Source organism: Mixophyes fleayi, chromosome 1, assembly GCF_038048845.1.
Source record: "Mixophyes fleayi isolate aMixFle1 chromosome 1, aMixFle1.hap1, whole genome shotgun sequence".
Lineage (NCBI taxonomy): Eukaryota > Metazoa > Chordata > Amphibia > Anura > Limnodynastidae > Mixophyes > Mixophyes fleayi.
Genome location: NC_134402.1, coordinates 15,627,881 through 15,772,059, shown reverse-complemented (window position 1 = coordinate 15,772,059; position 144,179 = coordinate 15,627,881). Strand labels below are relative to the sequence as shown.

The 144,179-nt window shown below is 42.5% G+C and overlaps 1 protein-coding gene across 5 annotated transcripts; it reads left to right on the top strand.

The window, feature by feature from the left end:
- Positions 1 to 27,748: 27,748 nt before the first annotated feature.
- Positions 27,749 to 141,091, top strand: SLC4A11 (solute carrier family 4 member 11). Of its 5 annotated transcripts, none has more exons than XM_075189543.1 (21): positions 27,749 to 27,914; positions 71,716 to 71,766; positions 88,046 to 88,204; positions 97,432 to 97,475; positions 99,947 to 100,178; positions 102,101 to 102,182; positions 108,739 to 108,862; positions 109,545 to 109,748; positions 110,651 to 110,719; positions 113,315 to 113,399; positions 117,493 to 117,618; positions 120,148 to 120,261; positions 121,460 to 121,592; positions 122,429 to 122,502; positions 125,756 to 126,005; positions 126,782 to 126,888; positions 128,355 to 128,523; positions 130,888 to 131,061; positions 132,861 to 133,056; positions 138,655 to 138,824; positions 139,189 to 141,091. In XM_075189543.1, exons 1-21 carry the CDS (start codon positions 27,878 to 27,880, stop codon positions 139,250 to 139,252), a joined length of 2,664 nt encoding a protein of 887 aa, XP_075045644.1. In that variant the 5' UTR covers positions 27,749 to 27,877; the 3' UTR covers positions 139,253 to 141,091. The 5 variants fall into 5 exon arrangements, with proteins under 5 accessions (XP_075045644.1, XP_075045639.1, XP_075045718.1 ...); XM_075189538.1 differs by having other exon boundaries at positions 97,429 to 97,475; XM_075189549.1 differs by lacking the exon at positions 27,749 to 27,914 and adding an exon at positions 54,799 to 55,211 and having other exon boundaries at positions 97,429 to 97,475.
- Positions 141,092 to 144,179: the final 3,088 nt, after the last annotated feature.

The following is a 144,179-nucleotide window of genomic DNA, read 5'->3' as shown; positions in this document are numbered from 1 at the left end:
AACCATCTCTCGATCCAGCCTCTCTCTCCAACTACCGCTCTATTTCTCTCCTCCCCTTTGCCACCAAACTTCTTGAGTGATAAGAGTACAAGTGCCTGTCTCACTTTCTCTCCTCTCGCTCCATTCTCTGCAATCAGATCTCTGTCCACAACATTCCACTGAAACTGCTCTGACAAAAGTGATCAATGATCTACTTAGTGCAAAGTCTAAGGTTCTCCATACTCATTCTCCTGGACCTCTCTGCTGCTTTTGACACTGTTGATCACCCTCTTCTCCTAAACACCCTTCACTCCAATGGCCTTCATGACACAGTTCTTTCCTGGTTCACTTCCTACCTATCGAACCGCTCCTTTAGTGCTTCTACCTCTGGCACATTCTACCCTCCACTCCCACTAACTGTTGGGGTCCCACAAGGCTCTGTTCTTTGCCCTTTACTTTTTTCATTGTACACCTCTTCCCTTGGGGGCACTAATTTGCTCATTCGGCCTCTAATACCACCTCTATGCTGATGACACCCAAATCTATATCTCTTCCCCTGACCTCTCCCCTTCTATACTAACTTGTTTAACCAACTGTCTTTCAGCTATCTCCACATGGATGTCCCAATGCTACCTTAAGCTGAACATGTCCAAAACAGTCCCTCCTGCCAGAGTCACCACATCCCCATAAATCTCACTCACTGTCAATAACACCACAATTTCCTCAGTCTCCCAAGCCCGCTGCCTTGGTGTCACACTTGACTCTGCCCTCTGCTTTATTCCTCACATCCAGACTCTCTTTCAGTCCTGTTGATTCTACCTTAAAAATATTGCCAGAATACACCCATTTTCTTACTCAACATGCTATCAAAACTCTTATCCATTCTCTCATCATCTCCCATCTTAACTATTGCAATCTCCTGGTATATGGCATTCCTGACATCCATATATCCACACTTCAATCATCATCATCACCATTTATTTATATAGCGCCACTGATTCCACAGCGCAATCCTGCAAGACTGATCTCCCTCCATGTTACTACCTGGGAACAGGTAGGAACACGGATAGTCTGCAGCAGCAGGCTGCAGACAGGGTTACGTTTTCCCTAGGTTCCTCTTATAGCACACACTCACACACACACACACACACACACAGGTGCTCCACATGGGTGTAATTGGTTAGCTTTACTGTGATTTGTTGTAGTGCTAGGGTGGAGGATAAAAAGCACTGTCTGTATGTGTGGGTGGGACCACTGATGCCAGAAAGTGGCCGGCTTTCAGACAGGGAAGTTATGTCTCGCCTGCCAGATGTAGGTGGTGGGGGGATGGTACAGCAGTTATTTCTGGATAACTGCTGTACCATCACTAGAACTGTTTACCATCCTGACAACTGCTAATAAACAGTTAAATGATTCATCATATCTGTGTCCGATTCCTGTGAATGCTGTACCTTCTCCATATATATATATTTATATTTATACACACACACACACACACACACACATACATGTACACTAAGTGGTCAGCACTTCTGCCTTACAGCACTGGGGTCATGAGTTCAATTCACGACCATGGCCTTATCTGTGTGGAGTTTGTATGTTCTACCCGTGTTTGCGTGGGTTTCCTTTGGGTGCTCCGGTTTTCTCCCACACTCCAAAAACATACTAGTAGGTTATTTGGCTGCTAACAAATTGACCCTAGTCTGTCTTTGTGTGTGTGTGTGTGTGTGTGTGTGTGTGTTGGGGAATTTAGACTGTAAGCTCCAATGGGGCAGGAACTGATGTGAGTGAGTTCTCTGTACAGCGCTGCGGAATTAGTGGCGCTATATAAATAAATGTTGATGATGATGATCATGATGATGATGATGTACACACACAGTTTGATCAAATGTGCACTAAGAACCTCATGTTCACTATGAAAGTTATATTATATGAAAGTTATAAAGAAAGAAAGAAAGTTATATGAAAGTTTATATATATATATATATATATATATATATATATATATATATATATATATATATATACTGCAGAGTTTATCATGTATACTGCATGTCTTTAATTAAGTCTAAAATATGTTCTTAATGTTTTAAGTGTGGACCTGCATCTGCATATTGGATTGTGTATTGTATATTATTCCAAATATGAACAGTGAGAGCTCCGGAGTAAATAGGACATTGCTTCAATATATTTAATCTTTCATTCTGAAAACTGTGTCCACTTACCACTCACTATCTAGGGATACTGTACTTCCCAAACCACCATTGGATTTAATCAAGCCACACCCATTTCAGACAAGGCCACACCCATTTCAGACAATACCACATCCTTATTGGCAGTCCAAAATATGACCATCCTAGGGATCATTGTCAGGCATGTAAACTCATTTGTACATGGTGACTTCTATTTTCTGTCATTGTATATAATCTGTCTGTAACATGATCCCTTTATAATAGAGCATTGTGCAATAATATACAGTAGCTATAAAAAGAATTCACAGGTAATAGGTATTTTCTTACATCATGGAATCTAAATAAGTTTATTTATGACTTTTTTTTACATTTTATTTTCTTGCAGTATGAAAGCAATATAGATGTTTTGAGGAATTCTTATTACTGATCAACACAAAATACTCTGTAATGTCCAATTAAAAAAAAAAAAACCTGTAAAAGCTTTTTCTTAATTGCAAATGAGCAAGAGACGATCATTGATTAAAAGCCTTGGTGCAAACAGTTGTCTTCAGAAGTCACATCATTAATTGATTGGAGTCCACTTGCATACAATTAAAATGTTTGAATTGATTTATAAAACTTTGCACCAGTCTATGAAAGGTCAGTTGGTTAATGCATTTCCAAACACGAGCTTCATCAGGAAGATCAAAAAGCATTGAAAACAAGTCTGAGAAAAGGTTATTAAAAAGCGCAGATCAGGGGGCAGATATAAGAAGATCAGAAATACTTTTGATATCCACACCTTCCTCATAAAAGTGGCACAAGAACAGAAAGACGATAAAAGGTGAAAAAGCCAAAGGTGTGAATACTTTTTATAGTCCGTAAATAGATGATAACAATAAGGAATATTCACTCATACTGCCTATGTCAACGTCAACTCTATATATAACCCTGTCTGCCACAGATACTGTATAATTGGCATGGCATGAAAATGCAGAACGGACAGTTGCTGTTCCTCTGCAATGGAATGTGATGAGTGGAACATCAAATATCAAATCAGTCTTCACCCTCCCTTAGGAAGTAGTGGAACAGTTTTCATGTTGACAATAAGACTATTGCGTGAGAAGCGTGCAAAGCATTTACAATGAACACTCATCACAAACAGAAATACTGTATGTACACAAAGGCAACATAAACTAAAATGGAAAATATTGTCATTTACAGAATCACTAGCATTTGTGCAAGAAAATATTATGAAATCAATGAGGATTTTTTACTGTGGCTATAAAAAGTATGTACCCCTTTTTGCATTTTTTTACATTTTATTTTCTTATGTCAAAGGATCAATATGTATTTACTAGGAAATTCTTCCCAAAATACTATGCAATATCAAATTCAAAGAAATATTATTTACAAATAAAAATGGATAGTAACTAATTGCATTTATCACCGCCCCCCCCTTTTTTTGTAACATACACCTAAATAAACCCTGGTGCAATTAGTTGCACCTAGAAAGGTCACATAATTCATTCATTAGAGTCCATGGGCCTGATTCAGTAAGGAAAGTAAAGCAAAAAATGTGCATCTTTGAACCTTGGCAAAACCATGTTGCAAGGCAAGGGGTGCGAATGAGTTTATTATTTTGCACATAAGGAAAATACTGACTGTTTTTTCATGTAGGACACAAATACTCGATAGCTTCAATTGGTTTCAAAAGAAATGCACTATGAGAGATTCTGACAGTTGGTTTAGCAAATCCAAACATGAGCTTCATCATGAAGAGCAAATAACATCTACAGTTAAGAAGAGATTGTTGGAAAGTACTAATCAGGGAAAGGCTTTAAAATTATTTAAAATACTTGAGTACAATCAAGTCCATTATAAAGAAATTAAGTGAACAAAGCAGAACTGTAGATTTGTCTAGAACAAGTCGTCCCTCCATGTGAGAACCAAGAGACTTATGACAACTCTGAGTTACAGTCTTCCGTGCCTGAGATATGTGAAATAAATTGGCCAAGATATCAGACCATGGACAATCAATAACCTGGGCGCTATACATTTTAGGGGAGACTGTAAAAAAAGCACATTTTAGAAGAAAACTTACACGAAATCTCACCTACAGTTTGTCAGAGAAATCAGGGAGACCCACATACCAAGCGGAAGGCAATGCTATGGTCTGATGTGAATAAGACTTCTTAAGATTAAGTTCCCTTTCGACCACAGAATCCTCTTCAAACTCCTCACCCTCATGTACAAGGCCCTCTCCAACTCCACTGCTCCCTACATCTCCAACCTTATCTCCATACATACTCCCTCCTGCCTTCTCTGTTTGTCCAATGACCGTCACCTTTCCTCCCCTCTGGTCCCCACATCTCACTCCCGCATCCAAGATATCTTCTGTGCTGCCCTCCAACACTGGAACAATCTCCCTCGTTCTATCAGACTATCCCCGGGCCTGTATAACTTCAAACGGTCATTGAAAACTCACCTGTTTATAACACCCTACCAGTCCTCCCCTTAACCATGTTACCATGTACTTGTCAGGAGCCGCTGCGGCCACGGGCACCGCCGCGACTCACTTCCTCCCGTGATGAGCGTCCCGGCTGTCTCCATGACGACTGGGACATCATTTCCTGTTACTCGGGCCCGACCGTTGCCAAGGTGACGGCCGGACGCGGAGTGTACTAAGCGGTGCGCCCCGGCAAGTGCTGCAGACCTCCTATGGTGTCCACTAAATAAAGGTTAATAATAATAGTAATAATTACGACGCAACACTTTGGCTACAGCACTAGACACTACGATCCCGAAGCTGAGCTGGACGACGCTCACTGATACCTGTAAAAATACACTTGTAGGAGTTGTGTTGTGGATTATTGGCTCAGACCCTGTTAGTTAGGGCAGCTTCGCTCTGATTGGTCAGAGTGTGGGAAAGTCGCTCTCTATTGGCAGTCGTAGTGTTGAGAACCCAGGTGGAGGGTGAATACTTATGTAATCAATTGTTGCCTGCTGTTTTTTTGAATCCATAATTAATGAAGTAAACGCGGGGGGAGGGGTGATCAGGAGGACCAATTAGAAGCCGCAATGTCTGTGTTTGCAGCTTCTTATTGGTCTGCCCGCTCACACCTCCCCCCAAAAACCGTCACACAGCCGGGACTGTGAGACTAACCACAAATCCCAAAAGAGAAATGACCCAGATTGGGGGCTGATAGTTACAACGCCCCTCCCTGCTCAGCTAGCCATACAGCTTTAAGTGTCCTGTCCTTTTGGTGTATAGAAAACCTGTGTAGCTGTCATGTAATGATTCCCAAGTACAATAGCCTGTGTGCAAATGAGGCGATCCCAAAAATATAAACAGTTCTCTAGAACGTGACAGTATCCTTCCAGTTATGTAACCCTAGTCTCTAAAGACACAATATAGCTGAAGGGTTTTATTTCTCATTTTGCTTGGATACTGTATAAGTGTTATTTCAAGGAGACAGAAATCTAACCATTCATTATCAATCGTTTCCTTGTCTGTATTCTGCAACAATGGAGCTAGTTAAAAAGTTTCCTCAAGTTGTTACATAATGGAAGCTGTTCCCCTGGTTGTAGATAGAACCTGCATCTAAAGACTTCTTTGTAATAAGCTGCTCTCTTCCAGCAAGTTGTTTGGTAGGAGAAAGTGCTAAAGTCATTGTACTTTAATCTCCTGTGAAAGCCCTCAGCATCTTTTAAGTCGTTGTATTAAGTTTTTAACTGAACTGTATTTTTCCTTTTTGCAATATAACCAACGACAGCCTCTGTGCCGAGTTAAAAATTGTCCCTTATACCTGCTGTATATACATATAAAGTATATGGGTCCTGTCTATGTACATAGGACTCGGGTAATGTGTATTTTTGCATTGTCTTCTGAGTTAATCTATAACTGCATATAGCAGTTTACAGCTCATTTCATGAGCATCAGGCAGCCGTGCACCGCTGGGGAGACCTGCAGAGATCGTACCACACAATATTTAATAAGGAGAGATGGAGAGACAGTTACAGGAGGTGTCGTAACTAGGAATGTTAGCTCCTGGGACAAGAAGGAAATGTGACGGACTCAAACCTTCAATTGTAAACAAATTAATGTAAAATATTCATACCCTGCACCCCCCTTCGTATTTGGTTGCCCCTCTCGCACAGCCCTGGTTATGGCCCTGGTTATAGAAATATGGGGTGATGTAAACCTTATTGTGAAATAGATGGATAGAAGTCAGTGAGTAGTGTTTATACCAGTCACAATATGGGTGCATTATACCTTGGAGCACTTGAGTAGTTTTCTGAAAGAGACATTAAAGCAATTAGAGCATACTTGCCAACTTGGGGGGGGAGTGGGCGTGTGGGGGCGGGGCTCTGGGAAACACATAATTGACCACGCCCCCTAAATTATATCACACAGTTTTAGCCAATTACAGTAGGGGTGGACTACCATGGCGTGCGAATAACATCATAATTATATATTATATTATATATTTTATATATAATATATAACACGTATAGATATATATATATATATATATATATATACACACACACCGCCCAACACCTCCAACATTTATCCAGAGAACATCAAGACAAAATAAGCCCAGCCCCCTATCTGCATAAACCACGCCCCCATTCAGCTATACCATGTCCTGAACACACCCATTTTGTGATGAAGCCCCGCCCACCTCCCTGTAAGACCCTGTAAGGGTCCAATAATTGAAGCAGTATAGTGACTATTATAAGCATGCCTCTATATTATTTTAAATGTCAATTTTATGTTAAATCATTACTACTACTCCTTGTTGTTCCTGTAGTTACCTTTTTATGTCATGGTGTTTCTAAATTACTTACATGCTACAAATTTAGTGCCAACATGTCAAGCAAAAGCGAGATATAAATCTAGGTCAGAAGCTGCTCTGTACAACATCAAGAACTAAAGTTGTACAATTCTGGACATGTATTATGTCCTGCGTGCGTTAAGTCATGAGATGGCCACAATCATATGACTGCCACATGTCACCCCATCAATGTCACACTCCAGGACTTACAGAGAACAGCTTTTAACAAATCCAGAATATTTTACTTGCAAACTGTAGCAATAATAAAAGAAGGAACAAAAATTGCCTTTATCACAGTGTAGATATACACTGTATACTATGTAAGCTGTCTACAGCCCGTGCAGCAAAGTAAAACATATAAAACACAAAGTTGAGTGAGATTATTAAAAGGAGCTAAAATGTGTATGTTAGGGGCTATCCTTGCATGCTTAAGGCGAAAGGAGACCCATCGATTCACCGGGATTCACAAAATCGCTGCAAATAGGATCTTTGGGATCACATAGATTTCTATGTAATACCAGGGTGTAGATTTATCAAAGTGTTGGTGTTGCCCATAGCAACCAATCAGATTCTGGCTAATATTTATCTAGTACATTGTAGAATATGACTGCTAGAATCTGAATGGTTGCTATGGGCAACACCACAACTTTTCCTTTTTAGAATGTTTGCTAAATCTACCCCGGGAAGTATTTTCCCAAACCCTCTCAGAATACTCTGTGCAACCACGCTGCTTGGTCTAATCTACATTCTTATGGAGGAATTCCTGCTAGTTTAAGAGCAATTTATTTAAACTACATCCCTGTAGGCACAATTGAACCAACGTCGAAAAAGAAACAACCAAATATAAATATTTGTGTATGGCGGAGGCTTATTCCCCTCTTCGAAATGTGCAGAGCTGAGTGACAGGAGAGATTAAACTGTACTTGAATTATATTTTAACACATTTTCCCCTTAGCTATCAGCTACTGGCCGGGCTTTTGTAACTAGCAATGTAGTGCAGATGCAGGGAACTTGTGGCTCTCTGACTGCTGTAGAGCCACAAGTCCCAGTCTTATTGATCAGCATCTTTAAAAGGCTCAATCAGTCCGAATCTTTAGCAAACCAAATACGGCTTCACAAAATGTTTCAGGCTATCACAAAGTTAATATATGGTCAGCATTGTGTATATTTACCAACGTTACTGTAGTCTTGTATGCATGGCTGCCTTGTGTGTTTAGGTGACCTGTTCATTCCAGCAGCTAGAATCTCATGCACATAACAGCTGATTACATTCAGGAAGTCTCATCCCAGGAGCAGCTGCATATCGCACTGGATTAAGCTACTTTATTTGAATGACAAAGGTTGTTCCTAGGTAGACAAGCCGGAAACTATTATACTGTGTCAAGAAGGATCGACCAACTTGTAATAAACTGTCATTAATTCTCAGAGGCTCACCTACCAATCTATACACGCGTTACTATACTGGAAGACACACAGGCTGCTGATCCTTTTATATACGTTTTAGAATGTCAGAAAACTACTGATGTGACACTGTTCTAATTGTGGAAATTGCTCCGTAAATGTTATGTTGTTACTTTGTATTTAAATACATCTTATACACTTCAGAAATGCCCACGTATTTTCTGACACTTTATTACTTGAAGGAATAATTAAAAAATTCACGCTACCCAGGTCGCCATTCACTATTGACCCCAGTGGATCGGGTTGGTGTAAGGTATTACCATGAATTCGTGCTTCTACTCGTGGCCCCGGACAAAAATTGGGACTGTTTGACGCAGCGCTCAGTGGGCATGAGGACCAATCAGGCCGGGGCTGGTGGAACACGTTAAGTACGCTAAGCGCAACTAGAGGGTGCAGCATTGACCAGGGCGCACCGGTCAGGGTGCTTACGCCCAAAGAATATTTCTTTTTCTGGCACGGGCGATGTGCCGCCTTAGCATCTGTGTCCCTGCACTAAACAGAGCAGGGAACGGAATAGGCCTCAGGGTATGCGGTGAGCGTAAATGACGTCTGAATCAGAGGCCGCAACAGTGTTGTAAAAAAACACCAGTCCTGGATGTTTCCTCCAAATTGTTTTCAAATTTTTGGGATGTTTCCTCTAAATTGTACAATAAGAGAATGTGAGAGGTCAGACCTGGGATGGAACATGGCAAAGACGAGCCCCATGGCAAAATCTGGTGGAGGGCTCGGGAATATCACTCCACCGTCCCGTGAGCCCCACTCTGCTTTCAGAAGAGCAAAGTAGGGATATCTACTGGGCATGCACAGGTCCAATATATGTACGGTGAGGCCCTGCTTGGCATTGTAGCCCCTCACCCCTGGTCCGTGTAACGGCCACGTACCCTACAGTGGCGGTAGTTCCAAAACTGGACTAGACTACTCTCTGTCTGTACCGCTAGCTCACCCTCCATTCCTACCTTGGAGTTCCTCAAGGCCCCATCCTTGACCCAATGCTCTTCTCACTGTACACCTTCTTTCTTCTCTCCTTCAGGCTCCAGTATCACATAAACACTGATGACACCTAAATCTACTTCTTCCATTCTTTTTCTTCTTGTGTCGTCAACAGCCTCTCTGGCGTCTCCTCATGGATGTCCCAATGCTACCTATAGCTCAACGTGTCTAAACCTGAGCTCATCTCTCCCTTTTCCAGAGTTTCCAACCCCCCACCCAACACATCTCCCGCAATGTTGACAATACTGCACTCTCCTCTGTTCCTCAAGTCCCTGCCTTGGAGTCACCCTATGATTCTGCCCTCTCCTTTACTTCCCATAGCCAGTCTGTCAGACTCTTCTCACCATAGATGCGCCTAAAATTCTCACGGACTCATGGATTCCTGACCCCCTCTCATCTGTCTTTCAACTCTTTAATCTAAGCTCAACACCATGAAAAGATTGATTGGCAAGACCTTAATTAATGTTTCCCCCCCCCCCCCCCCCCGCTTACACCTCTGAACTCATCTCATTATATAGTCCCTCCCATCCTCTACCTTCTGCAGCCAATGCTCTGAAACCAATTGCTGCATCAAAGCTTACCATTCTCTCACCTAATACCAGTCCCGGGCGGCCCTCAGGGGCGCACGGAGGATTGTCGGGGGGGGGAGTTTCTCTCCGCCAACCCAAAAAAACAAAAAACCGATAGCATGCGCAGCAGCTCCGTTTCGCCAGCGCTGTCCTAAACAGCAGCCACGGCGCTGTCTAAGAAGCGTCTGCGGCGGACTCTTCTTTGACAGCACCGCGGCTGCTGTATAGGACAGTGGCCACTTAGTAAGCGCAGGGGGGGGTTTCTAGAGACTCAGAAACCCTCCCTGCGTGCGCCACTGGCCCTCTCTGAAACCTCCAGGCTGTACCTGCCCCTCCTGTTTCAGCCATGCCATTAGATTGTAACCTCTTAGGAACAGAGCCCTGCTTACTCCTGTATTCTTGTCTATTCCTCGAGCATCAAAATGTGCCAACTTGTAGTTGTTCACTATTCTTGTCAGCTCAGTATATTACTTGCTGTTCAATCTTCAATACATGATAGCTGAAAGTGTTCTTTATCCACCAGAACGCAGTAGAAAACAATACGTGCAAATTATTTCATTAACAATTAGGCAAATATAGCTTTTCAAATATAATTTTCTGTTTGCTACGTTGCCTCAGATGAGGACTGAAATAAGATAAAATAGTTATTCCTTGTCAGCGTGGTTGATCTCTGATAGACATCTGGAGACAGGATAGTAAGACATGAAAAACAACGGTGACAGGAATTTCTTAACTATGTGTTTGATGTACAAGTTTACAAAGTGGTTTTTCTTTCCATTCGTCTTGTCATTGTCACATGGGACAGAGGGTCACATGTCACAGCCAAGTGCAGAAATCTGCCTATTACACACAAGAAGATCTCATAGAAGGGAACTGCAAGTCTGTAGTCATTGTGCAAGGACCAACTCTGACACATTAGCAAATTGCAATGGACATTTTCCTTCAGCTAGTAACCAGCATGTAGAAAAGATTATCGTGCAGATATACAGCATGTGTGCAGATATACAGCATGTGTGCAGATATACAGTATGTGTGTAGATGTACAGTATGTGTATGAGGGTGGAAAAAGGGAGAGAATTCTTGGATGTGGTATATCATCATGATCACCATTTATTTATATAGCGCCACTAATTCCGCAGCGCTGTACAGAGAACTCACTCACATCAGGCCCTGCCCCATTGGGGCTTACAGTCTAAATTCCCTAACACACAGACAGACAGACAGAGAGAGACTAAGGTCAATTTGATAGCAACCAATTAACCTACCAGTATGTTTTTGGAGTGTGGGAGGAAACCAGAGCACCCGGAGGAAACCCACGCAAACACGGGGAGAACATACAAACTCCTCACAGATAAGGACATGGTCAGGAATTTAACTCATGACCCCAGTGCTGTAATATAGATTAGACTAGAATAGACTGTTGCATTTTTTGTCTAAAGCCAACCATCACGCGAATAATACAGGGAGAACACACAGGGCCTGATTCACTTAAAACAAGCGTAATGTACGCTTTTTTAAAAATGCACGCAGATCGGGCATACGCACGCCCAGTGCTTTTTTTGTAAAAAAAAAGGTGCCGGAACTCACATCACGTAGTCAATCACTGTACACACACCCACACACGTCAGTTGTGTAACGAAACATAACGGTCGCCGACCACACAGCGCACGACCACACGACCAATCACAAGCTGAGCAGCACCACAAGTCGAGCAGGGCCATCACAACCAGCGCGGATGAAGTACGCATGCATCGGACTCGACACACAAGCAGCCTGCATGCACCGTTTTAATGATTTTGCTGCTGACCTGCTACGCTCGACAGGGTGATTCAAGTCCACAGGGACCAAACGTCAAATGTTCAAAAGTTACTTTTAAAACTTGGAAAATCAGTTCTGTGAGTTCTATGACAAAAAAAGCCCTGTACACCTCTGTGTTCAACTAGAATCGGGTCAGATGAAACGTCTCTTGTCAAATTATGGCCGTTGGTACGCTCTGCATATGTGGCACTTGCCCAATATGTATTGAGACAGACACAGTACGTATAGTCCGTTTCTAAGTATGCGCAGAACAATTTTACGCCAAATACGGCACGTATTGGCATTTACGTATCGCCTTGGTATTAAAAACTAGATGTATGTGTGAACATGTGTCTATGCAAAGAAGATAGACTTTAAAATGCAATGTATGTACAGAACACATTAAAAGCATATTGATTTATATATTTAGTGTACAAAATATATATTTTATATTTTAGTTGGTCATATATTTAATAATTGGCTTTTTTTTTTTAATATGATGTGACCATTTATTGATCAGAAACTTGTGCGTGTACTGCAGTCTGTTCTCTGTCTACATACGGCAAGTAACGTCGGAAGCGCTGTACCGGCGCGCTTCCGGCAAATAGGAAAATCTAATCGTAGGACGGGGGTCTCTTCGCCGGGGGTCCCAGAGTAGCCGCGGAAGCTTCATTGAAGCGGTACTTAAATATGCATCACTGCAATTTTTCAGCGATGCATAGTTGCTGGTACCGCACATTATTAATTCATAGACCCCATACAGCGCTATGGAAATTGCTGGTGCTATATAATGTTGATGATAATGATGAGTCCGGCCGCTGGTCTGGACAGGTTTGAAGTACCCACTTTCTGCCACCATAAGATTGAAACAGGTAAAGGTAATGACACAGGACCCTGCCAATGCAATAATGGGGGAGGGGGAACTAATAAATAAAAACGAGTTGCACAAACGCAGACAACCCCTTTACGCTGCAGTCAGCTGGATTGTATCACAGACTTTCATTGTAGCAACTCATTGACTGTGAATTATTCATATTTATTAATTTATGTCCAGTATGAGTGATGTGCTCGCAAGTAAATTATGCTGCACAGTAGAAGCTATTGGTCGTTGTTCAGTCATCATTTATACATCACTGACAGTATATATTATGTACTATTAATGCTCAATTTCTTGATAGCATAGTGTTCCCTGATGTATATATATTTCTGTACTTGCGTTGCGTGTGAGATTCCAAGTAACCAATCACTTTACAATGTTTGTTCTATATATTATAAATACATTATTATATTATTAGTAATTTACTTGATAAAATTATTATTATCGCTGTCCTTAATTTAGCCTTTGTATTAGGGCCAACACATTTCATAACGCAGTATAATCAGGGGACTTTCGTCATCAGCCGCAACAACTGTCCCGCTTCAATCTCTTCCCAATCTTTAATGGAATCTCCGTACAGCTGAATTAATTGTCTGTATCCCCCTCCTCCACAGCACCTGTTCCCTCAGTCTCTTTCACAGTCAATGGTGTTACACAAACTTTCACCACACAAGTCTGCCATCTGCGGGGCACTTTCAACTGTGCCTTCTCTTTTTTTCTATACTAATTATCGCTCAACGTCCTGTGGCTACATCTCAAAATTCCCCTAAAAGGCTTCTAACTTACTCATGATGCCACTTAGATTCTCATTCATTCACTGCTCATTTCCCAACTTGACTACTGTAATCTTCTACTGGCGGGTCTATTACCCAGCTAGCTTCCCCCACTTCATTCCATAATGCCAGTGAAAAACCTATACCTAACACTTTGTTCCTCTTCTGCTGCCCTTATTAATCTCTACACTGACCCCCTCATCACTCCAGAATAAAATGTTACATCCTTACTGGATTCTACAAGGTGCTTTGTACTACAAATCCATCCTACATTACTTCCTTCATCTTCAATTATTCTTCGAATCTTCCTCTCCGATCTTCCAGTTATCGTCCATCCTTTCATAACTTCTTCACAGTCACATTTCGAAGACTTGTGCCTCTACCCTTTCTCTTTAACCTTAAAATAATAGACAGGCCCCTGCCTCAACACTTTCAAGAACGCCCTAAAGACTCAGTGAAGACTACAATTAAAATTGCCACCACCGTAATCCTCAATTATTTTTCTGTCCGAACGTTTTGTGAGTATAATTTTCTATTCCTTTTGCTTCAGAAGCTTCTCTAATGGTCAAGGTCCTCAATGCTTGATGATTCAGTCAGGTTCCCTTTGCCTATTACTATCTACCTCAGGTTCCTATCGTTATCTTGTAAAACTCTTTGGAATTTGTTGGCATTATACAACCATGGTGACACTGCTCGCTAGAATTTACAGTCTTAAGAGGAGGCAGGGAAGAGACAATAGAACAGACATTTATACGACCACATAGAGGAACTTTGTCATGCCCTCAATAATATGATATGGGTTAGCCTCTTGGATAGTTTCAAATAAAGCCAGTTAAAGAACGGATATTGGCGAAGGACGAAACAAGGACAGGGTGGAGGGTAAGTGGTATTAAAAGTTGTAGATGATTGGGAGGGGGGGGATTAAAGATGGCTAGGGGTACTAAGCCCAAAGTATGGGAGCAGCACATGAAAGGTAGAAGTGACAGGTGGTAATAAGGGAGGATGATAGTCATATGGCCCTTGTTAGATTAGAACATAGTTGAAAAAGTATATACATACTAGTGAAGGAATGTAGGAAACAACAGTATCACGGAGGGTCCGGTAAACTTGAATCTGAATTTTAAATTGTATCCTTGAAGAAACAGGCAGCCAGTCAAATAAAGCAAATGCTACATAACTCAATTATTTTTTAAATGTAATATATATATAATTTACATATAATATAAACAAGCTATGGAGTATGTTGTAAAGAAAAAAGTCTAATTGCCAATATTCTAGAAAACATTAGCCCAGCCTCATCTGAGGGAAACCCTTAAACAGGAGATATATTCTGGTTAATATTATTAATCATTTATTACACACAGGTGCAGATGTTTTGTTTCACTTAGACATTAGAGAGCTTTTGTTCTCTAAAAAAGATGTCTCACAAGCTGTAATTAGTGACCCTTCAGGCAGAGTGGATACAGAGTGCATCTCACTGTGTCGTTGGCTGGTTACTGTGTCACTTAACGAGTTAATTAGGCAATCCTGTCCCAAGTGATTGTTGAATCATTTCGTTTATCAGTGATGAGGATTAATATAATGGGTTTATGTATTAAAGTCATCTATTTGCAAAACTGCCACAATAATACTGCACTCGGTATAATATATAATCTGCCAGGTATTTCACATGTAAACAGAGATCATTGAGAATACTTTACTAACTAGTAATACTACACAAAATAAGACAAAATAAGACACGTATGTCTACTTCCATATAGCCAACTATCTGGCTTCTCAATACTGTATCATTCCACACTATAGTCTGGTGCAGTGGCGCTCGCAGGGGGGGTTTCTGAGTCTCTAGAAACACCCCCCCTGCGCTAACTAAGTGGCCACTGTTCTATACAGCAGCCACGGCGCTGTCAAAGAAGCGTCCGCGGCGGTGCTGTATTGGCGAAACGGAGCTGCTGCACATGCGCAGCAGCTCTCTCTGGGGTTTTTTTTTTTTTTGGGTCGGCGGGGGGAAATTCCCCCCCGACAATCCTCCGTGCGCCGCTGTGGTGGGTCTACTCTAATTGTTCTGAAAAGATAACGAGTGGACATCTACATTCAGAATTACAGCCCTGGCTACTTAATATCTGTGCAAAGAATTGTTTGATGGATAGAGATGTATATATGAGGACTTTCCCACTTCCATATTACTTTATTTGATTGGTTTTTAAGTGTCTTCCTATAAGTTTTACTAAATCTATTGTTTTACCTTTCTTTTTTTGTGCTTTTTAGACATGTTTTTGCTATAGATGCTCACTGACCCCCGGGAACTGGTTTTTGTTTTGGATCTGGATTAGCTTTGTGTTTTGGTTTTGGCAAAACCGCCCTCCTGTGTTTTGGTTTTGGAGTTTTTAGAAAAAATCCTAAAATATGCTAAAATCACATAATTTTGCTGTTTTTTTGTTCCTACATTATTATTAACCTCAATAACACTAATTTCAAGTCATTTACAGTCAATTTTGACCACCTCACAGGTCACAGTATTATTTTCATACACTTTCGGACAAATACTGCAGTGACCTGGCTGGATGGTAAGCGACAGAGCAATGACACAAAAACACGGCAGTTCCTAGCACATCTAGGACACATTGGCACACAGTAGTGGCAGAAAAGAAAAATGGGGGTCCGCCCTCCTTCCCACCCCTCGCTAAGTAGAATCTTAAAAAGTAATTTAAAAAACTCGTGAGATCCGAGATCCGACGACATAACGATGACGTTTTGCCTCATTTTCAATTCCGAGGGCGCGCGACAGTCCCGAGCCGCCTCAGCTCGGTACTCGGATCCTCTAAGTTTAGGTGTGTTCGGTTCTTGAGGAACCGAGCCTGAGCATCTGTAGGCAGCAGTGATTATATGGTTCCCCATGGATATGACATAAAAATTATTTTCTGGATACAACCATATCAAGACACCTATAAGAAACTGGGGGCTCCCGCCTATCGTTCTCCTAATCCCCCCCCCCCCCACACACACACAATTTTTCTTTTTCTGACAGCTTACTAATATTGGTTTAGTGTTGATGATGATAGCAGTCTATAATTTTGCCCTGCGTCCCCTATCAAAACCACATTTGTGTATGACTTTTCTCACCCTTAGGCCGTACATGGGGGCCCTTACAAAATCTTACAATGGGAGATGTCTGCCAAAGTTCAGCAAGGGAAAGGTTCTATGACGTTTTCAGAAAATTTCATGGGCATTATATAAGAAAATGCCAGAAAGAGCAATGATGTGATATAGCCCACAGCAAGCAATCAGCTTTTATCAGATTAACATAATCAGATAAGCGATGGACGGGAAGATAAATAACGTTACTTGTAGTAGTGTTTCCAAATAAATCATAACATAATGTAAACGACTCACACATTTGAGTGAGTGTATTTTATAACTAGGTGTAGTGCACTTTAAATAGAATGTTTAGCAGAATAACTAAATAATGTTTGTGCATTATACACAGTGGTGGAAGTGGGGTGTATAAGCCGTACCATGACTTCTCCTACTGCCTTCATTCCCATTAGATTGATAAATAATTACACATACAAGGGATAATGGGGCATATTTATTAACCAACACATTATTGAGCATTTATTAAAAGTGTTCAAATCACTTATATGGGCACTACCGGCAAAGTGGGCAGCTTTCATCATCTCTTTATTTATATAGCGCCACTATTTCCGCAGTGCTGTACATAGAACTCATTCACATCAGTCCCTTCCCCATTGGAGCTTACAATCTAATTCCCCTAACATACACACACACAGACTGAGAGAGACTAGTGTCAATTTGATAGCAGCCAATTAACCTACCAGTGTGTTTTTGGATTGGGGGAAGAAACCGGAGCACCCGGAGGAAACCCACGCAAACACAGGGCGATCATACAAACTCCACACAGATAAGGCCATGGTTGGGAATCGAACTCATGACCCCAGTGCTGTGGGGCAGAAGTGCTAACCACTGAGCCACCGTGCTGCCCACAACTTTGCGATAGTGATTGGAGGGGAGAGAAAGTAAGATATGGTGAGGGATCCGAAGATCACTCTACCACAAGGCTCTTCCCATAAGATTCAATGGCTAATGCCAGCTTCAGATGGCTTTAGCCACCGGGCACATTTTCCAAAGATCTTTGATTTGATAACAGTGATAACAGCTATCTCTGATATCTGCTGCGACCACCTAGTTATAAACAAGGAGGAGGAACTTAAAATTGTAGTGGTCCCCAAAAAGTGCCTGCGGGATTAGGAGCTTGTACAATAGGCACCAATGTATCCTGTACGCTAATTCCTAAGAACATTAGAAGTCACGGAGGAGTCATGTGACTTTCCATGCCCGCACGTTAGTCTAGTAGATCTTAGAGAGCATGTCCACAAATACTTTGTGGATGTTTCCTAGAATGCATTATAAGTTGCAAAGCTCAGTGGACGTTGGGACAAAGTGACAGCTCTATAGGGTCCTAATTAGTGCTAACGCCAGTGAACGAGCTAGTACTGATGCATCCAGAGAGACTGAGATGTCCCTAAATCCATTACAGTTGCTCAGGTATGGACCTAGCACATAATACACAGCTATACATTTACTAGTTACGAAGGTCACATAAAATCCTGATACCGACTCAATGTCAGCACTTTACAAGCTCTTCATAATACGATTCAAGGAGACAATTTATCACAATCACCCAGGTATAAAAATGCTGAAAGGAGCACTTGTAATGTTATCCTTCATAAATTAGATGTTACGTCTGATTTATTACTGCACCAATATACTACTTTCAATGTTTGACGTTCTCCTGTTGACAATTAAATGTATTAGTTGATTTGTGCACTTTTATGACACCGATATTTGCATGTAACGTAATTTCACTTTTGGTCAAAATGTTCCACGTGGTGTAAACTAGCAAAGTCTTCATCAGAAGCTGGTTCAGTATTTCTCTAAAGGTAACAGTCATCAACCTGTGGCTTCTGGTAGGGCAAGCTGGGGCTTGTTCTCTGTGTGATTGTGTTAGTGAGGACAGGGCTGCATGTGACAGGGACAGTGACATGATGTGAGGAGGGGAATGGAGGCAGCAGGAAGTCACAGACTGAGAGTTATATAGTGGAAGGAGCAGGGTCCCCCGGCAGCACAGAGTATATCAGGAGATGAGTGATGTGTTAGTGAGGACAGGGCTGCATGTGACAGGGGCAGTGACATGATGTGAGGAGGGGAATGGAGGCAGCAGGAAGCCACAGACTGAGAGTTATATAGTGGAAGGAGCAGGGTCCCCCGGCAGCACAGAGTATATCAGGAGATGAGTGATGTGTTAGTGAGGACAGGGCTGCATGTGACAGGGGCAGTGACATGATGTGAGGAGGGGAATGGAGGCAGCAGGAAGTCACAGACTGAGAGTTATATAGTGGAAGGAGCAGGGTCCCCCAGCAGCACAGAGTATATCAGGAGATGAGTGATGTGTTAGTGAGGACAGGACTGCATGTGACAGGGGCAGTGACATGATGTGAGGAGGGGAATGGAGGCAGCAGGAAGCCACAGACTGAGAGTTATATAGTGGAAGGAGCAGGGTCCCCAGCAGCACAGAGTATATCAGTAGATGAGTGATGTGTTAGTGAGGACAGGGCTGCATGTGACAGGGGCAGTGACATGATGTGAGGAGGGGAATGGAGGCAGCAAGAAGCCACAGACTGAGAGTTATATAGTGGAAGGAGCAGGGTCCACTAGCAGCACAGAGTATATCAGGAGATGAGTGATGTGTCAGTGAGGACAGGGCTGCATGTGACAGAGGCAGTGGTATGATGTGAGGAGGGGAATGGAGGCAGCAGGAAGTCACAGACTGAGAGTTATATAGTGGAAGGAGCAGGGTCCCCCAGCAGCACAGAGTATATCAGGAGATGAGTGATGTGTTAGTGAGGACAGGACTGCATGTGACAGGGGCAGTGACATGATGTGAGGAGGGGAATGGAGGCAGCAGGAAGCCACAGACTGAGAGTTATATAGTGGAAGGAGCAGGGTCCCCAGCAGCACAGAGTATATCAGTAGATGAGTGATGTGTTAGTGAGGACAGGGCTGCATGTGACAGGGGCAGTGACATGATGTGAGGAGGGGAATGGAGGCAGCAAGAAGCCACAGACTGAGAGTTATATAGTGGAAGGAGCAGGGTCCACTAGCAGCACAGAGTATATCAGGAGATGAGTGATGTGTCAGTGAGGACAGGGCTGCATGTGACAGAGGCAGTGGTATGATGTGAGGAGGGGAATGGAGGCAGCAGGAAGCCACAGACTGAGAGTTATATAGTGAAAGGAGCAGGGTCCCAGCAGCACAGAGTATATCAGGAGATGAGTGATGTGTTAGTGAGGACAGGGCTGCATGTGACAGGTGCATAGTAATGATGCGAGGAGGGGAATGGAGGCAAACAGGAAGTCAAAATACATAAGTGCACAGTAGAGATGTGAGGCTGCTGTTTAGCTGTCACACTCATGTGGGAAGAATGCGGAAAGAATGTGGTGTCAAATGCAGCAAGATTGAGTTTTGGAAATTTGCAAATGTCGACTTCTGAATAATAGTCAGATCGGGGCTGTCTGTATGCAGCATTTACAATGCAAATACTTTGTACAAGGTATTAAAATCAGCTGAAATATTGAAAGATAGAGATAAGTTTTCACTTTGCATTGGGCAAGAGGGCTTAATTTTAAAACCCGCTGCGAGATAAACCAGCAGCGAATATAGAAATGTATTTAAAGTAAGAAACTCCACTAATATGACGCTTGAAATAAAGTAAGTACCCATGCCTCCTTGTATGAGCTTTGCCTCTTCGTAAAAAGACATTTTATTGCATCTTGTGGTTTGGTCTGCATTGTTTGCTATGAGCAGACAGAGCTGCAATTTACACTGAAGCACTCTGTCCCAAATGACATTGTATAGATAAGGCCATACCTCCCAGTTGTCCCGATTTCGACAGGACAGTCCAGATTTTTTGTCCCGTGGGTGGGAACATTGGAAAGTATCAGGTGCTCTAGTGTTTGGAGGGGAAGGGAGATATCTACTAGGCAGCCTAGTGCTTTATAGCGCTAGGTAGCCCTCTGTGTGTGTGGCCACGCCCCCATTGCGATGTGACCACGCCCCCTATCCTGCTGCCAGGGACTGAATGTTGGGAGGTATGGACATGTAATGATTTTAAAACTTAATGTGCTCCTGCCATAAGAACTGACATCCCACCAATGGGGCCATCTAGCCATTTACCCCATAAATGCTCCCTCTCTATATGCCATTATGCAAATAAGTGTTAGAATGCAGTACAGCGCTACGGAATCTGCTGGCGCTATATAAATGATGATGGTGATGATGAATGCAGATTTTCTACTTCTGTACAAAAAGGGGAGCACCTGTCATTAAAGCTTCCAGAATAATCAATATATAGGCATTATTTACAAATACTCCAGCCTACCTATATACAGCAATTAAATAGACATGAAATAACTGGAGTCTTATACGTCACTGAATAAGTCCTCCATGCTCTCTCTATCCCACCCCGCAGCAGATTGCCACGTTAGCAGGGGGGGGGGGGGGTGCTTTTCTAACATAGCAGACTGGCAGACTTGCATTGCAGAATGAGGCGGATGAGAATTTATTCTGAATTCATATAATGTGGATGTGCACGTTAGGAGCTACAGTATCACTGTAAGACCTGACGCCGAGTTGTTTTGCAGCCTGCAGGGCCTGTAGGTGATGTAATATGGACAGAAACTGCTGAGTTATAAAAATCAATGAGCCAACAAATGGAGAAATCTTTTAAAATTCTGAGTCACAAGAGTAATGTCTTTAACCATTTCCGTGGCTGAGAGGCTGGGACGGTTTCTCAAGCCTGAAGGGCAGCCTGGAGTAACATTCACAGATATACATGCAAAGCTCCCAATCATCCATCTAGATCAGGGGTTCTCCGCCCTGCATAAGTCCTCAGCTAAATTAAACAATGCATTATAGTTTCATGCTGTGGGAACGAACAGCACATATTCACATCTGTATTTTTATTAAAACAAAGTTAGTGATAAAAGGGATTTCTTGGCAAACATTTATAGGGTGCTTGGATCTAATGCACATGCCTTAGGGGGTAATTGGGATACACAATGGGGATAATTAGCAACATTTGTCCATCATAATGAGGTACATGATAGAAAAAGTTGAAAAACCCTGATGTAGCTAGCTGGGCCCAAATATTCTATAATTACCTATAATCAGAGTTTTATTCAGGAATGCCGGGGGGCCTTAAAACACATTTTGGTTGTTTTGTGGTTCTCAGATCAACTTATGAACCAAAAGCCATCCTCTGATTGGCTGCATGTTGTTCTAGCCCCTCCCACTTCAAACCTGCCTACATATGTAAATGCTGCCGATCACATTCTGAAGATCTGGGGGTTACATGTATCAAGCTGAGAGTTTTCCGGCGGGTTTGAAAAACCAATCAGATTCTAGCTATCATTTATTTAGTACATTCTACAAAATGACAGCTAGAATCTGATTGGTTGCTATAGGCAACATCTCCACTTTTCAAACCCGCCGGAAAACTCTGAGCTTGATACATTTACCTCCTGATTGGCTACATATTGCTCTAAGCCCACTTACTTCCTCTCCTGCACAGCCGTGTGTCCCCACATTCTGAAGAATGAATACAATAGGTACCCTGATCCTATTCAATTGCACCTAAAGAATTACAAAATAAACCCTTAAGACAATTAAAAAAAAAACCCTGCTTGATCTAGTATTAAATGATTTAGGAATTGCTTTGCTGTAAATAAAACTACTGGCCCAATATCAGGCAGGGAGCCATCCGAGCCTTGTTAATTTCCAGAGTGTAGCGACAGAATTGTTAATGATTGTAATGAAGTTCTTTACAAGCATAGCTACAACAGCAGAAGCCAATCAGAAATTGGCATTGATTAGGCCAGCTTGATTAATGAGTTACTGCACTTCTCCACATTATTACATAACCCAACAGTGACTGGTAATGTCCGTATAATGCACAGGACGTAGTACTTTATCCCTCATATTAATGTCACCTATTATATCACAATAGACAGTAAATAGTCTCCCTGGAAGATCCAGAGAGAGTTGTGGGAGAGACAAACATTGGATTTAGAGAATCCAAAGAGATTCTGTCGACTGAGTGAGCAGCGAGAATATCTATACAATACTTTCACAGTGTATACATCTACTTAAATGCCTGGGATTATGGGATTTCATGTTTCTAATCCCGGATAATATGCATAATTGACCTACTTTACATCTGGGGATGTTTAACACCAAAGATATTTAGTGTTTGGATTATAGCAATAAAACTACTGCATTATAAACAAACAGCCCATGTGTGCGGGTGATTCCATGGTACAGGGAGACTTTGCTGTGACCTGGGCAGAATGCCTATAACTTCCAGCCTGACCTACTCCGCTCAGAACACAAAGGACCAACTCAATGTCTCCCGCTGAGTATAGGTGCAATAGACAACCAGACGAAAGAAAAATTAAAAGACACAGGAGTAAATGACAGATGGAACTTTGAAGGAAGGTAAAAATAAAACTAAAATAAATCCTGTTAAAACTGTATTTATCCCATCATCATCATCATTTATTTATATAGCGCCAACATATTCCGTAGCGCTTTACAATTGGGGACAAACACAGTAAACTAATAAACTAACTGGGTAAAACAGACAAAGAGGGGAGAGGTCCCTGCTCGCAAGCTTACAATCTATGGGACCATGGGAGTTTGATACATGAGGTTAAGTCTACATTTTGCATTTCGGCCCAGCAAGACTGCAAAAGTAAAAGTGACTCATAAGCTAAATGATCCCGTCACACAACAATGTTGGTCAGGGGGTAGTTGTCTTGTGTGAAATTGTGTAACGGGTGGTAATAGGGTAATGTAATGAGGTTAAGAGGGTGGTTGAGGAATATTATAAGCTTGTCTGAAGAGGTGGGTTTTCAGAGAACGCTTGAAAGCTTGTAGACCAGAGGAGAGTCTTATTGTGCGAGGGAGAGAATTCCACAGAGTGGGTGCAGCCCGAAAAAAGTCCTGTAACCGGGAATGGGAGGATATAATGAGGGTGGATGAGAGACGCAGATCTTGTGCAGAACGAAATTGCAGAGTTGGGAGATATTTTGAGACAAGAGAGGAGATGTATGTTCGTGCAGCTTTGTTGATGGCCTTGTAGGTTAGTAAAAGTATTTTATATTGGATTCGGTAGAAAACAGGCAACCAGTGTAGAGACTGACAGAGTGATTCAGCAGAGGAATAACGATTTGCAAGGAAAATCAATCTTGCTGCTGCGTGCGAAATAGATTGTAGGGGTTTGAGTCTGATTTGGGGAAGACCAGTAAGGAGAGAATTGCAATAGTCAATGCGGGAGATGATAAGTGCATGAATTAATGTTTTTGCAGTTTTTTGCGGAGATGTGGAAAACATGACCTGTTAGAGGGGCCTGAGGACTAGGTTTTGGGAAACAATGACCTATCCATACAATGATCTCGGGATCTCCTCATAGGGCCAGTGGGTAAATGTATCAAAAGGCGGGTACGGAAAAACGCTGATCCTCGATAGTTTGCCGTTATCTTTTTAAAAAAAATGCAATTTGTTTAAAGGCAAAGCCCGTTAGGTGTTGTCTTTAATATAATTGCCGTTTTAAAAAAAAATATGGCAACACTCCCTGATGAGGATCAACTGAGAGCACAGGTGGATCAGTCCAAATGTCTGAGCCACTGGTTTCTATGACCTGTCCTCGAGTCTGGGGAAGCTAGACAACAGACACTGGGCTTGGTTAATAAATCACTATTCATTTCCTCTATTAGTAAATTTGCCGGTCACTATACATATCCAGCTACACAAAGGCAAACTTATGATAAGCCCTACACCCATTTTTATACTCTCCTGTTTCCCTTAGCAATATCATCATCATCATTTATTTATATAGCGCCACTAATTCTGCAGCGCTGTACAGAGAACTCACTCACATCAGTCCCTGCCCCATTGGAGCTTACAGTCTAAATTCCCTAATATAGATGCACTCACACAGACAAACAGAGAGGGAGAGACTAGGGTCAATTTTTGATAGCAGCCAATTAACCTACCAGTATGTTTTTGGAGAGTGGGAGGAAACCGGAGCACCCGGAGGAAACCCACACAAACACGGGGAGAACATACAAACTCCTCACAGATAAGGTCATGGTCGGGAATCGTACTCATGACCCCAGTGCTGTGAGGCAGAAGTGCTAACCTCTAATCTTTTTGCACTCGATTTTAACATCAAACCTCTAATATAACATTTTTACAACATGTCTATGAAAGGGGTTTGTCATCTGAGCCCTTACAAATGCAAAAGTACAGGTCCATCTAAACCCAGGAGGTGCATCAGGCTGTTTAGTACACTCCAATGTGTAGGTTACTGATATTCTGGGTGACTTTCCCACAAATTGGGTGCATGCTCTGTGACATATCTTTGTGTCCCCCCCGTGGACAAACTTGTACTTTTAGCACTTTTGAAAAATATACAGTGTTATCTTAAAACAAAAACATCACCAGCAGATAGGGTTACTAGATCAGACACGCACAAAATACACACACTGCAATACACAACGGTTAGCATTGCTGCCTCACAGTGCTGGGGGTCATAGTTTCGATTCCGACCAGGGTCCTATCGGTGTGTGATTTGTATGTTCTGCCCGTGTTTGTGTGGGTTTCCTCCGGGTGCTCTGGTTTCCTCCCACAGTTCAAAAACATACTGGTAGGTTAAATGGCTTCTGACAAAATGGACCCTCGTCTATGTGTGTGTGCTAGGAAATTTAGAGTGTAAGCTCCAATGGGTCAGGGACAGAGGTGAATGATTACATATTCTCTGTACACAATATAATTGGCTCTTTTTAAATAAACAATAATACATAAATTAGTTCAACTGTGTACTGTCATGGTTTTACTTTAAGCAAACTTCAAAAACATTGGCTTGTGTACAAGTGGAAAATATGGTGTATTGAACGTTATGAGAACACTTTTATTTAATTCACTTTTTACAGAGTGACTGTAGGTTGTACAGTGCTGTTTGATATAATAAGAACGTAAAACTTGGATGGAACTGGTCTGTCATTGCTTTGCAATATGGTGCTATATAATTAAAGGCTAAAAAATAATTTAACTTGCAGTAGATCAGCCCCTGATTGACAGCTGCACATTGGCACTGTGTTAGTATATCCCCTAATGTGCTGATCTGCTGCAGACATTCACAATAAGCTGTTGTCATTTTGCAACTTTTTAATAAGCAGGAAGACAAGTATTTGGCAGACATTGGTGCAGCAGCTGATTGTCATGTAAGTGCTACAATCCAGACATGCAGGTTACTCAGTGTGTTTACTAAACACACGATAAACTGTGCAATCGATGTAATACTACTTTGTTGGCATAACAGTGTGTAAGCTGCTGACAAAGTGCTACAATCATTGTCAAGGTGCGATAAGGCTGGGGCTGAGCAGGGAGATAAGAGACTTATCACACAATGTATTATACTGCTACTGCCACCTGGTAGGAGCTGTGTCATTATAACCCCGTGGGAGAGCCCTCCACAAGCAGTGATGCCATCTGTGACTGCTGCCATGCACAGCTCTTAGTGCCACACCTACTGCTGCCAGTAATCCGGCTATACCAGAGACTTTATACCCCCTTGGGTGGCTAAGCCCGGGGGTGCCAGTGTGGCATAGCATGTACCTTAGTTCCTACATGTTACCAGCCTATAATAAAGAGGTATACGTTGTGCCCAGTCTTCTCCTTTGGGTGCCCTGTTGTTATAGTCATGTATGATCTGTGCCCTTGATCTTCTATGGTTGTATCAATGAGGTATAATAAATAACCTGTGCCAGTCAGTGGTGCCCGGGCTGTGCCAGTCATGTATAACATATACCCTCTCCTACTGGTGTCCGAGCTGTGCCAGTCATGTATAACATATACCCCCTCCTACTGGTGTCCGGGCTGTGCCAGTCATATATAACATATACCCTCTCCTACTGGTGTCCGGGCTGTGCCAGTCATGTATAACATATACCCTCTCCTACTGGTGTCCGGGCTGTGCCAGTCATGTATAACATATACCCTCTCCTACTGGTGTCCGGGCTGTGCCAGTCATGTATAATATATACCCTCTCCTCTCCTACAGGTGTCCGGGCTGTGCCAGTCATGTATAACATATACCCTCTCCTACTGGTGTCCGGGCTGTGCCAGTCATATATAACATATACCCTCTCCTCTCCTACAGGTGTCCGGGCTGTGCCAGTCATGTATAACATATACTCTCCTACTGGTGTCCGGGTTGTGCCAGTCTGGTATGACCAGTGCCCCCTCCTCTCCTACTGGTGCCCTGGCTGTGCCAGTCTGGTATGACCAGTGCCCCCTCCTCTCCTACTGGTGTCCAGGCTGTGCCAGTCATATATAACATATACCCTCTCCTACTGGTGTCCGGGCTGTGCCAGTCATATATAACATATACCCTCTCCTCTCCTACTGGTGTCCGGGTTGTGCCAGTCATATATAACATATACCCTCTCCTCTCCTACTGGTGTCCGGGTTGTGCCAGTCTGGTATGACCAGTGCCCCCTCCTTTCCTACTGGTGCCCGGGCTGTGCCAGTCTGATATGACCAGTCCCCCTCCTCTCCTATGGATGTCCGGGCTGTGCCAGTCTAGTATGACCAGTGCCCCCTCCTCTCCTACTGGTGCCCGGGCTGTGCCAGTCTGATATGACCAGTGCTCCCTCCTCTCCTATGGATGTCCGGGCTGTGCCAGTCTGGTATGACCAGTGTCCCCTCCTCTCCTACTGGTGTCCGTGTTGTGCCAGTCAGGTATGAGATGTGCCAGTCAGTGGTGCCCGGGCTGTGCCAGTCATATATAACATATACCCTCTCCTCTCCTATGGATGTCCGGACTGTGCCAGTCAGTGGTGCCCGGGGTGTGCCCCCTCCTCTCCTATAGATGTCCGGGTTGTGCCAGTCAGGTATGACCAGTGCCCACTCTTCTCCTATAGATATCCGGGCTATGTCAGTCAGTGGTGCCCGGGCTGTGCCAGTCATATATAACATATACCCTCTCCTATGGATGTCCGGGCTGTGCCCCCAGTAGATGTGGCACACTCCCTGCCCCTCTCTCAGCCTCCGCACAGCTCGGGCGCTCGGCAGTGACTGGGGGGCAGTTCCCCGGGCAGGGGGGAGGAGGCCGGGGAGGAGGGGCAGGGGGTGTGGGGCTGCCCTCCTCCCCTCCTCATACAGGAGGCTGCTTCGCTTTGGTTGAGCCTCTTGCAAAAAAAAAAAAAAAAAAAAAAAGAAAACTTAAAGTGTGAAGATGGTGAAGATGGGGTGAGACAGAGCGGGCGGAGCAGCGGCAGAGATGGCAGCCAGACGAGTCTTCCACCTCCAGCCATGTGGTGAGTGAGCAGCCCCGGGACCCCGGGAACCCCCGCCCGCCGTGTTTGTGCAGCAGCCTCTCCCCCCCTCCCCATCCTTCCTCCTCTGTGCTGGGGCTTCTCCGGGACCTGGGGAGCAAATAAACAGATGGAGAACTTCTATTGCATCATAGCTGGGAGTGTTACCAGCACATATGGTGCTGCTATGGAAGCATGTAGTGCAGGACACAGTGCATGTATGTTATTACACAGCCACCATGACTAGTGCATGCATGTAACTGGGGTATTGGGATAGGCTGCACACAGTATTAGTGCATGCATGTTATTACACAACCAGCATTACTAGTGCATGCATGTAACTGGGGTATTGCGATAGGCTGCACACACAGTATTAGTGCATGTATGTTATTACACAACCAGCATTACTAGTGCATGCATGTAACTGGGGTATTGGGATAGGCTGCACACACAGTATTAGTGCATGTATGTTATTACACAACCAGCATTACTAGTGCATGCATGTAACTGGGGTATTGGGATAGGGTGCACACAGTATTAGCAGTGCATGTATGTTACTGTTGTGGGGTGCACTGTGTGCCCATAGAGGGGGACCTCAGATTGTATTACTAGTACAGATACTTCTGGTTTGGGGGCTCCCCATATATGTTGGGTGTGTAAAAGGGGGTTCCCCACATTTTACCAGTATCTCTCCTTGTTCTGCTGTACACACATTATTGTAGCATATCTATGTTTTATAATACAGTGTTACCCATTTTTATTTTAGTGCCCTTGTCGTGTGGTGGAATCTGCTCCTTGTTAATATAGAAAAGGTTAAATTTGTTCAATTATATCAGAACATAGTGTTCAATAAAATAGAAGAAAATGTCACTAATTCCCCTCCCAGGAGCATTAATCAGTTGAGTCTGTGACTCTTTATTAGTTAAAACCTTTTATTTGAGCCAGCTTATATTTTGCATGGTGCCAGTGTTTTTAAGTTACATTCTAATAACACTTGACTATCTAGCTTTTATTTCTGTGATGATTGGAAGAGCGTGTTGAGTCATACATAAATCTTTTATGTTGTTATTACCACAGCATCTTATTTATACAGCACACGTATATTCCATAGCATTTTATGTAAAATGCTGATTATACCAGGCTGCTTAGATTTAGCAAAATAATGTGCAAGAATGGGATCTGTCCTCTGGAATTTTTGGGGCATGGGTTGTTCCGGGTAAGGGGACTTCCATAATGTGGGGCACCAAGCCTAAATCTATGCCAAATTTACATTTAGAAATTGCCCCTGTCATTCCTTGGCATTCGTCTCCTCATTAAATTATTTAGAATTGCTCTAACAAAAATGACTGTAGGAGGAAGCACTTGGCGTTCATATCTGCGTGTTTGACATTAGCAAGAAACAGCAATTATTTCCTATTTTTTTTTTGTTTTTGTTTTCTGGATAGTGGATTTCCCCATTAGCGAGAGATTCCATACCTGTGAAACAATAGTCACTGTGACCTGCACCTCTTGCTTACAATGTGTTTTTAGGATGCAGCCTGCAGGGGAAAATATTGCCAGGGTAGAATACATTACAGTGACCTTCACTTTTATTTTTATAGGTAACATATTTGCATAGCTGGAGGGGCTCATAGTAAAACATACAAACGACAGCTGGAGCACAGTTATTGCAGATAGCGCCCGGTTTGTGGAGTTTCTGCGTAAACAATCGTAGTGCTCTGAGGTAAAACTGGGAAAATCAGAGTGATCAGGGTTATGTTGAAAGAAGATTATGATATTTTCTCCATTTCGGGGGCGTGTTTGACATTTGTGAGGTAATATTTGTAGTCGTATAACGAATAGAACATGGGAACTGGTCAGGGGCTGGCTGGCAAATTTTAGTTTGGGGGGAAAGACTCGGTTCAGCATCCTATTAGGGACATTTTAAAATAAATAAAAAAAAAAAAAAAATGCAGGTAGCCCACTATGGGAACAGCCTGGGGGACTGATGCTCCCAACCTCTGGAAGTGGTGATAGCAGTGACTTACTGTGAAATAAGGGAATTTAATGTTGTTAGTAGTTTATGAGGAATGGCTTTTTCTCCTTTTATTTAAGTGAATTTGCAGCAGACACTATGGATTGCATTCAGTCTGCAGTTATAGGATGTCCTTTTTTTGTTTTTTTTCTTTTAAATTCCTTTTTTTTTTGAGCTTCGTCTGCCTAAAAGCCCCCTGTCTTTCTGTAATGGCCTCCATCTTGTTTTTATTTACATTCAGCAAACAGTGGCAGTCAGAGATGTCCCTTGTGCATGGGTTCAGGTGCGATTTATGGAGTAATTGAAGAATTAGAGGGAGATACAATTGCTGTCCATCTGGAGCGTGAACATCGCGCTGAGCACATTGTCAGCAATTACGGCAGAGATCTCCATAGCGGTGCGAGGGGAAACGAGAGGAGATTTCTGTCAAATCTGCGCTACGAAGTGTCTCGCGGGCGTTACGGAGTCACTTTGCGGCTAATGGAATCTGCCCCTTAGTGACATCTTATGTAAGTGATAGTTCTTGTTCTGCCCTGAATATGTAACACGTTAGAAGTTATGGCGCCTATGTGGAGCCCATCGGTTCCCAGAGGCTGGGATAATCCATGTTTCATTCTGTAGGTTTTCTGAATCAAAATCTCAGGACTGTGCTGGGAAAACGTGTGCAGCTAACTTGTATGTCCCAATTAGCTTCATATTATCCTTTTTTTTATTATTATAAGTACAAATAAATAGTAATTGTCTCTCTAAATTAGGATTCCCGTTTAGTATAAATCCATTTTCAGCTCTTCGCACCACTCATCCAAAAAGAAGTGTCGTCTGGACTAGTTCCTCGAAGGGAACTTTGTCACTTGACTATGAAGCTATGGGGGCGTCTGTGTAATCCGGTTCTCCCTGGACAAGACTTCTTTTCCATTCCTTTAAACTCCTGATGAACCCGAATTAACAGGACACATGAAAATAACTCCTATAACTGTTTTTGTTTTATCCTATTTTGGGACCTAGGAGGAAGCACAGTGTGGACTTTACGGCCTGAACAAAACTTTAGGTCGTAGGAGTGTGAACCTTTTTGTTTTGATTAGTTATTGCAGGGATAAAAGAGATGTTTATAGTTTTTTAGAAAGGTATGAGGGTGGGGAGGGGTGTGAGGACTCCGATAAGTACAGTGTTGTGACTGGTGAATAATAATAATCCTGCTGGAAATTTAATGTAAGCATAAATTTGTCTTTTTTTTTTGCTACATTTCCACAAAATAAATAAACATAGAACGTCGTGGATCCTTTAAACGCTGAGTCACAAGTGGTGTAAGCGTCTGTCTCCTTTGTGCTCTAACTGATGAGTCTTTTTTTTTGTCTTGGAATGACCGATACATCATCTAATTTCTGGCAGGGAAAGTGCTATATCCTGTTCTAAACGCTGACTTCTAAGAAAGACCTGCCAAAGAGGAGCGTTGGTAAACATGTTTGTCGTGTGTGTGGGGGGTGTATCGGAGAGGGGGAACAAGGGGAGACGTTTGCTGCGTGTGACAAATAGCTCGGACATCAAAATGGGCAGGCGAGCAGATTGGTGAAATATTTTATTTTGATGTACGGCCCAGTAACCTGCAAACGTCTTTGTGAGAGCTGGATGCCTGGTTATACCACTGTGTTGTGTTTGTGCAGTAACTGGGGTATCTGGGCATCGCAGCAGGAGTTGTGTCCTATGAATGACTTATGTCTCAGGGCTGTACAAGTGGAATGTATAAGTCTCACCAAGGGGTAAATGTATGAAAATGCGGGTTCTTCAACACCCGCGTGTTCGGCGATTAAATTTCAAGCAGCGCTGCATTGTAAAGGGAAACCCTTTACAATGCAACGCCGCTTGAAATTTAATCGCTAGAAACACGCGGGTGTTGAAGAACCCGCATGTTCATACATTTACCCCCAAGTGTTAGTTACTACACCAAAGACTGATGATTGTTGCACCTCAGACTGCATTGTACATAGGGAGAGCTTCAATTGGCTGCAAAGTGAACGTCCGCGAGACACTTTGCGACAGAGATTTGTCTCGCACCCCGAGATTTCTACCCTATTTGCTGACGCGTGCGCAGCGCGATGTTGGCGTGCTGTCTAGTGTAAGTTGACCATTCTTGCGATAGGAATCCTCTTCTTGCTGCCTCACAGGCCATGAGTTCGATTCACACCCACAGTCCACCCTGTGTGGAGTTTGTATGTTCTCCCCGTGTCTGTGTGGGTTTCCTCTGGGTGCTCCGGTTTCCTCCCACACTCCAAAAAAACATACTAGTTGGTTGGTTGATTGACTGCTGACTAAAATGGGCTTGTGTATTAGGAATTTAGAATGTAAGCTCCAATGGGTCAGTGCACACAAGGGCAAGATTGATTTTCCTTGCAAATCGTTATTCCTCTGTTGAATCACTCTGTTTGTCTCTACACTGGTTGCCTGTTTTCTATCGAATCCAATATAAAATACTTTTACTAACCTACAAGGCCATCAACAAATCTGCACCAACATACATCTCCTCTCTTGTCTCAAAATATCTCCCAACTCGGCAACTTCGTTCTGCACAAGGTCTCTCATCCACTCTCATTACATCCTCCCATTCCCGGTTACAGGACTTTTTTCGGGCTGCACTTACTCTATGGAATTTTCTCCCTCGCACAATAAGACTCTCCTCTGGTCTACAAACTTTCAAGTGTTCTCTGAAAACCTACCTCTTCAGACAAGCTTATAATATTCCTCAACCACCATCTTAACCTCACAACTTTACCCTATTACCACCCGTTACACAATTTCACACAAGACAACTACCCCCTGACCAACATTGTTGTGTGACAGGATCATTTAGCCTATGAGTCACTTTTACCTTTGCAGCCTGGCTGGACCGAAATGCAAAATGTAGACTTAACCTCATGTATCAAACTCCCATTGTCCCATAGAGTGTAAGCTTGCGAGCAGGGCCTTCTCACCTCTTTGTCTGTTTTACCCAGTTTGTTTATTAGTTTACTGTGTTTGTCCCCAATTGTAAAGCGCTACGGAATATGTTGGCGCTATATAAATGATGATGATGATGGACTTGTGTGAATGTAAAATATTTTCTCTACAGTGTTGCCTGATATGGTGGCTTTATGTAAATGATAATAAATGCAGTTTATCATCAGGAGTAATGGTTATTCCAGTATTATGTTTATACATTTGGCTGTACGGTGTAGGTGGCAAATGTTTCCCGATCTACTGTTGAACGGTAATTGGCATGCTGGGAGTTGTAGTGCAGCCAGGACCAGAGCCTGGCTAGCATGTTGCCTGGACTGTTCTGTCTACATCAACCGTATAGCCCACTGTAAAAGACGCTACATTGGGATGACTCTATGGGAGATGCCCACCTGCTTCCCAATGATGCCGCCCCCGCTCATCGGGATGTATTAAACACTAATTAGATTTCAAATCACAAATCGATGTTCCTTGTCTGTAAGCAGGTAGGATGGTGACCGCCTCAGTTGATATTGAGTTCCTTCAGGGTGTATTTATGACATTTTGGCTGCAGATAGTTCTGCTTTGATCCAGTCAGGTTGCTGAAATAGCAAAGTATGATTAGAAACCAGTCAGGACTGCCCATGAGAAAAGCTTAGAGCTGTCCAGTCCCTATTTAAGAGACACTTTACCAGATAGACAAGAAAATCAGCAGTATCTTGGGAGCTGTGGTCCGTTCTGCAGCATCAGAAGCCTCCAGCCTCCGATGCAGCGATGTTGTACTGGGACACATGGATTGTAGTTGGTAGGGGCATTGCATGTGGTCACTTACTGTCCATTTGTCTAAGTTTTAATATAGACTAGTATCCGAGTAAGATTCAGTCTTCTAAATAAGAGTCAGCTTTTTGATACTTGTTTTAATTTTGCATCTTTCATTAACGACATATTTAAAGGGTTGCACGATTTTGTGATCGTTGTAATTTGCAGTTTTCTTTGCATGTGGGTTTATTATCTCTTGTGTTATTACCACAGCACTATTTATAGAGCACTAGCACATTCCATAGTGTTGGATGTAAAATGCGTGCGCTGATTAGGAATATCCGGCTCTCTTTATATTTAGCAAAATAATGTACAGGAATGGGATCTATCATCTGCAATGCTTGGGACCTGGGAGGTTCTGGATAAGGGGTCCTTCCATCATTTGGGGCACCCAGCCCAAAAAATATCCTAAATTACATTTAAAATTTGCCCCCTGGCTTTCCTCACATTTCTCCTGGCATTCCTCTACTCATTAAATGATTTAGAATCGATTTTAAAAATGACTGTAGGAGGAAGCGTGTGACGATCACGTCTGTGTGTATGACGATGGCAATAAATAGCAATTATTCACTTTATTTTCTGAATCGTGGATTTTCCCTTTAGTGAGCGCTTCTAAGGGGCAAATGTATTAAAGTGCGATTTTTCACAATTCGCTGATATTCAGCGACATTGCCGGCTGAATTTAAAGTGGCAATGTGATTATGGGGAAGTTTTGACTTTAGTCACATTGCCGGTTTAAATTTCGCCCGCAATGTTGGCAAATATTGTCGAATTGTGAAAAACGCACTATAATACTTTAATGTCAGGGTACAATATATTACAGATGGACAATGAAGTAACCTGTTTGCAAAGCTGGAGGGGCTCCTAGTAATACATACACCTAACAGCTGGGAGAGAGTTTTTGTAAATAGCGCCCAGTTTGTGAAGCAAGAATAACGGATTTTACAATGCCATGGATCCATTTAAAAGCGCGTGACAGTCACAAGTCGTGTAAACGTCTCGCTCTGCTCTCTGAGTCTTTTTGTCTTGGAATGACGGATACAATATCTAGTTTGGGCAGTGTGCAGCGAACATCCTATCCCCTGTTTACAAATTACTATTATCGTTTATTTATATAGCGCCAATCTTATTTTATTATGCAGCGCTCTACAGAGGGGTATGTAGTCATTCAGCCCCTGCCCCATTGGAGCTTACAATCTAAATTCCTTACCACACAGAGACTAGGAAGCCCACGCAAACTCGGGGAGAACATACACGCTCCACGCAGCTAGGGCCCTTTTCGGTATCTAACTCATGACACCAGCGCTGTGAGGCAGCAATGCTAACTACTGTGCCACAGCGCCGCTCTCCCTAACAATTAAAACCTGTGAAAGGAAAGAGAATGTTAACATATATGTTATGTATCTGGGAAGCGAGGGGAGACATTTGCTGGGCAGTGTCTGATAAGAGGCTCTGATATGAAAAATATGAAATATTTTTATTTTCAAGTTCAACCTAGCAAGTCTGTGTAAGCGACAAGCCTAGCGGTGACCACTGTGTTGTTTGTGCAGCAACTGGGCATGGCAGCAGAATCTATCTGCTATGAAATACTTTATTATGTCTCAGTGCTGTACAAGTGGAATGTATAAGTCTCGCCAAGTGTTCCAAATTACAGTTACTACACCAAAGACTGATGATCACTGCTCCTCAGACTGCAGTATACATAGTGTTAAAGTTTCATTTCACTGTCTATAACTTTTTTTTTTTTAAATCTGACATTTTTATTGAAAGTTTTTTTACATTTTGTACACAAACAGAACACAATGAAACAACTGTACAATAAACAGCACAAAGTGTACTTGCATCAACCAAACCCGAACTACCGTAATATAAAAGCTCTTGTAATAGTGAAGTTGCAGAGTAGAACGTATTCAGAATCTTCACCATTTGTTTATATAGCGCCACTGATTCCGCAGCGCTGTACAGAGAACTCACTCACATCAGTCCCTGCCTCATTGGAGCTTACAGTCTAAATTACCTAACATACACACACATACAGACAGAGACTTAGGGGTCTATTTACCAATGACCGCATAATATGAATGAAACTTTTCAATCCTCATCGCATAGATGCTGATTGAAAAGTTTCTCATATGTATTAAAAAATCAACACAGGAACAGCCGTTCCGAAAAACGGCTGCTTCTGTGAAGATTAACACTTACCTGTCACTGAAGTCTTCTCTTCTCCTCACTCTGCGGTGCTGCTCGCCCCTCTTTCAATCCCTGTGCGCATGCGCCGACCAGTAAACTCGGGCATGCGCACATAGATCCGTGTCTGACGGAACCTGAGGCAAGTGTGGAGGGATCACATGATCCCTCCACACATGCGCTGTGCAGCCCTGCTCGTCAGAGCAGCGCTGTTTTCAGTGAAACTTTTCAATTATGGTAATGTACGCCAGCTTCAGATGGCGCCAGCTTCAGATGGCGCCAGCTTCAGATGGCGTACATTACCATGATTGAAAACTAAGTATCAGTCATTGATACATAGCGTTACTGAGCACTTCCCATACACTGTTATGGGGAGTGCTCAGTAAACCGATGAGAGAAGCAAAGCAGCAGATATCTGAGATATCTGCTGCGATGCTGCAATAATACATAGTAATTTAGTGGTAAGTTTACCTCTAAATTAGAGGGGAGAGATCTTTGATAAATAGGCCCCATAGAGAGAGAGAGAGAGAGAGACTAGGGTCAATTATGATAGCAGCCAATTAACCTACCAGTATGTTTTTGGAGTGTGGGAGGAAACCGGAGCCCCAGGAGGAAACCCACGCAAACACAGGGAGAACATACAAACTCCACACAGATAAGGCCATGGTCGGGAATTGAACTCATGACCCCAGTGCTGTGAGGCAGAAGTGCTAGCCACCGTGCTGCCCATCTTCATGTTTGTGTAATAGGACTTGCTCTTTGTTTATACCCTGAATAATTATGCAGCGGAGTCTGCTTGTGGAGCGAACCTGAAATGATGTCATGAGCGGTCTTCCCATGGGTAAAGTTACACGCTTAGCAAGTTGTACGTAATCTCCGTTGGGCTGAACACCCAGGATTCAATCATCTAAACATGTGCCATCATCTTTAACCCCAGCCAGCTACATAGAACACTTTACATCATATTTGGACACCTTTCGGCTCTGTAGCTACTGTTGAACTGCGGCTGAGCATCATTGGGAGATATTTGGATTGTTGGATCCGTTTGCTTTGCTCTTTGTATTCTCCGGTGTTGGTAGTCTTATTGACAGTAGTAGTAATTATAGGAATCCTCTTCTTTCAGAACAACACTTATGTTTGGCTGTAAATAGGTGGCAAATGGTTGCTGACCTGTTGTTTAACGGTAATTGAGCATGCTAGTTGTTGTAGTGCAGCCATGACCAGAGGCTGGGGAAGGTTTTTGCTTGGTCTAGTCTGTCTACATCATCTGTGGGGCCCAGCCTAAAAGGTGGTTCATATATATGAAGGATCACGCTATGGAAGATGCCAACCGATGCCACCTGCACTTCCATTGATGCCACACAGTCATCTGCACATATTGAACCCTATTTAGAATTTGCACCACAAACCACGAGGTGTTGTCTTGCATGACTTGCTAGTTACATGGTTTGAGGCAAGTAGGGTTGTGACCATATCAGTCCTGGGGATCAGACTGCTAGATATACATAGTTCCTTCAGGCTGCATTTTTGGTATTTTGGTTGCAGATAGTTCTGCTTTCATCCAGTCAAGTTGTTCAAGTGACAGTGGCTGATTTAGAAACCAGTCGGTCTCCCCAGAAAGAAGCTTGGAACTGGTCAGTCCCCAGTTTAGAGACGCTTTACCAGATAGACAAGAAAATCAGCCGCTTTTTGGAAGGTTTTGTCAGCTCTTCAGCATCAGAACTCTCCAGCCTCCCATCCAGCGATGTTGTACTGGGACACAAGGACTGTAGCTGGTGGGTGTTATTGCATGCAGACCAGTTGGGAGAGTTTTAATGTAGACTGCTTGAGAGTAAGATTGTCGGTCTTCTAAATAATGAGTCAACGTTTTGCCAATTCTCATTTTTTGCATCTTTGATGTAACCCTGTTTGGATCATATTGCATGTTGTAAATTCATTAATGGAGTATTTAATGGGTTATACAGTTTTGTTAGTAGGGAGCATACAACAACCTGTTGTTGTTTTTTACTATATCCTTGCATAATATAGTAAGTTGTGATGCTTGTAGTCGGCTGCACTTAACTCTTTGCGTTTACAGGTTAAATACAGCATGTTCTCATGTGAAGACCGTTCCGTTTTTATTTGTTTTCTATTAAGTAGCAATTCTGTTTGTTTGACTTTGGTCTTTCTCTTGTTTCTCTTGTGTCCTGCAGAGGGATGCTGTTCCCAACACAGTTAGGGATGTTTCTAAAATCCGAGGGACACGTAAATCACTGGGGGGAAAAAAATTAAACAACGCACAGAAGTTGCAAAATATTGCGGAAAATATACAGAAGGTTTAGGTATAAGCTTTTATGCTTCGTACAGCGACAAATTCATAGTGTGCTTAACTTAAATATTTTAGGTAATAAGAAAACTCCTTTTGGCGCCCTTCTAAATAAATAATAGGTGTGGTTAGAGCTATGATGTGTTGCTCCATACTTATAGATGTATGTATGTATGGGACACTGAGACTATAGGGTCTATTGTCTGGAATATATGTACTTTAGTGCCTCTTACTTGTAAATGTTACTTGGGGATATATTTACTAAGCGGCCGTTCCGACAAATCGCACATTCATTGCCGTCCGTTTTCGAAAATGATAATTTTATCATGGAAAAAGTCCATTGGTTTTTACCGTTAAATAAAATTGCCATTTTAAGAAAATGACGGCAAGCCGTATACCTCTTTAGTGTCTGATTTGGAGGCATAGAACCAATTTACGGGAATTTTGCTATTGAGAGTTTTTGGAACTTGACAATGCAACTTATTTTACTCCTCCTGTGTTTCCTAGGTCAGTGTTGGCTAACCTGTGACACTCCAGGTGTTGGGGGAAACTACAAGTCCCAGCATACCCTTCCAGCAATAAGCTGCTATACATTGGCAAAACATGCTGGGACTTGTAGTTTCACAACACCTGGAGTGTCACAGGTGAGCCAACACTGTCCAAAGGTCTGTTGTCTTACAGGGCAATAGTATTGTGTTGATGCACAAAGTATGGATAGAGAGAACTGTTGTTGTCCCCCCCCCCCCCTCCCCTCCCTGTGCAAATTGCATTACAACTGCCTGATGTATAAGTGTATTTATACTGGTCTGATTAAGTAAGGTCTATGTCCATGCTGGACCACTATAAGAAACAAAGGTGGTGTCACACGGTTGCTTTTTTTGCTCCATGTTCGAACCGCAGCGGCTAATCGCTCCAAATTGAAATCGTCCATTTGTATGAGGGTCCAAAGCAGCCCCATGACCCCCCCCCCCCCCCCTAAGTGGGACAGCGAAACCGTAATAATCAGCGAAGTGGCTGGGAATTAAATTGACCCCCTAGGAATAATTAACATATGAAACCTGACTTTAAGTGGTCCTTCAAGTTCTCTTGTAAATGAATGCTGGATTGTCTGTATGATACTCCTCCTCCCCACGGAGTATCAACCCGTATTGTGGTTACAGTACATTTGTATGTAAAAAGGCTCATGCTAATCTGCTTTGATGTAGTGGTGGAGATACTCTCTTGGTGGGAGTTGCGTATTATCTTGCTCTCACAAAATGTTAAATGTGTACATATTAGTGAGCAGCCAAACTCGCACTTTTGGAATGTCTGGCAGGGTCCCGAAATTCAGGGAGTCCTCCTAGACACCCGGAAAAGAGGAAGCACTCTCCCGGGTGGAGGCGGGACTTAATGAGACAAACTACTCTGTTAAGCCCCACCCCACAGGACAGTGGGGTGGGGCTTAAAACCTTTTCTTGCAGTATGCCGTTATACGTGGGTTAACTGGAAATATCTGGGGGCTGTTTAGCAAAATTGTGATGGGACCCTCCATGTAACATCATAAAATCATACCGACCGTGCCGGCTGCTCCATTACCTGTTGCTATCCAATTGCAGTAATAATAATCTGGCACATGGGTCTAAATTATAGTAGTTATTTTATCCTTTTTTTTTTTTTTTAACAAGTACAATAACTGTCTGGATACATTTGTTTATGAACCCATATTAAGTTTGTACTATAATGTTCAATTATTATTATTAAATTTTTTTTTCCGGGAAAGTTCCCTCAGCGGCTGGACCCAATTGCAATCACATGGACCACTATGGTTGCCGTGACGACCTTGACACTAAACTTCATGGAGTTAATTAAACAATTCAATAGGATTACTGGAGTAGAACATTGTCCATTGTTGGGATAATTACTTGATTAGGTTATCTTCTGAGTTTAAACGTTTTTCAAGCTTGCTCATCATTCATCTTCATATTACACAGACGGAAGTATAGTCAGCAACAAAACGGAGAACGGAAAGGGGATTTGAGCTTGTTCTGTGGACTATGATTCACGTTAAAGACTGATAGTTGGTTTATTTACAGACTAGTTATCACGATAAGACCCTCTTGGACGTGCGTGTGGGTGAGAAAGGGTTAATCAAAATAAAACCACCTCGTAATAAAATAAACTCCCCCCAATATTATATCCTGCACTTTCTGTTAACTAGAAAGTTCTGCCGTCAGTAAGATCTGGTTCCAACACTCAGAGGAAGTCTTCAGTTACTCCCAGGTTAATCTCTAAACACAGTCACAACCTCATTTAATCAGAGTTCTTGTAAACCCATCAATTAGCTGCCTTAAATGTAGCGTTATAAAGAACAAAGCTTATCTGGCACATGAATTCTTTTAAAAACACAGAACATTATTAAAAGGAGTTAAATATGACATGCTTACAATGCTTATTGTATAAAAAATGACATACAGAGATACAAATGCAAAACCGTTTCTTTAAATTAAAAAGTAATTAAAACAGACAACTCATGTGCTTTGTCATGTAACTATTGCCTGGGGTACAGCTAGCATATCAGCTTCTCGGTATCAAAATGACTACCCAAATAGATAGCAATTTTTATTCTCCCTTAAAATTTCTCCTTTGCCCAAAACCTTCCTTCACTCTGCAGTCCCTGAAAGAAGAGTGGGGTATGCTAATCTGTTTTACGACTGGCTTCTATGGTCCTTTTGGTGTAAACCGCTTTTTATTCTGGAATTCTATAACTATTTTGGAACATAATAGAAATCTAATATTACATCCAGCCAACAGAGTATGAGATTTCATACATATGCATATGAGACATGAATATGTTTGGATTATTATTTACTTGATCTCGCTTACCTTGATAAGATCAGTACCTATGCTTGACACATCTCATGTGCCTATGTTTACTGATTACTTGTGTATACAGAGATCTCAAATATGGATTATAAAAAGTATTGCTTTGTTGCCATAAATCACAGTAAACTAAGCGACCAGAACAAGATCTCTAAAGAGTACACCAATGTACCTTTAACCCCTAGTTTACTTACACACAGTGACTTCACAGATGCTCATATTGTTGGGTGTAATCAAGACCACCAGTTTTTTTCTAACTCCTAATTATGCCATATCACTCATGCCCAATTGCCCCACATGCTCTTCACCTACCCCAAAATTCCACTATATGCCATTCAGACCCCCTGCTTGCTACAATGCCCCAAGAGCCTGCCCGTTTCCCACCACTGCAGTACACCATTTAATATCATTTATGCAGATAGCCATAAGAGTTTATTCCTGCATTTAAACTTGCTCGAATATTATTGTTTTTCTGTAAAAAAATGGGAGAAATCTAGTTTGTTTTACCAAACAATATCTGGTGAACAAATCCTCTTATTTCCAGTGTAAAGCCCCTTTATAATATAAAACTATGTTGTGGTTTATTAAACTTTAGAGTAATGATACACATTTCAATGTGTTTGTGAATAAGGAAGTAACAGAGTTCTGAAGGGAGCTGTCTGTCGGAGGGGGTTTTTGTGGACACACGACGGAACTTCAAAGTTGTTACATTCTATAATGGATAGAGTTTAGTAATGGCCAAATCGTGGAAGATAAATAGCATTGTAATGTTAATGGATGGACTGGATTTACCTGCTGGTCTCTCTCTGCCAGGAAACTGATGGAATCTGTATGGTGGTTTCTAACCTAGTGAGATAAGGAAATATTCACGGTGCCTGTGGCAGAAGTGACGGAAGTTTTTGTGCCAGTTGATGTTGTGAGATTTTTGGACAGGGATTTCTTGTAGGCTGGCCCCAAAAACTACGCTCTGATTGGCCCAACATTATAACACGTGTTACCCTTAAGGTCCAATATTACTGGAGGATCGTGGTTTTATTTAAGCAGCTATGTGGAATATATATATATACACTGTAACTCCATACAGTCTTATATGCGTTGAATAGACACTAAATTAAAAAGAAAAATATGCTTAAGTCCAGAAAATTGGGATAATGTGTATACAATGCTTTATTGTGGGAAGGATCTGTAGATTGTGCCTATAGGGATATTTCTCAGCTTGCTGACAGGTCCCACAGGTCTGGATCCCAGGTGACTGTGTACTAGCGTCTGTGTATTACACTTGCCTATCGGCGTCTGACTTACCCGGCAGTCATGGTAACCGTTCCCGGAGGCAGCGTCTGAGAATCTCGTACGGTGGCTGTGAAACCTATTCAGCACCGTTATGGTTTGTTTTTCACATTTTATTGTCTTATAGAGCCGGTGTAGATTTATTTAAGAAATTCTCACAACTAATCAACACAAAATACTCTTAATGTCAAATGGAAAGAATAAAAGCTTTAAAGCTTTTCTTACAATTAATTGCAAATACAAAACAGACCAGAATTGATTATATAAGTATTCACCCCGTTATTTTAATACTTGGCACAATCACTTTAGTTGCTGTTACAGCTACGAGTCTATTTGGGTCTCTACCCACGTTCCTATATCTGGACGCAGCTATTTTCTCCCATTTGTCTTTGCGATATTGCTGGAGCGCCATCAAGTTGGGTCTCAAACTATGAACTATGATTGGGTCACGTAGGGACTTTTCTTTTTTTATTATCGTTTTAATATTTGTAGTCTCTTGTAGACTGTTAGAAGTATTCATCCAAGATTTGTCTATTTATTACTGAATCCATTTTTTTTTTCTTGATCCCTGAAGCAGCGAAGCTTCCCCATGGCAAAATACTCCTGCCACCATGAGGGACGGTTAGGAGTATCGGCAAGCTGCGCAGTATTAAGGTTGTGCCAAGTATAGCATTTAGCGTTGAGGCCAAAATGTTGACTTTTTAGAGCTTCCTTCACTGGGTCTGAGGGTCTCCTGCAAACTCTAGGCTAGATTTCAGGCCACCCTCCCATAAAGAACAGGTTTGTCAAATGCACGTACTGTTGTCTCATGGACTTTTTTCGTCCCTCTTGGCCATGGAAGACTAACTCTGTCTAAGCTGATGTAGGACTCTTCGTGGTCTCCATAACAAGCGTCCTTCTCACACGAATGGTTAGTTTTGAAGGGCGGACGTTTCTGGGACAACTATCTCCATTTCTTTATAATAGATTGTGCTTTGAGGGATAATAAGTCTTTATCATCTTTTTATAGCCTTCCCCTGACTGGTGATATTTAATAACATGTTCTCAGTAGCAATTGGAGGTGAGCGAAGTTGCGTACAGATTTTTGTGATTGGGACAGCACTTTTAGGATGACAGAAGTGCCGATTCATTTCCCTCTGGTGTGTCTTTTTTTTATAATAAGGGAATATTCCTTTCAGAATAAAAAATTATATGGGGGAATTCTGTACAAAAAGCACAAAGACAATTTCCGCTGTAGAAGTGTGCAAGAATCTATTCCCATAAGTCCAATAAGGTGAATAACTCATGGAACAATAATTGTACTTTTAAGTTCTTCATGATGAAGCTCTTGTTTGAAAATGCTCTAACCAACTGGGCAGCTTCTTACCGACAGGTGTGTTCAAATTTTTAAATAAATAGATACTCTTAATAGGTGGACTCCAATTCATTACATGACCTCAAAAGACACCGATTGACCCAGACATTGATTTGAGATGGATGAATTTCTATGGGAGGGTTCATTAAGTATGTATTACACTATGCCGCAGGGAAGCTTCGTGACCTGTTGAAGGGGCACTTCCAAAGTGAGAAGAAAGTACACGGTTTTGTCTACGCTTTAAACAACCACTATAGTTTGTAAACTTATCTATATTGAATCTATGCTGTAATCATAACATAGTAAAAATCCTCACTGTATTTGTATAACGGTGTGTCCACTTTCAGGTAACTTTAACCTGCATGCCTGTACATATCATCATCATCACCATTTATTTATATAGCGCCACTTATTCCGCAGCACTGTACAGAGAACTCATTCACATCAGTCCCTGCCCCATTGGAGCTTACAGTCTAAACACACACACACACTTTTGTCTAAACACACACACACACACTTTTGATAGCAGCCAAATAACCTACCAGTATGTTTTTTGGAAAACAGGGAGAACATACTAACTCCACACAGATAAGGCCATGGTCGGGAATTGAACTCATGACCCTAGTGCTGTGAGGCAGAAGTGCTAACCGCTTACATATCCTTCTGCAACAATTACTAATTATATTGCTCTAAATTTCTGACTTTATAGCGTTGATTTCTTAAAGCAATGTAAATGTTACCGGATTGTTGTGCAAGTTACCTGAAGGTGGTCAGTCCCTTTTAGGGAACTTTTTATAGAGCAGCTACTATTCCTCCAACATTTCATGACAATCGATCGATCATAACAGGATCCCACGCTGCTCTGTGCCCATTGTCAAAACGTAAGACGGATTGGCGTAGCGCAGGATCTCCGTACCCCTGAGCCGATGTAACATTAACAGCAAGGTAAATGTGTGTTTCTCAAAACAGAGCCTTCATTCATCTCGCTGGCTGCTCTAATAAAGGGGTCTCAGTTCCCCTGGACTGCAAGTACGCAGACCTTCACTAAGGAGCCACACGGCCACCGGATTATGGTTTTATTTGCAAAGTTACAAACTCGCACTCCTAATGTGGATTTTTTTATTTTTTTTATTTTTTCCATAATAAGTAGTTCTATGTCTGTGCATTGTATAATGTGTTTTGTTATTTATTTGGAATCCAATTCTAAGAATGTTTTATAGTTGCACTTCTAAGCTCACCAATATTTGTGCATGAATAGCGTTTAGTGTCTGATAGACAACACGTTCTAATGTGTATAAAATTTAGGATGCAGATTGATTGGGTAATGCCCTAATTTCTCTTATCTCATCAGCGTCCGTCATTCTGCTCCTGTGTTTGTTAATGTCGGGATGCTGTAAACACTATTTCATTACAAAATTGTTCCAAATACTCTGTGTTCTATTGGAGAGCTTTGGGGCATTTAACTCTTGGGTTTAAATCGGGCCGTGCCGGGATTTAGAGTAGCTTTAGTGGTAGATGGCACCTGCTGTAAAACTGACAATGAGACTTGCTGGAAACTCTGGTACGAATCCCATTGTTGTCTTCAACCTGTCATTTTGTCTCTGGCGCCAACGTTAGATTGTAAGTGAAGTTTGACGTTGAAATGTTGATGACTATTCTTGCCTCTTAGCTGACAAAATAGACACAGTGCGAGAAAAGACAACAGGCTTTTAAATAATTATGTTCCTGCGCAGTGCACAACCTACCAGTTATAATTTCAGAAAATATAGCAAAGACCATTGTCAGCAGAATTGCAGCTCTCTAAGGATAAGCCATGGGTTATTTCCCTTACCAGTCCTGACTGCTGTATAGGGGCACTACTTGGGGTGAGTGTTCTAAAGGTGTACAACCTCGTTAAAAGGCCACATATCATTAGTTATTATATATATATTTACTTGTATGTCCCCTCCTTAAAATGTTTGTTTCAGTACTGACATTTTGGTAATCTTGCCAACGGTAAACCCTTGGAATATACTAGCCCTCAATTTTTTTTTCTGGAGTGGTCTAGGTGGCCCTTGATACATTCAGGGGCGGCTCTCTAACCTCCAAGGGGGCCACACATTACTCTGAATTTCAGTAATAAGATAAAACGTTACATCATACTTGCCAACTCTCCCTGAATGTCAGGGAGACTCCCTGAAATAGGGGTGATCTCCCTCACTCCCTGAAGAGTCTGGCATTCTCCCTGATGCTGAGCCAGTACAAGACGTGGTTGGCTTCGCCATCTGTGGCATGATGACACAGTTCAGAAATTGTGTCCTATGTCCATGTATTGATGCCTATGGAGGTGGCCATTTTCATGGAGAGCAAAGGGGGTGTAACCGCACTAGGTCTGTAACCAAATATCCCGTAATAGCTGTTATAATAAATATATTCAGTGTGTCAGCAAAACTAGCTGGGTGGTGCACCCTATAACCACAATAAAGTAGTTGCACAGAAAGAGGAGATAGGACAGAGGTTATGTAACGGGGCACTCAAGGATAGTTGGTTAGAATAGGTCTAAATAAAATATAAATTTTTATTAGTATACATTAAAATAAACTCATCCTAGCAAGGTAAAGCTACGCGAAATATTAAAAAAAATAACAAAGACAGTGAATTAAAAGTTGCAAATCAACTGCAACAATCGCTCTGTGATCAATTTTAAGAACTGATAGATCATATAATAGAAATAATATGAATCAGAGGGCAAATATTTAGGCAGAACTAGTAATAATGGTAGTGACTAAAATGTCCCCTATAAGTTATAATATAATCAATATCATAAAGGGGAAAATCTCCTTTATTAAACCTATAGGAACATAATACACTTGTTCAAGTATAGTAAGATGGAAATCTCATATGTTGAAATAAAAATATATGTGAGATTAATAGGTGAGTACTGCAGTAAATCACAGACTCACTGGCTAAATAACAGAATGGTAACGCTGTAAGCCAAAGTACTATACTCTGCCTCTAAAGATAGACCCTATTAAGTGTGATATAATGGTCTTGACTGTTAACAGACTGTGTCTGATAGAACAGGGGAATCACCCATGAACACTGTGATTAGTGAAGCAGATACTGGTGGTCTATCAGATTGCTAATATATCTTATAAGCCCTCTGATCCTGAATAGGTAGAAGCGCTAATCGCTATTATGTCTTAGGAACCCCACACATGATTAGTCTCAATTGTATTGTAATAAGTCTGTGAGGACCAAACAATAAAGAGCGCGATCTACATAATAAGATCACACAGAGCGAACGCCAACGCGCGTTTCGCTTAATTAGCTTTCTCAAGGCAAAAACTACCATTATTAATAGTTCTGCCTAAATATTTGCCCTCTGATTCATATATTTTCTATTATATGATCTATCAGTTCTTAAAATTGATCACAGAGCGATTGTTGCAGTTGATTTGCAAATTTTAATTCACTGTCTTTTGTTCTTTTTTTTAATATTTCGCGTAGCTTTACCTTGCTAGGATGAGTTTATTTTAATGTATACTAATAAAAATTTATATTTTATTTAGTCCTATTCTAACCATTTTCATGGAGACCAAGATTGAATCAAAGACTGACAGGTAAGACAACATGACTTCAGTAATGGAGACAGAAATGTAAAAGACACTTCAGTCTCTAGAGATTCATTAGCTGCTTTTCTTTAACGCATAGTTGCCTACTCTCCTGGAATGTCCGGGAGACTCCTGCATTTCTGGGAGACCTCCCGGGAGAGCAGGGTAACCTCCCGGTTCTCATCCCCGCAATAGATAAGGTAGGGGGGCTTAATGATGCAAATATCTCGTCATCTCAGCCCCGCCCCCTGCTGTAATTGTCCAAAATTGTGACAATCGTTTAGGGGCGGGCCAAAATGATGCAATTAGTCAAGCCCCGCCCCTGCACGCCCACCTCCCCCGGGATCTCCCTGAAGTCAACGAGGAAACGTTGGCAAGTATGCATTACATCTAAACTAATAGAGACACCTATCTGTAATAACATATCAGCAGGGCGTTATAAGGAAGGAGCCAGGGGCCACAGGTGAAGGCTCGGAGGGGCCGTCTGTTGTCCGTCACTGCACTAGATTTAGTAAGCCGCAGGGCTGTACAGCCACAGAACGCCTACATATAGCTCGGTCAGTCCTGGACATCTGCCCGTGCTGCTCTGCAGAGTGTATAAAACAATGACTACTCAAATTCATCTTATTAGAAACCGATCGGTAATGTACGGGATCTGGTTACTTCTATCTGCCACGTGCCAGCATTAATACAATATTAATTTATAGCCTCCTGGCTGACTCTCTCCTTACAGGACGAGGAACACAATGTTTTTTTCTATTTTAAAACAAACAAACAAAGCGTTGACCAGGATAAATTTATTTATGTGTTTTCATTTATAAGGACTTTAGGGGGGGAGAGGGAACACGTGCGTTGTCCCTTACGGGGCCTGCAGGACTTTGTCACCGTCCAGCTGGAACTCTGCATGTAAATTATATTATTCTGTCGTTCTTTAGGATTCTGTAACTTGTTTTTTAAATTGGATTCAGCGGTCTGTGCTGGTAAGGTAATATATGAGGGGTTTAGGGGTCTATTTATCAAGCACTAAACGCGCGGAAACTGCTTTTTGTAGTTGAGACTATTTTGAGTAAATTGACTATTTAATAAAAGCCTAACGCAGGAGATATCCGAGATATTTCATGTATTGGGCAAATTTCTGCATAATACAGCAGTCCCCTTAATACTCAGTGGTGACTGCGGTGTGGGTAAATGTATCCAGGTCGAAATTGCCCCCGATTACTAATTCCATTTGAATATGGCGTCAGCCATTCAATCCTATGCGGTATCATCATCGGCTATTTATATATCGCCACTAATTCCGCAGCGCTGTACAGAGAACTCACTCACATCAGTCCCTGCTTCATTGGAGCTTACAGTCTAAATTCCCTAACATACACACACAGACTAGGGTCAATTTGTAGCAGCCAATTAACCTACTAGTATGGTTTTGGAGTGTGGGAGGAAACCGGAGCACCCGGAGGAAACCCACGCAAACACGGGGAGAACATACAAACTCCACACAGATAAGGCCATGGTCGGGAATTGAACTCGTGACCCCAGCGCTGTGAGGCAGAAGTGCTAACCACTGAGCCACTTCTCTCCACTGCATTAATTTACATAAATATCCTTTGTGCATGCACAGTAAAGACTGCGGGTAAGAACTCGGAGTTAAATTTAGAGAGAAGTCTCCTATCGGATGCGTTGCCCCTACGTTACGTCCATAGAAGATATGCCCACTTTAATTTATCTATCATCACTGCGATGACGGATGATAATCAACGAGGCAAAAGTCCGATAGAAAATAAATAGGCCCCTTTTTCTTATACTTATTCCTACACCTCGTGGAAAATAGTTTTATATTTTTTACTCTCATGTGACTGGTTCAGTAACTTTCTATTCTTGGTTTAGTTTTTTTTTAATATCAAATTTGTAATCTGCGTTTTGTGATCAGAAGTTCACACGTGTTCTCCGTACTGATTATTTTGGGAACTTTTTTTTTATAAATGTGTAATGGACTGTAGGCTTGTGGATGTTGTTATTTTAAAGAGGAAGGCATGCTGGGACATGTAGTTCCACACCAGCTGCAGCGTGGCAGGATGCCCAGGCCTGATGAACTGATATATTCTGACATTTCCTCTTTAGCTCATATTGCCCTTATTCTTTATCATCCCTTCTCTGCTCTCGTGTACAGGAGACGGCTCATCCCTCTGTGCTATATGTCTATTCTGTGCCTTTCATACTCTGCAATAACTGTCACATAGAAATGTGAAATCCTTCTGTAGCCAAACTATTAAGTGCGAGAGGTTCCTGGAGGTTCTGCGATGAAAATGTATTTGAGATTAATCCACTCGCTGGCAGTGGCTGCGCAGATCAAACCTTCTTTCCATTGTGCGAGAGGAAGGGGCGAGTCAGCCGGGCATGTCTAAAGACGTGAGGTGTGTACACACTGGGTCACTGAGTGCACGCTCTGCTGCACAGTAACTCTGCACACCCAGGATATACACTTTCTTTTTGTGTTTTTTTTTTGTCTTCTCTTCTGCCTTCGGCTTTAACCCATGTGTTGTCCGTGAATAGACGCTGAATGTCTTGCTGGGTATAGCTTTGTTGTAAGTGGCCTGGAACAGCAGTCTGTGCTTTACACCGAGTACAACTGGCTGGCGCTCTGATTCTGGTTTAATTGCTTTATGCTGCCGCTCCGTAAGCCTCGGCTTATGCCCGACACAGCTGGGTGACACACGTCCGATAGATGAATGCCAGTTCTAATGCATTGTGTGCCAATTAGCCCAGTAGCCTGACGTGTGTGATGGCTCAGAGAAAGATTCGCACATGTTGTGGTAAAACATCCCACTCTCTATAGAATAACAGTGTCTTCTATTCTCTGGCTTCATTGTGGCGACCTTCCCATTCTTGCCGCCCTCTAATCTTCAAAAGGGTCGCGCGCTTAACGGCGCACATCCCAGAATGCCCCTCGGACCACCCGTTTGGCACATAATGTTCCCACGTGCTCCTCAGACCTTCTCGTGTGTCTCCACTCACTGGGAGTATCGCCCCACTGCTAATCTAATGATCACTAATTACGTTATTCATTTAAATAAATTTTACTAATGCCATCCTGCCTAAAAATGATTGCTTGCCTTGCCACTCAAGTTAGGAACCCTCAAAAGAAGCAGAGAGACCACTGCGCTTCCGCCTCTGAGTAGAAGTACCGCGTGTTCTCACGGCGTTGTGCGGCGGAGGTCACGTGACGCTGGCTGCTCCCATTCAGTCTTATTCTCTGCTTTGTTATAAGTCAGGGCAGGGGCATAGAGCTGGGGGCAGCAGTTGGAGGACCGGGGGGCTCCCCGTTGGCCATCACTGCTGTTTCCAGACTTGTGAGCACACAGTGAACAATAGGATTATTAAAGACAAATGAAGGTTTGGCCAGCTGATATTGAAGAATACAACTCAAAGCTAATTTAGTTTTAGATAATGTACAAAGTTATCCATCTTTCTGACGCAGGAGGTCTCAGAAGGCTCCGACAGGTCGGTGCTGTGATCTTCTGAGGAGACCTCTACCCATCTTCAGCATGTTGTTACTTCTATCTGGAGGGTGTTTGTATCTTATTTTTCTTACCTAGTCAACCTTTTTATATTCTTCTGTTCACATGACTAGCTGTACCCAACCAACACTGGCATCCAAAAACTGTAGCCCCCTAGTTAAGTTCCCCCATGTGCCTAATTTTCCTTTGGCTCCATCCTAAAGTGTGCGCAACTTAATTACTAAAATCCATTCTCGCCTTCCTTTCATTTCCTGTTGAACTAGACGCTGGTCGCTGGATGGAGTCAGTTGCACGGTGTTTATGACCTGTCATGACCCTGACGGTTTCATGTTAGAGCTCCTACATGACCTTGTAATTGCTGCTTCCTGTTTTTAAGTCCCCTCCCCCCTCTCTCTTTGCCGATTGATATACTTGCTATAGAGATTTTTACACTTTTTTTTTTATTTGCTTTTTTTTTTTTCCTTTCAACTTACTACTGATTGGAGGACTAGGGACCTCAATACATTTCAGTTCTGAACGTAGAAATGGGTTCTCCTGCAGACTATGCAGCCCGTGAGGAACATTGCATGTTACCAGAAATGTGCCTATTTGGCCGTCTCATGATCACATCTATTTCTTGGTCTTAGGGTGCCCCCATGCAAACGCTGTGTGGTTCAGATTGCGGGCTAAGATGGAAATGACATTGGAAACTGATGTACCATTAACTGCAAAAAAAACAAAACAAAGTGCTGTAATGTAGATAATCGAATCAAGTCAGATGGTAACTGTCATGGTTCTGCAGTAGTTTGTAGAACGCCTGCAAATGTCTGCTTGGTAGGAGTAGCAGCAGCTTGTGCAGCTGTCGGTAGACTCTCATATTGTGCGTATCTGCTCAGTCCATCGATATACTTTCCCCTTAGAGCAGGCCTGTCCAACCTGCGGCCCTCCAGGTGTTGTGAAACTACAAGCCCCAGCATGCTTTGCCAGTAGACAACCTATTGATAGCTGGAAGAGCATGCTGGGACTTGTAGTTTCATAACATCTGGAGGGCCGCGGGTTGGACAGGCCTGCCCTAGAGAGTAGCAGGGGAAGTGAATGCATCTTTAAATAGCTCACCAAGAGGCTGTGGTGTGCTGCGGATTTGCAAAAAATTGTTCCGTGTGATGAACTCTGCTCACGCTTTACACGAGTAGAAGAGGGTTATGTAAAACGGAGGCAGACAGGAAAAGTCGTCCTAAACAACCTCAACTGACTGTACTAACCTGAGATCTGGAGCCTCCAAGTGTAAAAACAGCCCTTTATCAAGCTTCAACCCGCTCTGTCATGTGTTTGTCCCAAGGGCCTAGTAAAGTTCCCCTGAGGGGGGAGAGACTGTATTCTAAACATATTACTTATAATGCTAGAAATCTGCATTGCATGAAAACAAAAAGGGGCAAATTAAAACATATTACATATAAAAGAACTACAAGCGCCCCATATAATGTCCGGTTTACTTATAAGACTGTCATATAATATTCATGTGATCTTTATATTGTGAATTTCCTAGCGTCTAAAGCAGGCTTGGACAGCCTTTTGAGCTTCAGTTGTTGTAGAACTACAAGTCCCACCATGCCTTGTTGGACAGATAGCAGGCTCTCTTGCTTACTTTAGACTTTAGCCCTGTGGTCCTCATCACCCGGCGAGCCACAGGCTTCCCAAACCTGATGTACAGTACAAGTGACGTGGTTTGTCAAGTCCGTCATGTTCTAGGGATGTAAACAATCTCCGTGCTTTGAAGTTAATTACAGGCCCCAAACGAGATGCACTCAAACAGAACTGACCTCTGCACACACAGTTACTAGTCTGCAGCGCTGTCCCGCATTGCGTAGACAAACCCAGCCGCGCCGGGACCCGTCGCCCGTTTCTCGGTCAAGGGGTTACATGCATTGTACAGCCATCCTTTTAATGGGAATTGTAGGTTACTGGAACACATTGATTTAATTAAGGGAGACATCTGCACGACGTACATGGTTATGCTTCCTCGTCCACGACAACATTCGAGCAAAGCCATTATATTACATGGCCCCCTGTTGTGCGTTCTGTTTAGTGTGGCTTGAAATCAAGTCGGCCTCTTTTATTCTCCCCCCCCCCCCCCCCTACTGTTTTGTTGTACTGTACATAATTCAAATTACTCGAAGCAGAAAATCGGGGATCCCTTATTTTGGTTGTCGGGAGCATAAAACTAGTTATGGATCTAGCAAGCGGCTAATTTAAAGGCCTATCCGTCCACTAGGATCTAGCGCATACTTGCCTACTTTTGGCAAGTTGTATCCGGGAGAGGGGCGTGTCTAGGGGGCGGTCGCGGCCAAATGCGTCATTTTGGCCCCACCCTGCGTCACATATGCCGTTTTGTCACGGGGGCGAGACCAAAATGACGTGATTCACCACAAATTGCATCATTTTAGCCCCGCAAGCGGGATTCGGGAGACTTGCCAGCTTTCCCTGGAGTCCGTTAGACCGACCCGAATTTCGGGAGTCTCCCGGACATTCCGGGAGAGTTGGCAAGTATGATCTAGTGACATCATGAGGCACGAGGCACACTGGGAGGGAGGGCTGGGACGTGGTGCCCCATGGCTCAGTGTTGTTCACTAGTTCCTAGTGAAATAATAATATATCTTCTTATGAACGTGGGTTCATCCCACAAAATTGCTAGTAGGTGACAGGCACACATAAAAAGAGTTTGAGGTCTATTAAAATAAATTTTCTGAGGTAAAACTTTTCACACCTTCCTAAATCCTGACCCCTGAACACCCTGGCGTTCTCCAAGTATACTAGGTTTGACGCAGTAATGACCACTGTCGTCAGGGGAGCTTCTGCGCAGCTCTCTATTGGTTGGTGGGAGAATTTGGGGAGCATGAGGAGATTTTTGGGGTTCCTGACGTTATGAGTGAGTGTTAATAATCTTATTGCGATTATATACTAAGATGTTCTACATACAAGTTGCTTACTTGTATCTTCATCCCCCTCAAAGGGCAATTTTTAAATATTTTGCCCTGCAATTGTTTCGATTAATCATTCTGCCTGTCCGGCGTAATTCTCATTACCTGGTGTTATGCAAGTAGGGATAATTACACAGTACCACTCCTCGTTCTGGGTGATGGATGGTATTCTTAGTGTGTGATCGTATTCTGTGTAATCAATATTTTATTAAAGGCCAATCATTGACCTTTTATAAAGTCTGTGAACTGTACATGAGATGTATAGATCTAGACATTGTTATGTACAGACAGTATATGGTTTCTGTAATGTTGACCAACGAAGTAATAAATGTGTATTGACACTGCAATCTTTTAGCATGCTTTTTAAAGCTATTGTAAAACATCAAGAGATTGTCACTTTTTTTAAATAATTTCTGTGTGAACAAACCCTTTATTTATTTTTTAATGTAATTTTATTTTAAAAATACTATGCACAAACATACTAGCAAGCAACCCCTCCTATCTTGGATAGACTGAGCAATTTATTTATTTTTTTTAAATTTAAAAATAGATAAAACAAATGCACATAAAGTTGTTAACCCAAGTTGCAGTTTCTGCAGGAGCTTGTGTGCGCTACATGCGTTTTATCTGTTGCAGGGAATGCGTTATTAACCTGGACACTGACAGAGCAGCTGCGTGTAAGAGAGCAAAACCGCGGTTTTTAAAGATGTTGGGATTTCTGTGCTGCTAAACCTATTATGTTATCATGCACGGACCACCTGCTGCCCGTTCTGTGATGCCATCAGCAAGCACAGGGAACTCTTGGGCTTGTTGCTCTGTGGTTTTTGCATTTGACGTAGTGTTAGATTTGGTTACCTGTAGTATCGGGTGTGAGATACGCTGCTGCTCGCCTCTTCAAGCCTATTCCTCCCCTCTCGCCCATGTGTCAGTCACTGTACTGCCCCTCCCTGCTGGGGATGCCCAGAGTCCTGGTACCTCTCATCCAGCCTCAGTATCTGTGGGCGCACACACACCATACACTGGTCTGGTTCTTTCTCTCCATCCTCTGTGCAGGCAGCGACGGTGAGATCAGCAGCCTCCGGAATCAGCCTTTCTCTGAGTTTTTGGCTCTGATAAATCCAATGTGTTTTTATTATTTTGTATTGTCTCTCCCCCCCCTCCTCCTTCCTGGTCACTGGTCAGGGCTGGTAACAGAAGCCTGTTATTCCAGTGCAGCTGTCAGACCCTCACTCTAACTCCACCTCATTCCATTCCACACCAATAGACGGCTGCCCAGAGAGACCCCCCCCCCCCACCCCCAGCACAGCACCAATGTGGCCCCTTAATTTTTAGAGGTGTTTTTCATCCACTAAGTTTTACTTGTTTTTTTTTGGAGTCCTACAAGTCACTTTACTATTCTCCTGTACCTTCTTCCTCCTAGCCGGCTGACTGTCCACAAAGGTGAGTTCTTTATTTTATATATTCCATAATGCATATGGGGCGGCCAGGTATTTGCAGAAGGGTCCTACGGTAATTGTCGTAGCACCCGGCACTGAGACCTTTAGGTGGGCTGGTTGTGTGGCATTGCTCTCACCTCTCTCCATTACAGATAAAAGCAATTTGCTGATCCAGTAAATGACTGCTTACCTTGGGTAGCACAGGATTAACCGTTCGTGGCTCTAAAATGTGGTCTGTTATTGCATTGTTTTGTGATAAAAGATGTTGTGTTGCTAGCTTGGAGCTTGCTGCTGCTTCTCTCAGCTGGGATATTGGTCATGCAATATTCATCCATTGCAATTCTTATTATTGGTGCTGCCTGCTCAGGCTTTGCAGACTAGAAAGCACATCGGTTGTGGAGGATGTACTTGTTCCTAGGTTATTAATTGGCTTTCTATGATACCGAGCATTCTTTTAAAACACAAACCGAAAGACCTGTGCTGGCTAAATCCCCAGTCTCCTTTATATTGATCTAGTTTTGTGTAGATCCTATGTATTGGTTTTATATAATGCTGTCAAAACTTAACAACTAATTGCTCAGCCCTTTTGGCATTAGGAATGCGAATTTTAGATGCACGGATAATGTCGGAGGGACCGTGACTGTAATTAAAGGCACAGTGTGTTTTTATGACTGGGCTAGGCTCATAGCTGGTTTAGAATTTTTCTGCCGCTCTTCGTTTAACGCTGGCTGTAATAATTTGTCTCGAGTGTTGACAGGCAAGTGACATTCACGATCGATGTGACGCATTCACGTCCCCTAGCACGACTTTGCACGCTTATTATCGGTAGGTATATATATAAATAATACATGGCTTTTAATGTATGTATAATGCAACGGCTTGTGCGGCAGCTGACAGATTAAGGATTAAGTGTACCTGAGATGGTTCCGGGAAGGCTCTTTGTACGCCAGGGTCAGTCGCGGTCTGCATGGCGTCCCGGTGAGACCAGAAGGCACGACCTGAGTTGGTGCTTCTCCGGAGAGAGCTGGCCGCCCTCTGTGTGTGTCTGTGCAGCCGTATCCTTCAGGATAACTCGGTCTCGCTCGTTGCTTCCCACTGAGCCTTTTAACACTTGAGGGAGACATTGTCTCTGGGAAACGGTTCTGTTATTGGAATACAGGAATGCCGGCTACACACAGATCGACGGCACGGTGTTCTGTGCTTCACACACTAACCATCGCCAGCATGATTTGAATACACGTCTCTGTATATTCTTTTTATCTGTAATACATTTTTATTTTATTTTTTGTATCTTGGTTTGCATTTCAACCCATGGAATACTGCTTAGGAAAGGTGGAGATAATTCTGTGTATTTTAGGATCCAGGAGCTTCAGAAGTTTTAAGCCGTAAAGTGGAACCAACGTTTTAGTCCCCGTCTGACTCTGGAGCAGGTCTGGTGAAGTCGTTGATAGGCGTTGATAACCTGTGGCTTTTTTTTTTGGTGTTGGGGAACTACAGGTCTCAGCATACCTTTGGTGCCTTTTTACGGACTGAGGAGAATGTGAAAGGGATGTTTTGAGTTTTTGATTTTTTTGGGGGGGGAAAAAATGGATGAATTTTACCTGCCTTCTGAACTTGCAGTAACCAACATCCCACTGGATGTTAAAGTTGAACCACAGCCAGTATGCATAGATTTTTCATAAGAATGATTCTGTTGGTATGATCTTGTAGTAGCAGATTCAGAATGACACGGTGAATGAATGGAACTGCTTGATCAATTTCTATTTCAATAAGGAAATATACGGTATAATTAATCATTACTAGAGATCCACAGATGAATATTCCATGACCTGCTAGACACTTCAATGAGGAGGGTAATGCCAAGGGCTATCTATGTGGGGGGGGAAAGAGGTGGCTTACCTATTTTTTTATATTTTTAGATACTAAAATTTTTTAAATACTCTGGAAACTCAAGTTCCCAAAATTTGCAGACAATAGTTCACATACCTGAATATTATAATATTAAATAAATACGATTCCAAAATGCCTATTGCCTTATCCTATTAAAATGAATGCATATGTGCAGTATATTTTTGGATTACACGCTGAAGCTGCTCTCCCATCTTTCCTTGTGTATGTTGTATTACACCTTGTAATCCGCACCTGTCTGCATAATGCAGCAGGTTCCTGTTCTGTAAACACGTCGGCGATTCTGTAACATTGATATCCATTCCTTATACCTTCTAGTGCTCCGTCGCACTCTCCGTTCCTTATACCTTCTAGTGCTCCGTCGCACTCTCCCAGTTCCTTATACCTTCTAGTGCTCCGTCGCACTCTCCCAGTTCCTTATACCTTCTAGTGCTCCGTCGCACTCTCCGTTCCTTATACCTTCTAGTGCTCCGTCGCACTCTCCGTTCCTTATACCTTCTAGTGCTCCGTCGCACTCTCCGTTCCTTATACCTTCTAGTGCTCCGTCGCACTCTCCGTTCCTTATACCTTCTAGTGCTCCGTCGCACTCTCCGTTCCTTATACCTTCTAGTGCTCCGTCGCACTCTCCGTTCCTTATACCTTCTAGTGCTCCGTCGCACTCTCCCAGTTCCTTATACCTTCTAGTGCTCCGTCGCACTCTCCCAGTTCCTTATACCTTCTAGTGCTCCGTCGCACTCTCCCAGTTCCTTATACCTTCTAGCGCTCCGTCGCACTCTCCGTTCCTTATACCTTCTAGTGCTCCGTCGCACTCTCCCAGTTCCTTATACCTTCTAGTGCTCCGTCGCACTCTCCCAGTTCCTTATACCTTCTAGTGCTCCGTCGCACTCTCCGTTCCTTATACCTTCTAGTGCTCCGTCGCACTCTCCGTTCCTTATACCTTCTAGTGCTCCGTCGCACTCTCCGTTCCTTATACCTTCTAGTGCTCCGTCGCACTCTCCGTTCCTTATACCTTCTAGTGCTCCGTCGCACTCTCCGTTCCTTATACCTTCTAGTGCTCCGTCGCACTCTCCGTTCCTTATACCTTCTAGTGCTCCGTCGCACTCTCCCAGTTCCTTATACCTTCTAGTGCTCCGTCGCACTCTCCCAGTTCCTTATACCTTCTAGTGCTCCGTCGCACTCTCCCAGTTGCTTATACCTTCTAGCGCTCCGTCGCACTCTCCGTTCCTTATACCTTCTAGTGCTCCGTCGCACTCTCCCAGTTCCTTATACCTTCTAGTGCTCCGTCGCACTCTCCCAGTTCCTTATACCTTCTAGCGCTCCGTCGCACTCTCCGTTCCTTATACCTTCTAGCGCTCCGTCGCACTCTCCGTTCCTTATACCTTCTAGCGCTCCGTCGCACTCTCCGTTCCTTATACCTTCTAGCGCTCCGTCGTACTCTCCGCTCCTTATACCTTCTAGCACTCCGTCGTACTCTCCGCTCCTTATACCTTCTACAGCTCCGTCTCACTCTCCGTTCCTTATACCTTCTAGTGCTCCGTCGCACTCTCCGCTCCTTATACCTTCTAGCGCTCAGTCGCACTCTCCGCTCCTTATACCTTCTAGCGCTCCGTCGCACTCTCCGCTCCTTATACCTTCTAGCGCTCCGTCGCACTCTCCGCTCCTTATACCTTCTAGTGCTCCGTCGCACTCTCCGCTCCTTATACCTTCTACAGCTCCGTCGCACTCTCCGCTCCTTATACCTTTGGAGCTCCGTCGCGCACTCCGTTCCTCCTTCTCCCAATTCTCTTAGCAGCTCCCACTAACAATCTTTCAAGTATGTAGATGCAGTAAAGGCTGCTGCAGGCAGAAGGGACTTCTGTCCTACACTTCATCTCTGGGCATCACAACACGCAGAGGACACGTGTGCATTATTACCATTTCTCTGTGTACGTGTGTGTGCAGGCGTTAGATTAGACCTCTTCTACTTGTCGAGAAACAGAATTTGATGGCAGATAAGAACCGCTTGGCCCATCTATCTAGTCTGCACATTTTTCAACATACGGTAACCTCAACCCTGTTTGATCCTTTATTCTATGTAAGGATATCCCAAGCATGTTTAAATTGCTCTACTGTATTATCCTCTACCACCTCTGATAGAGGCTATTCCACTTATCCACTACCCTTTCTGTGAAGTCATGCTTCCTCTGAACCTACACCCCCCCCCACCCGCCCCAGTGTCAATGCATGTCCTCGTGTTCTAATACTTCTCTTCCTTTGTATAATGTTTCCCTCCCGCACCTTATTATAACCCTTCATATATATGAAAGTTTCTATCATGTCCCCCGTTCCCTTCTCTGCTCCAAACTATAAATATTAAGATCTTTTAGTCTTTCCGGGTAAGTATTGTGCTGTAGACCATGCACCATTTTAGTTGCCCTTCTTTGTACAGTCTGTAATGTATTTATATCCTTCTGGAGATACGGCCTCCAGAACTGAACACAGTATCTAGATGAGGCCGTACCAATGACCTATACAGTGATATTATTACTTCTTTCTTTCTACTGATTTCCTCTCCTTCTGCAACTAAGCATCCGACTTGCCTTCCTCATTGCTTTGTTACATTGCTCACCTGAAATAGTGACTACTAGATCTCTCTTAGTAGTTTGCAATATAATGTCTGTAAACATTGGTAAAGAATAGACGTTTGAAGGACCAAATAGATCCATTGCAATAAAATGTCTATTGCCAAATTGATCGATAATCCGATCAAATTGGGAGGAAATTCTTCATCTGTAAGGACCAAGTTAAACCTGATTGGATAGTGTGGATTGTAATTGTACCTTTTTAAAGTCTAACAATTCTACAACGCTGATACACTGACAATGTATTTCTGTCCTGTCCAATTGAAAGCGTGCTATACGGGTGAAGCAGTCATTAGTATTTTGAATGAAGATCTGATTGGAAATGATTTTATATAAGACAGTTAGGGGCATATTCAATTAGCTTTTAGATTCGCGGTAACGCGCCGGAACAGCCGCGAAACGTAATACACGGTACCGCAATACCGTGGATTTTCGTTCGCAGCCCGCGAATCAAAAAGCTAATTGAATATGCCCCTTAGATTGTAAAGTGTGTGGTTTAATGGTAGATTTATGTGATTGTACAGAAATGCAATCATGTCTTCAACAGCAAAAATAGTGCTTGTGTGTGACCAGGTTTAGAGTAGAGAATAGTATAAAGGCGTTTGGAGTTGATAAAAATACTAAACGATTTAACATTTGTCATTTAAACGGCTGCAAATTCTAAAAATAAGTTATATTTATAAAACTGTTAGTAATACGGCAAAATGTACCCTAGAGTGGGGTAGAGCGTTTAGATTGTAAGCTCCGGTGGGACTGATGTCAAGCACTTTATATCCTCTGTACAGCTTTGTAGAATAAGATTGGAGTTATATATATATATATATATATATATATATATATATATATATATATATATATATATATATATATATATATATATATATATATATATATATTTATTGTAAAAGAGGACGACTGCTGTGTCCTTCATTGGGATTACTGATACATAGTCTGTTGTATACAGGAAACTATTCCCCCCCCCCCCCCCCCCCCCCAACACGATCAGAACTTTCTCCGATATCTTCCGCTTGATAAGCTGCTGCAGTTTTAAACAGGACACCCACATAACCATTCAATCATTCACTCTGCAATTTATTTACTTTTAAATTGAATTGATAAGGAACTGATTTGCGGCTGACACTTTATCCAATAAAATAAAATCTATTTTGCAAAATGGATAATTTAATCGGATTAGGTGGAACATTTTGCAAAAGGAACAAACTTAACATGATTTGAAAAAAGTATTTTAATTGCGCCACCCCAGAACTATTCTGCTCATGTTTGTCTTGCGATCTTTCAACAAACAATGGTTGGGTTGTAGCTTTTATATACGGATATTAATTGCACATACATGCAATCATTCATTCCAAGACACACAATGCCACTGCCGCCTACTTCATGTATATATTAGAACGTTATTGGCTTTTTTTTTTTTTTTACATCCACTTGTACAGTGTTTTAAGGTTTAGTGGCCCTTTAATAGTTTAAAAGCTTGTAGTGATTCCTACAGATTAATGTGCTGGAGACCTGAGTGACTACAAAGTATTGAAATCATGCCCTGATATCCTTCAAGATTATAGCATTTTTTTTCCTTCAATCTTGAAATTAATTTACTCTCAAATGTATTTCACAGATATGAGATAAATGCTTACTCGCCAAGAAAATGAAACTTCTTGTGTTCTTCCTCCTGGTACTTCTCTGTAATGATGTAATTTTGACATCGCCAGGCTGGAGAGGGGTACAATTCCCTGCTGCGTCCTAGACCCAAACTCTCTCCTTCACTTCTCTGTAATTATAATCAGGCTCCAAGGGACACCATTCTCCCGACTTAATGGGATTTTAAATAACTTTTTTTTTTTAAATCAAGCACACGCCATCGCGCTTAGTCTATGAAAATAGAAGCAGTATAGCAATATTCCTTCACCAAGACTCCTCTTATAATGAATATATAATCAAAATATTCAGATGTTATCTGTACGGTGTTGAAGGAGGGACGGGGGAGAGAGAAGATCTAGGAAATAATATTGGAATGTCGCTCTTGTGTAGTGTTACATTATTACCTCGGAATGATTACAGGGGGCAGCACGGTGGCTCAGTGGTTAGCACTTCTGCCTCACAGCGCTGGGGTCATGAGGTCAATTCCCGACCATGGCCTTATCTGTGTGGAGTTTGTATGTTCTCCCCGTGTTTGCGTGGGTTTCCTCCCACACTCCAAAAACATACTGGTAGGGTTAATTGTCTGCTATCTAAATTGACCCTAGTCTCTCTGTCTGTGAATGTTAGGAAATTTAGATTGTAAGCTCCAATAGGGTAGGGACTGATGTGAGTGAGTTCTCTGTACAGCGCTGCAGAATTAGTGGCGCTATATAAATAACATAATGATGATGCTAGCTGTGAGCGGAAGGTATAGAACCGTTCTGGAATATATTTGCCTCATTCTGCATTTGGACCGAAAAATTTTGCACAGTTTGCAGGCAGAATTTGGCCGCAACTCTTCCCAGCAGGGCCACTAAGGAATTTTGGACCCCGATACAGCAACGTCTCGGGGTACCTGAAGTAGGCTTAGTCACACCAGGTTTGTGGCTGCTCCCATTACGCAAACAGGCCAGGGCCCCAGTACTTTGTACCCACTCCTCCTTCTCGACGCCCCTGTCCTACCCCAAGCCCGTCACATGGCAGAGTTGACCGTTGACTTCCCAGCTGAATTCATAGACCAATGTTCAAATATATCTTTGAATGGTGACACACAAGTGGAACTTTCATGATTGTGTCTCTGTAAACATCACAGAATAACCCGTCTTTGCGTAAAATTTGGACATAAAGGGTCACTGCATCTAGATATCCTATATCTCCCCGAACCACCGAGGACATCTCTTAGCAGCATTGGCCATTTATTACAGAGCTGCAAAAACCGTTCAACAACGTAACAGCACTGTTCTGTCTGTATGCGCTAGTTCATGGGCCGATAATCCCGTGTAAACACAGTAACCTGTCACTTTATTGCCATGTCCAGCGTTAGCACGTGCGTGTTCTCTCTCTTATCAACATTTTAATTAGCATTCGGCTACTGAAACGTCTATCTCTGCTGTAAAGAGGTTTATTGGGGTAATAACTAACTAGTACGTTTCCTGCTTTGAGTTTTGCGTCTCTTACTCTGATATTTTGTCATTTTTAAGGACTAATATGTCCAGCTAATTACCAGATTATTAATTGTCTTTTATGATTCCATTTTCTCAGACCGGTGAGGACTAGCTTTTCACATAATTTAGAACCCACAATCTACCTTTTCTGTGCGTTCAGGCAGAAAAGTCTTTTTGTACTTTTGATTATGCTCTTTGCCAAAACTTTTATTTTGTTTTTTGTTTTTTTTTCCAGCTTGACTTTAGAAACTTTATCCCTGAAATAATGTATTATTGTAAGTCAACAAAGCCCTAATTAATTATGTGCCTGGAACTTCGCCACACAATACAGCAGCAGGTGGATTAGCCGAGAATTGTAGGTTAATTGTAGGTTAACAACTAAACTGTTCTTATAACTTACCGTGTACCAAGATTCCAGGAGCTACAGCACAAACGTATATACGCCCACGTGTTGTAAGATTACATCAGAAGACTACCGCCTGTGAAGCCAAAAAAATAAAAAAGATTTTTTTAACGATGTATTTGTGTATAATAAATGCCTATTGCCATTAAACACTGCAAAGTATTTGTATGGATAAGAGCAAAAAAACCCCTTCTAGTCATGTAAACAGGACATTTCAACGATTTACCCTCATTGACGTCTTCTGTGCACTACAGTTGGAATTTTTACATGGATATGGTCTAAGCAGCTAAATTAGTTATTTTCTCTGGAGTTAGCATTTGCAGTGTATCTGCTGTTGATGTCGGCTGTCTATGAACATCACTAGGGATGCTCAGCTATAATGTAGACACAAAAGTTTCATAAATACATTATTTAATTTAATTGTAATCCCTGGAAAAAAGGTTTCTTTGGATGGAGTTCTACTTTAAAATCTACCCGCACACTTTAATTTTTTGGGGTGAATCAATTTGCAGACTTATCAATTTGTAAGGGACAAGCGACATCACGGAGATTCAGTATGACTAATATTTATAAGGTACTAGTTTCCTAATGAATGGACAGACCCTATTCTTGTGAATATTAGTTCACAGGGGCAAATGCAGGATTTGCAGAGGGGGTTTCCACGCCAGTGGGCGGGACCAGCATGCATGGGGGTGTAGCTATAATATTAGACAGTGCTTGGCTGCTCTCCAACTCTTCCTATTGCCATAATATACATGGACAATGCTGCGTGCACTACTGTTAGGTGCACGCAGCTCTCCCTTTACAAGATGAGCCCTGTGAAGCGGGAGCAGGGTCCAGCCACCTCAATTATACAGTGCCCCAGGCTTGGAGGGGGTTTCCAGGCACTAGGAAACCAACCCCCCTCGGTTTGCCTATGGTTCAGGCCACACAATGACTGCCTCCCGCGGTGCACAGGCGACGCATCCACCAACGAACGGGATTGGGTGGTTTTCAGAGAAGCCACCGAAACGGTAGTCGCCAACGTCCCTTTCAGCTTGGTAACCCTACAAAGTGTACCCTGCTCTGTAAACAGGGGACCTTTCTCCAGACAGCCATCCATTTGTGGAACTTTAATTCCGTTGGATTAAAAATAGAATTCTGTGATAAAACAAGCAGCTAATTAAAGCACAAGGATGGCTCACCCAATTAATAATGCAAGACACAATAATAGCATATGCTATTATCGGCTTGGAATGTTCCCTAACCTGTTGTTATGACTAATAGGACAATGTCTGCATGTTGTACATAACCTGGGACACGTGGCCTCTTATACCGACATCATGCGCTTGGAAATTTTGAATCTTGCATCAAATGAAAATACAGAACTGCGTGATTCCAAGTAACCATTGTAACTTGTGTCATCCGATAAATTTCTAGGGTTGAGAAATAGGAAATTTCTTTCGCCCTGTGTCTCCATAAGAAAAATTCCGCAGTAGTTTTTGTTTACAGTTGCAGTTCTGTATCCGTTACAGATTATTTCCTCCAGTATGGTGGCCTACCAGCTTCACAGAGCTGTGGTCCGTGAGATGGAGAAGAAATGTCTTGTGTGTTTGAGCAGAGGAGATCGCTTTGTTTCTACCGAGCTGCAGTAGATTGTGACCTTTTTCTGCCGCCGTCTCTTCCATTTGTGCAGAGGATGATGGGTTCATTTATAAACCGCTGTTGCTGTTTGCCTTATTAGGGCGAACCGCACTTTATCAAAGTGAAAAGTTTTTCGTGGCCCTTGCACGTGAAATTGTGGGGGTTCCGCTCCGTGTTGGCTGGGACTTGGAACGCTGTTGTACTCACTGTGATCCAGGCTTTGTGACTGTAGGAGAGGTGGGAAGAGCCCGTTGACCTCCAATGAAAGGGAGAATTGTATATAGTGGGAAATTTGTTTTATTTAGGTGCCGCCGGTATGTGGAAATAGTTTGATAAATGATCAGGAGAGAGAGGGGTGGAGAAGAGAGTCGTTATCTTCTATAGGGAATAGTTTTGAGTTGTGCCTTTCTTCTGTGTCTTACCGAGCGTAATTATTAATTAGTAAACTCTCCTAATACAATGGCTGTGAGCTTCTAGGCAAGTATTCACAGAACTCGAAGATCTCCGGAGCTGACTAACCACGGCTAAGATCCCATGTTGTATGTTGTCCGGGATACGTGACACTGTGTGCCATTAGTGGTTATCATTAGGAGCTTGTATATTGTTTCCTTGGTCTCTTGCACACAATATCTATTTGGCAGGCATGGAAGTCTTCACAGCTTAGGCTCTAAATGAAAACAAACACAGTTCTTCACGTAACTGTCCGCTCTATTGATTTATTAACCCTACACTGTGTACAGCTTATTGACACTTGTTACTGCGTTAGTGTTTGAGAACATTCCAATCTGTTCTTCTGGAATGTTCGTTTCACCATGAAACCATTCTGATTCTAGTATTTGGTATTCAAATATATATCGAAGACTGTGTATTACTAAAATACGTGAAATTGTTGGTGTTTATATTATGCTATATATGCCCACTAGGCTCTCTCACTCCTCAGCTGGTAGTTGCTTCTCTAACAGACCAGAGTGATTGATATCTTGGCAGACTTGCATTGCAGAAATGTACCGTGTGGATTGGTGGTTTGAAAACAAGGGCGGGGGTCATGATGTCACCGTAGCTCAAATGACTGCAGTCTCAACTTGGCCACTTTAGCTGGGTGGGGCCTGTTTTGTCCATACTGATTTTTGTGACTCCTATTTTTTTTTTTTTTATGATGAGCACATCCGTAGAACCATGTACATGACCTTTAACCTTGCCATGTTTTGCAAAAAAAGTCTCTAATTGCAACTGGAGATTTGTATTTGTCCCCAAAGGTTTTTCTGTGACTGAAGTTAGCAGGGTGGAGGGATTGAGAAGTAGGCAAACTCTTTAGCTCCTCGGTGTACAAGAGTGCATATCCTCGGACTGTTGTCTTTCTAATTAAACGCCGCCGGCTCCTCATCTGTTTCCAGCTTTGAAGCATCCGGGGAATGTGTGTTTTGTTTTTGTTTTTGGGGGCACAGCCTCCGATCAGTAATCCAGGAATAAATGTCTGCTGCTGGGTTTATTACAAGCCTTCAAGCATATGAATTTAATAAATCTACACAGTACAAGGGCGGCTCGTGAAGGAATGCGGCCAGCTTTGTCTAAATCATTTCGCTTTTGTGTCCTGTAACTGTTTGGGCCGCTTCCCCTTAAAAACAACCAGTGTTTGAGTGAGAGCTGGAGGAGTGTTTAAATAGTCTTTATCTTCAAATAGAGCATGTTTGCAAAGTTAGATACAACAAAGTTACCTGGAGCTTTTGAATGTATAGCGACAGTATAAACTGCTGCAGCCATGTGCTAGAGACACACTGGCTCCTGTCAATGTAGCCCAGCCCGCGTCCTTGAAATATTATTTTACACCTTTTTTTTTTTTTTTTTTTTCTTTTTTTACACCGTATGGTTAAACATGGCCCTCCGCTGCCCTCTAAGCTCGCTAGCTATGGAACTGTATAAAATGTATGAGCTCACTGCCATAAGCATGAAAGCCGGATCAGAATACTGCCAGCCTAATGCCCAGCACATATAATACCATGCACCATGTATGTTGCCCGATGGCCTGCGTTCCAGCCTAGTGCCCAGCACATATAATACCATGCACTATGTATGTAGCCAGATGCCATGATACTAACCTAGTGCACAGCACATATAATACCATGCAATATGTATGTAGCCCGATGCCTGCTCTCCAGCCTAGTGCCCAGCACATATAATACCATGCACTATGTATGTAGCTCAGTTCAGGGCCCTTCAACACAGAGTGGTGATGTCTGATTTCTGTCATACTGATCTAGTTAGATTGTGGGGTCAAACACACTTCTATATGACACTATCTTCAGATTTCCGATATCTAACTTGATTTATTTTCTGCATTGCAAAGTCTCCCCCCTTCTGATTTGTCTCCTTAACTGCTGGGGAGGGGGGGGGGGGGTGTGTGTGAGTGTGTTCATACTGTTATATCCTTAACACGTGCATACAGCCACTTTGGAAGCAGACAGAAGGTGGTCACGTATGAGAAGCTATAGCAACTTTTATTACGTGTTGCAACTCAGCTGATCCCCTTAAACAGACTAATGGGGGGGGGCACATCAGAACACCCCAAATGCATCAAATAAATTGTAGTAAAACAATAGGGGGGGGGGTGATAATGTTCTTGATAAGAATAATTAAGTGGTTAAGGCATTGCATCGGTACTGAAAGACAGGCACGTTTCATATACATGTATACAGGTCGGCTCTTGATAGGCACTCTAATGTCCTATTTGCTGGTGTGAGCCGGTACATGGTGTCTTTTTATAGGCTGCGAGATGATTGCGGCATATGTACGCGAAAAACATAGTTTTTAAAATGCTGTTTGAGATTTGTTGGCTGAGAGAACTCATTAGCTGATATGTGCGTTTCTATCTAGGTCCTCCTTGTACTGTTCCCCGACTTTCACTAATTGTGGGAGTTTTCTTCTCTATCCCTCACTAACGTATTCTATTTATCATCCTCTCCTTATCCATGTTCTAGACTGTGACTCTATGTCCCAACTTATAGTCGTTAGTCGGCTCCTCGGACGAATGTTGGGAACCAATATTTAGGATCGTGCACTTTTGTCCTTACTGGAAACCAGTGGCGTCCATAATGTCTTGGACGGTGACTGCCATCACTGTGTATAAGTGACTTATGCTGTTTAATACAGTAGGCCAGACGAAGGAAAGATCACATGAGAGTCAAGTTCAAATCTGCAAGAGACCAACCTGGGACTACAAGGGCAGAGTGTGGCCGATATCTGATTTAAAATTAGAAAATTAAAACATTATTTAATATTACATAATCTAAATAATAATAATAAAAAAAGTCAGGAGTTTTACGTTAAGGCTGACCCTGAAAGGTTTGTTATACTTCTGTGGTGTACAGCTCTGCTTTCCCATCTGGTAACACTAGCAGATGTGTTTTACAGACTCGTTGCCAAGCCGCACTTGAGGTTTTGAGGACAGGCCCCTGGTTTTAAAAAATACGTCCCTGAAAATGTACTTGCTTTTTTTTTTTTTTTTTTCAGTATTACCAAACTATGTAATACAATTTCCTTTTTATTCTTTAATAACCTATATGAATTTATTCTAAATATTTATTAATGTTCACTGGCTGCTTTATAGGGTGAATGTATATTAAGGAGGAGGATTTTAAATTCAGAAAAATGGAGAAATACCGATGTTGAGAGAACATGTCGTAGTTACGGTACCCCAAGGTCGTCCTTCATCGCACTACGCAATTCCCAGCTGCAAACTGGATAAATACCAGCATTGCACTATATAATCGCTGCAGACAGCGATGCAAATTGGACCCAATCCAGTGAATTAACTATAGCAGTAACTTATTCCACAGAAGTTATTTAGTTAAGATGGGGATTCCCATTTTTTTATGTCTGCAATTCTTACATAGATAACAGTGCAACTGTGGGGAAAAATGTAAATTTAAAAAAAAAATTTTTTTTTTATTTTCTTTAACAGATAAAATATATTTAGCCCATCTTCCACATTGCAAATCTTTTTAAATATAACCGTGTTTCCCTCACAAAATTACTCAGTGGGGGGAGATCTGACATGGCTGCCGCTGCGAAAGTGCTCTCTCTCCTGGGGACCTTTTGGTTTCTGCTTGTTATAAGGAGAGCGTCACATGATCTTGGTCTGAGCCGGCCAGTCACGGAGCTCCACGGTGGTCACGTGACTGCATGGTTTGCTTCCAAACCTTCCAAACCATTGCTGCTCACTGTGTCATGTGACGCTGCTGAGTGTCATGTGATTACCATGGCAACTAAATCAATAATAATAATAATAATAATAATAGCTTGAATCACAACACTAAGGAGAATAGAACAAATCTATGTATCATCTTACAGGTAATATGTGATTTATAAAATATATGGACACATCTCATTTTTACAAGGGATTGCAACTTGAACACGTAATATTCCCCCACTGCCCCCTAGTCACACATAAATTTGTGTGACACACACACACACACACACACACACACACACACACACGTGTGTACACCCAACCAAACCTTGTTACCCCATTTTTCATTTGCAACATTTAATTTGTAGCCGCCCTCCAAAATACTAAATTTTTACCATAATCTGTTTAATGATAATATTTTGCACTCTTTATGATGACAGAGGTCTTCTAGAAACAGATTTTTTGGGATAATTAGAACTTCCCAGGGTGCATTGCACAGGTGACTTCCTTGCACTACTCATTGTCCTAGTAAGAATTTAGATTTCAGCAGTCATAATGGCCCCAACTCTGTTTGAAAGCTTTCTGCCTGAGATCAGCCGTAGATCTGTTTTTGTATCCAGTGTAAAGGTACCTCATGTTGGGGCGACAGCCTCATTTTGTCTTCTGGGCATTACGCTAGGTGCCACGTACCCCCTTTTCTAAAGGGGAGTTCTAGAGTGGGAGCATGGACTGTGAAGATTTCTGGCACAAATACTATTTATCTTTCTTTTAATTTTTTTTTATTTTATTTTGCACCTACTAATATACTGTAAATGAAATCGACGACTACTGCTTATGCTTACTCAGCTGAGAAATCGCTGGAAGAGAGCCATCTTGCAGACACGTGATTGTAACACTCTCGGAAAAAATTATTTGCAGGGCTTTTCCAAACAGTAACTGTTGACAAAAGATCTGCATAATGTGCCTTTTTAACGCTATTCCCGTGTGATGTCGGCAATAGATGGTGACTGATTTGCATTTTAGTCTGTTGACCCAGATGGTCACGTAATGAATCGCTCGTCTCCCAAGCCAGAGATTGTAGTTTCGTTTGATTATCTATTCCTGGCTCATAATTCACTGCAGAGTCCTGCTCTTTACAGAAAACCAGTCATTATGGTTTTACCGTAACAGTAATGTGTGCGGTCTGGCTGCTGCTGACCTGCATCAGAACTGCTTTATTGGTCATTAAAGGGTTACATGTGTTTTTGTTTTTTAAAGCACAAACTATTTGTCTCTCCAAACAAGTGAGTTGGGGGAGAGTTCCTTAAGGAAATTTTAAAAAGTGCATTCTGTCTGCTTGGGTCCAATCACTGGAATGAGGCACGTGCAGGCTCTTTACCGTTGCAGGAAGATATCCTCTACATTAATGTATGCATATTGATATTTGGCTAGTTAACAAGTGAATGGCTGTGCAGTGAGGGTTGTTAGTGACGACTGTGGTATAGAAGGTGTGAACTGTGTTGAGGAGGGAAGGGCAGGCGGGGGGGGCTGTGGCACAGAGGAGGGAAGGGCAGGCGGGGGGGCTGTGGTGCAGTGGGAGGGAGGGCAGATGGGGGGCTGTGGCGCAGAAGGAGGATGGGGAGGGGGGCTGTGGCGCAGTCGGAGGGAGGGCGGTGGGGCTGTGGCACAGAGGAAGGAAGGGCGGGGGGGCTGTGGCACAGAGGAAGGGCAGACTGGGGGCTGTGGCGCAGAGGAAGGGCAGGCGGCGGGGGGGGCTGTGGCGCAGTGGGAGGGAGGAAGGGCAGACTGGGGGCTGTGGCGCAGAGGAAGGGCAGGCGGCGGGGGGGGCTGTGGCGCAGTGGGAGGGAGGGCAGATGGGGGGCTGTGGCGCAGTGGGAGGGAGGGCAGACGGCGGGCTGTGGCACAGAGGAAGGGCAGACTGGGGGCTGTGGCGCAGAGGAAGGGCAGGCGGCGGGGGGGCTGTGGCGCAGTGGGAGGGAGGGCAGATGGGGGGCTGTGGCGCAGTGGGAGGGAGGGCAGATGGGGGGCTGTGGCGCAGTGGGAGGGAGGGCAGACTGGGGGCTGTGGCGCAGAGGAAGGGCAGGTGGCGGGGGGGCTGTGGCACAGAGGAAGGAAGGGCAGACTGGGGGCTGTGGCGCAGAGGAAGGGCAGGTGGCGGGGGGGCTGTGGCACAGAGGAAGGAAGGGCAGACTGGGGGCTGTGGCGCAGAGGAAGGGCAGGTGGCGGGGGGGCTGTGGCACAGAGGAAGGAAGGGCAGACTGGGGGCTGTGGCGCAGAGGAAGGGCAGGTGGCGGGGGGGCTGTGACGCAGAGGAAGGGCAGGTGGCGGGGGGGGCTGTGGCCCAGAGGAAGGAAGGGCAGACTGGGGGCTGTGGCGCAGAGAAAGGGCAGGCGGCGGGGGGGCTGTGGCACAGAGGTTATCTGGGGTTTGGTGGTAACTGTCAGAAAGGGTAAGAAGCAGGAAAGTCTGATGTATCCCATTGTGTTTCCATCCGGCAGCTAAAAACTATAAAACAAAAAGTTTTTTTTTGTTTTTTTTTCTCCTTTCCCCCCAGTATTTGTAGAATGTGATGGCATTTTGTAAAGCAATAAACAACTACTTATTCTGTGTTTTTCTCATTTCCGCAGAGAGCCCCCCGGCAGCGATGTCCAGGAATGGATACTTTTTTGAAGAGACTGGTAAGTCTGCAGCCAGGTATTTATAATTCTTTTAATACGGGATGTCGGGCTGGATCCATGTAGCCCATATAAACTATACTGCTGGAGCCGCGCTGTTTCCTGCTCCTGTACCATCGGTGCAGGCACAGGATTCTTGTGGTCGGTGGAGCAGAATTTTTAACAATAAGTGAAAAGTCTCCTCCATTTGTTCTATATACACATCGTATAGGTATAAAAACCACACAAAGGTCATATGGCCGAAAAATATTGTAATTCTAAAGGATTTATTCACTTTCTCCTAAAACCGTTGCTGCTCAGCACAAGTGTCTATATCGCCCTGAAGTGACCCAGTATTTTTCTATCACTAATTTAATGCCGGAGAGCGTGCTTGTTGTCAACATGCAACCGCCATGAGTTCTGTGTCTTTACAGCTACACCGTAGAAGCTACTGCAGCCAAAAATGAACACACTGGCAGAGCTTGGCGTTAGAGGCCATGTCTATAAGAGGGTAGCTGACTATGGCCAATTAGTTCTCCGTATTCAGAGCCTGAATTTTTATGAAGTAGTTTATTGTTTGTAAATGTTGTTACTATGTAGTGTAAGAACCTGCTTTGATTTGGAAATTATTCTGCAATTTTAGTGTGTCGTCTTCTAAGCAATCTTCCGAGTGTTCTTTCCATGTAAAGTTTGTGGAACTTTCAGCATGGTCTGGATACGGAGATGAATGTAGACCGCCGGTCTTTTGAAGTTGACTGAAGTCATTTTGATATGTTTTAACCATTTGACTAATTATAAATAAGTGCCGTGACTTTCACCAGACCCATCAGATGAGCGGAGATCAAAGCCCACGACAGCCTTTCTTATGAAGTACTGTAGAAAATGAAAAAATTGAGTTTTTGTGCGGCTTATATCTTACTCACACAGGCGCTCTTAGAGCATCGGAGATGTAAATGTTCTACACTTCTAGGATCGGTGAACCTGCAATGGATCATTATCTTATATATGAAATCCTGTATTCCTGGGCTAAAAAGCTCCGAACATAATGGGTGATTATTTTACGAAATCCAAGCTTTTTTTTCTCTACTACAAGCTCAGGGTGTTAAACTTGCTGTCTTCTAGCTAACAGAATGCTCTGTACACTTTTGTATATTCACCAGGACATGTAATATCATGGCTAGCATAACTGACATGCTATGCTTACGTGTTTTAGCTTTTTTTTTTAAAGTTTTTACTCAGCAGATGTCTGCGATATGAAAGAAAGATGCATCATTTTCCCATTAGTTATGGACACATAGCATCTGATAAAGGTCCGTAAGCCGAGACTGCAGTAATTTGTTCTGCTGCGGCATTTGTGTCACATGTATGAATCCACCAAACGGCACTGTGCTTTTTTTGCAGAGCAAGTTTGCAAGCCTGTCATTCATCCTCTGTCGGATCTCTCTGATATGTGGCTGTGCTTCTAACTGGGCAATCTGTTGCAGAATATTGCTAGCTATGCTTAGTTAAATGTAAATACATTAGTTATGAAAAAAAGGCTGTTGTTGATCGGGATAATATATTTTAAATATGAATGTGAAATCCATGGCTTTAATCATTTATTTTATGACATTTGTTAGTTATCTAACATTTAAACGGGGTGAGCAGGTCGCACAGTTTGCCTGCCAGGTAATATCTTGACAAGCGAAATGCAGCCTTTTTGTGGACTAGCTGCCGTGTATAAGTGACGGGTTCACTGTAAGGAGCCCGAAAGTCGGTACGTACATTGAATAAAAATAAAATCATTTTGGAAGGTTTACAGGTCCCCCTAAAGGAATGGGTTGTAGATGCTGCCTTGTGTGCTCTGTGGAACTAAATCCTACTCCATCTGCACATGTGGACCACTCGCTGCATTTTTGATAACTGGTGAACTGCACGACTGGAATGAGGAGACTGGCAGGGAATTAAACAGGAGATGCACTACATTCATGCAGAGCCTGGGCTTCATTACTGAGTGTTCTTGTCATCCTGTCACTGCTTACTCAGCAAGCCGCACATGTTTCTATCTTCTCCTTGTATCTCTCCCTCTTGCTGTTTACATCGGAATTCTTGTAGTGTTTGTTGCATTTATTTATTTCATTCAGTTCTGTCTCCTTATTCTTAACCAGGACTAGACTGCACGTGTGAAATGTTTTATTGTGTAATGTGCAGATGTCGCCGGTACAAATGTCTTCTATTGCCCCCAGTTTATCATTGTAGCACATAGTTTACAAGGAGAGTTGAGTTTAAGGCAGAGAAAGAGAGACATCCTGTGGTCCGTCAGCTGCTGTGGTACTACAAACCCCAGCTAGAACAGTCATCTACCTTGGCGGGACAGCTGCAGGCTGCTTAAGCCGGCTCGAAGTTTTGCAGACTTAGATTCTGCAAGGTAAATATTTTAACAAATGCCCTAGTCACAGTGGTGGCAGCCCGTGCTGTCGAAATATATACAATGTGATATACAGCCCTCTCCACTCTGATTTTCTATCCGCAACATTGAACTGCTTATGTGACGGCATTTCTCACCCTTTATGTAGTTGATCTGTAAGACCGCGATATGTCGTCAGGGAAGAGAATTGTTTCCTGCATTCAAATCTATCTCTGCTGCTATTAAACTCCACAAATCTGACCATTAATATCACAATGCGGAAAATTTATTTCATTATTCTGAAATTTTATTCTTAGTGATTCTATGGGAAAGGAGGACTTGTAGGTAGAAACGCATAAAAAAAATAATAGACACCCCATGTTTTTTTGTTTTTGTTTTTTAATGCCCCCCCCCCCCCCTAGACCTGAGCACAGTCAACATTATTTTGTTTTTATTTTAATTGTGTGATGTCGGAGCACTGGCCCCTTGTTCTAGAGGTGCAGGTGATGCAGCAAATGAAAATTCCCAGCCTCACAGTGTAGTAGTCTGGTCACACTAGATAGATGAGACGTGGTTGATATATTGTTCTGTTCAGCTGATCACTGGTAGCTTCATTCGTACATACATCCCCCTGGCACCATTTTTATTTTACCTCTTCTATATTTACAACTCCGTGGGAAAACTATCAATGGCAATTACAGAAACAAGCTGTTTTCCTGGTCACAACACTCTGATTGGGAGATTATTAAATAGAGCAAAGGGCATTCGTCTCACTAATTGCTGTGTAAGAGTAAACAAGCTTATGATTGCGTGTGGGTGTAACCGCATTGAAACGTGTCCTGTGTACTAGTACAGGCTACTACTGCTCCTAATAACTTCCTATTATACAGCCCATGTGTCTCTGCAAACAGGTGGATCTCCTTTTCATCATTCGTGCAGGATTCATGTCTAATTTTAGTCTACGGTATGCAAATACTTCCCTGGGATGTCCCAGCCGTGTTTGTCTGTTGTGTAATCCGAGCAGTAAAGCTGGGTACACACCTATGCAATCTTGCTTCAGATGCAATTTCTGTAACGATGTCACCAACGACTGAAAGTCCCGATGATCATGCCGATTCATGTGTACACACCTCCACAGTTTGCCATCAGATCAGTGATCTTCATCTGCTGAAACGATCATGACAGGCAGCACGGTGGCTCAGTGGTTAGCACTTCTGCCTCACAGCGCTGGGGTCGTGAGTTCAATTCCCGACCATGGCCTTATCTGTGTGGAGTTTGTATGTTCTCCCCATGTTTTCGTGGGTTTCCTCCGGGTGCTCTGGTTTCCTCCCACACTCCAGAAAACATACTGGTAGGTTAATTGGCTGCTATCAAATTGACCCTAGTCTCCCTCTCCCCTCCCCCCCTCTCCAATGGGGCAGGGACTGAAGTGAATGAGTTCTCTGTACAGCGCTGTGGAATCAGTGGCGCTAAATAAATAAAATATCTGCCTTCACTGCCGGTCGTGAGTGCGTACACACTTCCACATGTGCCCCACAGCGTTCCATCGTCTATCGTGAGTTTTAGGAAATTTTTAAAGCCAAATCAGCAGATGTGGTGATTTTGTTTTACGATAAAACATGATCAACATCTGACTAAACGGTGATGAATTGTGTGATAATTGCATAGGTTTGTACCCAGCTTAAGACACAAACAGATTTCTGTGTTGTGTAACCTTCCATCCAATGTAGAAGAATTGAAAGCAAGCCAAATCGTTATTTTTTTGATATTACAGGCCAAAAGGAAAGGGAATAGGATCAATTTATTAAAATTTCCCCATGGCGTGGAGGCAGACTTTTTTGAGGTGTGTTGTGATGTCACTAAATCCTAGTCCAGTGGTTCCCAAACTTTTGCAGTTCGCGGCACCCTTAGAGTCTCCATAATTTTTTCAAGGCACCCCTCCAAAATAATTACAGAGCAGTCCTGTTTTAGAAGTAGTTGGGTCAAAAAAACATAATAAGTATTTAGGTCAGGACAGAATTGCTTATTTAGTTGTATGCAAAAATAATACGCATAGATCCAAGGAAAAAATATTTTTATATATTTTTTTCAATTATATTTCTGTCATTAGAATAATTGACAACTAACTCACACTGTGACCTCCTTCATCTCCGCCCCGTCTGCCCTCTCTCACGCTGCCCCGTCTGCCCTCTCTCACGCTGCCCCGTCTGCCCTCTCTCACGCTGCCCCGTCTGCCCTCTCTCACGCTGCCCCGTCTGCCCTCTCTCACGCTGCCCCGTCTGCCCTCTCTCACGCTGCCCCGTCTGCCCTCTCTCGCTGCCTCCTCTCACTCTGCCCCGCTACTCTCTCTCACACTGCCTCCTCTCACTCTGCCCCGTCTGCCCTCTCACTCTGCCCTCTCTCACGCTGCCTCATCTCACTCTGCCCCTCTGCCCTCTCTCACGCTTCTGCCTCTCACTCTGCCCTCTCTCACTCTGCCCCGTCTGCCCTCTCACTCTGCCCTCTCTCACTCTGCCCCGTCTGCCCTCTCACTCTGCCCTCTCTCACTCTGCCCCGTCTGCCCTCTCACTCTGCCCTCTCTCACTCTGCCCCGTCTGCCCTCTCACTCTGCCCTCTCTCACGCTGCCCCTCTGCCCTCTCTCACGCTGCCTCCTCTCACTCTGCCCCTCTGCCCTCTCTCACGCTGCCTCCTCTCACACTGCCCCTCTGCCCTCTCTCACGCTGCCTCCTCTCACACTGCCCCTCTGCCCTCTCTCACGCTGCTTCCTCTCACACTGACCCTTTGCCCTCTCTCACGCTGCCTCATCTCACGCTGCCCCTTTGCCCTCTTTCACGCTGCCACCTCTCACGCTGCCCCTTTGCCCTCTCTCACGCTGCCTCCTCTCACTCTGCCCTCTCTCACGCTGCCTCCTCTCACTCTGCCCTTTCACTCTGTCCCTGTTGCCCCTTCTCACTATGCCCCCCCTCTCACTTTGCCCCACTCTCACTCTGCCACTCACTCTCTGCCCCTTTCTCTATGATTCTCTCTCACTTGGCCGCCACTCTGCCCCCCTTCGCCACTCTGCCCCCCCCCCCTTAGCTACTCTGACCCCCCCCCCTTCGCCACATTGCCCCCCCTCCTCCGCGACCAGCCAGAGGAAAAAGAAAAAAAAAAGGAAAAAAACTTACCAATCCGCGCGGCGCCAGGACCCAGCATCCTCCTCTCTCCCGCAGCTTGTCACTGATTGTCGGGCGCTCTGCAGGAGAGAGAAGGATGCTGGATCCCGGCGCCGCGCGGATTGGTAAGTGTTTTTTTCTTTTTCCTCTGACTGGTCGTGGCACCCCAGTGACAGCGCCGCGGCACTCCAGTGACAGCGCCGCGGCACCCCAGGGAGCCGCGGCGCACACTTTGGGAACCGCTGTACCTAGTCCATTGACTGGCTGCATTCCCATGACTGTTGTTTCAATCCAACAGAGAGTGAAATTTCCACCATTGCTTTCCGTTTATTACTTTGAGCCCCCCCTTTTCCTTCCATAAGTACCTGACCGTTTCAAGGGCTAGGACAGCTTTTTACATCTCAAAGTAGCAGAAAACAGTTTAAACAAACAAAAGGGTGTTATTAGAGGGTGTTATTACTCACAGCATGTAAATATATTTAACAAGAGTTCTTTTTACCTGTATGTTGTGGAATGTTAAAATATCTTAAACTGCTGAAATATGTTTTGCAAATGTAGCTCTTGGCGTTTTCAAATAAAAAAAATGATGCAAGTATCGAAAAATGGCTCCAATAATGATGCAACTAATATTATTCGTAATTCAATAACAATCCCTAAAAGGGGTGTACCAAAAAGCTGCTTGGTATATGTTAATAGCGTTATTAGGAGCTACAGAAATCTATTACTGAATTGTGCTGGCTGCTAAGAGCACTTTGGAGCCTATTTAAACTTTGCTTTTCAGTCTGCTTGCAAAATGTGCACCCAACAATGCGACACGTTTCTCTGTTGTCCAGGATAGCAGCCACTCTGCTTTCTACTTACACCAGGCTCTGGCTAGGAGAGGCTGTACTACTTGGGTGTTTGACAGCACTGTCATTATTTTTAACAGCACTTAAAGTACAGTCTCCCCCCTCCCACCCTGGTGTCTCCCTGTGCTCTCTCCCCTGCCGGGACACACTACACCACACTCTCCCAGCTGGTGGGGGGGGGGTGTAAGTCACTGAGTGATGATGCAGGTGATCTGTGTTGTCTTATATCTCACATATTCAGCTCTGCAGAACTCTGAGCCCCAGAGAGAAGTTGCTGGACCGGTTTTGGCAATGACAGCAGAGTGCTATGACGTAGCCCCGGAGCTGCTCTGGAGCAGACTTCTCACGTTCAGCTAAGTGCAGTCTAGCAAGATAAAGGCCGCTGAGCGGTTATACCATTGTATCTGGTGCCTTGTCCAGGCCACCTTAAAGTGTGACACTGGTTCTCTTGCGTCCTTTGTCGCTTGTTATTTAAACTCTTACCAAGGGCTGATTAGAGCTGAAATTTCATGGACAGAAGCGCTGGTAGGATTTATAAACGTTTCTGAAATGACAAAGCTATTTCAGATAAACCTGCGATTGTTGAGAACGCAGGTTGTGTTTCTCAAACGCTTGGGCACGTCGGTCTATTGAAGGACTCAGCAGAGAGGCTCTGAGGACCTATTATGGCTGATTGCAGAGGGTACAGGTTTATAACAAGTGTGTGCGTAAAGTGTGAGCTATCTCTTCAGCTCTGCTATGGTGTTTCTGTTACCAGGAGTGAAACAGCACTGACCCGTTGAGGCATGGACTCTTCAAGACCTGTGAAGGTGTCCTGTGGTATCTGGCACTAAGATGTTAGCAGCAGATCCTTTACTTTCTGTAAGTTGGAAGGTGGAGGCCTCCAAGGCTCAGCCTTGATTTTCCAGCACATCTCACAGATGCTCGATTGGACTGAGATCTGGGGAATTTGGAGGCCAAGTCAACACCTTGAACTCTGTCATGTTCCTCAAACCATTCCTGAATAATTTTTGCAGTGTGGCCGGGCGCATTATGCTGCTGAAAGAGGTCACTGACATCAGGGAATAATGTTGCCATGAAGGAGTGTACTTGGTCTGCAACAATGCTGAGGTAGGTGGTACGTGTCATAGTAACATCCACATGAATGCAAGAACTGAAGGTTTTCCAGCAGAACATTGCCCAGAGCAATCCACTACCTCTGCCGGATTGCCTTCTTCCAATAGTGCATCCTGGTGCCATCTCTTCCCCGGGTACATGTTGCACACGCGCTCTGCCATCCACATAAAGTGAAAGAAATCATGATTCATCAGACCAGGCCTCTCTTATCCATTTCTCCATGGTCCAGTTCTGGCTCTCACATACCTGTTGTAGGCGATTTCGGCGGTAGACAGGGGTCAGCATGGGCACTCTGACCGGCTACGCAGTCCCATACGTAGGTGTGTTTTGACACTTCTCATAGCCAGCATTAACTTTTTCAGCAATTTATGCTCAGTAGGTCTTCTGTGGGATTGGACCAGACGATCTAGCCTTCGCTCCCCACACACATCAATGAACTCTAGGCGCCCATGACCCTGTTGCAGGGGCGGATCTAGACTTTATGTTTAGGGGGGGGGGGATTTTGCATAATCACGCCGCTCCTTTGCTCTGATTGGCTGGCCTGCGTTAACCCCGCCTTTCGCCCGCGATTGGCCCCGCCCCCTCCCGTTGAGGTCGCCGGCTGGGACCACTCTGATTGGCTGGCCCACATTTATCCCCGCCCCCCGCTCGCGCTTAGCCCCGCCCCTCCCGTTTTAATCGGCGGCTGGGACCTAGCTTTTTGCTGCAAGGGGGGGCGAATGCCCCGATCGCCCCCCCCCCCCCCCCCCCCCCTGAATCCGCCACTGCCCTGTTGCTGGTTGTCCTTCCTTGGACCACTATTGGTAGGTACTAACTACTGCACATTGGGAACACCCCACAACACCTGCCAGTCATCTAGCTATCACAATTTAGCCCTTATCAAAGTCACTCAGATCCTTACACTTGTCCATTTTTCCTGCTTCCAACACATCAATTTCAAGAACTGACTGTTCACTTGCTGCCTAATATATCCCACCCCTTGACAGGTGCCGTTGTAACAAGATAATCAATGTTGTTCACTTCACCCGTCAGTGGTTTTATTGTTGTTGAACATTATTGCATAGGTTGTCTTTTGATCTTCAAAATGTAAAAAAAAAAATTCTGTCTCTTCCCCTCCCCCCCCCCCCCTAAAACACACACATCCTGGCAGTGATTGATAGGTAGATAAAGCAGGTGACATTTCAGTTCACGTTATACGCCCTGTGGAATGTAACTCTTCTTCTCCACATCCGTGTCAGATTTCAGTGCGGATCCTAGCTGTTGATACCCTGCAGCTTATTGCATAGAGAACGTGTGTCAGAAGAGGACTTCCCATCTCACATTATATATGCTCCCAGGGAGAAAGAAATGTAAAGGGACAAGTTCACTGTTTCTGTATTCAGCATGTGGAGAGATCTTTCCTGCATCGCTGACCTGCCTGGTCCTACAGACCTGTCACTCAGATCCCTGCGCTCCTATCCACAGCATATATTAGATACAGCTGAACTAATGCCAGGGAAGTGATGATGGATCGAGGACGTACAGTATTATGCAGTCAGGAAGCAGTACGGTGGCTTAGTGGTTAGCACTTCTGCCTCACAGCACTGGGGTCATGAGTTGGATTCCCAACCATGGCCTTATCTGTGTGGAGTTTGCATGTTCTCCCCGTGCTTGCGTGGGTTTCCTCCGGGTGCTCCGGTTTCCTCCCACACTCCAAAAACGTACTAGTAGGTTAATTAGCTGCTATTAAATTCTCCTTATTCTCTCTCGATCTGTGTCTGTGTGTATGTTGGGGGATTTAGACTGTAAGCTCCAATGGGGCAGGGACTGATGTGAGTGAGTTCTCTGTACAGCGCTGCGGAATTAGTGGCGCTATATAAATATAGAGATGATGAATTGTCACTGTAATCCAGTGTGGAATGTTACACCAATGTTTCCTAGGACATCAGAAGAAGCTGCGACTCTGCTAGACGAGCATATGTAGACCTCTAGTTATTGGGACATTGGTTACTTCTTACTAATTTATATACCTTGTCTTATGCAGTATTTATGTTTTGGATATGGTTATTAGTTTAATGTTACCTGTTTTAATAGGATGATTTTAGGGATGTTGCTAGTCATATTCTTACTTGGTTTTCGGGACCAGCACAATTCCAGATCAAATCATTGGCCGAAACGCTGACTACCATAATATTAGTTTCATGTCCATTGTGGCTAAAATGTATTGATCTGGCTATAAACACCTTTTGTATGGTATGGAAGCTCGTTGGCAGATTACTACCCACGTGAATATATTGGGGTGAATGTGTGGCTAATTTTCCATTTTTAGTGTCGATGTAGATTCTTAGGGAATTGCCTCCAGGAATATACAGGAGGATTTGTTTCTATAAAACCACAGCAAGTGCCTGATTTAAACCATAAGAAAAATATAATCTACAAGTAGGGTAACACATAGAAGTCCCCAGGGTAAATGATTGGGTGGGCCTTTACCACCATGTACCCTCCCCCAAACTGCCCTACACCAGTATAGTTTAGTAAGGACCTCTAAAGGGAATGACCATTTTCTCTGTAGTCCTCCACTCCGCATAGTGGGGTCCCATAACTTGGAAGTAAAAAGCAGAGACACCTGTTTATCGTGAAGTTTGCGTGGGCTATAAAGTCCACCCCAGTTTCCTTTTTGTTTTCCAAATAAAGTCAGCCAGTTATAGGAACCAAGTTCTCCTTTTCCTGCTAATTTGGGAGCGTTGTGAATATGAATTATGGGGAATTGAGCATTGTGTGTTAAAGATTGTGGGACTCTCCTATACAGGAGGCAATGGGCTCTACTCCAGGATTAGTCCTTATCTGTACCCCGGAGATGGATACTCAGGTGCTAGGCAGCTCATCTCTCATTTAGGTGACCACAGTACCTTCTCCGTGCTAGTCTTACTAGTCAGATTCTCCTTGATTATGCTACACCTCAGCTTCCACAGGTAGAACACTGGTGGAGGAGATAGAAATTTTAACAGATGGTGGACTTGGTTACCTGGACCAGATGTGCACAACCAGTGGGAAGGGACTCTAAGTGGGGTCCTGGAGTCGTCTTTTGGTGGTGGTCCCCTTTTTTGGGTCTCCAAAAAATGTCAAACTGACGCCTGGGGGTAAATGTATCTTTTTTGCAAATCGCTGATATTCGGCAACTTTGCAGGTCAATTTTAAAATCCCAATGTCTTGAAAGGCAAAACTTGCCGATTTTAAATTTGCCCTGCAAAGTCACGGAATATCGGGAGATTTGAAAAAGCGCAGCTTAATGCATTTACCCCCTGCAGTTCTTGGTTAATCAACTTGTGGGGCGCTAGCTAAAACCAAAAACGTTGAGCACCAATGTCTTGGACAATCCCATCTTCTGTGAGTTCAATTACCATGAGCGTCCTGCAGCAATAAGCACATTGTGACGTAAAACCAGTGACTTCCTCCCTTCGTCACCGAGTATCTTTTGACAGTCGCTTGTTTTAACAAAAATACAATTTGTTTATTACAACTGAACACACAAACTTGGGGATTGCAAACAGTTGTAGCGCACGTTCTTCCTTAAGCTAACGACCACACAACCCGGTGCTGGTCACTGACACTTTTTTTTTTTTATATATTTTTAACAGAGATAGATCAGTTGTGAGTTTATTTTATTTATTTGTTTATGTGAGGTATCCGTTTTAATTCCTCCCCCCCCCCCCCCCCCCTCGCCATAAAAATAGTTAACGAGACAGACTAGGTGCAGGATAGCTGTTAGACGGCCATGAAAACAAACTGTATAAAAAAAATGTTTTTCCTTTTTATTTATTGCACTGACAAGGCAACAGTTTTGGAGGCATTTTATCAGCACCACAGCTGTTTGTGTTGTTTATCTTTTCATTCCATAAAGTCCGCTGTGGCTTTTCTCCAAGTACGGCGTTGTGCAGAGAGCCGTATACCTGACAGCGACACAGTCCTGCTCCTGGGAGAAAACACGTTGTTGTTTTTTTTCATTTATTGCTTTGAAAAATGCCTGTGTAATATTTGATCGATTGCTTAGAGTGCATTGTAACAAGTACATTGGTATTATATAAATAGTTGATAATAAACAATCAGTGGTGGAATTGGACTGGTATCTAGTATTCCATTGTACTTACATTTTCCATACAGCCACTTCTAAATGTCACACCTAAGTGTCTACCCTTGGTGTGAATCCTGTTGCACAGCACTGTACAGAGTATATGATATCATCAGTTCCTGCCCCATTGGAGCTTACAATCTAAATCACCTACTACACACACAGAAGTCCATTATGTCAGCAGCCCATTAACCGACCAGCATGTTTCTGCACTGTGGGAGGAATCCGGAACACCTAGAGTAAACCCACCTAAACACGGAGAGAACCTACAAACCCATGAACCCAGCTCTGCGGCCAGCAGTAAAACCGCTGTGCTACCCAAAGGTATAAAGTCCTTGTTTCTAAATCAGGGCTACAGCTGTAAATCCATCAAAGACCCTGTGGCCGGAATAGGAGACCCAGCACAGTCAGGGCTTTTACAGGACTGCGAGTGTACTAGACCGTATACCGATCAACCTGCGCTCTTGTCTCAATATAGACTCCAGCATATAAGTACTACAGCATGTGCTGCTAAATGTCTGTGCAGAAAAGTCCATACCCAGCTTTGAATCCTCTTGACGTTGGTTAAAATGTTTTACGCACTGGAGATTCTTCCTAAAAGAACATTATTTATTTTTATTTTCTTTCGTCCCCCTAAGATTGTGGTCACTTACCCGTGACCATAAGTGATCATTTGTTAATTGTGCGTTTAGTTTCTGTTGTGTTCATTATTGTTCAATTTTTTTCTTCTTCTTCTTTTTAAGAAGCCGTACTTAACTGGTAAGTGTAGTGACAGGAATATGTCCATTCTGACAAACTACTAATATAATCCAATTAGCACATTGGCCATTTAGGATAATGCTGATCCATTACATTGATCATCGTGGCACTGTCTTTATGTACACCTCTAATTTTGTGGCACCATATATCTCGTTCGGTTCTTACTTTCTGCCCAGTTTATTTTACAGTACATTAGTTTGGTCTACTTGTTAAGCAGTCTGTGTACACATTATATGCTGTCCTATCGTACATGTATTACAGTAGGCCAACCGCAGCCTGTATTAACCAATGGTGAGCCTTGAAGATGGACAATAGCAGACTAAAACGGGCACATGGTTGGATTCTTTTTTTTTTCTTTTCTCTATGAATTAAATGTGATTGTCGTATTAATGCCTCACAAGGATATAACTGTACATGGACAAGCTTTACGTTTAAATCACAGTGAATAAAACCATGCTTGGTTCTGCATCGCTGCCTGCCAGTGCTTCTAGAGAAGGTTAATCTACTATGACCGATGCTATGGGGTTAATGAGCGAGTTGAAGAATATGAAAATATATTTCACTAATAAATTGAAATAGATGCAGTTCTGTGCCATATGCAAACCTCATGCTTCACGCAGGGAGCCTACAGCTGGGAATACCTCCCACGCTGACACTTTTCCTTCCTGAGCACTTTCAACGTCCTCACATCTCTCACTTTGCAATATTTTCAGGCCATATTTGGCCTACTTGTCTATCCTTTCTATGTTTTATCCATATTAAATACGTACCAGCTCCTTTGATCGCCTAACACCCGGTCTCGTTAGAAGACTCCACGGTATTCCCCAATAAGGGCTCTTTGCTGAACACAATTATACATATCACAGTAATGACGGCAGACCACAGACTAGAGTATGTGTGTATCCTGAAAGAGGAGGTGGAAGTGGGATAGAGAGGGGGTGTCAGTGAGCGGGTGGATAAGAGATTTTTGGTAGTAATCGGAGCAAGAGAACAAAAACCTAGAAAGCCATTTTTTGGGGCTGAAACTATCTCCTACAGAATTGTTTTGAATCATCATCACCACCATTTATTTATATAGCGCCACTGATTCCACAGCGCTGTACAGAGAACTCACTCACATCAGTCCCTGCAGTCTAAATTCCCTAACATACACACAGACAGACACACAAACACACACAGACTAGGGTCAATTAGTTAGCAGTCAATTAACCTACCAGTATGTTTTTGGAGTGTGGGAGGAAACCGGAGCACTCGGAGGAAACCCACACAAACACGGGGAGAACATACAAACTCCTCACAGGTAAGGCCAATGTCTGGAATTAAACTCGTGACCCCAGTGCTGTAAGGCAGAAGTGCTAATCACTAGCCACTCATCCCAAAAAATGGCCTATTTTTTTTCATTTCTATGAAAAGATAGGCTGCATGCTCATGAATATTGGATCAGCCCAAAAAATGGCTGCATCCACTGTACATAGACCAGGGCTTCACATCAGTTGTTTCCGTATCTTGTCTCATCATCATTTATTTATATAGCGCCAACATATTCCGTAGCGCTCTGATATCGCAGCTATGTACGAATTAATGTTTTGTGTGGCTCTTGCTGATAGTCCTATCTTGATGCACTGAAGTGAACCAACAATTGTGTTTAGTTAGTTCTGCACTTTACAACACAACAGCACTGCAATGCTTGAGATGTGCATTGTCTCCGCCAGTGTGTGGTGGTCTTTGTACTGGAGAACACATTCGTGCACACACTCATTAATACCCGTGGGGATATTTCATAATCACTACAGTGAATTGTGAGTTAGAAAATAACTATCTTAATGTGTGCCTTTTGCCCATTAGGGCTGGACAGTTGGCGTAATACACATTTGATGAAGTCCAGTTTCCTGCTATGAACTCCAGTGTCTAATCCTGGATTGTTCTCATCAGGAATAATTCATATTACTTGAGGGTATCTTGACTTTTTCTTTCTTTATATAGTCTACAGTTGACCTATTGGGGGATAATGTTGCTAATATATCTAACCTGGTTCTGTATTTGTCTTGACTGACAGACATAGGGCTAAAGATAATTAGGTATTTTACCTTGCTGTCCTGGAGGGTAAAATGTGTATTAATCTTAGGAGCAGGTGGTAATTTTTATATATTATCCTCATTGTTTATTTGTAAGACACCACAAAATTGTACAGTGTCGGACAGTCTGAATGTTAAATCATACAAATCGTACATAAAAAGACGTATTCGTGAGGTTGAAAAATAAGTTGTAGATGTGGGTACAGTGGGCTTACAGTCTAGAGGAAGAGGGCAATGATGAGATAAAAGGAACTAATGGGACTCTGCGTAGAGCTTGGGACGGGAATTAGTAGACCATGCAGAGGGAGTAGTATCGGGTGGCGTTGGAATTGGCTATAGTGTTGAGGTGCGGTGTCATCTGCATAGAGATGGTAGTAGAACTAATGAAGTGTTAGTTTCAGAGAGCAGATATAAAGAGAGAAAAGCAGAGGACTTAGTACAGAGCCTTGAGGGACAACATCAGGTAAAGAAGAAAATCCAAGAGAGTGAATGGTGTTCTGGAGGAGAGGGTGGTTGACTGTATTGAAAGCAGCAGGGGGAGGTCAAAGAGGATAAGTAGGAAGATGTTACCCTTCAACTTATTTGTGAGTAGATCCTTGGTCACTTTTTGGAAAGGGTGGAGAAGGAAGTTAAGGACAGGAAGTGTCAGGTGGTCATACACAAGCCGCTCAAGTAGATTGGAAGCATTGGGGAGGAGAGCAATAGGCAGTAGCTAGAGAGATGGTTTTTTTGAATATAGGAGAGATCAGTGCACGTTTGAAGACAGAAGTGGAAGAGCCAGTGGAGAGCGACAGATTGGGGAGGACAGGGAGGAAGGAGAGAAGTTGTGAGGAATCGTGGTCAAGGGGACAAATTGAGAGGGAAAAGGAAGAAAAGAGCGTGTGGATCTCCACCCTCGTAATTGGAGAGTCTGAACTGAAGATGGGTGGAGGAAAGGTTGGGTGTTTGACAGGTGAGAGGAATTTTCTTGACTGATTCTGTTGATTTAGCCTTTGAAATAGACGGTGAAGTCATAAGCGGTGAGGGAAGAAGGGACGGTGGTGGGAAGGGAAGAAGATGTGTGTGATAAAGAGTCGATGGTGGTTGATCAACTGGTTGGTTATTAGAGACATAAAGTAGGTTTGCTAGGATAAGAAGAATGATTTTGTAGTGAATGAAGTCTGCGTTGGATCAAGCTTTCCTCCATTGACGCTTGGCTTGAATTTTGGATCTCTGGAGAAGATGTGTGGTGGATATATACAATGACAATGCCTGCACCTTAATTTTCTACTTATTATATAAACTTACTCTAGGGTGAACAGTAAAAGTATGTATTTCTGAATGTGTTTCTCCACACGCTGATACCATTATTCATTGGGACGTTATTCCTGGTGCCCTGAACTTTATCTGATAGCACAATGTCACAGAGATCGGGTCCTACATTGGAACTTGGTAACTCTCCTGTGTTCTTCACCATTGGGAATGTGTTATAAGCAGCGCAGTCATTTTATATTTAGACATTACAGTTATTTCAGCTATGTTATGTAGCCTGTTATTGTTGGTATTAATGTCCAAGAGTGGGTTTTTCTTAACTCAATATTTAATACTTAATTTTGAATATAAAGTGCGCCCCCTTTTATGTCACCACTTTATAGCACAACTCTTGCTTAACACCTGGCATATTCGCGGCAAAACGTGTATTAAGTTGTATTCATTCTGTTACGTGTCCCCTCTGTACAACACCACCTCGCTGTAGTTCCCGCCTTGGCCTGTGTTTGAAGCTGGTGTTATAAAGTTGGGATATTAATGAAATAATGGTTGTATGATACGCTTCCGGACCACCACCTCCCATCTAATATCTTTGCTCTGTTTCCAGGTTACCTTAAGTGTGATACAGACGATGGCTGCGACCCCAAAGAAGAGGAAGGGGGTGGAGGCGAGGAACTGTTTGATACAGTGCATTCCTCCATCGTGTCCGGGGAGAGCATCCGCTTCTTTGTCAACGTTAATCTAGAAGGGCCGCAGAGCACTACAGGTGGGTGTCTGTATTCACACTTTCGTGACATTAAGGGCATTGTATGTCAGCTGTGTATGTGCCACCATGTATAAGAATGTCCTGAAATGGGCATCGTGCCATCATGTCCGTACGTTCACATCCACCACTCGCTGGTCTCTGACGGGTAATTTGGCAGCTGGCACCTATGTACCCTCTAAACTAAGCGACTTTAAAAGTGCATTATAGTGAGAACTCCATCCTAAAGGGCCTCATTCAAAACCTTCTGGATCATCCGAGCAAACAGATTTTTTTGCTTTGTGTACTGTGATAAAGCACTGTATTCACTGGAGTCTCGCACAGCTTGACTGAATCATTTCACTGTTTATTGGCAGTTGTCAGGATGGCTTAAACAGTTTCAGCGGTGGGTACAGCAGACATATCCAGTAAAGCCTCACAATTCTTCCACAACCCTACATCTGGCTAGACAGTAGTTCCCTCACTACTAGCCGGCCACTAACTGGCATTGGTGGCCCCGCCCACAAATACAAGCGATCCACCCCAGCACTACAAACGAAACACAACAAACCAAATACTACACCCATGTGGTATACCTGTGTGTGTGTGTGTGTGTGTGTGTGTGTGTGTGTGCTTGAAGAAGTACCCAGAGGGAATTTAACCCTGTCTGCTCCTGCAGACTAGCTGGGTTTTTATCGGTTTGTGGCAAAGAAGCCTCTTTGTCCACAGTGCATTGAAGGCTCAGATCAGTGACCCGTTTATCCAGCTAATGTCCTATTGCAGTTAACCTTACAGAAAATAATTTTTAATAGTGTAAACGTTCTACCTTGCAAACAGAACCACAAGATGTCAGTCGTCCAGAGAACGGGTCATCGTGCCCTTCTGTCTGACGCCTCAGAGTTTCAGTATTGGATGCACGACAAGCGATCTGGAAACGATGGAACTCTCTCGGGGAAAATCTTGCATATTGTTATTTTGGCCTTTTAGGGTGGAGACCTGACTGCAAAGACCTGTTTCCCCTATGGCTTGGAGGGAACATTGTCCGCTCTGTGTGTGTATTTGTCTGCGTTGAACCTTTAGGAACCTCCAGAAAATTAATTAACAAAAATAATTAACAAATAATAAGGTGAAAAAAAAAAAAAACCCATCTAAAATCTATAGCACAGTTCTGGTCCTATAACTGTCAGACTGGGCAAAAAGCACTCATTTTTGTTCTGCCTGTGCTTGGCAGAACTATTGATCATATTTCTGGGTAATATTCTAGAATTACGTTAACTGTTGAAAGAATTATGGTACAGTATGTGTGTTTTTTGTTTCCCCCCCCCCCCCCTATTTTACTAAAATAAGTTCGTAACTTGTAGATATGAATCAGTAATATGCACCCAGGTGGGCTAAGAGTAAAACCGTGTGTGTTCCTTGTGGAAATGTGTTCAATGAAGCACTAGTGGGAATGAATGGGTTAAGAACAGAGTGATATTTTGATCGTCCTGTCTAGAGAGCAGTAGGTTTGGTTAAGAACCGTTCTTTGTATCTGTTTCTAGTATCATCGGTCTTCATACGATATATAATATCCTCCCCTCCGTGTCTATTACTGTAGCTCAGTCTCTTAGGTTCCTTGCCATCCTCTGGGTGCTTTCCGCATCTCGCTGGCATTTTTTTTTGTTTACCCCCTGGCACTAATCAGAAGTATAAATAATACAGTATTTTCTTTCTCATCCTGTGCAGTGCCAGATGGAGAGCCCATGCAGGCACAGACTGAGATAATGTGTCTGTGTGTGTGTGTGTGATGTTAGAGGTAAAGCAGCATCCTAAGGTCCAGCATGCCAGGAGTATGGTGTAACTGTACAGTGCAGATCATGTGTCTTATTACAGGTTCTGTGTGCGCACAGACTGGCGGACATGTGATGCTCTGTACTCTGGTGTTTAGTGTACACATGAACTGTAACCGGACACTGTGATAAATAACTACAGTGTACAGCGGTATCCGTGACACGACTGGCCGGAGCCCAAGCTGGAGGTCGGTGCATCACATAACAGTGGTACTTGTAACTCTGCGACAGCATTTGCTGAACACGGATTCCAAATAAGCAGCCACATTTATTTGTGTTGCATTTTTAAGTAGCACACGTCAATCAATATGAAATTAAAAAACCCAGGGCCTGATTCATTAAGGATCTTACTTGAGAAACTTCTTATTTCAGTCTCCTGGACAAAACCATGTTACAATGCAAGGGGTGCACATTAGTATTCTGTTTTGCACATAAGTTAAATACTGACTATTTTTTCATGTAGCACACAAATACTTGATAGCTTATTTGTACACTGAAATTTAAAGTTGATATTTGTGTGCTACATGAAAAAACAGTCAGTATTTAACTTATGTGCAAAACAGAACACTCATCTGCACCTCTTGCATTATAATATGGTTTTGTTCAGGAGACTGAATTAAGAAGTTTCTTAAGTTAAGATCCTTAATGAATCAGGCCCACAGAGAATAAAATTAGATCTTGCATCCTGCATTCAGTAGGCAAAATTAGTGAAAATGTACTGTGTTCCGGGTCAGTATTGAAAAATAAGGATGTTTACAAGTAATAATCGGACATTGGGGACAACTTGGGTCTAAGGTGGCAGTAGTGCATCCCTTGCAGTTATATGAAGGTCTAAGGTGGCAGTAGTGCATCCCTTGCAGTTATATGAAGATGATTACGTAGAACCACACCGTATAGTAACACACCAGAAACTAGAACATCCCTATTGCTGTGTCCGGCATTGCTCCCTTTCACTGGTACACAATGTTATTCCTGGTCGTTATACAGATGTAATGGATGAGGGGATCATTGTAGAGGTTGTGTATGTGTTGCCATAAGACCCGTGGCTGGGCTTCTGTCACACACAGAGCTGTCTCATCGCTGCGTCTAGAGGAGCCTTTTCTATTCCTTAGAGATCACTGACCAGCGGCAGGAGGTCTGGGGTTGATGGAGCCGTGTTCAGCACACAATAGAGGCGGCTTCCTCACATGAATGCTGTTTATGACCAGCTACACAATGCACCTCTCATTACATCTCCACCAAGGCTTTGAAGCCTGCACAAGGGGCTTGCACTGTGCGGTCTTGTTGTCCTGATAAGACCCCATATGGACATCCCTGCAGAGTTACACCCGGCCACACTCTGTATACAGTGTCTTTCCGTATGTATACGGTGAAGTTCAGACATTGAGACATTAGGAAATGGTTGATTGAGTGACTCAGTGGTGCATATATCTGCATTTGTTGTACTGATTTGGCTTTTTAGAGTTGCAGACTGATATCTACCTCTAGAACTCCAGGGGGAGTTTACTAAACTGCGGGTTTGAAAAAGTGATGTTGCCTATAGCAACCAATCAGATTGTAGCTGTCATTTATTTAGTGCATTCCACAAAATAACAGCTAGAATCTGATTGGTTGCTATAGGCAACATCTCCACTCTTTCAAACCCGCAGTTTAGTAAATATACCGCCAGATCTCCATGAGAGAGGGGTCTAGGGAGTGAGTGGATGCTGCAGAGGAGGATATTTAGAGGGAAGCGAAGATAAAACCTTGGTACATGAAGATATAGGATCATCAAGGTGCGCATACTAACCGCAACGTGCGTTTGTTTTATAACGCACAGATTTTGGGCATACGTCACCCCAAATTCAACAAGGAGCGTATCTGACGATACGTGCGCTGATAAATTTGGGTCTAGGTCTGCTCCGCTCTTCTGCACAGAACATACAGAAAAATAAAATAGACATCATTGCAAGAAATGATGAGAACAAGAATTAAATGTAGAAGTCAATGAATCCTTATAATGCAATTTATATTGTTCTACAGAAATTAACACGTTTGCTCCTTTTTTTCGGTACGTTTTATGGAAAGATTTTCTTGCTGTCTGTGGTCTTAGTGGCTGGTGAAACAATGCATTTGTGGTGTTCAGGTGTCCTCAAGACTTGGTAACGATCTATGTTATGAATATGTATGACATGTAATTGTATGGAGAGGTGTAAATGTGTAGGGTAGCAGACAATAGCTAATTAGCTTTGGTCAGTAGTGTGACTTGGGCAATGTAAGGTTTCTGCTTCCTGAGGGTTACAAATTCACATTCTTCCACTTTGTTATTAAAGTACTCCCTTTGTTTGTGAAATAAGAGGCCGTTTCATACGTAGGAGTTTTATAACTATTTGTGACTGGTACAATATGCCTTTTCATGTTGGAGAGACCTATATGTTAAGTTTAGTGTAGTAGTAGTATTTCTTCTAATTGTAGAATTCGGCTGGTTGGTTGCATGTCTTGCCGTTGGAATTTAGACAATCCTGTGACCGCATTGATAACGCTATGAAGATTGCATGCTTTAATGCTTCTATGAATGAGAAGCAGAATGTTTGCGCAACGTTTGGTAATATTTTTTTTTTTGATCTTTCAAAATCTCCTAGAATGGCAGGGTCCCATTTCTGCTTCCATCGCTGCGTGGGAGATACTGATAGAGTAGCGTTTATTATGGTGTATTAACGGTACAGAAAGAGTTCTTAACAACCTACTGGAATATCCTGAATGAAACCAAAGCTATTCACAAATCCTCCATATAAGCAATGCCCCATAGCTGAAGGTTGTTCATGTCTTCTCCGTGTTCCTCCCCTTCTTCCTGTTCTGGATAAGGCCGTCAGTCATGTGCTACACGGGCAATCCTTTGGTCATCCGACAGCTATATGCCTGGTTTATTCGTTTGACATCATGCCTGCTACTGAGCACAGAGCCAGGGCACATGTTCCACATGATTATTGAGTGGACCGCAGATACCAACAATAGAGGAACAGAGATGGCAAACTCACTATGTCCAGGAGCTGAAATGAGATGGTAATGATGTAGATCAAGCAACCCAGTCTTGGGGTTAGGGGAGGGGGATAAGTCCTTTGATACTACTTTGTTATATGGCCGGTCAGTGGAAAATCATAAAGGGCTTTTCCTCTCCAATTAGCAAATCTTATATCAAAGCCTGCAGCCAAATATATGCTCACTATAGCTTTAGACCAGTGATGGGAAAAATGTGGCCCTCCGAGCCTTTAATTGTGGCCCCCAGCTAATTCATGCTTTGTCAGATGTGTTGGTTATAATTTGTAACACTAAGTGCCGGCTGATATGTTATTACAGATGGGTGTCTGTCTCAATAAGTTAAAACACATTTAAGAGAGAGAGGGTAAGGTGCAGCCCTCTTCAAGGTTAAAGGGACCCCTGAAGTCTCAGGTTGACTATCGCTGCTTTGGGCTATTTAGGATTTGTGTTACTAAATGATTTTTGGATGCTTACTGTGGTTATATGTGCAGGAATCTTAGCGACAAAGATGGTTTATTGTTGTTATGTGATAACATCCCTGCTACATATTGCAGCTTTTGTAAACCACATGTTTAAAATGACGTAACGCAGCCTGTGTGTGGCCGAATGATTGGGTGATTGCTGACGCTACAGCTAATTATTACAATGATGAATACTTGGAAGTAATTGTACTGTTTAAACGGACCATTTGTCTTGTGTTAAACTAATGTTTACGGAACCTAAATAGAAATTACCATAAGTAATGAATGACATCTCTCAGAAATCCACCTGTGCCTGTCCTCGTGCCAAGTTATGATGTCGGCCCTGTAATCACCTCCGTGTGCGAGCGCTGTTATCATACCAGTGATCTGACATTCCTTTTCCTCTATGCGAACCTGTGGTTTCTGGCGCCCTCACTCACCTGCCAAATGAGTGTGACAAATGCGATGCACATTCTGCGATTTGCCTGCGGTGCGGCAGAAGAGAAGGGTTCAGCGAGGTCGCAGTGAAGTCACGCTTATAATCCACAGGGGAATTGTCAATATTGTGGGGAGTCAGGAAGGTTGTAAAAGTTTCTTGTCTGCGGAATGTCACAGAACAGAATTACAATGCTCCAGGAAAACAATGTCTCGCTGTGCAGATGTTTGTGAGGCTTACTCTACTTAATTAGTATATGCAAGTTTTTTGTTCAGCACTGATAGTTTAACTGCCACATTGAGGAGCATTATTTGGGCAACAGTGAGATTTATAAAGCAGCGCACACTACTTCTATAAATTTTGGGTACAAGAGACAATATTAGGTACATTGAGCCTGATTCATTAAGGATCTTAACTTGAGAAACTTCTTATTTCAGTCTCCTGGACAAAACCATGTTACAATGCAAGGTGCAAATTAGTATTCTGTTTTGCACATAAGTTAAATACTGACTGTTTTTTCATGTAGCACACAGATATCCACTTTAAATGTCAGTATACAAATGAGCAATTTGTGTGCTACATGAAAAAACAGTCAGTTTTTAACTTATGTGCAAAACAGAATACTAATTTGCACCCCTTGCATTGTAACATGGTTTTGGTCTGGGAGACTGAAATAAGAAGTTTCTCAAGTTAAGATACTTAATGAATCGGGCCCATTTAGTACATGATAAACTGCCTCTAAAGATGCTTTTTATAAATGTACCTGATTGTGTCTTGTCCAAGTTCCTGACCAAACACACAGCAACAGAGACTCTGATATCCGCAGACTGCTGCGTGCATGGTGTGCTCACAAATGAACCAATCAAAATCAGTCGATCTTTTTTTGCCCAAGCACATCTGTCAGCCACATTAATAGGCTTCTGTATGAACTGACCACGTGGCACGAATGCCCCACGGCCAGATCTGTCCAATTTGTACACCCATGTGTAAGGCCAAGTGGGAAACCGATACTACCCCTTGATCATTAGTAATGGCCTGTGTGACCAGTTTAAGGATGGACGTGAGAGCCAGTAATCTAATTTGGAACATATATGTGAGTTTTCTAGCAAAATTTTTCGCTCTTCAATCCAGGTAACAGAGGGTGAAGGCACTCTCCTCCTATCCTCCTTTTTTGTCCAATTGTTTTCAGGAGAAACGGCAGAAGATCTTTTCTAACAAAGCCAACCGGCCGTGGTGAATGGTCCATTTCAGGCAGTTTGTTAATGGAAAGTGCCAAAAAAAAATACGTAGCCCCTTCTAAAAATGGCACCCGACCCAGTATTAAACGACTCATTTGCTTTTCCCAGTTTCCCCAGGTGGTAATGAAAGTGCAAGTCTTATTCAACTCAAGGAATGCACGTACCGTCTACCACTTCCCCTTCAATGCAACGTCCTTCCTTTACTCTAAGGATATCCACTTTTATTAGCGTGAAGCAGTCCGTTTTCACCTTTCTTCCGGCAGAGAGTAGGACCATACAACCAGGCATCAGGAAAGTGGTGGTAATTACCCTTTCTGGACAGCTCAGTCACATTTCATTAGTTGGGCTTGCAAAACATTTTAATTGCCCTGTAGTGCTTGGATTAATGGCTGTGTATAAATTCCAGCACATGTCTATCCAGGATATGTTAAGCACATGCACTATATGACGTCTAACGTAAGTATGCGGGAAAAGGCCACGTCCTTGTATTAGAAGTCATGGTTGCTAAGTCGTCCCTGACAGCCAGAGGTAAACGTGGCTGAGCATTGCAGTTGCCTGGATACTCTCTCTTCTGTTACATTTAGAACACCGGTGTAGAATAAAGATGATCTGTTTGGGTAATTGTTACATGAGCAGAAATATCTTGCATTCATTTCTGTACTTTTAATAATTGCATTGTTCATGTTGCATCTAACAATGCTCTAATTTCCTTGCATACTTTTTCTGGATTCAGTATGGGATGTCTTAAAACTTTGTATGATCAGACCACTCATACTGGGAGATTGCTGCCCGGACATCTGTCTGATATCCTCTATTTACTGTGGAAACAGAGGACGTACATTCTGCTTTATACATGGAAATCCAATTTCCGCACGTATGAATCCTTTTCATGGGCAGCACAGTGGCCTAATGGTTAGCACTTCTGCCTCACAGCACTGGGGTCATGAGTTCAATTCCCAACCATGGCCTTATCTGTGTGGAGTTTGTATGTTCTCCCCGTGTTTGCGTGGGTTTCCTCCGGGTGCTTAGGTTTCCTCCCACACTCCAAAAACATACTAATAGGTTAATTGGCTGCTATCAAAATTGACCCTAGTCTCTCCCTCTCTCTCTGTGTGTGTATGTTAGGGAATTTAGACTGTAAGCTCCAGTGGGGTAGGGACTGATGTGAATGAGTTCTCTGTACAGCGCTGCGGAATCAGTGGCGCTATATAAAGAAATGGTGATGATGATCATATGTTTGTTTTGGTGTTTTTCACAATTTAATCCTCACACCAATTACGTTATCTAATATTTTGACCAATCAAATGGTACATTGGAGAAGAAATGATTTTAAAGCGGAATTGTGCAGGTTCCTAGTACCCAATATGATCAGGTTCTAAATATTTAACATGCATTTTGTATACAACACAGAAGAATATTGGGCAACTTGGAATCCAAAATGAGTCTGTGAAGGAGCTTTGTGACCTATTATTTAGTTGTAAACGAATAATGTTTAATTTGTCATTGCATACAAATCTAGGAATATTATTATTATAATTGGAGCAGGCGCGTACCCAGGGCTCCTATAATTTTGTAATGAAAATAACAGATGGGAAGTTTGTTTTGTAAAATGTGTCTATATAATTTTGGTCACCAGTGGTTTCTGGTGAAATTGTAATGTTAAAAAAAAATAATAAAAAAAAATAATTAAGGTGTATAGATTTCTTTTAGAGCATCTGATTTTTTACATTTTTTTTTTTTTTTTTTTGTGTGTTCTATGTATTTACACTTTTGATTGTGTTTTGCGTATATGTAAAGGTAGCATGTAGGAATCCTGTTTTCTTCAGTTTCCTTTCTAAACTTAAATCTAAAACAGGCATTTTAGTGTGGAGGATTTAGAGGCATGCCAAAATGACCAGTTTCTGTATCTTTGAGTCAATGTATTACAAAGATAGTGCCTTTATATAAGACCGCGTGGTGATGCCTTTTCTTTGAAGGGGGGAGGGGGGGCAGATTGCATATGCAGACTTTTAGGAGTGTTACTGACAAATAAGAAGTTATCGCTCTGCACAGGTACCTTAAACAGCATTTTTTGTAGCTCATATATGGTTGCCCCAACATAATCTGCCACCGCTAGGCCGCCAAGAGATGCCCGGGGTACTTCATGGATGCCCAGCCCTCGGTCTGTGCCCTTGGTTGTCGGTATTGTTGTAGAGCTTTGCTCCGAGATATCGTCAAGGTAATGTTTGTGCCATATACATGTTCTTATGTGTTTATTTTCCTCCAGCAGAAAATGAGAGCGCCGGCTGCGTATTACTGCATACTTCAAGGAAAGTAAGTTGCGTTTTATTACATGAAGTCTTATATCGTACATTCTTACTTATATCTGATGTTTCTTTTTCAGTAGAAGCTTTCCTGATTGATATTTTATATTAGCATAGGGCTTAAAGCTAAGACATAAGGTATCAACAGTGATATATTTGTTTTGTTGTGGAACACAAACTGTCCCGCTGTGGCTCCCCAGCTGAACTACAATTCCAAGCATGCCCTACCAGTTGTAGAGGATCATACTGCGTACCCGAGCTTTGAGTGTACCAATGATCTTCAGCAAATGTGACGGTATATTGCTTATAGAAAACATATGTATGTGCACTGGATTAAAGATCCTTGTCAGGACAATCCTCACCTGGGCATGTGGGCGTGGAAGGGTTAATCAACAAAAAACCTGTCTAAAATCCCCCCCCCAAAAGCGCTTGCTCACAATTTAACACAAAACATAGCTCTTCAACTAAATCTTAGTGGTGGCAGACACCCTTAAGCAGTCTTCAATTACTCCTTGACTTCTCTCAAAATGCAATCAGACCCAACTTTAATCAGTTACTGTAAATCCAACAATTCTCTACCTAATTGTTGCTTTATAAAAATCAAGACTTTATTCATAACTCCCTTCTGGAACATAGCAAAAAAATGACATTAATTCCACTAAACATGGTATAATTTTCTGCACATATGCATATGAAACATGATTGTTATATTATAAAGCGCTATGTAAAATGTCTGCACTAAAAAAAAATACCTGTTCATGAATAAAAATACGTATAGCATTGATCCATTATATTTTTTATAACAAATATACACTGAACTTTGATTCCAACTATATGGTTCCTTCTGGCCTTTGACATTTAGCCAATATTTTAGGGTCCCTTTTAACAATAAACAGGGTTGATTGCCCTTCTGTCGTAACAGGGTGTCTGAGTAACCAATCTAGATAAGGTGACAGCAGCTTCTTGTGTATATCTGCTTCCTTCATCAAAATACATTAATCCCCTTGTTTGTTTAAATAGTGATCTTTTTTTCCCCATAATTCGTCATCGCCATATATATATATATATCACGCCGCCAATTCCGCAGCGCTGTACAGATAACATTGGTTACACCCATCAATCCCTGCCCGATAGGAGCTTACGGCCAAAATTCCCTAATACACCGACAGACGCACACAGACTGGGGTTTTGTCAGCAACATACAAACTCTACACAGATAAGGCCCTTGTCGGGAATCAAACTCATGGCCTCAGTGTTGAGACAGAAGTGCTAACCACTGAGCCACCGTGCTGCCCAAGGTCCTTATCCTGTATCTGCCAGGGCACACATGTAGCCATATAGTGCTGATCTACTTGTAGCCATATAGTGCTGATCTACTTGTTGAGGAGCCGCTCCAAGCACACTGGTTTGTAACCTCGCCATTTGCTCCTGCACGCTTGGGGTTAAATAGTGACCCCAATGAGGAGGAGGTCGCGCTTAATCTAATTTTCTCCAGAAGAGCCCGTGCATGGTACAATGGTTGGTCAGTTTGTTCGTAGTGAATGCAGCCAGCTTTGGAACCCATGATTCTGTTTTGAATGAATAAATGTATATCCTCTTAATCTCTATACTGCTGTTCACGTATTATTGTGCGAATGAGTAAATGAGGGACAATTAGATAATTTTAGTGCATTGTTAGTTTTGAATTTAAGTACATCACATTGAAAAGCCCACTTATTCCTAGGTAAAGTGATTCCTGATTACTCGCCCTACGCTCGGTTTCTGATTGCAACCTGTAGGTTTCTAATGTTTTATTTTTTTGTTTGTTCTGCTTTCATTGGAAACCTTTTGATCACTGGTCTGCAGGAGCGTCAGTCTGTCTTACTTATACCCACCTCACTGTGGCATTATAAATAGGCATATTTGCAGCACTGAAAAACACATTTCTTGCCCATTATATACACAATTTCCTACCATGTTTGCCTGATTTTAATGAGCAGAGCGATGTTCCTGATCATTTAACTTGTTGATGTTACAACGTAACAGATCGTCGTACCGCAGCTCGGCTAGAATTAGTTTTCTTTACTTTATTCTCTCTAGCCATTAGTAGATGGGATCTTAAGAAGGTGGAATTCAGTGTAATTAAATGCATTTATTTGTACAGAGTAGATGGAGTCGGCACGGCCTATAGATTCACCTACTTTTGTATCTTACATATCGTGACACTACTACCACAAATCTGTGTTTCTTCGAGAAACTGCAATGAGGATGAGGAGAGGCCTGCATACGTCTGTGTACAGTCATTTGTTAACCTACACTGACGTCTGTCATTTCTGGTCAGGTTATAGAGACTGTAGACTAGAGCTGACGGGTGTTTCCTGGGCGGATGGTATAATCCGTGTGTAACTGTTTTTGGAAGATTGTGTTTTTCCTTTTGCCGGTACGTTACACACCATAAACCTGTAAACACGTTCTGAGCTCACCCTGTCTTTATTTACCCAGTATCTAAAATTAAAGAACTTTGAAGAAGAGGTGAGAGCACACCGGGACCTGGACGGCTTCCTCGCCAAAGCCAGCATTATCCTGGATGAGGCGGCCACCTCTCTGGACGACGTCCTGCGGGATATGCTCAAGCACTTTGTGGAAGACCCAGAGAACGCTGAGCCCACCTGCAACTTTGACAAAATCATGAGCACTTTATTCACGGACTCCGGCGCTCCTAGGGAAGGGAACGGTAAGGACGTCTTCATAAGTTTTCTCATATAACCTACCATTAAACAGCTGCATTTTACATCTGTGGATATGTTTCTTTGCATGCGTATCTGTAATTTAACATTTTGGATGTCTTGATCTGACAAGGAAGAAGCGTTGTTGGATGCAGTGTTTTATAGTCTACTATGCAGTTCCACCAGTTTTCCCTTTAATAACCCTGCAGTCACTGATGAGTGTGCGACGCTTTATCTATAGAATTCTTAGAATTCCGCAATGATGCAACTGTTGCAACAAGCAGAATGTAGGATTGCAGAGAGGAACTTTGACAGCGTGCCGTGTCTGTGTAATATCTGTGGATCTACAGATCCGTAATGTCGCGTGTTAGTTTGCTAGGGGCATTACTTCGAGGTAGATCTCTTGCTTACGGTTTGCAGCGTTCCTGGGACTTTGCACAACATTTTTAAATGAAACTACCATACAGCAGTATGATAGTTTCATTTAAAATAAAATGTGCTTCTCTTGCAGCTTTTCTCTGTGTTATGACATGTTTGGGAGGGATGAGAGAGACAGCCGCGTGGACAGATTTCTGAAGCAATAATAAATATGCACAGTTCCCGTGTTTACTCTTTGTATTGGCACCACGGAGCGTGCCTGGCATGGCGATGGGCTGCAGGATCTCGTACCAATTAGCCTCTTGTTTTCTTCCTTCGTAAATATTTCTGGGGTGACTCATTCACTTTAGAGACTCGAACATAATTCCTTCCAGCTCTGGCTGAGGTGAAGCAGCTGTTGCAGTTTGTCTGACTAGGCAATTACCCTATTTACATAGGAAATTCAGCGCGTGCCCTGGATGCAGGGGACCCCTGTCACGGCCCTTTATCTAGAGACCCTTGTCCTGTCTTATGCGGCTGCCAACGCGTGGCCTCTGTTACGTGCCTGGCTTCTCTTGGCCCTGCTTATAGGGGAAGAGTGGTCTTAACAGCTTTATTTCTTCCTTGATTGGCGCCCATTCAATTAATAATTTTTACATTTACGCAGAATGTGACACTTGATTGCAGACTTCCCTGTGCTGATGATTTGCCTAAGATCAGAAAACTGCTGTTAGAATCTCAATATCGGAAGGTGTATCAACATAGTTTTAAAGTAATATGGACCAGTTTATGTTTTACTTTACCGGAGATGCGCACACACTTTTAGCTGTGTGCTAATTAATCTTGTTTTAATTTGGAATAAGTCATTTTGGTGCAAATAGCAATTAAATGCCGCTTTCTGGCAACTTTGTTTTGTGCTGCCCATTCCTTAAGTAAACCCGTCGTTGCCAAGTTCTGCGTCTGTGTGTGTGAGAGAGAGGATTGTGTGGTTTCATATTGGCAACCTTTATAGTCATTATCATGTTTTAAATATAGACTGAGAGAAATAAAAATAACTGCGCTGCTCAGACTGAGCGAGATGAGGAGGGGAGAAAACTTTTTTACGTTAAACTCTCAAGACCTATCCCTATCCTATAGCATGAGGCAGTATTTGGAGTGTATGGGCACCCCTCTTTCACAGCATCTGCAGGAATCCAGCCACCCCCTGGGTCTGTGTGTTACTACTTGCAGCTGAGCAGTGACTTGCGGTCTGGACAAGCAGTGGAAACAGTTGTATAAATCCCATCCAAAAAGCATTGCATAATAAAGTTCTGTGTCCTTTGCACAATGCAGCGATTATCCCTCGTCCTGGCTTGGACCGTCAGAGCCTGCATGGTGAGGCTGTGGAAATGCGTTCAGCAATTTTTATAGATACTGGGAGGTTTGCGGTACAGATAAAAACTACTAATCCTTTACAGCCGATCACAAAACCTCTGGCTGAGCCACCACACGCCAGGAAACGTCCGTCAAATGACCTAATGATGCGTCATGTTGTTTTGTTACTTAAAACTGAACTTTTGTTTGTTTCTTCTAGTTCACCTTCTTTCTGATACAATTCAAGGGGTCACAGCCACCGCAATGGGGGTTCAGTACCAGCAATCCTGGCTCTGTATAATGTGAGTATTTCTACAGTCCTTAATAATAACACACTGTATATATTGATGCATAAGCTACAGCTGACTGTAGGTAAATATATTTATGCTCACAGAACATCTCACCGACCTCTTATACGCCTATAGTTCACAGTAGCGGCATATTACCGTTATATATTATGCATTGTATGCGTATTTATGTGTATTCATACAGGCAGATGGAGAGCAGCGGATGTGCCATGCCTCCCATCGTTTACACAGTCCCGATTTGGGGTGGACATTTTTGTCCTGACTCCCAGGTAGTCGGGAGGTTATGGCTTACTGTGAGCCGGATCATCACCAGCGATTCAAAGCGGTTTTAGTAGAAGGGGAAACAAGTTGGGGATAGAGATGCTCACTGACCCCCACGAACTGGTTTTGGTTTTGGATCTGGATTAGCTTTGTGTTTTGGTTTTGGCAAAACCGCCTTTGTGTGTGTGTGTGTGTGTGTGTGTGTGTGTGTGTGTGTGTGTGTGTGTGTGTGCGCGTGTGTGTGTGTGTGTGTGTGTGTGTGTGTGTGCGCGTGTGTTTTGGTTTTGGATTTTTTTAGAAAAAATCCTGAAATATGCTAAAATCACATAATTTTGCTCTTTTTTTTTTTTTTGTTCCTACATTATTATTAACCTCAATAACACTAATTTCAAGTCATTTGCAGTCAGTTTTGACCACCTCACAGATCACAATATTATTGTCATACACTTTCGGACAAATACTGCAGGGACCTGGCTGGATGATAAGCGACAGAGCAATGACACAAACACACGGCAGTTCCTAGTACATCTAGGACACATTGCCACACAGCAGTGGCAGAAAAGAAAAATGGGGGTCTGCCCTCCCTCCCACCCCTCCGTGATGTTGGATCTTAAAAAGGAATCCAAAAATCGCGAATTCCGAGATCCGACGACATAGCAATGACATTTTGCCTCCTTTTCAAATCCGAAAAACCGCGATAGCCGGCTCTGTACTCTGATATGCTAAGTTTGGGTATGTTTGGTTCTCAGGGAACCGAGCTTGAGCATCTCTAGTTGGAGATGACCTTGCATTCTGACTCTGCATCCACCTGGCAATCTTGGGGATTCTCCATATCACAACCTAAGGTACTAATCTGGGATGACATTATGAACGGCCCTTTTTTTTTTTTTTTTTCTTTTCTTTTCTTTTCCTCCAATTTGTGGTGTTTGTGTGTGTTTTTTTTTTTTTGTTTTTTTGTTTTTTTTGTTTTTTTTTTTACAACTTTACATTTTAAGGGAGTCTTCCACCTTCAGATAACTTCTGCAGTCTGTACACTCTCCCCTGCGATAGTTTATAGGTGCATTGTTTTGTCATCCTTTTGCTTTTTAGACATGTTTTTTGTGTGATTGGTTAAAGCTCTTCATTTCCCCTGGATGAAACACACTCTCTCTGCATAGCAGTGGTGTAAGTTTTAGACTGGTGTTACAAATACATGGCTGATGAGCCTTAAAAATTAAGCAATGTATATAGTAAAAATTCCAGTGACATATGAAAACATGTCATGTTCATCCTCATGATCAATAGTAAGCACAAATAATACAATTACTCCATAGTAACATTTCCCTTAATTGAGGTGGCGGGGTCCTTCCTGATTCCATGCTGGCAATCGGACAACTTCCTGAATGACCATACTGTGTTAATGTTTTTTTTTTTTAAGCAACGACTACATCTACTGCCAACCCTCTGTCCTATTTGTGCTGACTCTCTCATATAATGCATGTAGACTTATTAGGTAAGATTGGTCTTTTATAAAACCTTATTGTTTGTAACTGATATTCTTTTCATGAACTTAGTCTTCGGTATTATCTCAATTTTTCACATACATATATAACTGATCTAGTTACCGGGCAGTACTATATTTGCTTTTCACCAGTCCATTGGTACTATACCAGTCTTTAAAGGTGAGCAATAACGGTTTGTAAATAACTGGTCTAAGTACCCTGAAAACCCCTGGATGCAAGTCATTGGTTGCAAGTGCTTTCGTCAATCATTGTGACTTCCCAGTTTTTAATTTAACTATGTTGTAGCTGGCCTGGGTTTCCTCCTGTCTGTCTTTGCAGAGAAAAATGTAATTTTACAGCATTTTAGAAACCCTACGTCTGAGATGCGATGATTAGTAAAGCTACTAATCAAATTGTCCAGCAACGCCATGCATATTGGCCAAGAAATTATCTGATCTGTACAATCATATTTCTTTGGGGCATGTCTGGAAATCTACTTAGCAGATGCATTCATTTAACCTGTCCTTAACTGAACGAACTACACAACTCTCACTTATTTAATGCATAGTATTGAACAGATCTGTAGATATACACGTGTGTTGTTATACTTCTGCATTGGCCATACATGTCACTGATGTGCGTTGCTGGTTTGAATTGCCTGTGTTTTCATCTACGTTTAAGCACATATTTTACTGATTCTCAGTAAATATTACACCGCTTCTCCTATCTGCTCTCCGACATGGTCCATTGTATAACTGCAATGAGTTACAGCTTACATCTCCTTTGAGATATCCTTGGCATCATCTGATATGAACAGAGTAATGTTTAGGTTTGAGATTACGAGAGCCGGATAAAAGGTGAACACTGCAGCAATCGTTGTTCTCTGACACGTTCGTAAACAAATATCTGTCTAATAGAGTGCCAAATTACTTGGCCCTTTGGAAAGACGATGCATAGACATACCAAGGAGCCCTGCAATAGAGTGTCCTTCCTACACAATGCCCTGCGTGCTGCTTCATGTAAGAAGTATCAGGTTTTTCTCCCAGGAATTCATACTCTGCAATACAAGGCCTTGGAAATCTCTGGTGCAAAAGAAAGCTTGGTGACAATAATGGATACCAGCTTTGTGTCTGGGGAAAAGAGATGGTATAATGCAAGACAATAAAATGCGCTAGTGAACTGGTGTTTATAGGCACTTTTCATTTCTCAAAAAAATGAATATCTTAATGGAATTCTTGAAGATAAAAGAAGTGAAAACAGCCCATATGGAGCAGCTCGCTCCAAACACCTACCTGACCTTACCCTCTGAAACCTCTCTTCCATTATACATTCACGTTTTTTTTCTCATTGTCCTCTGCTCACTAATCTTTCCTGTATTTTTTTCTCCACCAATTGGCTACTGTTTCCAAGGAAGACCTACGGAAAAAGTCCACGTGTTTATTGGACATTTTGAGTTTCCAATGACCCCCCTACCCCCAAAAGATATTTTTAAAAGAAATCATTTAAGTCACATATGAAAGGTGTCCCCGCAGCCGTTTGCCGGGGTCCCCGCAGCCGTTTGCCGGGGTCCCCGCAGCCGTTTGCCGGGGTCCCCGCAGCCGTTTGCCGGGGTCCCCGGCAGATGCACAATACTTGTGTATTCTGATATAGTCCATGTCCAGACATAGTAGGGCTGAGCTGCAGACCTGGTAGCCTCTTGGTTAAAATGTATTCTGTGTTGCAGCAGAGAATGAGACCCTTTTTGGGGGATTAGTATACATTTGTTCTTAGAAGCCTCTGTGCACTACCGCTTAATTTTAGCAAAATTTGTATAAAAATGGAAATAGTGTTTTCCTCCAGAATGCGGTATTATTATATGAATGATAATATGACGCACTTACAGGCATACTGCGGTTCTGCGTGATGGACCTGCTTGGTCTTGTAGTCCCACAACCGCTAGACAGCCATGCGTTGTCTGCCATAGATATAATGCATCTTGAAGCGTTTCCATTTCTGTTTTAAAGCCTTTAATAAAGACCCTGTTTATATTGTTTTATACCCAGTTTCTAGATCTGTCTATAGGCAGCACTTTGTACGTTTGCCTTTCTCCTGTTTAAAATAGGATCAGAGCCAATATCCGCTGTCAGTGTAAATTTGCTAACACTCCTCTGTCACAACCTTGTGTGGCCCCTAGAGAGACTCTCACATGTATCTCTAAATATTCACTGACGTAGTTTGCGTGACGCTGTATTCCCACTACATGGAACACGCTATCGTGGGTCCGTTCTTCCTGTTCGAGGCTGTAACGACAGCTTTTATTATCAAACTGCTTACTATGGATTTACATTTAATGATTCAATAGTTTGGAAACTACCTATATATCCTACATGGTACTTGATCTGGGAATTCAGATTTCCTTTTAAAGTCCATTTCCTTTAGTTTAATATCCTCTTTCATGCTATTATTTTCTGTCTAATGCTCTTCTTTTGCCAGCACGTCCTTTGAACTCCAATCCCCTTACCCTCTTTTCTTCATTTCAGCTCTGATGTATAGATTATTTGTTTATCACCTTAATCCATACAGGGGGCACATGTGATAGGGTCTGTACCCCTTAACGTCCAATGACATGTTTACTTGTATTATTCAAAACTGTGGAGTGGCTATGGGTTATACCACCTTTCCTGTAGTTACCAGTTTTTAGAACTGTCCAAACTTAATTTTAATTATCTATTTTAGAGCTTCGGAATGTTTATAACTCTGTTTTACATAGGTCATATGGAAAGAATTTTCCCACCACTGCAAAGTGGTCTTCACTCGTTTGCAAAACATTGCAGGCGTATGTAGAGTGTAACCCTGGTGGTCAGGTTCCCTGGGAGTAGAACATACATCTGTATGATGTCTTGGCTCTCATCATAGGCAGTGTGTTCCTAGCTAAAGGCAGAAGGAGGGCACATCGTGCCTCCTGCCTCAGTCGCTGAAAACATAAGTTATCATTCTAATGTTGGTTCCGCCTAACATGGTTGCCTACACAGTGCACAGGCATCACATAAAGTTTACAGGAAATTAAATTAATTCATCCCTTGAAACGTTAATCTGGAGGTCAGATATCTCTTCATCTCTGATATTATCAGTCTGGAAGTAAATAGGACGATTAGAAAAAATTACATTTCCAAACATAAAGTGAAATAATATGTTTGAGCTCTGGGAGTTCCAAATAGATTACAGATCACGGAGGAATAAACATGTTACATCAAATCCTGCAAACTCTCTGGGCTTTCGGTTTGTTTGCCAAATTGTTCAATTACATAAACCTGGCAATTTAACTATCGCAGTGTCCATCAAAAACCCATTCACAAGTAAAATCACCCATATGGATCCGCTTACAAGTTAATTGTTTAGGTCTGCATGGAACAATGCGTTCATTCAGTCTTGTGTTCTCCTGCTGCGTGCGCGCGCACACACACACACACACACACACACACACACACACACACACACACACTGTACAGGCTGGCATTCGAGGGGCTTATACAGATCAATAATCAGAACTCTGGGACTTGCTGAGCATTCTCAGTGAAGAGGCAGAACTGCTGGGAATCGATCCTATCTAGGGACATTCCAATTTCCACGTGTTAGTAGCTGCAAACCATATAAAAACTGGCATTTTCTGAAAACTGGTGCGCAGGAAAAAAGCTGCTGGAACACATAGCAACCAGTTGGAATCTCTCGTGGTCAGGCAGGTTTGTCTATGGTTTGTAACTTCCCATACATTCTGCGGAGGCCACAGCACTTGTAGGGTTAACCATTTATTAATAAGTTGTGGTAGATTCAATTGAGCTTTGTATTTTGTTTTGGTGACTGTTCATATAGTACAGAACTGCAGTTGCCCAGTTGGCATTATTTGCTAATGGGTAGTTATCTTATTTGTATTCACTTTTGGTGTTAAACTGGAAGTATGGGTTCAGTCTGTTAAGGTGCACTTGGGTTGTCAAAGCCTCTAGTGTCTTTATTCTTCAAAACAGAGTTCACACAGATGCAGGAGATTAAGTGGGTGCAGCTTAAACAACCAGTAGCCAATCCTACCTGTAGAACATTGTCTGTAGCAAGGAGTATTTTGGCTAAGCCAATCACGTGTGTCTATCTGTAGGCCAATCTGAGTGTCTAATCCAGGTCTGGACAACCTGTGGCTCTCCAGTCCCAGCGTGCATTGCCAGGCGATAGCTGGCAGGTTTATACTGGGACTTGTGTCCAGGCCTGGTCTAATCGTTAACAGCAATACAGGGAGACGTGAGGCGCCAATTAAACTGGTGTGGGTACAATTGTTGTGTGTAATGTGCCTCTATTTATAAACCAGTTCATACATGCACCTTGTTCTAGATATGTAAATGAAAGCAAATGTCTGACTGTTTGCTGTGGCTCACAGTTCCTTTTTTCTGTGCCTCAGGTGTCATTAACGTCCCTAGAATATTTGTATATCCATTGTAGGAGACTTATTGACCTGGATATTCTGATCAGGACCGTGTGCAATATTTTGCAGCCTGTCACTCTAAGCCTAATATAAAAGCATTTAATGCACTTGGTGGCTTTAAAAGCTACGTGTAATTTCAAATGTTGAATTCCATCACTCTGATGTGCTGAAACTGTATAGAGAGGGAAGTCTGTACAATAACATTTATAGACCTGAAACGTAAGGTGGGCCGGTGGTATGAGACCTGCAGACTGTAGTCGGTCACTTATGAATGGGATTCCTGGTGGTATTGTGTCCCATGGTTGCTGTGTGATATTTTGGTTGATAACTCGCAGTGACGCTGTCTCTGTATCCTCCGCAGTTGCACTATTAAATCCCTTCAGAGACGACATGTTTGTATCAGCCGATTGGAGAGGCCGCAGAACTGGGGAGAAAACTCCTGTGAAGTGAGGTTCGTCATTTTGGTTCTGGCTCCTCCAAAGATGGTGAGTACATCCCCCTCCCAGTGCCCAAGATACACTCAGCTAGAACATGTACAGGGGTCAGAATTGCAATCTCCTTTTCCAGCACTGATTATAAGTAAAAAGGAACATCTGATATGAATTACAGCACGGTGCACATAGCCTAGGTTACTGGATCAGTCATTTCTTCAGTCTCCTTCCTCGTGTGAAGTGGTAACTAATGGGATGAATGTACAAGGATATGGAGTCATTATAATTTCTGTATAAAGAACATTAGCACTGAAAACTAAATTGGGGCTCTTCTTACTGTTCACTCATTGTAATTTTTTCCGCTGACATTCCCCTGTCCGTTTAATTAAACGCGGCTTGTTGATATAACATAAGATACAAGACTGAGCACTTCTAACATTACATAATAACCTGCTCAGTGCTGCAGAGAAGGGGGAAAGAAGACTATTCGGGCACAGAGAGTAGCGTGCAGCGCCATGTTCCGGCGCTGAGACTAGCGCGCATTGCAGTCCCTTGGGTAGTACTTTGTAATGATATGGTTTCACTTATTTTTGAATTAATTGTTTGTTTGGTTTTTTAACTATTGCTGGTCGGTTCTGAACATTGCTGATAGATATATCTATACACACGGTGTACACTGTACTGTATGCACACATTCCTACTCTCACCACCTTCATGTTCTCTCCCTGTTGCTCAGAAAAGTACCAAAACAGCGTCGGAGGTTGGGAGGACGTTCGCCACAATGTTTTCGGACATCGCATTTCGGCAGAAGCTTTTGGAAACCAAAACGGAAGAGGAGTTTAAGGAGGCACTGGTGCATCAGAGGCACCTCTTGACCGTAGTCAACAGGCATTCCTCGGTAAATGATGGCCACAAGGTCCACAGCCACAAACCTTTAAAGGTAAGTCCCTCGATCCACCACCATTGTCCTGCCATGTTAAGTACATGCTCCTTATCTTATGCTCTGTGCTCTGAATACACTTCCACAAAGTGATCAGTGGGTGCCAACACCCCCCCTCCCTCCTTAAATCTCTCTCCTTGGTAAGCTTCTTAGTTTGTTTCCACCGACATGTTCTGGGCTCTGTAATGTTTTGTGGTCTGAGATAGAGAATAAATGGGAGCTGAGATTAGCCCACCACCAGCACTCTACATCTTATGCTCTTCTCACCCGCTTTAAAATAGAGTCTCCTAAGAAAGATCCCTCACTCCCCAATGTATATTCTGTACTCGGAGACAAGCCCCCTCCCCCATCTCCACCCATTCTGTGGTCTGAAATAGGTCTTCCTCATACTTTTGTGTTATGCTCTGAGATAAGGACCCCCTTTCTGGTCAATAGATGGAGGTTCCTCCCTAATCTTATGGCTGATGTGACGGTGAATCGTCTGCATAGTTCCAGGGGTCGGCTTGCAGAAGTTCCTAGGATATGCACCTAATACAAAAATGATAACGCACACCGCTAGCAAAATTCTCTAAAAAGATGGGACACCCTAGACCACATAGTAAACGTCCTTGAACTTGCCCCATTCTGCACTCACCTGATGCGCTTTAGTCCATTGGCCACACCCACTGTTGACCACAGCAAATAAGTCAGCTTGTTCCATAGAGGATGGGACTGTTGGGAATAGCGATACGTCACCTAAAAGTCTTTTACTTTACTTCTTTCTTTTTTTCTTTTTTTTTTATGTAAGGACAACATAACTTTTTTTTTTTTTGCCTTTTTTTTTTTTTTATTTTATTTTATAATTTTGTATTATTGCTAGTTTATGTCTGTTTTCTCTCTGCCCTCTGCCTCTTCCTCTGGAGGATCTGCTACTGTTTCCGAGAGCTGGGCCTCCCAGGCATGTCTGCCACAACTCCTTCTTCTGTCTGCTGGTCTGTGTCCGAGAGCCGCAGGACCGGCCTGTCTGCACTAGTGACCGGGGGCCGGCTGGCTGCTTCTCGCATCATGGGCAGCTCTCTATACATCTACTATAGAGAGTGAGCTGTGGGAACCCAGAATTCTGTGTGCCTGAGATAGACTAATAACTACCGGTGACCAGATGGGTCAGAGCTTCTTGGGAAGGGATGGTCAATCTGCTCGGTCTCCGGTGGTGGTTTCAAGTATTATTAGAAAAGTTCTCATCAGCCAGCCCCTGGCACGAGCGGTGGACAAGCCGTTCAAACCTGCAAAATGTGTGTTTTAAAGTCGTGTTTCATTCCGCTTCACACTTATCCCCAGCTTGCCCATGCCATGCAAGCTGTCTGCAATATCATACCCGATTAATATAGTGCCGTCACCATCTCATTTGTGTGTTCAATCATGCGGTGCTCTGAGCCCAATATTGTCTGCAAAAGCTTCAATAACAATGTCACATCTTGAAGACACACAGGGACAGAGTAAAACATGTGGATCAGTACTATTCACATACATGAACTAATCACCCTGCGCACATGCCAGTGTCGTGTTGTATGACTTATTCTGCAGAGTATGGTAGTGTGCATGTGAATGCGGATCATTGCTCAGTGTTATTTACTAGCCTTGTGGAAAGGTGCCGCAAAACCATAGAACCAATCGGATGTTTGCTTTGATTGTCACATGTGTACGAGATAGAAGAAAGCTGCTCATTGATTGGTGGACAGTGTTTTGCACCTGTGAACTTATTGTGAATATAATGTTATTGCAACAGATGGGGCTGAACAGGTTCAGTATGGGCTCGTCCACCTAATCCTTTTTCTTGAGTTCACTTCCAAAAGCAATTTGACAAATCTCCGAGGTAACTAGCACATGTTTGAGTTCCATTGATCTCTGTACCATGCCGTCTGTCCCATGTTTCACTGCTTTGTCTGGTACGACATGGAGATCATTGGATCTATATGCCACTCTTGTGGGCTAGCTCAAGGGGAGTCTGAGAAGGATACAGACGTTTGCTGTAACTCATCATTATCATTTTCTATTTTGCAACGAGGAAGGGACAGATGTATCTTTAGTAGCATGGAATTCAAAGTCTCCATTGCTTTGTTTCCTTACAAACGACGGTGCATATTTTGTTTTAATTTCTCATTTGTGAGCCCTACCACGTGACAAGAATCTGTTATAATGCAATGGTTTATATTCACAATGCTTTGCTTTTTTTGTCGGTCCAGTGTTAACGTTGCTGAAGCACACCTCCTGTTCATAATATAAATGATGTCATTTTGAAAAACACACAAAATATCATTGATAAAAGCACAACACAGCGAAGTTAGTTACTTAACGCATGTTATATGTGTCCATCTATACAGAACATACATGCTCATGTTAAGAATTATGCCCGTTTCATGGTACATCCGTGGGATTCGTACACACAGGGTCCAAATACCACGCTAGGTACCACGCAGACAAAGGCAGAACATGATGATGGAGTTTCCATCTTTCCAGTGAACCTCTTACAACTCCTCCTTAATGAATTAATAGACTGAATTCTCATGAATGTTCATTCAGCCACAAAACTGGCGACCTCGCCTGTGTGTAATTTGTAAATTCCTCTACCCCTATACACCGTGCCCCCAAAAATCTTTTACTGTATATCCACAAAGACTAAAATACTGTGCCAGCAGCTTCCATTCATGTTCTCATTGACCAGTAGCAAAACTACTGGAAATGTTGTTATATTTTCCCACAGTTAGTGTACGATGGTTGGGTGAATTCCTTCTAGGGTGGAGTAAATCCAGGAAACATTAAATGATCAAGTGTTTCAAGATGTCTTTTTTTGTTTTTCCCCAAATTAGACTTTTTTAAAGAGAATCAAAATCGGAAAATATAAAAAAGAAAAAAAATCCCCCCCCCCCCCCCCCAAAAAAAAAAAACAAAAAACCCAAAAAGGATTCCCAATGCATCTTATACAGATTAGTTAAATGTTTGCTAATTCTGGGTTATTGCCTTAGAATCACATGTCTGTCGCTCATATGGGAGTCTCTGTACTTCTCCATCCAGTGAAAGTTCCCCTTCCCAACATGACAAATGTTCAAAACTAGTACAATCTCCAGGATTGTGCAATTTACGGCATCAATCTGGGCAACTTGCCGAAGAGTAATTTTTTTTTGCTTTGAAACTCACCGCGGACTTTGAATGTCTTCTATAAGGAGGTAACAAATTAGTGTGAGGGCTTCATCAGAGTTCATTGGTCCCAACATCATTTTTACAGGTCATTGGCCCTGCTTGAATTTGGTGCAAATTTGCATCTTCCCTCGTATTCCACCCCATAAATACCTGACAGGCCATGAGTCAAGAACACAAACAAGCTTTGAATGTGCTGATCGCTGATGGATACTTGCTGTATTTTTCATCTGTTGTCAACCAGGACATCCTGTGAGCGCTAATTTGGTTATGGTGCTGAAAAGGCTTCATTAGTTATCTGTGACCTCTGTGGCTGTCGCTGTGTGAGCTCTGATGGAGGTGAGTGGCACGATCACAACTTGTCTCTCATATCATTTCCTTCCTTTCTCCAGCTGCAGGAATTTTTCAATGTGGGAAAGGGAATTTTCGATGACATTGCACGTAGGTTGCCAGTCTACCCTCTGGATTTCACAGACGGTAAGGAACTCTTTTTTTGTGTGTGTGGTTGCTCTGGATGAAATGCTCTCCTCCTATGTATATTGTAACCTCCAGTCTTCATTTTGTACTTCTAGGATAGTTAAACCCCATCACAAAGTTATCTTTTTTCTGTCTAATGCACACATCTTTGGATCTTGTTCATGAGTGGTGGAAAAAAGGAATTTAAGTTTGTCTGCAGGGTTTGTGGACTGCATGACAGGTCCAGGAGTTCAGCAATCCTGGAGAGCTTCAGATTAAAGTCATTACTCCTTCAAATTGTGAGTTTCTGGTTATTGAGGCTAGCGTTGGAGAGGTTTCTGGGAGGTAGCTGGGGGCAGACTCAGAAAAAGATATGTCACCGATGTCCTGAAAGTGTCTCGCCCGTGATTGAGAAAGAAAAAAAGATAGGCTTGTCTGCTTCCACTGCAGCTTTTACCAGGAGAAGATGAGATCTTTTACCAAATCTCTGTGAAAAGACCACCCCAGGTTCCTGCTACACAGATATCCCTTCAGTATACCACTGAGTGACCTCGCTGGGGATTACAAAAAAGGGAAACTAGGCAGGTATCCCAGTTCCGACAGATGTCCTGTACTAATTCGTTTCAGTAGACAAAATATAGGGCAATCAAAGGACAATGTCTTCAAAATCCATAGACCCAAAGTGTCCAGGCTTCCGCCTCTTCCCTGTCCCCGTCGACCAGCTAACGGCCAAGGCCAAATGTCTTCCCACTTTTTGTAGGCTCTCTCTGGCAGGCTTGGCCTTACACTGGACAGTGATTTGCCTCTCTGGGCTCTCACAATGAACACTGGTCTGACATGAAAAGAAATCCCTAGCCAGGGCTCTCTTTTTCCCATGTCAGTACTTTCCTACGCCTGTCTTGTTGGACCAGTCTCAGGTGCCCCTGGGAAAGAACCACTATTGGGTGCTGTTGTCACTAGGGGATTTCCCAAATGCTATGTGCCCACTTGACCCCCTTTTGTGTCTTCTGACTTTTTGGGGTCTGCTAGGGCTCGTGGAACAATAGTGAGCAGACATTATGGACAATGGCCACTTAATACTTGAGAAAGGGATGGTTTAGGATGTCAAGTAATTTTAACCCCTTATTGGCAATTTTTTCTATTTTTTACACTGGTCAATGGAAGCTGTTCCCAATACAGCGCTCTATCATGGTTATTTTGACAGATATACACATATACCAAAATAGTCATCAACAGTATTGCCTAATGACACCTAAAACATTGAAATAACACAAGTCCAGGTGCTGTAGCCCTTTAATAAATGTAGCTTTATGCAAATCAAATTTTGGATTGTTTATGAAATCTGCTCTTCTTTGTTTTATTTAGGTGATCTAATCATACGTATATGGAGTAAATGACAGGTCTAGACGTGAGGACTTACAACAATACATTTATAAATAGTTGAAGACCATGTTTTAGGGGCATTTCTAGGTTCTAACAAGACTTCCGTCCTGGTCACCACAAGCACGCACACCGCACCCGTAGTCGTTCCTCCCACGTTAATATACTTGTGATTAAAGCCGAGAGTTGTGGTTCAACAACACTATAAGCATATAAAATAAATGGCTATAAATGCAAAATAAAAAACATTTAAAGCTGAGTTCAGAGCATTTGTTTAAGGCTTTGGACCTTGGTCACTGGTGCCAGGGCGTAGCAACTCTCCTGTTGTGTTTGTATAATGCTTTTATGTCTTTGTATGGCAGCCTCCTTACTTACATAATACTAACTGTATTCTGATATCCTGTCTAAAGGGGCTATGTCCACAGCGCCCCAAACATACAACTTCCTGGGGCTCTCGGGTAGCGATTGCCGTGGGATTTATTCCACTTTTATGATCTTGGAACAGACCTAGGGCTAGATTTACAAAGCTGCGGGTTTGAAAAAGTGGGGATGTTGCCTATAGCAACCAATCAGATTCTAACTTTCATTTATTTAGTACCTTCTACAAAATGATAGCTAGAATCTGATTGGTTGCTATAGGCAACATCCCCACTTTTTCAAACCCCCAGCTTAGTAAATCTAGCCCCTAGTGTTTGCCTAGAAATGCGTTTCGTATACAGCAACCAGTTCAGTCCTCTTCCTATAGTACAGTGTTTCTCAACTCCAGTCCTCAGGACCCCCTAGCAGTACATGTTTTCCATATCTCCTTGCTGGAGCACAGGTGTATTCATTACTGACCGACACAGTGTAGCAGGTGGTATAATTATTTCACTGGTCACCTGGCAATCCTGCACTGTTAGTGGGTCCTGAGGACTGCAGTTGAGAAACGCTGCTATAGTAGAATCTAAGTAACAGAATCTGCAGGAATCTGAAGAGAAGACCTTGTACCGTGTGTGTAAGATGGCAACACGGGTGATTTTAATTATATGCCTGGGAAAGTGACACTATTACTATAGATCTTTTCACACAGATATTCCTGAGCTATTCACAGCTAAACAATTTTCCACATTGTTAGATATAGTGACAGCGATACAATCTGCTCCATCAGTTTCTAGATGTTGCTCAGATACTTGGACCAAGTGACAGTTATCCCATATAGAACAGAGAGCGCCTACTAGTAATCATATAACACAAGGCCTTTGATCCAGAGCTGCAGATAAATTGACGTTCGGGGGAGAGATTCCGCTTTCCCACCGGTAATAATGATGTGACCCAGTTATTGCTCGGCACTTGGAAAATATCTTGCTCTGTATGTAAGAAATGGGTCAATGCAGACGGAGAGCAGCGCTAATAAGCTTCTATGAGGATTCGTTTCCACCTGGATCCATTTCTTGCCTAATGGTGTCATTTATCCCCAGGCCTTTAAAACCCTGGATAAGTGGTTAAGTGATTATATTCTTCAAGTACCCCAGCAGCTATCGCAAAATCCTTTTTTCTTCTGCACATTCTGTTCTGTCGGCCTTTAAATGATGGATGGACATTAAAGCCTTGGCATACAGACCTTAAAGATAAGACCATAAGCTGCATTTTTCATCACCTAGACCCTGCCAAGTTGTCATGCGTGGTCCAGGACACTTAAACATGATATCAGACACAATATGAGTCCCTTGGCCACTTTTTTGCATACGGTGGAACTACAAGTTCCACCATGCCCTGTCAGCTTAGAGGAGAGTTTATAGTTATACAGCAGCCTGTGATCCAGATTTTGCCTATATTTGCTGTGGATTAAAAAGGCCTGTTTTTGTTTTTTTCTCGTTCATGTAAGCCTTTCCCCAATAGGAGACTGCCATGCAAAACATAAATTACAACTTGTTTTTTCTCAGAAGCATAGAGTAAGTTTAGTATGGGTTGTACCCCCAGTATGTTTGTAACAAAAGCATTCAGACAAGGTGGTCATCGTTCAAGTGCCCAGTCAGTATATGAATAAATCTGCTCTGGCCTGGTACCAGATTTTGATGATGATGTAATGCTTCCTGAATATTTGAGACTAATTACCTACACTGGGTTTTTCTTATGATTGTAAACATTGTGTTGGCTAAAGCAGTGATGTTACTGTTCCCTAATGAAGTCATAGATCATATTCTCATATATAATGGTCCAGTCATTCTGTTGCTCAGTGGTTCTTCGTAAATTCATAGATTGTATTCTCATATATAATGGTCCAGTCATTCTGTGCCTCAGTGGTTTCGAGAGAATTCATAGATTGTATTCTCATATATAATGGTCCAGTCATTCTGTGCCTCAGTGGTTTCTAGAGAATTCATAGATTGTATTCTCATATATAATGGTCCAGTCATTCTGTGCCTCAGTGGTTTCTAGAGAATTCATAGATTGTATTCTCATATATAATGATCCAGTCATTCTGTGGCTGGGTGGTTCATAGTGAAATTAGACTGTATTGTTATAAAGTTTGGTTTGACTTACAAAATGACTGCCTTACAAACTGTAGAGGACCGTGCTTTATAGTGTTGCATTATTTTTATTGAACATTTATAAAACTGTGTTGCGGGTTCTACAGCAATCCGCCAATGTCCTATGTTGGTTCAGATATAATCTGAGCGCCTTACGTAAGAACAGGTGTCTCCTATTGGTGATGCAGTAACTACACTCTACATTAATCTGCTCCCCCTCGCAGGTATTATCGGACATAACAAGGCCATCGGAAAGTACATTACAACTATGATTTTCTTGTACTTTGCTTGCCTCCTGCCTTCTATCGCCTTTGGCTCTTTGAATGATGAAAGCACTGGAGGGGTGATTGGTAAGATTTTCTTTGAAGATCATTTGTTTTGCAACTATCAACTTGGAAGAGATTGAACAGGTGGGTAGCAGAGGTGGCATTAGGCAGCAGTGCCACTTACTTACCCACTGATGAGACGAGTGGACGAGTAGACAATCCCATGTGGAGATTGTGAACAAGTGCAATGAGTTCCTTGCCTGGATTCTGAGTGGTCCCTTTCTGTAAGGTCCTTTTTTCGACCAGACCAAGATGATCTTTGGTTAGATGTGTGAGATGCTATCTTAGTATAGACCTTGACGTTTCTTATAGGACCTATGGCTGTATGCTGCCACCATTGTACAATTTACTTTGCAAGACATAACCTTGCCGTAGACAGAATAACTCCGAATCCAGACAACCGGGGCAGACTTATATAGTCACACAGATAAGAGAGTGTCTGCTTGGCCACAGTTCTCAAGGTCTCTAAGTAAGTTTCGCAGCTGTTTCTTCCCCGACTGTGCTGGTCCCTCCATCATTAAGGAATCAAGTGATCCATGGTTCCTTACTGCTCGAGGGAGTAATGCACAAATATGTTTTGGTTTTGTTTGGGTTTTTTTTGGGGGGTAGGGGGCGGTTCTGGTGGTAAAATATTCAACTCCATCCTGTGCACCTGCCATTGTTCTTAAATTATTGATGCAAGTCAAAGTAGTCATCATTCCTTCACAATAAAGGCCGATAATGTATGTAGTGTACTGTATAACTATAGACTATATTGTACAGTACAGGGAAACGAATCAATGTATAAACTCGTATAATGTTAATTCTATCTACATAAATAGCGAGTTCTGATGTAATTGCTTATAATCTGTGAGTTCTGATGCTCTCTCTTTAAAGACCATTAGGAAAGACTTGTGTACTGTAAAGACTAATGCACCCTCCACTGTAAATTACTGGCGTTCTATCAAGTTTTATGCAACCCGTACAAAATATTTTGTGTGTGTGTATATGTGTATATATATATATATGTGTGTGTGTGTATATATATATATATATATATATATATATATATATATATATATATATATATATATTATATATACACTCACACACATTATTATTATTATTATTATTATTATTTATTATTATTACTACAGTGTGTGTCTTTGGACGTCTCTGTGACTATAATTTTCAGTGAGGGGTGCGTTATTCCATGTATATGCAAAAGGGTAACACACCCTTCTAATCAGCGCGGTGTATAATTCTCGTACAGAAAGCGATTGCTAAGTCCATATACATCATTAGTGTCACATCTAGTAAAATGGAAATCTCCCTGAGTAACTGCCCTCCACTGCGGGGTGATGGCGGATTTATATTCTGGTGCAATAGCTATTTCTATCTGATTTCCACGTGCAAATACTTGTGTAACATATATATATATATATATATATATATATATATATATATATATATATATATATATATATATATATATATATATATATATATATATATGTATGTATGTGGCTACCTTTCACATATTTATCTATATCTATATCTATATCTATATCTCATGATCATGTATGATTGATTCAGTTTGGTCATATTTTAGTTAAAGTTTTCAATTTGAACCTGTAAATGGTTAATTAGGCTATTGGCTTCCGGAGCTGGTCTTATTGCTCCTCCATATATTTGTCACATTGCCTATTGCAGCCCTGGAAAAGGTTTTCACATTAACCGTCCCTACCGTTATTTGGTAGATTGTGGAGCCCCATTCAAGTGTATGTAACCCACCCACCATACTGCTGCATACGTAGAAGTGTGTGTGTTTGGAACAGCAGTAAACCAGTAGCCCATTGTTTCTGCACTGCAAATTGGGGTTGTTTTTTTTTGGTTTTTTTTTTAATGAAAGCAATATTGAGAAAATAGAGGAACTGAGAAACATAACCAATGCATGGTCTAAGTATATCTCAGGGACTGTCTGAGAGACTTGTATTGCTGTAACTGTGTCATTTTCTATTTTCTGTATGTGGACTGAGCAGAGCTAGTAAAAATAGGTCTAGAGGCAGCCATTTTATGGGCTGAACCAATCATGGGGAAGCCGCTTATCACTTCGCCAGGAACTACAGACATCACTGAAGCACAAAGTACTTTAGTGATGTCACAGGTTCCTAGTGACTGGATAGGCTGCGTTCTCATGATTCAGTCTACAAAATAGCTGCCTATCCTGTGTAGATGATGAGTAGATCTTTATAATAGTTACTCTTGTGCATAGGTTGATTGGCTGATTACAACAAGTTCATAAGCCACAATTGCCAGAGAAATGTTGGTGATGCTCGGATCTGGCCTTTTTTTCTCCCTATATCACTTTCATAGGCCTGAACAGACACCTTTGCTGTGAAATGTTAATGTCATTGCATTTTTCTGGGGTTTAAATCTATTTCAAAATGTTACAGAATCTGTCTTTATAGTGTGCAGCACATGGTGCAAGAATGTCTGTCTTAATTTTACATGAACACAATGTATATTAAAACATGAACTAAATGCCATTTACAACTTTCACTCTCGTTGCAGATGTGCAAAAGACGATTGTTGGTCAGTGCATTGGGGGTGTTATTTACGCACTCTTTTCTGGGCAGCCTCTGGTTGTATTATTGACGACCGCCCCCCTGGCATTATATATCAATGGTACGTATAGAAACACAGCGTAGTGTGCAAAGCTCGTAACAGAAAGCGATGTACATATTTTTCTCCCAAACACTTCTGCTTTTGTGTCTCTTAGGTAAAAGCACAAAAGTTGTCACTTCCTCTGTTACCTATACATTACTACATAATTATAAGTTGCTAATGTGAATGAGCAATCGTAGCACTGACAACAAAGTGATGCCCATTCTCACCTGTATAAATGTAGTATTAAAGTAAAATAATACTAAAAATTAATAAATGTAAAGCAACAAAGAAAAAAATAAAAACCACAGCTGTGATTATTTTGTTTTGGTGTCGTGCTTTTTGCCGTTAGGGATTATGTTCTGTAGTTATCACTGTTACTGCTGGTAATCAAGGTATAAGCCACACAACAAAGCACTAGTTATTTCCATATCTCCGTTCTATTTCATTTTACACATTTTTAACCTTTATGCTTTTGTTAGTTTTCCTTTAAACCCACGAGAGCCAGAGTGCATTAAATATGTGAAGGAAGCCACTGCACTGAAGGACTCCTTATGATAACCGGCATAATATGGGAATGCACGTAGCCTTTACAAGAATTACTCGTTGGATTCTCTGCGTTTACAATGCGGCATCCGGTTATTAACACAGGAATGCAGAGCGTGGGAGCTGAGCCCCGTTGTCTGCACACAGTTTAATAATCCCACCACCTGATGCTCCTCTGATCCGAGCTATCACTAAACCAGCCTCTTCCCCAGCCTGAGTGACTGTTCCCGTAATGTGCACTGAGATGGGAAGAGATAGGACAATTAAACAAATGTATTGGGAAGGGGGGAAGGGTGCATAGCAGTAGACTATAAGGATGCAGTTGCATCTTAACGGATGTAAGTAAGACTCTGGTGCATAGGTAACTGCAAAATTGTGTTGTAACCCATAGCAACCATTGTTGCCAGTTTTGTTTAAAAAAATTTTTTTAATTGTGGATGATGAAGAATCATATCCCTCTCCCTTTAATTTACATATTACATATGATATATCATTATTACATTCTAGTTTGCCAGCTTTACCCTGTTCTAATTGTGACTTTTTTTTATTATGAAAAAAAGGTAGGAGACAGCTGTACTGCGCTCCTCAATACATTACGTTTTTGGTGGATGCTTTGTACACAGGGATACGTATGTATTGTGGTGGTGTAACCTCCTCTCTCCTCTTCCCTCAGTTATCCGAGGAATCTGTGATGACTACCACTTGGACTTTAAGGCTTTCTATGCCTGGACGGGTCTGTGGAATAGCTGTTTTCTTGTCTTGTACTCTCTGTTCAATTGTAGCCTGCTGATGAAACTCTTCAAGAGGTGATTTGGCTTTTTATATTTCTTCTTTTCTTCATTTGTCGTACTGCATAGAGGATATGACTCATAGCCGGCACATTTCCATGCATGGTTAAAACAATAATACAAAATATATGACTTTATGCCCTGTAACGTAAATCTTATTGACAGCTGTCTGTGAGTAATTGGATCCCAGTTTATTAAGGTGAGGATTGTTTACAAACGTTACTCGAAGGAGCAAATCTACACACAAACACACACACACACACGTACACACGTATATGTATATATATATATATATATATGTATGCGTCTATATTTCATAATGTCTGGTTGCTGTGCTTTTAGTACAAAACACCCTTGAGCAATTTTGATAATTAACCCTTTCTTTATCTTATTGGACACCTATTGCAGGCAATCTGGAAGGGCTCACTAAACCTTATATATATATATGTTATATTGTATTAAACAGCTAATAGCCAAACTATGTATGTAGAACTGTCCGTACTTTAAGAAAACTATGTTTCAATACTCGAAGCTGACGATTTAGTGATCCAACGTTTCAGTTTACTAAGAAGCTTTCATATGGGGAATGCAAAAGACACACATAAAAGCCTAAATACTGAATAAACAAACCCAAGCGCTGGAAATGAAAGGCGCCGATTATCCGAATTGGTGGATTAGCGTCTTTCATTTTCAGCACCTGGGTTTGAATGACTAAAGCGTCATCTTCGAGTATTTGGCGATGTAAAGAGTCGCTGAGCACCGCCTCATTGTCTACATATCTGCAGGAGGGCAACAGGTTCCGTAAAATACCTCTATATCGCGTCCTCAATCTATTTTTGTTTTTTTTCTTTCAGGTCCACAGAAGAAATCATAGCACTTTTTATATCCATAACATTTGTGTTGGATGCACTTAAAGGGATTATAAAAAGTAAGTGACCTGTCAGTATGTGTTTATATGGGGCCAGGCATTAGCTGGTGGTTGTTGTTGCGTCTCTCTGAGCCCCGCGGGTGTCACAACAAACCAGTAACGGTCTGTGCTGTGAAAAGGCAGCTGGGATTGTCGCCTGTTATAAATGGGGGCTTCTAATGCCTGTTGACCTTGATATCGTGCACATTATGTAGGAGTGGGAGGTGCTGGGAGAGATCAGGGGCTTTTTCTGACTTTTACGAGGATGTAACGGGATTTGTCGGAGCCCTGAGAGTGGTAATAGATGTATTTTTGGAAGCTTGTTATTGTGGTCTCCTGTTTACAGAATCCCCCATAAGCCAGGCTGTGACCTTTCCATAAAGACTGGTAGACATATCACACTTCTTGTAGGACATTGATGAGTAAAGTGTTTTCCTCCGCCTGCCGTCCTGACATTTTCCGTAATGGCAATGCTGCGTATTTTAGGATTCCTGCTGTGAGGCCGGGTATTTATTTCAGGTAGAGTTGTTTGTTTGTTTATTTTTAGTTTTCCTTGAATGTAGCACAACACTTGTACCCCTGAATGACAGCAGGAGCTCAGTGAGGGGAAAGCGTGGCTGAGAAGTTGGTGCAGGAAGAAGGGTTTGTGTTTTTTGGAGAATATGGGCCAGTGTTGCCCTTGACTGCATGTTTTACAGTAGGGACGGATGGACCTCATTGGGCAGCTGTGCTGGGGAGAAGAGGGTTAGAGCTGGATGATATCTGTGCTAATTCTTATAGTATACAGTCCTTATACATGGAGAGAAACACCAGTTAAAGTATTGGCGGAGGTTTGTTATAAACCACCTAACTTAATGGATTGTAGTAAAATTCGGTTGTTACAAACTGAATGAGGAATAAGATTGTTTTCATCTATATTAAAAGATTGTCCTTCCGCAAGTGGTAAAGTGGGATCTCTGTTATAGAACACATATCTAAAGGTACAGGTGAGGGCGGCATTTAGGGAATAGTGATCACAACATGGTAACATTTGTATTGGGTTTCAATAAAACGTCTTGTATGGGAGCTACAAAAACTATGGATTTTAGACAGGCAGATTTGATTGGCTCATAAAAGCATTGAAGCTTGTAGACTGGAAGTATCTGCTCTTAAATAAAAGCATTAGAACCAAATAGGACATATTTACAAGTCGAATCCCAAAATGTTTTAAAACTTAATATTCTGCCACTAAATGATTAAATAGGGAAAATAATTGTGGGAAAAAAGTCAAATCTGTCTTTTTATAGTTTCTTTTGTAAATGTCTGTATTAACACAGAAACAAGCTTGTACATATGTTGTGTAGCAATAGTCTATGGACACCATTAAACACTATTTGTTTAATACAGGAGAAGGTTAAGACATATAAAGCACCTGGTCCAGATGGCTCCCACCCATGTGTGCTAAAGGAACTAAGTTCAGTAATTGATAGATCACTATATATTAGATTTTATGTATTCCCACATAACTGGGTCCATGCCACAGAATTGTCTAAAAGCAGACATGGAACCAGCCTTTAAAAAGGGAGCTAAATCAGGATATTATAGAACTGTACGCATGAATTCTTCTATGGGTACATTATTTAAAGGGATTCCAAGGGTCTGAAATATATTGTAGAAAATAATTTGAGTAATCGGCATAGTTTCACGAAGGACTGGCCATGCCTTATAAATATGAACCCTTTACCAACACTGGTTCCTGGTAGTGACATTGATAGCCAAATTTGTTGATGGCACAAAGCTTTGTTGGGTTATTAAGCCTGGTTAGTAACTTTCTTAAAGATTTAGACAAAGTGTGCCATGAAACGGGTTGTCCACTTAAGCTAGGCTAATATCTATGCTAACTGCAGTAATAAAGTTGGAAATGTAATAGTGTATAGAGTTCTCTTGCAGAAATCTAATACATGGGATAGGTCACGTGGTACTAGTACTCTTGTCATCACAATGCGGGTCAGAGTTTTCCACGCTAGTTATCCCATCCCCACATCGCTGCGGCACTCAGGAAGCTGCCATCAAACATCTGGATGCACTCTGCACAAGAGGTCACCACACGGGACGTACCGCAACACCTGTTCTGCTAAATCCAGCTCTACTCGCTGACATTTCCCAACAAGCTGTCCTTCGTTATTAGCAAAAGTTATCTTGGCTAATCACCAAAAGGGAAAAAATATAAGGAAGCAGCCCATTGTCTATTACAGATGTGTGTGATCGCAGGCCCTCGCGTAGTCTACCTACACACCTCTGACAAGGAAAATGTTATCTCATAAACGCCTCCTTTTAGTTTTCAGATCGTTCCCATAGTCTTTGCGTTAGGTAATCCATCACAAGGGTGAGACTTTCTAAGAAGCAGCCAGCCAGGGGGTTTACAGGGGGTCTCCAAAGTCTTCTGGCTTATCTGCTTCTCTGCAAAGTTGAGAGGTAGTTGTCCACTTTGGTTGGATGATGAGTAAGAGACAGAGGGTCAAAGCACTGTGTCTTTTACTGATTAAAAGGAAGTTGATGTGCTTGAAACTGCATCCATAAGTGCTTGTTTTTATTCATAAGGCAGCAGACAAAATAAGGTGGCTTAGTGGTTAGCACTTCTACCTCGTAGCACTGGGGTCATGAGTTCAATTCCGGACCATGGCCTTAGCTGTGTGGAGTTTGTATGTTCTCCCCGTGTTTGTGTGGGTTTCCGCCTGGTGCTCCGGTTTCCTTCCACACTCCAAAAACATGCTAGTAGGTTAATTGGTTGCTTTCAAATTGACCCTAGTCTGTGTTTCTGTGTGTGTGTGTGTGTGTGTGTTAGGGAATTTAGACTGTAAGCTCCAATGGGGCAGGGACTGATGTGAGTGCGTTCTCTGTACAGCGCTGCGGAATTGGTGGCGCTATATAAGTAAATGATGATGAAATCATATATTTTTCAGTGGGGGGGATATGATTTAACAAATGTGTGGTAATCTCCTTAATGCACATTGAACTGCATATTCTAATGTTTTGATATTTTGGCTGCAGAATAAGTGGTTCTGTCGCTGAATTAAGTATGTACATTGTTAAGGCTCTTTTGAAGCCTTGTATAAATAGTTGTCAACAATATTCATTAGTAGCTCCAACTTTGGAAACCCTCAATCTACGCTGTACAACCAAGACCTAAAATCGATGAATTCACGATTAGTGTCTCTGCTATTTCCTGCAGGAAAAAAAAGCTTTTTTGCAATTCTCTTTCTTATTTATTTATTTTTTATTGCTTTTCTTACAGTTTTCAAGAAGTATTATCTGGAAGCCCCAGACAAACAACTAGATTACCAAAAGGGGTCTTATGAGACATTGCCAAACGTGAGCTTTAATCTCGACACCTTATTAAACGCCACATTGAACAACTCCTTCATGCACAACCAGAGCTTGGATCACGAGGACGCACAACACGGGAAGGAGTCCGCTGTCCTCAGCCTCATGTTGATGTTCGGGACCTTGTGGCTCGGTCACACACTGTACCAGTTCAAGAAAAGGTAGGTGCGGCTCTTGATGTCCGAGCCAATCGGTGCCTGCGAGAGAGTAATCCTGTAACATTCCAAAGCTCCGTGTAACCAGCTTATATCGGGAAGTTGGGGCATCGATTGTTGCATTTTAAACTGGAGCTAAGTATTCACTTCTATCTTTCTGTGACATGTAGAAGTTTAGGCATCGGTAGATGAATAGGAGACCTGGTAGTTACATGCTGAAATGTGGTACTTACATTTATAGGTATTCTGACAAATGCAGACTCCTTTTTACACAGTACCAAATATGTACCCTAATTAGTATAATAAAATGAAACCAGATTGGCATAATCCAGTAATGGGCAACCTGATACACTTCAGGGGCCCCGTGGACAGCCCTCTAACCTTCAAAAGGGCCGCAAGTTACCCTAAATCTCAGTAATAAGGCAAAACAATACCTCTAATCAAAGAGACACCTATCTGTAGTAACCTATTGACAGGCATTATAAACAAGTGTTACAAGCTGTAACAAACACATCTGACAATAAAGCAGGAAGAGCCGGGGCCGCAGGTGAGGGCCCAGAGGGCCACCTGTTGCCCACCCAAGGCATAAAGAGTGATATATTATAATTGTAGCTCTTTGGAGTGTTAAGTCTATGTCCCTCTCTAGTGTTATCTCTGTATGTGATAGTCAGATCCAAGGATTTTGTAAATTTAATTGTTGCTTTTAAAAAAATAAATTAAAAAAAATTAGAAGTGAAAATCTACATATCTGAGATGATTAACGACATCCCTCTGAATTTCAGCCCCTACCTGCATTCGAGAGTGCGTGAAATGCTTTCTGACTGTGCGCTGCCCATATCCGTCCTGACATTCTCCGTGGTGGGGTCGTACTTCTTCAAGGACATAGGCAGTAAGTACACTGGTCCTTCGTCTTTTCTTATGTTGACAAAACAGTCGTTGGCTCTGGACGAGCTGCCGAGTGCTGGTCTCATGGGGACAGCAGATTAATGTCACAATTAAAGGGAATTAAAGATCCTTTTAAGCCAGTTTTCACGTTTAAATAACCTGACCCCCTGGTGCTGTTTAATTTGTTCATCTCACCATAGTAAATGCAGGAACGGTATCAGTGGCTTCCCTGGAAAATGTTGTTAAAGTCTGCAAAATAGCCAAGGCGCATTGGTGTACCCGACGCCGCCTCTCCCACTGTGCTGCGGTGGGCTACAGACAAGGACTGGTAGTTGTAGTGATTAGACATTCCAGTAACTGGCTGTAAGCCTCAGTGGTTCACGTTGGTGTGCTTTCATACAGCAAAAATCGCCAATCATTTCCACTCCGGTCTCCAACACTATTCCCTTAGACATGGATATTTTCAATAATATTGGGTATTTCGTAAGAATTATATGATGCATATACTAATTTCAAGGGATGGCATCATTTATATTATGTTTTGCATTAAGTGATTATTTTATCATGCATGGTGACCCTGTAAATGGGGATATGTCTGCTGGATGCTTCTGTAACATATTAAGTTCTGCATGATGGAATCATTGAACGGAATGATCATTGTTCCAGCCACCTCCAGACTGGTCAAGGCCCTTTCTATAGGGAACCGGCTGTAAATTCTCCCCATTGTTGTAGCTATAAGTCCCTGTGACCAGGTGCAACATATTTTTTGGACCAAAAGTAAGTTTATAAAGCAATGTTTTGCTATATGAATTGCATTCATTGTTATAGCGGTTCGGGTTTTCCATTGTGCGTATAACACTGCATGTCGTAGCTTTCTCTGGCCCCGGCTCATGAAAGGTCATGTGACCTGCAGTTGTTTAATAATCTGTGGACGCATATCCGTGAAATTGCGTGTTCCATTTATCTTGTATCATTTCATGATCAACATCGCAGTGAAAACGATTCCTCAAAGTCACCCTGATTTTCTTTTGTAATTGTTCTCACCAAATAACAGGAAGGGGCTTTGTCGCTATATCTGCAGATGTTTGGACCTGTGAGTGTGTTGTGTTTTGTGGCTCCCTTCTTTTCCACATTTGGTCCAGGCCCGACCGCCTCTGCACACAATGGGGCGATAGGAACTGAATCAGATCAATTTGGCAAAACGGTGAAACCTTTTTCCACTTCAGGAAGAGCCATGTAGGATGGCCAGGAATTCCCACAGCCCTCTGACGTTAGCAATTTAATGGGAACATTACTATCTCACTCGTCATCCATTCCACGGTTTTTCTTTTTTTGCTCCTCTTTAATTTCAGTTTGTGTGTTTTTGTTATTTTGTGAAATTTTATATATTGTTGGAAAGTGATTTTACTGGTGGTCAATAAGAAAAGTGAACTTTTTAGTTAGAAATGTCTCTGATTTTTTATTTTGCAGTTGCCAGGTTTAACTACATTGAGACGGAGAGTCTGTTTGTGCTAGCTCCGATCGGGTCTCTGTCGATGGGCTCCATCACCAGTGCCATGGGATTAGGGTTCCTGTTGTCCATGTTGTTCTTCATAGAGCAGAACATTGTGGCTTCACTCACCAACGCTCCAGAGAACAGGTAACTCTCCACCAGACAATCGCCCTTTGTCTCTCCGCTTCATGTTGTCGTCTATGCTTAAAGGCAATCTTTCTAGGGCTCCAGTATTAAACCGAAAACCACCAAAACCCATGTTTAGTCAGTCCAAAAAAGTCTTGGGAAGTAAATTAGTTACGGAACTCTTCTCTTGAATTGTAGTGTTGTGTGTTTTTGTTTTGTTTTTTAACACTTCACCATGATATGTCCTTTTTAAAATATATTAAAATTGTAGAGGAGGCTTTCTGTACACTCTCTGAGCAGAGGTTAGACGGCCCATTATAACAGTTGTTATTCTTTTTACACATAAGACCTTCTCCCATATGTGTGCGGTAGTAATCTCCACCTCCACCGCTATATAAATCGCTCCCTTCTCTCACTGCCGATAGACGTGCTTTATTTTCTTAGCTGTCGTTTGTTTAGAGGGGACTTGGGTGGGAGAGGGGAAGAAGTTGACCAATGAGGACACAGAAAGGTATTGTCCAAAGAAATAAACCATAAAAACAGACCGTATTTTCACAGTAGAAAACAAATGAAGGAAATATTGAGGCTGGGGTCTTTTTAATTGATCTAAGTGCATTAGGAAACACATTTTTGTATTTTAAATAGCATTTTAGGTCGTATGCTTTAAAATGGACATTACATGCATATGGAGGTTATAAGCAGGTCCGCCTATAATAATGTCCCCTTGACAATTTTTGGTCCTGGGCCCACTCTCCTTGAGTGAGAAGACTGAGTACTAAATGTCTATCCTAATTGGTACACTACAATGAAGCCAGAATGGCATAATCCAGTGATGGGCAACCTGATACACCTCAAGGGCCCCGTCACACACTGGGTAATCCCAATACTGGTTACAGCACAATTGTTCCCCAAAAACAAAATAGCACCGACTACACTGTATAAGGTGGTAAAGGCAATTTAATTGTAAATACAGCTTTCTGTGAGGTTGGAACAAGATGAGGGCACAGATTTAGTGAAGAGCTGCAGCAGTATAGTCGGTCACCCCTGCTTGACAATAAATGGCCGCTACCAGAGGGAAAGCCCGCCGAATATGCCGGAGTTTGAAGAGGCTGTCTCGGCTCCCACCGCTCTGTCTGGCGGAGTGAGCTGCCAACATAAACACAATCTACACTCTCCCCCCTGATCCTCAGAGCTATGACCTCTAGCGACGTTCTGTCCCCAGGGCAGGCCTGCCGCGCCCTATTCCCTGTTGCCGAACCACATTTTTATAAGAAATATCTGCCCCTAGCCAGGGAGATGTCGGGCAGCTCACACCGCTCCGTCTCACTGTGAGCTCGAGCTGTACTCTCTGATAACAGAGAACTGCTGTGGCTGTCGTCCGCTGGCTGAGTCGTGCTGTGCAGTGCAGAACTGCTCATTGGTAAAGGGGGGGACCCGCACGCGCTCCTCTCCCTTCAGTGCCACGGTGTTCTTCCTGCCAGAAGCTTCCACCATAGTGTGAGAGGAGAAGGGAGAGTGCTGCAGCGCTGGTAGAGGTGCGGGAAGCTCGCAGGCGACTCACCTCAGCTCAGGGACCCAGAGTGTAGGAAGCCCACAGGCTATCCACGCCTTGGGTGACAACCCTGACCAATGGCAAGAAGAAAATATTGTTTAGACTTGGAGAAATGGATTTTACGGTGCGTAAGAAATCCCTTCTTGGTATGTTTTGGAGTGGGTGAAACAAACAAGTTGTAAGTTCTTGCAATAATAGATAAGACGGGCCCACCAAATTTATGCCACGTTTCCCCTTCTGTGGGCTGCCCTGGTTATAGGTGATTCAGCGTTATCGATTCTTGTATGTGTGCTTTTGTGTGACTGCTACTTTCCTTATTAAGTCAGAGATCTTAATTCATAGTGACAGATTCAGAGACCTGCCTGGTTTATATATGTTTTTACGTACTTTCTGCCAGACACTAATATCATTTATGTTTGGTCATTGCCAAATTGACTGATATTTAGTTTCATCCTTTCATATTTAGGTTGTAATGTTTTCTGATTGCAGAGTATACACAGTAATTGTGGCTCTGGATGTCGTCTTTTGTAATGTTATTACATCTCTCGCTGATCTGAGGATTCTTGTTCATGATCCTCATCTTGGGTCATGTGTCCGCTGACATGAACCAGACAATTCTAGTAATCGCGTTAATATTTAGTTGTGCGTATCCTGTTCGTATAATACAACTTGCACAAAACATTGAGGTTTTTGCCAATTTCTGTGTGATTGTGTTTTGCTGAATAGCATGATCTTATTTTTCTTGTTACTCCCCCGTCTTTATTTACCCTAGAAGACTTGACCGATGACACTTGTCCTTGCTATAGTCACAATGTCGCACTCTTCTCTTGCAGACTGGTTAAGGGTACAGCCTATCACTGGGATCTTCTCCTCGTTGCACTCATCAACACAGGGCTGTCCGTCTTTGGGATGCCATGGATACACGCTGCCTTCCCGCACTCGCCCATGCACGTCCGAGCCCTGGCCAACGTGGAAGAGAGAGTGGAGCACGGGCACATCTATGAGACGTAAGTACTACACTCACTTGGCTGATTTTTACATTTGCGGGAAATGACACGCGAGTCGGAGGCTCAGGAGGTAAAACTGACCTGGACTGCCATTAAAGGACCCCGTTCAGCCGGAAATCTCTGCAGAGTTAGCTCTGTGCCTGGTATACTTGTTAGGCCCACACCTTGGTAAATTGTTTTAAACACAGTATATGAAAGACAGCGCTATATTGCCGTCTGGCATAGAGGTGGTATCTCCTATAATGGGCACTGTCGTGAACGATACTGTTTTTTCGTCACAATCTACTCAGCTAGTGACCAGATATAAAGACATATTTTAGTTGTTTATAAAAGTATTCACACCATTCTTGTATTAGAACATCTTACACTGAAGAGTCCCCCTAAGAGGGAAACAGGTTTTCTGTAGGTTAGACGCTGCTCCAACCAACACCAGACAACGTCATGCCGTGCATAACCAGTGGATAAAGCAATGACTTGGAAGGAGATCCCAACAATGGCTTCTGCTAGAAGTTTGTGCTCCACTAACAGTGACTTTTATTGTGTCTGTGTGATATTGTAGCAGTTTGTATCATGCTCCGCTTTGGCTTTTAGCTATAAAATAAATGGTTGTAAGACTTACAGTATAAACTGAGTGATGGTGACGTCCTGACACAAACACGTTTAGGCCATGTCATGTTCTCTCTACTCCTGGTGATAATTCTCTTTATTACAGTACAGAAGCTCTTGCAGTATTGTGTAGCTTGACAGATTATAGTATATGGGCAGTCAGCACTGTAACAGCAGACTGTGCTTATTGTTTGCACAAGACTGTGCCGCTCCGCAGAGATCCAGGACGGGGTGTAGGTGAGAGGCCGTGACAGACAAGACGTAACTTGCGGCTCCTTTGTGTAAGGAATGGAGGATGTGAAGCCAGTTGGCTGATACCTCCTACCTCACGGAGCGGCTTCATAAACCAACACACACACATGCTCATACTCGCCAGTGTCTGCACAGAATATATAGTCTGCTCTCTGTCAGATACACTTACAGATTATAGACACTTGGGGCCTGAAACTAGATTTATTATATTGTATAACTGTGTCACTTTGAGGCTAATTACCATGTCATTAGGAAGACAGAACGCTGGAATTATTATACACGTCTCTCTGCCATTGTCATACATGTACTTTTCCTCCACTGCTTCCCAAGAATAAACTCTTATGGGCAGAATTTAGCGACCACTCTCAATATGCTGTAGAGTGTTAGAAGAGAGAAAACATTCTCCCTTCTATGTGGTGAACGTTTACCCTTTATGTCTATTATAGAAGTCACTCTGTAGAGACAAATGTATTTTTTTTAACATATGTATGAGCTGCCATATTGCATATTATTACAGAGCTTGTAAAACCTCCTTAATCGAAAACCCTATTAACTATCTGTGCGAGCCGGCTGGAGCTGAATTGTGGTCCCAGCGCCCTCCAAGTCCGTCCATAGCTCTTCTATAAAGCTCAGTGGAAGCAGTATCCGTGTACGGAGACCTCCAACACCACACGATGCTGGGGAGGGGAGTGCGCACCGCTGTTTAATATACCTGGAGGAAATGTTTGAACTAATTTGTCAGGAATCATTGAAAATTTGTGTTAAGAAAGTATCTCCGTATATCATGACCTGTAATGCTCAGTATAACTGCTCTGAAACGATGAGCGTCGGGCAGCTGTGCCATAACAGCTGGGGACCCATAGGCTGAGGATCCTCTGCTTTGGACCAGTGAGTTTGTCACCTGCAGAAGATCTTGCAATAACCTTTCTCTCTCTCTGCAGGATTGTCAGCGTGAAGGAGACCCGTCTGACATCGCTGGTGGCTAACGTTCTGGTTGGACTTTCCCTCTTCCTACTGCCTCTCCCTCTGCAATGGATCCCCAAACCCGTCCTGTACGGGCTCTTCCTGTACATCGCCCTGACCTCCATTGATGGCAGCCAGCTCTTTGAGAGGGTGGCCCTGCTGTTGAAAGAGCAGGTACGTGGCTTGTGCTGCTTAGCGTGTGCGCAGGATGTGCGGCAGGTATAGAATCAGCCTCGGCTTCCTGAGGAAATGGCTTTATTGTGTGTATCACTGACACAGAACGCACATCAAAGACACTATTGTGTTGTACACAGGTTGTAAGGAGTGGCTCGCTCTATATCACCGTACTGCTATCTTCCTGTCTGGGGTACAGGGTCAGATGTGTTTTTATGTTAAATAATTAATAACAAGCCAAGCAACATGATACACATTGTGCAGTGAGCGAATGTATTGTGCATCGTATATCTCTGTTGATTATAATCCTATACTGCGATATCGCTGTTGTTTATCCTCCTATACATTGTACTAGTGCTATTTACATGAATATACACAAATATTTCCTATGCAGTCTAAAAAAAAAGTTTGTCTTGTTGGTTGCAGGGGGTTATGGTGGTGGTTTACTTACATTTGCATTTGTTTTTGTCATATTACAGATAGTTTAGGGGGCCCTGTTTCAGTTTATAGAGATTTGTGAAAATACCATGACCGTAGAATCTATTGGCCATACTTACCTTATAACTGCAGTCTAGGCTATACGCTGCTACAGTGTTTAATGAAGACCCCTTGTCCTGCCTTCCCTACGCACGCCTGGCGCTTATCCTGGTTACAATGTGCTATAGTGCAGCATGTTAGATTGTGCAATAACACTATACAACATTAGTCATCTATACACGGCCGGAGAGCGCTGGAATCGGAAGACTACGACAAATGCGGAGTATAATTACAAATGTTAAGTAGAGAACCCGTTTTAAAGAGAAGTTGGTATTTATTTAAAGATTCAGCGCTGACACCTCTCCAGCTGCTGCCTGACTGTCTCCTTGTCATGGTTTGGTACCACCATACCCAGCACTGACACCTCTCCTTGTCATGGGTTGGTATCCCCATATCCAGCACTGACACCTCTCCAGCTGTTGCCAGACTGTCTCATTGTCACGGTTTGGTACCACCATACCCAGCACTGACACCTCTCCAGCTGCTGCCAGACTGTCTCATTGTCATGGTTTGGTACCACCATACCCAGCACTGACACCTCTCCAGCTGCTGCCAGACTGTCTCATTGTCACGGTTTGGTACCACCATACCCAGCACTGACACCTCTCCAGCTGCTGCCAGACTGTCTCATTGTCACGGTTTGGTACCACCATACCCAGCACTGACACCTCTCCAGCTGCTGCCAGACTGTCTCATTGTCACGGTTTGGTACCACCATACCCAGTGCTGACACCTCTCCAGCTGCTGCCCGACTGTCTCCTTGTCATGGTTTGGTACCACCATACCCAGCACTGACACCTCTCCAGCTGCTGCCAGACTGTCTCCTTGTCATGGTTTGGTACCACCATACCCAGCACTGACACCTCTCCAGCTGCTGCCAGACTGTCTTCTTGTCATGGTTTGGTACCACCATACCCAGCACTGACACCTCTCCAGCTGCTGCCAGACTGTCTCATTGTCACGGTTTGGTACCACCATACCCAGTGCTGACACCTCTCCAGCTGCTGCCCGACTGTCTCCTTGTCATGGTTTGGTACCACCATACCCAGTGCTGACACCTCTCCAGCTGCTGCCAGACTGTCTCCTTGTCACGGTTTGGTACCACCATACCCAGTGCTGACACCTCTCCAGCTGTTGCCCGGCTGTCTCCTTGTCACGGTTTGGTACCACCATACCCAGCGCTGACACCTCTCCAGCTGCTGCCTGACTGTCTCCTTGTCACGGTTTGGTACCACCATTCCCTGATAGCTGAGGGAGGAAACTTATTCAGTAATTCATTACAGATGCATTATGTATTCAAGGGACTTTATGACCATAACTACAGGGTATACCTATCTGATACCCATCGCTGACACTGCCGTCTGCTACCTGGGTTACTGTACACGGTTTACAAATTAGGACACATATTCCACAACTTGATGAAGACCCATAAATCAACCTGGAATCCTACATTTTAAGAGCAATGTAACAATTGTCTCTATTGGTACATTAACTAGAACATAGAGGGAAAGTCGTAAATAACACCTACTATGTGCCTAGTAATTAGCGGATAGGTGCAGTTACGGTATGGTAAACATTTTGTAGGGCGAAGCGAGTCACATGACCGCCTACTCTGGGGAATGTCAGGGATGTCCGCATCACGCGTTTGTCTATCTTCATCACTCTCGTTGTTAGAGTGTTTCCTGCCTGTTCTGAATACTGAAATCTCTTACTCACAACACGTTCTGCAGTTTCATTATCTGGCTCTAACCAGTCTGCTTCCGTCATCGCCATAAATCTAACTGTGGAAGGCTTACAGGCGTTAACGGTGTCATAAATCTTATCTAAAACCAATTCTGTTATTATAATCTTCTGTCCTGCACGTGTCGCATTAACTCTTTCCCATCCGCTGTCCAGCTCTGCCGGTTGTCTACTGCTCCGAAGCTATAGATAGTTCCTTCTGTGTTATTACCTTTGTCCTGACTCCGTCTACATTTCTGAGCTGCTGACTTCCCTGAATTGATATGAAGGTAGAACAGATCCCTGTTACGTAGAAACATACTGTAGAATGTTGGTGGTAGAGGAGTCTATTATTTTGTAATAAAGCAGAACGCTGACAAGGAAACACAAGCCTCCAATCAACCAAGCATATATCAAATTCTGTTAAAAATAATCTAAGGTAAGAATTACACTTACAGAACCATAAAGTGCAACAGGCATATCCTAGATTAACTCTTTTGTGTACCCTACAATGCGTTTCGGGTAAGAATTCTTCGATATGAGAACACGTTGTAATGGCCCAACATAGCAACCCTAATTTATAAGGGATTTTCACAAGTGTCCTAATTAAGTGAGTAATACGGATAATTGGGAGCAATACAATATAACAAATACACTTATTCTTCCGAAGAGACATTAAAATGAAACTTGACATTAAAAGTGTTTTGTACCAGGGTATTGAGAGTATGTATCCAGCGTGTTAACGTTTTCCTCAGGACAGCAAGTCCGTGCCCCCCCCCCCCCCCCTTATTGTACTTAAAAGGATATACTCCATTCCAAGAATGCGGAAGTGTACGGGATCCGCATTATGAGATTCATTAAAATGCCGATAAATGGCATGGGTTGTAGTTTTCATCTCAATCCTCTAATGTTCATATATCCGTTCCCGCAGTTCTCTAATTGTTCTACCGACAAATAATGTTCTGCAGGGACAACTTGATAAATAAACCACATAAGATCGTTGGACGTTTTATTTTCCCTTTTAATATAAGAACATGTCGTATGAGAAATAAACCCATTCTTTTGATTCCACCCCACACACTGAGTGTCACATCTCATCCACGGCTTATCCTTACGTTTTTTTCTCATATGATGGAGAAGCTCAATTTCGATTTTACGGAGAGGGAGCTTTTGTGTAGATAAAACTAGTTGCATCTGGCAATACGGATTCTAATGAAGGGTCTGCTTTCATAATCCGACAGTTCTTCTTAGTAATGGACTCCACTTTCCTGTAGTCCCCATTCTATCCAGACATAGAGCTCAGACTATTGTGGGTTTAATTTCTTTATTGGACCTCTCAATATGGAATCCCTACTCGCCTGAACCACCTCGTTTACGAGCCTGGCCAGGAGAGAGAGAGAGAGAGATCATTTCCTCTTACTTTAAATCTTTATATCAGAAATAAGGCTTCTTTTTAATAATCTTCCCCCAAAGTACAATTTTTTTTTTTTCTTACTTTTAAAAGCTGGCTTTTTGGAATTATTCTCAGCCAGGAGTCATAGCTCATTGTATGTGTACATACTAGATTACATGTGTTACTATTCCAATGGGAAATCCATTTTTCCAGCTCTAACAAACTTCCCACTACATATGAATGTCAAATAGTCTATATACCGTTTCCATCTTAATATACAATTCCCAAAGGGATTATTAGACCAAATATGGGACTGTTCCTAAAACCCCATCGCCGGATTTGCAATACTTGGCCCTGTCGATTGTTCCCATGGTAACTCCCAATTGTTGTATGTAAAAAAAAAAAAAAATCCTCTTTATATTTGATGTAGTTATGAGTTAACATGAACCCTGGATACAATCCATCAGGGATATTATTTCTGTCTCATTAGATTGGGACAGTTGTGACACATAAAGTGAAATCACTTCGTTTTTACAAGTAAAGAGTGGGGTTCAGTCCCTGCCCCATTGGGGCCCAGTCTAAATTCTCTAACATACACACACACACAGACTAGGGTCAGTTTGTTAGCAGCCAATTTGCCTGCCAGTAGGTTTTTGGAGTGTGGGAGGAAACTGGAGCACCCGGAGGAAACCCACACAAACACGGGGAGAACATACAAACTCCACACAGATAAGGCCATGGTTGGGAATTGAACTCATGACCCCAGTGCTGTGAGGCAGAAGTGTTAATCACTGAGCCACCAAATTAGTCAATCAAATATGCAGATCAGAGACGTGTATGGGAAGCACCAGCACAAAGGGAGTCTTGCTGCACTCCAGCAGGAGGTATTTTTATAGAAAATCTTCCATAAATACCATATGTTCAGAATTCTTTCATTCCTAAAAATGACAAGCTTCTGAGAAACAGGGGGAACATAGTGCACAATCATTTATCTCATTAAAGCACACTGCAACTGCAGTCACAGCTATTATTCTACTCTCACTACATCTAAATATATACTCTGCATCTAACCACTGAGCCACCGTGCTGCCCATCTGAGACCTAATCTCAGATTCCCAGTTTTTACCACTAAACTCTTTGTATCAGAAAACTAAAATCAGGGACATTGAAGTGTAAGCCTAGCACGGTATGGACTGAAGAAAAGCACATTTCTATTGACTTGTGAAGGATACTTTATGTATAGGTCAAGCTGAGAATACTGTACCTACTGCAGTTATGGAAGAGGCCGTTCACCAAGTGCTGAATCAGCACCATAAGCCCAGGGACAGTTCCAAGTCTACTAATTGCTCCTTTACCTCCTGCTGTGACACAAGGTTATTAGGTGAATGCCTGGACCCCCCTCCATTCCTGTGTGCGCTAGAAGGTGAAGTTGGTGTTTCTTATGTATTAAACACGATTCAGTCGTACGTCTCAGGCCTCAGAAGTGATTCTGAATGCTGGAGAAAGATACGGTTAAATGCTTTGCAGAAATGTTAATGCCCCCCCCCATTCCCCTTTGCTCTGCTAACGAGCTGCTGAAGCCTAATTAGAAGTGTTGCTTCAAACAAGGATTCATTTTTTCCAAATACACTCTTGGCTTTTAACGTTATAGCAAATTTCTGTGCCGCAGACAGATGAAATGGAGCATGCGGGAGACATGAACCCTGAAGTTATAATTACATATTACTCAGCGATACACGGCCATTGATCTATATTAATGTGAAATAAATCTTGAATTGTTTTAACCATCTGATAATCACGAAGACGCCAGGGATAATTGGTAAAAATGGTCAGATTTTATGGAAGCCGTAACTTTCTGTTGTATCATTGTCGGGTCTGATCACCATCTCTGTACTCTATTCAAAGTTTCCTTGCTCCTGTGTCACTGTGTACTGTGTTCCTCCCTACAGACTGCGTACCCTCCAACCCATTACATCAGGAGGGTCCCACAGCGGAAGATTCACTACTTCACGGGGCTTCAGGTCCTTCAGCTGGTCATCCTATGCGGGTTTGGCATGTCGCCGCTCCCTTACATGAAGATGATCTTTCCCCTGATTATGATAGGAATGATACCGATCAGGTATGTTACACAGGCTGCTAAATAACATATGATAGGAGATGGACTGGCCACAGTGTACTAGGTGTACGAAAAATGAATAACTTATTGGTTGCTATTATTTTATGACTTGTCTTTTCATTGCACTTTTTATCCTTGTTTGTACCCTCTATATAAAGACACTCCCCCCATTTATAAAGGACATATACTAGTCTATCAGGCTGCCTCATCTCTCAGTAACCACACATTGCATCTGTTGCTCTTAAAAAGACTCCTTCTCAACTGTCTGAACACATTATAGTTCCCGACCAACAATGAATCTTTTCTCATGTTATAACACCACAGCATGTTCCTACCGCTATCTAATACAATTTGTCTCCTTTCTTAGGTATAACCTTCTACCCAAAATTATTGAGTCCAAATACCTGGACGCTATGGATGCTGAGCATTAGGGGGGGGCCTCTCTGTTCCAGGAGTGTGTGGATGTCCTTCTCCGACTAAGGAATTGTAGGGCTTCATTTTTCTTTTTAGGTTTGTATCAAAATCCTGTGACTTTGGATTTGTATCAGAATGAATGACAGAAGTGGAATCAGGTGAACATGGAGCTCGACAAATTTTCATGACTGTAACTGGAATACTCCCAAATATGCTCTGCTAGGCTTCGGCCCAGCTTGTCTCACCTCTGGATCTGTTGCTTTGTGTTGATGATTATTTTTTAAGTACCTTTATATATCCAGCGAAGCAAATGTCAATTTTCGACAAGGACTACAGATTTCCGTTCCAGGATTTAAAGCGGTGAGGGGGAGGCTAAAAAAAAAAAGTTTCCTCTGATGATCCCTACTTTTTAAAGTGACTTTAAGTAAACTGTGGCTTTATCCAAACAGACTGGGGGCAAGAGTGTTGTTTTTTTTTTTTGTTTTAATTGTTTTTCTTTTGATATATATATTTTTTTTTTCTCAAGTCAGGTTGAAAAATAAAGGACTTTTAACTATTGTCACTGCACATAGCAATGGCGATGTCTAGAGATCAACCAAAAGTGTTTTTTTTTTTTTGTTTTTGTAGCCCTAGAATTTAAGCTATTTTTATCTATTTGAATTTTTTTTTTTTTTTTTTTCGGTTTCTTTCGTAGTAGAAGCAAAGAAATGTTTAATTGGAGTTGTAAATTTGCACAGCATCGACTTGGCATTATGCACAAATTCGCTCAGATACCAGCACTTTTTCAACTCTAAAGCTTTTGTGTATTATATCTGTGTGTGTGTGCGCATTGACAAACCTCCACGCATACATGCTCGACCGTGCATTGAAAATGCATGTTTTATGTATAATGTTTATACAACACTAGTGGAAGGTGTCACACTAGCGTTTTATTATGACCTCCTTCTGGACGTCCAAAGAGCTTCGCGATGGTGATGGCAGGCATTCACTCTTCTCATGTAGTCAAACGATAAGAGGTCCAGGCCGACCTGTGTACAAAGCATGGATGACCGCTCTGCGGTAATCAATGACTGGACTTTTTCTGCGGCACTTTCCTGAAAGACGGTCCTGGCTTTGCATGGACAACGCATGACATCTGGACCAACGCTGGTCAAACCAAAATGACTATCCAATATATCTTCACTTTCGAACTTTCAGTGCCCAAAATTACTCCAGTGTCCTCTCTCCATATTGGCTTCCACGGGTGGCATCTCAATGAATCTGGCCTTTTACATGTGTGGATGATCGTCATGTTGTTGAATGTAGTCAATATCTTGAGGTTGAAGATCCTAGTCCATACCATCTCACCAAAGATACGTTTGTAGTCGCCTAGTACGTTGCTGTTATTTCAGCTGGGATGCTGAGTTGTTTCCTGCAAAATGCAGGGTCTGTTTTGCCTTTCCCAAACCACCCCTGGTCCACAAAGCAGAATCTAAGGGAGGTCCTATCTCCAGCAGACAGGCCTCTTCTATCTGATATCTCAAGATTCTGTTGTATCTGACGTGAATTTTTGTATGATGTTCTGAATGTGTCCCTGACATTCTAATGGTAAAAGTTTTATGAGAAAAAGGATATTTTTGTACATACGTATATATTGGTTGGAGGTTCTATATATGACATCTAGACAAATACTTTGTCAAGGTTTTGTTCTGTATCTTGTTTGCTGTGATGTTTTCAGTTATTTCTGTTTTGTTTTTTGTTTTTTGTTTTTGCTTTCTTTTGTTTTTTTTATTTTTTGAATGATAAAACTTGCATGGAACCTAGTTACTTAAGACAGCAATTTCATGTTTTGGGTGACTTAAAAAAAAAAAAAGAAACCCTCCCCTATGACTTTGAGCATGTTGCAGTTTATATGGATACCAAGTATCACTATAAGCACTTAACTCCGCAAAATCTGACGGCATAGTATATTTTGCTAGATATTTTTCTGAAACGGATACCATCGATGAATACAGTATTTATATTGCCGCTATCCTTGCGTTCTCCTCGTTGCTTGGGTAAAGAGTAAGCAGGCATTGGCTGAGGTGTCGGGGATGACCTCTCGGCTCTTACCACGGCGGTCTGTCTCACAGCACAGGACAGACCGCTGATCCACGGTGTTTCAGCCTGCAGTTGGTCACATGGAGAGTGCTGGAATAGATTTCGAGAGATGCAAAATGTCCCATCCCCTGCTCAGAATTGCGGGCGTTAAAGTGTAACGTTACTGCGCATGCTCAAGGTCGGAATGGGGTCCAGACTGTTACTTGCTGCTTTAAGTCTAGTGTTTGTTATGAGCGGGTCTATTTTGTAAATATTTGATATGTCTGGAATCAAAGAGAACAGAGCACCGAAGAAAATTCTATTAATAAACAATGGTTTAAAACAACAACTGAGTCGCATGGTGAAAATTGTAAAATGTTGTTACATTTATATAGCTGCATTGTTGTATGTCATATACTATAACACATCGGGTGTTTAATACTTGATTTTTGTACAGTTGCATTTGACACCACAATCCTGAATCAATGCGACAGGAGCCTCACATGTCTACTCTGTGCTGCTTGGAGACCCTGCTCCTTCCACTATATAACTCTGTGGCTTCCTGCTGCCTCCATTCCCCTCCTCACATCATGTCACTGCACCTGTCACATGCAGCCCTGTCCTCACTGATACGTCACATTAGACAGATCCCTGCCTTCCACATGATCAGCACACTTGTATCCTTAAATATTCTGTTCTGTTAAGATTCCGATGTGATTGGCTACAGGTTGTTCTAGCTTTACCCACTTTCAACACTGGAATACATATATGTGCGGGAGACGAAGCCCAATACCGAAAAGAATCAAACGCTCCTTCAAAAATGTTTGCCAAAATTAGTGCATACAACCAGTTGTGCTTTAATTTTCTGTTCTGGGCACCATCCTGTACACTGTTCATTAATTGCACTTTCCCAACTGTTTTAGGGAGTTTTGTTCTATTACATCTATTATGCAGAGTCCCATAAGACCACGGCCAGGTAGTCTTTTATAGAGAGCACATGTAGGCATTTTTTTTCAGTGCGGACATATTCGACAAGTTATGCGGTCCTGCTATTGATTTATATGGTGAGAAGATCCTATGTGTATGGGAGGACAGTGGAGAAGAGAGGGTAGGGCACTGAGAGGAGGCTTTATGACTATTTAGATTCTGCTGATGGTGAGGAGTAGACTTGGAATGTGATGTAAGGGTGGATCTTAGCAGTAGAAGTGTGGTCACAAGGTCCAATGGTCTAACCGAGGACAACAGGTATAACACCTTCATAATTCCATTGGAAAGTTGAGATGGTCACTTGCATTAAGGCCTCCGGATCTCAATTGGTTGCAGTCTTCTACAAACCATGTTGGCATGGAGGCAGCCATTTTGTCAGCTGAACCATTGTTCATGAGAATGCAGCAGTGTGTCTTGGTGATGTCATTGGATTCTAGTGACTCAATAAGCCACATTCATATGAATTTGTTCCACAAAGTGGCTGTCTGTGTTCTAGCCTCAGACATGTTATTGTTTCCTAGTAAATTTCAAGGCTGAATTGTTATATATATTGATTCAGCACAGTAAATGGCGGCCTCCATTCTGTTTAGACGGCTGATGCACTTTAATGCTTCATTTACATAGTTGAATCCAAGAAAAACCCTTAGCATTTTAGGACTGACAAAATAGAGGTTCTATTTTAGTACTGAGTCTGAAACCTGTAGACCTTCCATATTTGTAAATACTGCAGTTTATATACAAGGATTTTAGCCTGTAAGGCTACAATCTGAAGTCATCATCATCATTTATTTACATAGTGCCAGCAAATTCCGTAGCGCTTTACAATTGGGAACAAACATTTATAAGACAATTCTGGGTAACGCATACAGACAGAGAGGTAAGAGGGCCCTGCTCGCAAGCTTACAATCTATGGGACAATGGTTTGATACACAACGGTAAGTGCTACATCATATTGCACACTGGACCAGCTAGAATGCAAAGGTAAAAAGTATTCAGTGGGCTGTGTGATCAGCCACACAGCAATGTTGGTTAGAGGGTTGTTGTCTTGTGTTAGCGGTGTAGAGGGTGGTAATATGGTAACCTAGGGAGATTAAGGTGCTGGTTGAGGAATATTATAAGCTTGTCTGAAGAGGTGGGTTTTTAGAAAACGTTTGAAGACTAGAGGAAAGTCTTACTGTGTGAGGGAGGGAATTCCACAAAGTGGGTGCAGCCCGAAAAAAGTCCCGTAACCGGGAATGGGAGGATGTAATGAGGGTGGATGAGAGACGCAGAACGAAGGTGTCGAGTCGGGAGATATTTTGAGACAAGTGAGTAGATGTTTGTCGGTGCAATTTTGTTGACTGCCTTGTATGTTAGTAGAAGCATTTTATATTGGATTCGTTGAAATACAGGCAGCCAATGTAGAGACTGACAGAATGGCTCAGCAGAGGAAGAACGATTTGCAAGGAAAATCAATCTAGCCGCTGCGTGCAAAATAGATTGTAGGGGTTCAAATCTGATTTTGGGAAGACCAGTAAGGAGGGAATTGCAATAGTCAATGCGGGAGATGAGTGCATGAATTAAGGTTTTTGCAGTGGCTCAGTGGTTAGCACTTCTGCCTCACATGAGTTCAATTCCCGACCATGGCCTTTTCTGTGTGGAGTTTGTATGTTCTCCCTGTGTTTGCATGGGTTTCCTCCGGGTGCTCCGGTTTCCTCCCACACTCCAAAAACATACTAGTAGGTTAATTGGCTGCTATCAAAATTGACCCTAGTCTCTCTGTCTATATGAGTATGTTGGGGAATTTAGACTGTAAGCTCCAATGGGGCAGGGACTGATGTGAATGAGTTCTCTGTACAGCGCTGCAGAATTGGTGACGCTATATAAAAAAATGATGATGGCTTGTGTAAGATATGTGCA

Excerpts from the sequence above, each read along its gene's own strand:
- SLC4A11 (XM_075189538.1), top strand. The coding sequence starts at position 27,878 with ATGGCAGCCAGACGAGTCTTCCACCTCCAGCCATGTG. Across the intron at positions 126,006-126,781 it reads CTGTACCAGTTCAAGAAAAG|CCCCTACCTGCATTCGAGAG; the intron begins GTAGGTGCGGCT and ends TCTGAATTTCAG. Across the intron at positions 128,524-130,887 it reads ACCAACGCTCCAGAGAACAG|ACTGGTTAAGGGTACAGCCT; the intron begins GTAACTCTCCAC and ends CTTCTCTTGCAG.